The sequence below is a fragment of the Dendronephthya gigantea genome, unplaced genomic scaffold (genome assembly GCF_004324835.1).
Source record: "Dendronephthya gigantea isolate DGI-Jeju-01 unplaced genomic scaffold, DenGig_1.0 000115F, whole genome shotgun sequence".
NCBI lineage: Eukaryota > Metazoa > Cnidaria > Anthozoa > Malacalcyonacea > Nephtheidae > Dendronephthya > Dendronephthya gigantea.
The window spans coordinates 610,897-755,075 of NW_021163125.1; the positions used below are offsets into that span (position 1 = coordinate 610,897).

Genomic DNA, 144,179 nt, shown 5'->3' on the forward strand with positions numbered 1-144,179 from the left:
CTACGTACTGCACATAAATATGGGGAAAATTGCATGGTTTTTAGTAGTTCAACATACCTTTCTTTTGTCAGATAACATATTGTTATAATTTCTTTCCAATTTTACATCTTTATGAAGTGTTGATGCAACATTTTCGGATGGCCTTGGGAGAATGGTCAATGATAGTGACCCGAAATTCGCCAACTGCTACATGAGGAAGATTATAGTGAACAACCAACCTCACTTGGCTCTATATGCAAAGAGGGAGATATCAAAACATGAAGAGTTAAGATATGATTACGGCTTAAAAGATCTCCCATGGCGCAGAATAAAAGGTAGGTGATGGCACGATATATATATATATATACATATATATATATATATATTAATATATATATATATATATATATTGCTAGATACTTCCAAACATTACACCAGTATATATAAACCTAAAGAATATAAGCACTAACATGACTGAAAGTTCATGGCTTAAATGGGGTTAGAGAGACTAATGTGCATTGCTCAAATATTGCATGTTTTAAATTTCTTTGAACAGAGATCTATCCCTTATTCATTAGGAAACATAGAAAGCTTATAGAATGGTGTAAAATATTCTGACAGGCAAGATACAGAAAATATGGTAGCCACTTGCCTTCTTTTTTTTATAGTTCACTAACTAGCTCTTAGCTACACCAATTCATAAAGATTAGGATGATCGAGATTTTTTCGAATGCCTTAGTTTTTTTGTATATTCCAATAATAATGGGACGAGATATTCAATTTCACCAGTGCAATTTGATGCAGCTTTCCTTCTTATAGCCTCGGAATCCGGCATGTCATTAATTTTAAAACTTTGCTAAATTAAACATTATATATAAACAACATATAAAAACCTTCTTACTTCTCAAAAAAGAAAAACTCGAGGTTTATATACTTTGGCTTGCTTTCACAAAGATTTCAGATTTTGTTGTTAGACATGGAAATAAAAATCACCAATGTTTTTGTCGCTTGTTTAGAGAAACTTATTTATACGAAAAAGGTTCATTTGACTGTGAAAATAAAAAAAAATTGATGGTTCTTACCTTCGTGCTTACGCCATCCAAAGTTCCAAAATGTGTGCCTCGCGCTAAAATGTGTACCTCGTGCATACGAGGATGTCTTCCTGTTACTAATTATTCAGATTGTTACGTTTTCCGGTTTTTGACACATTTTAACATTTTATGCATCGCATTTTTTTAAAGTGGCTCCAAACAGTTTAGAAACAATTGGGTAAAATTGAGAACCGATTTTTCATTTTAAACGATAGATATATTCTGTATTATATATACTGGTTCATTTTGTCGGTTAGTTCAATGTTTCATCTTTCAATCTCATTTTATGTATATAACGTGTTCGGGATCCTCATTAATTTTTAAGCTGCAGCAATATCTCCAAGATTCCAAGATTTCTTCAGTGATAAAACAGATTTAGTGCAGTTATAAAAAGCGATATTTATGATTAATTATTTTTAGATATACATACTATACACCAATTGGCGTCGCCAGGAATTTTTTTGAGTGGGCAAAATCTAAGAGCTGGAATAAAATTGTTAACCGCTTCCCTTTCGAGTTAAATTTCGTCCCCCTTGCGGGCGCCACTGTCCCCATCATGAAATAATGAATTTGGATTTTGAATTATAATATCGAATATTTTTTTATTATTGAATATTTCTAACACGATATACATTTGAGTAAAATAAAATTAATTACACATTTCCGCATTTGACAAAAAGTATTCTCTTCCAACGGTGGTAATTTTTTTTTGTTGTAATAAGTTTAGAATAAGTTTATAGTGCCTAAGGAGGGATAGCAATGCACGGAGAATCATCATAGAGCTACCGTAAGTTATCGCGTGTTAAATATCACATATTTGCTTTAGAACTTTGCCAAAGAAAACCAAAAAATTATTTTGGAAAGTTAAAGAAAGAGCTGGATGAAAGTAAGCATGCATGCACTTTATTATGATTACAGTATAATTACGTTGTGTCTTTTACGCAACGTAATTACAACGTAATTATATAATTTTATCCATTTGGAACAGAGAAAAAAGGCGGGTAATTAGGAAAGGAAAGGGTAACTCTGCAGTGATCTTCGATAACACGTAATTAGATCGCAGGTATTCAATAGATGCGAGCTTAGGTTAGTCGCGTTAGATATATTAGCGTAGACAAGCTTGCTTTCTGCTTAAAAACGGGTGATGCTCAGACAGCATTAAACAAAATGCATAACTTCCATGAAGCGCTCACAACCATATATATATATATAATTATATATATATATATATATATAATATATATATTATATATATATATATATATATATATATTATATATATATATTAAAGTTTTCAATACCATGCACAAAACTGATTTTACCCTTTAAAATACTGCTCCAGGGAAGAAATTTAATGGCACACGGTTTTTAATTCAATATATAACCAGCAATGAATCACGAAAGATTGATTGCCATAGATGCTCATCAAATGTATTTTATTTAGAAATATGGTCGGAAAAAGTATTAAAAACGAATACCATTTCATCAGGTCTAAATAAAGGTAAAGAACTGATTAGAACCAATTGTCATGAATGTGAATTGCTGTGAGCAAATATTGCATGGAAATACTGAAAGTGTTCTTCGACAACTGGCACTTACGCATCGGCTCTTGTATATAAAATGCAAATGCACGGTTCCATTTTGCAAGAAATAGAACATAACATGGCTTGAAAGAAAAAAATATCTACACAGAGAAAGTTCAAATGCTTCTCATATTATGCAAGGCAAACTAGACATCAAAAAAATTAATTGAATTTTTTCCACGCGAACATAAAAAAAGATAATAAAAACGAATAAAATAATCACTCTAAAAGTAAATGTTGCATGTATCTTCAAGTGATTGCAGACCAAGGGAAGGAACAAAGTAAAAATGCAAGAGATTGATTTTTTTTTCACCTAATCAAATAATTTGTAATTCCACTTTTGCGGAATAGAAAGGTCTGTTCTCCACTGATATCAGATATGCATGCAAAGTAAACAGGCAGTAAATTGCATATAGAAATGTCTCATACTATATGACTTTCCCATTCAATCCCATTAAAGTGATTGAAGAGCAAATCGGAAGACAAGGCAAAAAATTGAGAAGCTTGCATCACAAGGACTCTACAACGAGTAATATAGACGGTATTTTACGAATAACATTTTGTTTAGTCGAGTAACAAAAATCGTATGTTACACGAAAGTGCAGCCATTATTAGGCAAGATAAGGAGGGCAACAAATCACATAGTATGCTAAAAGAAAAAAATGCGTCTTTTTTAACCATTGAATCTTACATCAAAAGTTTAAGGAATGAAGGGTTAAATGGGTTAAGATTATTCCTTTAGTTATAACATATTGCAAGCAACTGACCTCAAAATTTTATACATGAATTTCATACCATAACGTATTAAATGAATGTTTTGCAAATAATATAAAAGAATAGAATAAAATAATTACTCTAAAACCTAATTTGTATTATAAAGTGATTGTTGAGCAAGGCAGAAGACGACACAAAAATGAGAGAAGCCAGGAGGAGGATTCTACGACGAATGACATAGACGGTATTTTACCAATAATACTTCGTTTGGCCTAGTAACAAAAATCGAATATTACATGGAAGTACAGTCCTTTAGTTGTAAGATATTGCAAGCAACTGACCTCAAAATTTTATACATGAATTTCATAGCATCACGTATTTAATTCAATGGTTTGCAAAGAAAACATGAAACACCTTAAAATAAAAACATAAATTAAAACAGAATAAAATAATCACTCTGAAACCAAATTTTGTATCTTAAAGTGACTGCTGAGCAAGGCAAAAGAGAAGACAAAAATGCAAAAAGCCAGGAGGAGGACTCTACGACGAGTGATATAGATGGTATTTACCAATAATATTTTGTTTCGCCTGGTAACATAAATCGTATATTTCATGAAGTGAAGTCATTATTAGGCAGGGAAAGGAGAGAAAAAAATCAAGTGTAGAATTCTATGCTACGAGAAAAAAATGCGTCAATTTTAACAACTGAGTTTTACATAAAAAAGTTTCAGGAATGAAGGGTTCAAATGAATTAAGCTTATTCCCTTTGGTTATAACATATTGCAAGCAACTGATCTCAAAATTTTATACATGAATTTGATAGCATCACGTATTTAATTCAATGGTTTGCAGAGAGAACATAAAACACTTTAAAATAAACACATAATTTAAAACAGAATAAAATAATCACTCTGAAACCAAATTTTGTATTTAAAGTGATTGCTGAGCAAGGCGAAAGACGAGACAAATATGATAGAAGCGAGGAGGAGGACTCTACGACGAGTGATATAGACGGTATTTTACAAATAATATTTTATTTATTTGATTGGCAAAATCGTATATTACATGGAAGTACACTCAGTTAAAACAAAGGATTTAAACTGCGCATCATAATGTTCCATTACGAATGGTAAAGGCCCATACAGAGTATTTTGTTAGCTTTGAAAACTGCTGATTGGTATAGGAAACTTTAAAATGACTAACAACCCACAGTTAAACCAGGTTATACATACCTTTTTCTATGGCAAGCCATTAACCCCACCTGAAATAAAGAATGCAAAGAGAATAAAATAGTCACTCTGAAACTAAATTTTGTATTTTAAAGTGATTGCTGAGCGAGGGAGGAGAAAAGGCAAAAATGCAAAAAGCCTGGAGAAGGACTCAACGAAGAGTGATATAGACGGTATTTTACCAATAATATTTTGTTTGGCCTGGTAACAAAAATCGTTTATTACATTGACGAGTGGTCATTATTAGGCAGGGAAAAGAGGGCAACAATTCAAGTGTAGAATTCTATGCTATGAGAAAAAAATGCCTCATTTTTAAGAACTGAATTTTACATCAAAAGTTTCAGGAATGAAGGGTTCAAATGAATTAAGCTTATTCCTTTTGGTTATAACATATTGGAAGCAACTGACCTCAAAATGTTATACATGAATTTGATAGCATCACGTATTTAATTGAATGGTTTGCAGAGAGAACATAAAACACCTTAAAATAAAAACATAATTTAAAACAGAATAAGACAATCACTCTGAAAATAAATTTTGTATCTTAAAGTGATTGCTGAGCAAGGCAAAAGAGAAGACAAAAATGCAAAAAGCCAGGAGGAGGACTTTACGACGAGTGATATAGATGGTATTTACCAATAATATTTTGTTTGGCCTAGTAACATAAATCGTATATTACATGAAAATGAAGTCATTATTAGGCAGGGAAAGGGGGCAACAAATCAAATGTAGAATTCTATGCTACAAGAAAAAAATGCGTCATTTTTAACAACTGAATTTTACATGAAAATGTTTATGGAAAGAAGGGTTCAAATGGGTTAAGCTTATTCCCTTTGGTTATAACATAATGCAAGCAACTGACCTCAAAATTTTATACATGAATTTCATAGCATCACGTATTTAATTGAATCCTTTACAAGGAGAACATGAAAACACCTTAAAATATAAACATGAAATAAAATAGAATAAAATAATTACTCTAAAACCTAATTTCGTATGTTAAAGTGATTGTTGAGCAAGGCAAAAGACAAGACAAAAATAAGAGAAGCGAGGAGGAGGACTCTACGACGAGTGATATAGACGGTATTTTACCACTAATATTTTGTTTAGTCGAGTGACAAAATCGTATATTACATGAAAGTACAGTCAGTTAAAACAAAGGATTTAAACTGCGCATCGTAATGTTCCATTACCAATGGTAAAGACACTTACAGAGTATTTTGTTAGCTTTGAAAACTGCTCATTGGTATAGGAAACTTTAAAATGATTAACAATCCACAGTTAAACTTGGTTATACATACCTTTTCTATGGCAAGCCATTAACCCCACCTAAAATAAAGAATAAAAAGAGAATAAAATAGTCATTCTGAAACTAAATTTTGTATCTTATAGTGATTGCTGAGCGAGGGAGGAGAAAAGGCAAACATGCGAAAAGCCAGGAAAAGGACTCTGCAAAGAGTGATATAGACGGTATTTTACCAATATTATTTTGTTTGGCCTGGTAACAAAAATCGTTTATTACATTGACGAGTGGTCATTATTAGGCACGGAAAAGAGGGCAACAATTCAAGTGTAGAATTCTATGCTACGAGAAAAAAATGCGTCCTTTTAACAACTGAATTTTACATCAAAAGTTTAAGGAATGAAGGGTTCAAATGGGTTAAGTTTATTCCCTTTGGTTATAACATATTGCAAGCAACTGACCTCAAAATTTTATACATGAATTTCATAGCATCACGTATTTAATTCAATGGTTGCGAAGAGAACATAAAACACCTTAAAATAAAAACATAAATTAAAACAGAACAAAATAATCACTCTGAAACCAAATTTTGTACATATCTTAAAGTGACTGCTGAGCAAGGCAAAAGACAAGACAAAAATGAGAGAAGCGAGGAGGAGGACTCTACGACGAGTGATATAGACGGTATTTTACCAATAATATTTTGTTTAGTCGAGTGATAAAATCGTATATTACATGGAAGTACAGTCAGTTAAAACAAAGGATTTAAACTGCGCATCGTAATGTTCCATTACCAATGGTAAAGGCCCAGACAGAGTATTTTGTTAGCTTTGAAAACTGCTGATTGGTATAGGAAACTTCAAAATGACTAACAACCCACAGTTAAACCAAATTACACATACCTTTTTCTATGGCAAGCCATTAACCCAACCTGAAATAAAGAATGCAAAGAGAATAAAAAAGTCACTCTGAAACTAAATTTTGTATCTTAAAGTGATTGCTGAGCAAGGGAAGAGAAAAGGCAAACATGCGAAAAGCCAGAAGGACTCAACGAAGAGTGATATAGACGGTATTTTACCAATAATATTTTGTTTGTCCTGGTAACAAAAATCGTTTATTACATTGACGAGTGGTCATTATTAGGCAGGGAAAAGAGGGCAAGAATTTAAGTGTAGAATTCTATGCTACGAGAAAAAAATGCCTCACTTTTATGAACTGAATTTTACATCAAAAGTTTCAGGAATGAAGGGTTCAAATGAATTAAGCTTATTCCCTTTGGTTATAACATATTGCAAGCAACTGACCTCAAAATTTTATACATGAACTTCATAGCATCACGTATTTATATCAATGGTTTGCAGAGAGAACATAAAACACCTTAAAATAAAAAACATAAATTAAAACAGAATAAAATAATCACTCTGAAACCAAATTTTGTATCTTAAAGTGACTGCTTTGCAAGGCAAAAGACAAGACAAAAATGCAAAGAGCCAGGAGGAGGACTCTACGACGAGTGATATAGATGGTATTTACCAATAATATTTTGTTTGGCCTAGTAACATAAATCGTATATTTCATGAAAGTGAAGTCATTATTAGGCAGGGAAAAGGGAGCAACAAATCAAATGTAGAATTCTATGCTACGAGAAAACTAGGGATCCAAGGATAGTGCAAAGTTTTCATGCCCTGTAATACCTAAGCAACACGTTTTCCCAACATAAACATTTTGACTTATGCCAGTAAAAATATAATGAACTAGGTTAAACATTAATCAAAAGGAAATTATTCAAAGTACTCAAGTTACGTTAGCCGCGGATACTGTCACTATTAAATTATAATTTTAGTTGCCCATGTAAACCGGACGCGATTTTCTCAGTTTAGTCTCTTTTCTTCGTCAAACAACTGTGACTACATTCACTACATTTATATGATGGCAACAATTTATCGTCATTTCATAAGAATAGCCAAAATAGTTGCGTTGTAAATAATGTAAATAAACCGCGGTGCATATTATGTTTATGATGTGGATACTTCGACGCGTAGCTAAATCGATACAAAACAATATACATATAATCAATACTGTATACCGCCAAAATGATTTGATTACTGCACAAAATGTCCGTTTTGTATAGTATCATTTATGTACTGTATGCAGAATACCAGGTATCGACTTGCTATATCGACATAATATATATTCGACATTCGTGTAAGAGATCTATCAATACATAAACAACACAGCGTCGTTTCTTCCTAACCTATTAGCTCTATTTATGGAATAAACCTTCCAAATTATATTTGTGTCGAATTGAATGCTCGTAATTCATAACATAAGTTGATAAATTGCGTAGATTCTCAAAGAATTGCACGATTTTTACGCTCGGAATGTTTTGAAGCAATGCTCGTCGCTCCTCGTTTCTTTACATCGTGAATAATGTTGAAGGCTCGACGGCACATGCGCAGTTGCGACGTATAGGAAAAAATCGGGTGTTCCGGGGGTAAATCTGCGCAAATCCCTTTGAAACAAAACCCAAACCGCGGAAAAGCAATGCTTTAAAATTTACAGTAACCGTCAAAATTCCTCAATATTTTGGTGAACTTAGCAAAAGGGATGTAGAGAATTAATAAATAAAGCAAGTTAAACTGATTTAAAAACTTTAAATTACTGATTATATACAAAAAGCTACTATACGCATAAAAACACTCCGCCCCCCGGAGTTTACACTATGACTGACTGACTGTCTGACTGTCTGATGTGAATTTTCGCCACTCACCACAATACTGCAAAGTTTCACAGAAACTTTGCACTAAAAATGCGTCATTTTTAACAACTGAATTTTACATAAAAAAGTTTCAGGAATGAAGGGTTCAAATGAATTAAGTTTATTCCCTTTGGTTATAACATATTGCAAGCAACTGACCTCAAAATTTTATACATGAATTTCACGTATTTAATTGAATCCTTTACGAAGAGAACATGAAAACACCTTAAAATATAAACATGAATTAAAATAGAATAAACTAATTACTCTAAAACCTAATTTCGTATGTTAAAGTGATTGTTGAGCAAGGCAAAAGACAAGACAAAAATGAGAGAAGCGAGGAGGAGGACTCTACGACGAGTGATATAGACGGTATTTTACCAATAATATTTTGTTTAGTCGAGTGACAAAATCGTATATTACATGGAAGTACAGTAAGTTAAAACAAAGGATTTAAACTGCGCATCGTAATGTTCCATTACCAATGGTAAAGGCCCATACAGAGTATTTTGTTAGCTTTGAAAACTGCTGATTGGTATAGGATACTTTAAAATGACTAACAACCCACAGTTAAACCAAATTATACATACCTTTTTCTATGGCAAGCCATTAACCCCACCTGAAATAAAGAATGCAAAGAGAATAAAAAAGTCACTCTGAAACTAAATTTTGTATCTTAAAGTGATTGCTGAGCAAGGGAAGAGAAAAGGCAAACATGCGAAAAGCCAGGAGAAGGACTCAACGAAGAGTGATATAGACGGTATTTTACCAATAATATTTTGTTTGTCCTGGTAACAAAAATCGTTTATTACATTGACGAGTGGTCATTATTAGGCAGGGAAAAGAGGGCAAGAATTTAAGTGTAGAATTCTATGCTACGAGAAAAAAATGCCTCACTTTTATGAACTGAATTTTACATCAAAAGTTTCAGGAATGAAGGGTTCAAATGAATTAAGCTTATTCCCTTTGGTTATAACATATTGCAAGCAACTGACCTCAAAATTTTATACATGAACTTCATAGCATCACGTATTTATATCAATGGTTTGCAGAGAGAACATAAAACACCTTAAAATAAAAAACATAAATTAAAACAGAATAAAATAATCACTCTGAAACCAAATTTTGTATCTTAAAGTGACTGCTTTGCAAGGCAAAAGACAAGACAAAAATGCAAAGAGCCAGGAGGAGGACTCTACGACGAGTGATATAGATGGTATTTACCAATAATATTTTGTTTGGCCTAGTAACATAAATCGTATATTTCATGAAAGTGAAGTCATAATTAGGCAGGGAAAAGGGGGCAACAAATCAAATGTAGAATTCTATGCTACGAGAAAAAAATGCGTCATTTTTAACAACTGAATTTTACATAAAAAAGTTTCAGGAATGAAGGGTTCAAATGAATTAAGTTTATTCCCTTTGGTTATAACATATTGCAAGCAACTGATCTCAAAATTTTATACATGAATTTCACGTATTTAATTGAATCCTTTACGAAGAGAACATGAAAACACCTTAAAATATAAACATGAATTAAAATAGAATAAAATAATTACTCTAAAACCTAATTTCGTATGTTAAAGTGATTGTTGAGCAAGGCAAAAGACAAGACAAAAATGAGAGAAGCGAGGAGGAGGACTCTACGACGAGTGATATAGACGGTATTTTACCAATAATATTTTATTTCGCGAGTGACAAAATCGTATATTACATGGAAGTACAGTCAGTTAAAACAAATGCATTAAACTGCGCATCGTAATGTTCCATTACCAATGGTAAAGGCCCATACAGAGTATTTTGTTAGCTTTTTGATTGGTATAGGAAACTTTAAAATGACTAACAACCCACAGTTAAACCAGGTTATACATACCTTTTTCTATGGCAAGCCATTAACCCCACCTGAAATAAAGAATGCAAAGAGAATAAAATAGTCATTCTGAAACTAAATTTTGTATCTTAAAGTGATTGCTGAGCGAGGGAGGAGAAAAGGCAAACATGCGAAAAGCCAGGAAAAGGACTCTGCGAAGAGTGATATAGACGGTATTTTACCAATAATATTTTGTTTGGCCTGGTAACAAAAATCGTTTATTACATTGACGAGCGGTCATTATTAGACAGGGAAAAGAGGACAACAATTCAAGTGTAGAATTTTATCCCACGAGAAAAAAATGCGTCCTTTTAACAACTGAATTTTACATCAAAAGTTTAAGGAATGAAGGGTTCAAATGGGTTAAGATTATTCCCTTTGGTTATAACATATTGCAAGCAACTGACCTCAAAATTTTATACATGAATTTCATAGCATCACATATTTAATTGAATCCTTTACAAGGAGAACATGAAAACACCTTAAAATATAAACATGAAATAAAATAGAATAAAATAATTACTCTAAAACCTAATTTCGTATGTTAAAGTGATTGTTGAGCAAGGCAAAAGACGAGACAAAAATGAGAGAAGCGAGGAGGAGGACTCTACGAGTGATATAGACGGTATTTTACCACTAATATTTTGTTTAGTCGAGTGACAAAATCGTATATTACATGAAAGTACAGTCAGTTAAAACAAAGGATTTAAACTGCGCATCGTAATGTTCCATTACCAATGGTAAAGGCCCATACAGAGTATTTTGTTAGCTTTGAAAACTGCTGATTGGTATAGGAAACTTTAAAATGACTAACAATCCACAGTTAAACTTGGTTATACATACCTTTTCTATGGCAAGCCATTAACCCCACCTGAAATAAAAAATAAAAAGAGAAAAAAATAGTCACTCTGAAACTAAATTTTGTATCTTAAAGTGATTGCTGAGCAAGGGAGGAAAAAAGGCAAACATGCGAAAAGCCAGGAAAAGCACTCTGCGAAGAGTGATATAGACGGTATTTTACCAATAATATTTTGTTTGGCCTGGTAACAAAAATCGTTTATTACATTGACGAGTGGTCAACATTAGGCAGGGAAAAGAGGGCAACAATTCAAGTGTAGAATTCTATGCTACGAGAAAAAAAATGCGTCCTTTTAAGAACTGAATTTTACATCAAAAGTTTAAGGAATGAAGGGTTCAAATGGGTTAAGCTTATTCCCTTTCGTTATAACATATTGCAAGCAACTGACCTCAAAATTTTATACATGAATTTGATAGCATCACGTATTTAATTCAATGGTTTGCAGAGAGAACATAAAACACCTTAAAATAAACACATAATTTAAAACAGAATAAAATAATCACTCTGAAACCAAACTTTGTATTTAAAGTGATTGCTGAGCAAGGCGAAAGACGAGACAAAAATGAGAGAAGCGAGGAGGAGGACTCTACGACGAGTGATATAGACGGTATTTTACTAAAAATATTTGATTTATTTGATTGGCAAAATCGTATATTACATGGAAGTACAGTCAGTTAAAACAAAGGATTTAAATTGCGCATCGTAATGTTCCATTACGAATGGTAAAGGCCAATACAGAGTATTTTGTTAGCTTTGAAAACTGCTGATTGGTATAGGAAACTTTAAAATGACCAACAACCCACAGTTAAACCAGGTTATACATACCTTTTCTATGGCAAGCCATTAACCCCACCTGAAATAAAGAATGCAAAGAGAATAAAATAGTCACTTTGAAACTAAATTTTGTATCTTAAAGTGATTGCTGAGCAAGGGAAGAGAAAAGGCAAACATGCGAAAAGCCAGGAGAAGGACTCAACGAAGAGCGATATAGACGGTATTTTACCAATAATATTTTGTTTGGCCTGGTAACAAAAATCGTTTATTACATTGACGAGTGGTCATTATTAGGCAGGGAAAAGAGCGCAACAATTCAAGTGTAGAATTCTATGCTACGAGAAAAAAATTCCTCATTTTTAAGAACTGAATTTTACATCAAAAGTTTCAGGAATGAAGGGTTCAAATGAATCAAGCTTATTCCCTTTGGTTATAACATATTGCAAGCAACTCACCTCAAAATTTTATACATGAATTTCACGTATTTAATTGAATCCTTTACGAAGAGATCATGAAAACACCTTAAAATATAAACATGAATTAAAATAGAATAAACTAATTACTCTAAAACCTAATTTCGTATGTTAAAGTGATTGTTGAGCAAGGCAAAAGACAAGACAAAAATGAGAGAAGCGAGGAGGAGGACTCTACGACGAGTGATATAGACGGTATTTTACCAATAATATTTTGTTTAGTCGAGTGACAAAATCGTATATTACATGGAAGTACAGTCAGTTAAAACAAGTGCATTAAACTGCGCATCGTAATGTTCCATTACCAATGGTAAAGGCCCATACAGAGTATTTTGTTAGCTTTGAAAACTGCTGATTGGTATAGGAAACTTTAAAATGACTAACAACCCACAGTTAAACCAGGTTATACATACCTTTTTCTATGGCAAGCCATTAACCCCACCTGAAATAAAGAATGCAAAGAGAATAAAATAGTCACTCTGAAACCAATAATTATTATACCGCATATAATAATTCCAGCAATACCGCAAGTTTGCTGTTGTGCGGCTGGCTTTAAAATTAAGTTAACTACGGTTGGCTAATTCTGCAAATTATATAAGAATTCGCTTGCGAGTTTTACTGCAATTTGTCGTATTTTCTCATTTTAGACATTTCCCACTGGGCAATGATAAGTGGAAAAAGGTGCCACCAAAATGTAAGCATCCCTCTTTATAGCAATGTACGATTTATAAACATTGATTTCCTGAGCAATTCCTGCCGAATTACGAAGCAATTTAGCAATTCTTGAATTACGTATTAAGTTAGGCCATAACTAACTAAATCAATTCAGGAAAAAACTTTGATGGTGAAAGATGTGTTTACAAGCAGTGAAGACGATGAGGAACACTCCGGGGGAATTCAGGTTGAGATCTTGCTTAAAATTATATTTCACATGCAAAGACAAAACTAGGAAAATGTTGTCAATTCTCAATATTTGATTTGTATTAAGGAGAAAACAGATGAAAAGCTAGCTAGCAAACAAGCTCCAACAGGTCTAGGTGAGCACGATTAGGCTATTGCAATTGACACCATATTTTGCGTATTCGCAGTCTTTTGCCATTTCAGGTGGAATTGAAAATCCAGTTATTTAAAAGCAGGAGGGGGCTAAGGCCCGCAAATTTAAATGAAGAATTTTTGTACCAACAAGTAAAGATTTTGAATAAAAAATAGATTCTTTCCACCAAGAATGGCAGACTACTTTGGTAATATTACAAAAGTCCAACAGCAAATATATACTTCAAATACTTAGGTTGTATACAAAAAGCTCATGCATGCATGCAAAAGCTTCTAGAAATCAGCTAGCACTTCAGTGCCAATAGTACTAAAGCCAAATGAAACTACATATTCTGTCTTCCTTTACAGCAATATTTTTAAATTTATAATTACTATATAATTATAATGAAAATGTGGTATGTAAACACAATTACCAAAATGCCAAAGAATATAATAATTTAATTTTATCAGACAGGGTACACAATTGTCCATCTGCTTATATCTGCCTGTTTTTTGTAGTTAAATTAAGAAAAGATGGCCATGACATAGGGCATGGATTGGTTATGCCTCATGCCACAACTGTACATGGATATCAGTTGATTGAAGGTTGGGTTTCTGTGGCAATAGAAAAACTCTGTCAGTCCAATGTATCATGCTGGGATGATTATCCTACCCATTCTAACGAAATTGAAGTAGGCAGTTTCAGTGCATGGCCAGTGGACCAATTGATCCCATTAGAAAGTTCCGGTGAGTTAAAATTGAATATATAATGATCTGAAAATAATTTGGAAAACTGTATCCCATGCAATATTTTTTATGTCTTCCTTTCTCTTTCTCATTATTTTTTCTTTTCTTAAATTTTGAAAAGTTTGGCTTTTACTTAGATTCATAATTATATTCTAAAAATCTAAACATCATAAATTTTAAAGCAATATCCAGACTTGTGGTGACAATTCTTAAGATCATCATTGGTGTCATGATGTTTTTCAACATGTTGATGACTGTATTGTTTTTTTGTTTTATACTTTTTAATGCAATACCAATGGAAAAATCAAAGGGCAAAATGTATATTGTCGAATATTGAAAACATTCGCCAAATGCTTAAGACTACAGTTTGAAGATTAGCTTATCAGTGATTGACAATTTTTTTTCCCCACTTTTTACTTGCATTATGCAGCAAGTAGGAAAACAATAAACTGTAAACATTTCCCACTTAATTTCATCTTAGCAATTTTATAACAAAAATGATTTAAATTTCAAAATAATATTTAGACCCACCAAAAGATGCCATCGTCCAATCTGGAGAACTTGCTGCGCCTAAAAGAAAGAAACTATTTGTGGATGTAAGTTGTTTCATTTTTCAGAATTATTTGCATTATTTTTACTGTCTTGTAAGTTTAAATTGTCTGCAATCTAATTCAGTGTATACAATACCTACCCAAAGTTTCTTATTTTTAAATTCTATAAAACTATGAAGGTAAATGTAATTTAGACAATGAAGCAAAATCTAAAAGATTCTTGAGTGTGCCTAAGTGCCTTGAATATAATTATATAATGTAGATTATTAAAGAACTGATGATATAAATACTATATGAGCAATGTAACACACCCTGATTGAGCTGGTTTGACATCAACATTTCAGATATTGTCAAGTATAATATCATTGTAATTACTTGTTATTAATTATTGACTGGACAACCCACAACTATTCACTAACAAATATGACTATATGTCTTCCCTGCAACAGTCCATTGATAACAAACACCAAGCACTTTTATTATCTTTAGTCAACATGCAGGCCTTGGATAAAATTATGTATTGTAAAAACACATTCAAAAGATATTCACAAAGTTCTGAAGTTGCCATATTTGTAATAACAGCCAATTGGTGTATTTATTCAATAATTCCAACACATGCATTTTAAGCATTATCATAATCATTCCTTTATTTAGAAATTGATTGTTTTTTTTCACGTCAATGAAAATAGAAATATTAGCATGGCCCTATTTAATACAGTGTGTATATTAGCACGGCTTGAAAATAAGAATTTTATTGATATATATGAATTTGTATATGAATTTTACACCAACCTTATTCCAAAACAGGAATTAAAAACCTTTACTAAACCAGGACCACGAACAGAGAATGAGAAACGAAGGCTGAATTCACAATTTCTTTGCGAAACACGGAAACAAACCTTGTAAAGCTTTGTCAGGGCATGGAATGAATGTTGTAAAACACGGCTAGACTTGGCTAGACTAGACTCAACTCTGGACTGTGGATCGTAGACTGGACTGGCGCCAGTTGTATCAAGCCTGTTTAGCTTAAATGGTGGATAAGCCAAAATTAAATAACACTCTTACATCTCTCTTGAATGTGTGAATTTGAATATTATGCACTAAATAATGTAGTTGTAAACAGTATCTTTGTATTAAGGTTAAAAACATTTAGTTTGCTTTTTGAATAAAACGATAGATTTGGTTTCTATTATGAACTTAACCATCGTTTAAGCTAAACGGGCTTGATACAACCGGCCCCTGCACTAGTAAATCCCTAACTGGATTTTTAAAATCAAAATTAATGTTATTTGCATCTGGCAAGCACGGAAAATACATTATCACCACTAGATTCTCCACTTTAATATAAAATGACAGAATACTTTACTTAGAATAAAAAATAACCAATCACAACTGCGGAAGTAAGTTATAGGTAACACCAACAATGATTAGAATCATAATACATTAATTTGTCCCTTCGATGCATTAATATAGCAAAACTTTGGCCATTACTGCAAACTTTTGTTGCTATTCATACCATACTTGCTGATTGTCTTACATAATTACAAAAAAAGCAAAAAATAGTGTTGAGCTTATCACTTCTTATTATAAAGGTGTAAATAGCTTATAAGTGGTAAATGAAAGGCCTGTTATCTGTGTGTAGAAAATCAGAAAAAACGTTTCTTTGCATTTATATAGCTTTTTTTGCACACACCGAAGCTGTCAAACTTCTATTGTCCCAATTCTAACTGAGTCTGCTTCCTTTTTGTTGAAGGACAAAATCTTTCCGCAATCTGACAATGACCCCTTCTCTTCCGAAGATGACTATGAAGACATCGTGAAAGTTAAGCCAGCTGACGATGCAAATATCGGGCATCAAAGTGAGGTAAGTTAGTTTATGAAGATTAAGCGGACAGTCTTTGGAGCAGGTTATCCAAAATTGTTTTTATGTGAAGTTTAGTAGGTATGCATAGCGTTAACAAAGATTTCAGATCTTGACCCTATAAGCTTTACAATTCATCATCTCTGCAATCACGTCATTTAGCCATGCAGCAAAAATAATCTACGTGATTTAAATATCTTATTAAAGGGCTATATATAATTTGTGCAACTTCACTTTAGCCTCATTTTTGTAGGAAGCATATCTTCTATCCGAAAAGTAAAAATTTCTAGTTGCTGGGTATTTTGAGCAACAAAAAGAGATTAAAGCGATCAATAATTCTTTTTAGGATAGCAGCCCATCCGGTGAAAGGAAAAAGACACTTGAAAAGCTTGGTGAGTTTACGACTATTACAGGCTATTCCGCCTATTCCGCCTAACACTCGACTATTACGGCTATTCCGCCTATTTGATTGTGTATATTTATAGATAAATTTATATACATATACTTCATACGATTTTAATGCGATTTTCCATCAGGCGGAATCTTTCGATCGGACAGAATTATTCGCTTGATTTTCTTTTCATTTGTGACCGGTCGAGAGAATACTCTGCGGTCAAATTCTCACAATTGAAAAGAAATTCAGGGGGAAAATTTCGTTCCATGAAAAAATATCGCCTAGTGAAACCCCTTATTCACTACAAATTTGTTCCGTGTGACAAGACAAATTTGGTCCGTATGTACATATGGTCACGACCTGCTAGGGCTATCCTTTAAGAGCTACAAAACTATATTGTCAATAATACTTCATTCACGAGTCTGTAGTATTCACGATATTGCACAGCGTACTTAGCGCTATTGCCCCATGAATGTGCGAATAATCATAATGTCCACGAGCATGCAGTGGTATGCTGTAGATGCTTAGGTTCCCATATATAATATTCAAAAATGTGCCACCAAGAATTAATTATTAATCGTTGAAGATGAACGAAGGCTTTTTATGAATGAGGTAAATGAGGAACAGTAATGTAATTATATATGCATACATAAAAAGTTTAAAAACACATTTGTGTCTTTCTTAGCTTACGTCAAAACGGCACAGAAGACAAAGGACGATGTTCGGATTTACGACCGAAAGCATGCATGCTTTTACTGTGGGCAACTGTGCACCAAAATTGCCAGACATTTAATCAGCAAACATAAAGATGAGGAAGAGGTGGTGGAAGTCTTGTCTTACCGGAAAAATGGAGCTGAAAGGAAAAATCGTTTGACAAAGCTTCGTCTGAAGGGTGACTATCACCACAACATGACAACATTGGAAACTGGCGACGGGGAGATGATTGTTGTGAGAAGGCCTGGAAAAGATGAAACCGTCAGCGTCCACGACTTCCTGCCCTGCGAGTTTTGCCTTGGGTTCATGAGGAAATGGGATTTATGGAAACACCAACAATCGTGTGAATTCAGGAAAGAAAGTCCAAATGAAACCGAAAGTAAGCAGGTACAACTCAAGGCAAAACTCCTCTTGGCGCCAGTTTTAATCGGTAGCGACAACGAGAGGTTGAATCGAATCATCTCCTCAATGAAGAACGACGCGATTGCCAACATCGTTAAAAAAGATGACCTCATCAAGGCTTTCGGTGCCATGATGATTGAAAAAGACGGCGAAAGAGACAGCAATTTTATCTCCCAAAAAATGAGAGAGCTTGGTCGTTTGGTAGAAGCACTGATTGACAATAACGCCAATACCAAAATTCAATTACATGATTTCATCAAGCCCGAGAAATTTGATATGATAGTCCAAACAGTGCGAAAAATTTCTGGGTTCAACCAGGAATCTGGTAAAGCAGACGTGCGAATACCATCTCTGGCGCTTAAAGTTGGTTACTCTATTCAAAAATGTGCGGCGATTTTGATGGGTCAGGCTTTGCGTTCTAAAGATGAGACTGCTGCAAAGAATATCAAAAACTTTCAAAAGCTGATGAAGTCGGAATGGGAGTATAGAATTTCCCATCATTCTTTGACTACGTTACATGAACGAAGATTCAACAAAGTCAATGTACCTCCGTTAGCTGAAGATATTGCAGCACTTAGAAACTTTATCGATAAAAAGATAAGCGAAGAATCTGAAAAGTTAAAGAAGAGTCCGACGACGAGCAGCTGGACATTGCTTGCAAAATTGCTACTTGCGAGAGTGGTAATGCTGAATAAACGGCGAGGGGGTGAAGCGTCTAAGCTTCTGCTGTCTTCATACCAAAAAAGACCTGTCTGGACTGAATCAGCGAGTTCTGAAATTTTGGACAGTTTAAGTTCCTTGGAACGGCGCCTGTCACAACGGTAATATAAATTATTCTATCTATTTATGCAATAAACCATAACTATAAAGTCACAGTAAATACCATATATTTACATTCTGTATACGGTGTTGCCGCTTAACTGTGTGCAGTAGAAGCTGTTTCTTGTGCGTTAGCAGTGGGTTGTAACTTCATTGCCCAGTATATTTTTTGTACCGGAGTACTTACCATTTATTTTGACCCATTTTTTTAATTTCTGCACCGGTGGACTCGTACTTGGGATGATAAATTTAACGATGCTCTATTCATTACTTACATTTTCTAGCCTTGAAATGGTTGAAGTACGAGGAAAAAGGGGACGTAAGGTCCCAATTATTTTGACGCCAGATATGAGATCAGGGATCGACCTTCTCAATTCTACAAGGTGTTTAATTGGTGTAAACGACGACAATCCCTACGTTTTTGCAAGGGCACAGAGAAATTCACTGGAACCCATAAGAGGGTGGGATTGCCTGAGGCAATTTGCGATGGAATGCGAACCAAAGTTGAAGAACCCAGAAGCAATCACCAGTACAAAGCTTCGTAAATACATTGCCACAATTTCTCAAGTGCTCTGTCTTAAAGATAAAGAAATTGATTGGCTTGCGAGACACCTTGGCCATGACATCTCCACTCATCGTGAATACTACCGCCTGCACGAGTCTACCATAGAAATTGCCAAAATCAGCAAACTTCTTCTGGCTGTGGATAGTGGTAAAGCCGGTTCTATAAAAGGGAAGAGTTTGGATGAAATTGACATTGACGGTAGGTTAGTTTTTCTTTGGGTAATCATCATTTCATTTTCCAAATTTTATCCGGTGAAAACATTTTAGAAACTGCACGATTTCAAAATAAGTATCCTTCAATGTTTGCGAGAGAAAAATGTTTTTGGGAAACCTATATTCATCTTAAAGGCGACTGATTTCTTTTAAAAGCGATTTTCTGGGGTATGTAAACATAATTATGCGGAAATAAACCCTTACAATCATAAGGATAATTGAGTTCCTGAAAATGTTTAGATATATCTGAGCCGGATCTGTCCGAAGAAGAGAAAGATGGGGAAAAAAAAGATTTTAACAAAGCTGTTGGAGGTAATATTAATTTTAATAAGTAATATATAAAGAACGCGAGAATTGAACGAACGAAAAGTTTTATTAATTACCCCGTTTGAACCTGAGCAATACAAGGTGCTTGGTTGGCTTATTCTATATGGTTTCTTTGTTCTATTGAATTATTTTCTAAACCATTTTTGTCCTTTTTCTCAACGAACGGAAAATTTCATTCCCCTTTCGTGCAAGATAAATCAAAAGTCAAAAAGTAATAAAGCTAACTTGCCACAATTTTCGGGGCTGACTTTAAAGACATTTATCTTGGAGTTGAACCTAAAATCATAGTATTCCGTTTAGCTTAAGAAAAACAGCGACAGATTTTTTGACATTGGTAGTAGAAGTTTTAAACTTATAGCTTGCCAAAGCTTGCTACAATTTTTTATTTTTTTGTCCTATTTTTAATTCTCACAATTAATTGTGATAGTTACGGTTTATGTATCTACTCATTCAGTTCTGCCTGACGGATTTCTATTGTAAGTGATTATATTCATAAAAACCATCGATTATGCATTCAAAGAAGTGAAAGAACAGCATTAATGTACGAAAATGGACTCCTTTGCAATTATCGCGCTAACCTTTCCTCATTATAATCCAAATTTACAAACCATTACTTTTTTTAAAGCTTCTCCACCAAAGAAGCCCGGTATTCGCAGACAGCGCGAACGAACCAAGGATTTGTCTGAAGGTAAATTACCTTTAGTTGGTCTGAGGGGAGGGTAAAAAAGTCCGGTCAACAACAACTCTAACTATAACTCTAACAAAATTGATTTTATTTAAGGTCCAAATTCGAAAAAGAGAAGAATTTCCAAAGGAAGCAAGGAGTTATCACACGGTAAGGTCAATAAATTTTTTTAGTGATTATACTGCATTTCTTATACATGAGCATTGCTCATGTATAAGACATGCAGACGTCGCTCATTTATAAGACAAGTGGTACTGTGTTACCCACTAGACAGCCTTGGAGTTTCTAGTTTTCCTGGCTGGCTACAAATCATGTCTCGGTCAAGGATCTCTCACAAGTGTCCGGATTTAATAACTTGTATCCTCAAACCTGGGCCGTAGATAGAAGCTTAATTGGGGGGGGGGGGTGCATATTCATGTAAAATTCGTCTTATGCCCAACTAATCTCTTTTATAATTATTGTACCTACAGAACTGCAGAACTTAGTTGGTCTGAGGGGAGGGTAAAACAGTCCGGTCAACAACAACTCTAACTATAACTCTAACAAAATTGATTTTATTTAAGGTCCAAATTCAAAAAAGAGAAGAATTTCCAAAGGAGGCAAGGAGTTATCACACGGTAACGTCAATAAATTTTTTAGTGATTATACTGCATGTCTTATACATGAGCATTTCTCATGTATAAGACATGCAGACATTGCTCATTTATAAGACAAGTGTTACCCAGTAGACAGCCTTGGAGTTTCTAGTTTTCCCGGCTGGCTACAAATCATGTCTCGGTCAAGGATCTCTCACAAGTGTCCGGATTTAATTACTTGTATCCTCAAACCTGGGCGTAGATAGAAGCTCAATTGGGGGAGGGGGTGCATATTCATGTAAAATTCGTCTTATGCCCAACTAATCTCTTTTATAATTATTGTACCAACAGAACTTTCCTACAGTATGTATACATGGACATATAAATATACAACCTCCCCAATTAAGCGGTCTATATCCACAGCCCTGCCTAAAACATTTTTGGGGGCACGGCTTATGCGTATAAATCCATTGAATTATATTCATGATTTCAGAGAAGGAACGAGAACGTTTGGGCGGTTCTCTAGTACTGACTGTCTGCGATGCATTGATGAGGAGGAAATGTATACGCCGACTGTCGTTTACCAATGGCCCATGTAATCACCTCACTATTGTAAATTTTTTTAGAAATGGCCATACAAGAAAACTGTTCCAGCGAGGACGAATGGTTACCAAGTAAGTGAATAAATCCCAAACAAACCGAGTGTGTTTTTGCAATACAGTGCGAGTTTTAAGTTTTTTGTAGTTTACTTTTGTAACTTTTTTCGTAGAAATATTATGGAACTTTTCTCGCTTCATAATAATAATTATGATGATGAGGTTAAATCACTATAAATGAGGTTAAATCATATAACATGAACATTGAACAATTTTAATGACAACCAAATGCAAGTCAAAGAAGAGCTTTTTGACAGTTCAGGAAAAGCCCTGCCCATCGCATTTGAGCAATATTTTACGCCTAATCGGCAATGAAAGCGACGATTCAAGACTTATCTGAACGATATCAAATATTAACAATCTGGTAATGTCAATATTCTAGAATGACCTGACTTGTGCGGCACGTTTCAATAATGATAAAATACAGTAGATCAATATTGTATTTTCTTGCTTTAAAATCTAACGCCAGAATTTCAGTGTTAAACACTCATCATTCTTGGTGAATTTGGCGCCCAGCGGCATTTCCGCGCCTCCCGTAAGATCGTCTCGGCCAAGACCCCCCCCTGCTACCACCAAAAAAGCAACTCCTTTTTTACAAGTTTTAATTTAATTAAGAGACGATTCATTAATAACACTCTACTGTTATGCGCCGGGTAATGGATTTGCTGATTTGCTGTACTAAGTTGCCATCCTATAACATGTTATAATTATGTTTTATTGACTTCTTAGATTGTTCCCAGTTAAAATCCAAACGGCGTAAGACAACCCCTTCGGCTTCGGTATTAAGCGGCTCAACAACAAAACGCAAAGGTAACTCTTCAGTTTCAGTCTACGACAGTCTCGATAATAGTGAAATTTAGTGTAGGTCACAGTGTCACCACTTTCGTTCTCAGGAATACAGCATAAAGAATGGACAAAACTTGAGAAGAAAGCAGTTTTAAGCCGCTTGGGACACCTTATTCGTGAAGGGAGGGTTCCAAACAAAAAGGAGAGTGAAGGTTGTAAGAAAGCTGCAGCTGGTGCCTTGGACCAACGTGACTGGAAGGCTATAAAGTACTGGATAAAAAACCAGATTTCCAAAAGGAATAAAGTTAAAGGAAGATAACTTGAAGGGTTTCCGCTAGTTCCATTGTTGCAAGAGGTTTTTTATTGCGAGAGGTTTTACTCTTAGCGATGATACTATATTCGCATCTTTTACTGAGATCCTTGATATTTTGGAAATGCAAACTTCTATAGACTCTTAGGGCCTCCACAGACTAGAGATTTAGTTGTCGACAACTATTTGTGATCGACAAATAAAAGTTATCGGCAACTATAAATAAGTCCGATAGATTATTCCAATCACTGGCACTCAAATACTGATTTATAGAGCATAAACGTGGAGATTAAAAGTAGTCAACAACTAAAACAAACGTTTTCACATGCTAAAAAATGCCAAAAAATGAGGCCGTCGACAACTATTAGTTGGGAAAGGGTTTTCGAAAAGGGAAACTGTTTAGTTGTCCACAATTATAATAACTTGTGCGACAGACCATATGTTTTTTAGTTGTCGACAACTAAATCCCTATTCTGTGGAGGCCTTTAGAATTCTCTATATAGGGAATCAGTTTAGAGCAGCAACATGTGTCATTCATAATATAAAATTATAAATAACATGTGCATGCATGTTAATTTTATTTATAATGCTTTATGCTTTATGGAGACTAACTTCTTAGGACTTTTATACGTATATGTGATTTATAAAACAAACTAAGATGTTTCTTTATGACAAATATGTTACTATACAAATGCAACATTTATCAGTATCCTGTAAATTGGTCCAAAAATGACATCATTGCTGCTAGATATTATTAATTGTGCATTCGATATTACAATATGCATTCGATATTACACTTCTTTGCAATATTCCTGTGAAATATCTTGCGTGAAGGCCTTCGAAACTTTTATATAAGACTACAGGATGAAGGTTCTTTCAGGGAAAACATTTTTGAAAGTTTCAAAAAACGGCCTTTTATAGTCCTTTTTGATAATTGTGCGGCCGGGTTAGTTCTGTTATAAACGGTAATTATTATCACTCGTACTCAAAAGCTCAGAGTTTATGCTGATTTGTGTGAGGTTAAACGCGCGAGAATGATGAATTTCGTATTCGTAGTCCCTGCGCAAAGCTCTCTATTATTCCAAAGCTCTTTAGAAAGTATCCGACTGAGGGCTTAACCATATTACAGGAACCCTACTGAAATATGAATTTGGACAATTTCGTACACCACTAGGCGATCATTTAGATCAGAGCCAAGCTATCGGGATTCAGCATGCCTGTAATAAGCGCTGAAACTTAAATCAGAAGTGAAATTAAAATTCCTACCAATGGGTTCAGTAAGACACGGCAGCGTGACTTGAACAACATGCATGTATTTTGACAATACTGCACTTAAATAATTCACATTGCAAGACTATTTGTAAAACGTATGTTATTTTGTAAACATATTCATTCCAAACAATTATTAAACATTTTAACTTTAACCCAGTGTGTGTGTTGAAACCTCTTTTATAATTTGGAAATGATTTTTTTAGTGCAAACATTTAGTTCCCGGTCCCATTCCTTCTGCAACTGCCTCAAACTCTAAAGGCCAGATACATAAATGTTTCTTGTATTCGAAAATTACAAGTTAAGCGCATATGCAAATGTTTCAGTTCAAGAGTATAATTTACCATATATTTGTTATGCATTGTGGGTTCACGGTTCGCTCAACTTGAGATCAGGGCCGTAGCTAGAAACTTAATTGGGGGGGTGCATATTCATATATTCGTCTTATGCCCGAATTATTTCTTTTGTATGCTATTGTTCCTTCGGTATACAAACATGAATATATGAATATACACCCCCCAATTAAGCGGTCTAGCTACGGCCCTGCTTGAGATCGAACAGATAAAATAACAATTCCAATATCCATTCCCCTTTCTATTATCTTTATTGCAAGCATATAGTCAATCAGTTGTAATGACTGCTTTTCTATCGCTTAATCTTGAGCAGTGAATTTCTTGGATCCAGTCTCTTCTTACATGAAAAACACCAGAAAATATTGGTACAAACAAAATTGCCATCTATTCGTTTCCCGAATCCCAACCTAAGACAATGAAAAGAATGTATGTTAGCACAGATGTTTTGTGGTTTTAAGTTATCCTCTTCTCTCTCTGACTGTTGTTGCAGTTGGTCGGAAATCTCTATAGTTTGAATCTCAATTTGCGTTATGGCCTACACAATCATGAGAGTTATGAGAGTTTCTCACCCATTTGACATTTCAAAGGTGAGCAAGGGATGGTGACAGACTGGTAGCATCCGATGGTAATATATAACATCTTAACTACCCATTTCACAATTAAAATTATTGTAGTTTAATCCAAAAACTACGTTTTCAGTTAACATTTCCAACAACAATTAACTGTATCACATGTAATTTTTATTTTGTCCTTCTACCTCTCTTTTATACCTACAGCGTAAAGTATGATATCTGAGAAAGCTAAAAGCCTATATTCTGACAACTTTTTTCCAGAAAATAAATCAAGTCATATTGCTTTTTAAATCACATGCTAAAGACTTCAAAAATAATAAAAAGGCTATGTCAGATGGTGAAGGTCGTACAAGTCTATGACAACAGTAAGAAATATTACGTATGTCACAAAAATATGGCGAATGACTCGTCGGGTCTGTCATTGTCTGAGACCATACAATAGAGAGTTTAAGGTGCATTAAATGTAGGAGGCGGACGTGAAGTATACTTCTTTTATTTATGTTCTAGCAAGGACTTTCTTAAAACATATCGGACTTAGAATCGGTCAGGCTTAAAACAGCCAATAACGGTTTACCGTATTTTAATTTTTTTTTGTGATTAAATATACGTTTATTATTTCTAGGAAATTTACAATAATCGAACATGCATTAAAACTAAGTACAACAGTTCTACAGACTATTTACAAAAACCTCTTAAATAGACTCCCTAATGTTTGAGTTCCATTCCGACAAAGTGATGTCATTAAGTGATGCAATGGACTCAGTCCTCCAACTTCGACTGCCACGAACACACACCACGCGAGCTCTAAGCAAAGCAAAGGCAATCTTTCGACGTAACCAGCTAATCACCATAGATGGAGACTGATTCTTCTTGTCAGCAAGCTTTGCACCCAGGAAGGAAAGAAAATGTTGAGTCTCTCTTCCGCATCCGCCAAAGGCGCTGAAGACGACTGGTGTGAAGGAGCCATGCTCGACTTCTACAATCCGTTGGTTGTAATGTTGCTTCTTTTCCCGTTCGTTGGCTTTGAACGAGCTGCTCAACCTCTGGCGTCGATGTGCTGAGGCGTATGGGTTAAACACCCTTACTTCAAAAATGCCTTTTCACATTTCTGCCAGAAACCTCTCGCAGCAATGTCCAATCTGGCGTCATCGGCTGAGTTAGCACTGGATGGAAACACCTCGCCAGTCAAAGGAGCAAGGGCATGTTCAATCACTTGACTTGTTCAGAGGTATTAAGCGACACGCTAAGAAAGGCTCTAAGGCTAAGCTGGTGGTCTGATCTGCTCCAATAACGACCTTCTGGGTTGCTAATGTTCTCGCCATTAACGCTATTGCGGATCGTTGGTCTTTGCCAGCATCTCCATAGTTGCGAGACACCAAAATATGTCGCCTTCCAAGTGCGTAAAGACTTGAAGGAGCTCGAGTCCCCAATGCTGCCCCTGCTATGGCCGCCTCGTCAATGTTGGGGAATAACGATGGATCGACCATCAATAATGACGGAATGATCCTCAGGTTGTGCAGGTGGATGTTTCTGCAAGAGGTCCTTAATATTGTACACAGCGTCATTAAGAGGAAGAACTCCACCAGATGATTGTTCATCCAACAAACATAGAGTTGCGTTCACTGCCACGAAACATGAGACTAGCGAAGGTCTTGGAAAGCTATTCATTCGAAACTTTTCTAGTAGCCAGTAGTGTCGACTGGATGGTTCTACATTCCTGAAGTAACCCACCAAATTTCCCTTGTTGTCACAAAGCCATGGTCTTTAGATCTCGATTTGAAACTCGGTTTTTGCAAGAGAAGTGAAGAGCAGGCATGATCATAATAAGTTTTACGGTATTTTAATTACTCCAGTTTCGACGCATATTTAATTTTTGAGGTCAGTTGTGTTTGTTACTTCATTTTTTGTGGCAAGGCTAAGGAAGATTTTACAACTTCTAAAAACAGCCAAAAAAAAGTGGGCAAAAAGACTTATTATCCCACAGTTGAATTTTTTCTTACTCAAGAAGATGATACACAAGGTAGACTATTAAAATTGTTTACTTTTCTAATGGTTTTACAGTTTGAAAAGGCTTGAAAAATTATTTTCCCCAGGCAAGTACAAAGTTTAATGGCCAAAAACATATGCTGATCAATACAATATTTTTCGCTCCAAATTTTTTACTTTTGTTTGGTAGTCAAAAAAAATAAAAACCCGGTTTATGCATGCCACTAAAAGCTTCTGCAATGACTGTTTGTTAGTGGGAAATTAGCCTCCATTTTAATACCTAATACCTTCCAGAAGTAAAAGGTTAAAAAATTTTATCAAGTTTATATTCAAGTTAATTTTAATAATACTCTCTCGGTATAAATATTATCAGTAAAGCAAACAGTCTTTTTATGCCGAAAATTATCCTGTTAAATGCACACAAATTAAACAAAAACAAACGAAAAGAAAAAAGAACGTCGATATAAAAGTCAATTTTACATTATTCAATATTCTTTGTGCCAAAGTACAGCTTATTTTGTGAAGTATATATCTATCTGTCTAAAAACATTTGTATTAGGGACATATATTGCACAGTTCGCCTTGCAGTTTCATATTCCGTCATTGGCCACCAAGCAAACAATGTTGTTTTAACCACGACATTTCGCATTCCTTGTTAGAAAAGATTTCGCCTTTTTGCATTCCTCGTTTTATTGATTCCTGTCTTAAAGAAACTATAGGGTTATAAAAATATCCCTTGTTATAGATACAATATAATGCAAAAGATATCCCCTTGTGGCATATTTTTATTTCGTTTTATTGTATATACTACCAGAGATATCGAACGGTAAATGTGCATGTGTATTAATATTTATACAGGGTGTCTCAAACAACCTTTTTTAGACACCCTGTATATGCCTAACTTGTGGGGACATGTTGTCATTTCATTGTATAGTATAATTTATGCTACTAGAGATAACGAAAGGTAAATGTCATTCGTACTAATATTTATATTTCCTAAATTGTGGGGAAATTTTTTATTTCATTGTGTAGTATTACTGCATGTGTATTAATATTTATATTTCCTAATTTGTGAGGACATATTGTTATTTCATTGTATAGTATTACTATAGAGATATCCAACGTTAAATGTGCATGTGTATTAGTATTTATTTTTCTTAACTTGTGGGGACATTTGTTATTTCATTGTATAGTATATACTACCAGAGGTATCGAACGTTAAATGTGCATGTGTATTAATATTTATATTTCCTAACTTGTGGGGACATATTGTTATTTGATTGTATATATATTACCAGAGATATTGAAGAGTATATGTGCATGTGTATTAATATTTATATTTCCTAACTTGTGAGGACATATTGTTATTTCATTGTATGACATATATTACCAGAGATATTGAACGGTATATGTGCATGTGTATTAACATTTATATTTCCTAACTTGTAGGGACATATTGTTATTTCATTGTATAGTATATTTTACCAGGGATATTGAACAGTATATGTGCATGTGTATTAATATATTTTCCTAACTTGTGGGGACATTTGTTATTTCATTGTATTGTATATATTACCAGAGATATTGAACAGTATATGTGCATGTGTATTAATATTTATATTTCCTAACTTGTGGGGACATTTGTTATTTCATTGTATAGTATATATTACCAGAGATATTGAACGTTATATGTGCATGTGTATTAATATTTATATTTCCTAACTTGTGGGGACATATTGTTATTTGATTGTATATATATTACCAGAGATATTGAAGAGTATATGTGCATGTGTATTAATATTTATATTTCCTAACTTGCGAGGACATATTGTTATTTCATTGTATAGTATATTTTACCAGAGATATTGAACAGTATATGTGCATGTGTATTAATATTTATATTTCCTAACTTGTGGGGACATTTGTTATTTCATTGTATAGTATATATTACCAGAGATATTGAACAGTATATGTGCATGTGTATTAGTGTTTATTTTTCCTAACTTGTGGGGACATTTGTTACTTCATTGTATAGTATATACTACCAGAGATATATTGAACAGTATATGTGCATATGTATTAGTGTTTATTTTTCCTAACTTGTGGGGACATTTGTTACTTCATTGTATAGTATATACTACCAGAGATATATTGAACAGTATATGTGCATATGTATTAGTGTTTATTTTTCCTAACTTGTGGGGACATTTGTTACTTCATTGTATAGTATATACTACCAGAGATATATTGAACAGTATATGTGCATGTGTATTAGTGTTTATTTTTCCTAACTTGTGGGGACATTTGTTACTTCATTGTATAGTAATACTACCAGAGATATATTGAACAGTATATGTGCATGTGTATTAGTGTTTATTTTTCCTAACTTGTGGGGACATTTGTTATTTCATTGTATAGTATATACTGCTAGAGATAACCAACAGTAAATGTGCATGTGTATTGATATTTTTTTTCCTAACTTGTGGGGATATGTTGTTATTTCATTATATAATATATATTACCAGAGATATTGAACAGTATATGTGCATGTGTATTAATATTTATATTTCCTAACTTGTGGGGACATTTGTTATTTCATTGTATAGTATATATTACCAGAGATATTGAACGTTATATGTGCATGTGTATTAATATTTATATTTCCTAACTTGTGAGGACATATTGTTATTTCATTGTATAGTATATATTACCAGAGATATTGAACGGTATATGTGCATGTGTATTAATATTTATATTTCCTAACTTGTGGGGACATTTGTTATTTCATTGTATAGTATATATTACCAGAGATATTGAACAGTATATGTGCATGTGTATTAATATTTATATTTCCTAACATGTGGAGATATTTGTTATTTCATTATATAGTATATATTACCAGAGATATTGAACGTTATATGTGCATGTGTATTAATATTTATATTTCCTAACTTGTGAGGACATATTGTTATTTCATTGTATGATATATATTACTAGAGATATCGAACGTTAAATGTGCATGTCTATTAATATTTATATTTCCTAACTTGTGGGGGCATGTTGTTATTTCATTGTATAGTATATACTACCAGAGATATTGAACGGTATATGTGCATGTGTATTAGTGTTTATTTTTCCTATCTTGTGGGGACGTTTGTTATTTCATTGTATAGAATATACTACTAGAGATATCGAAGGTTTAATGTGCATGTGTATTAGTATTTATTTTTCCTAACTTGTGGGGACATATTGTTATTTCATTGTACAGTATATACTATTAGAAATATTGAACATTAAATGTGCATGTGTATTAATATTTATATTTCCTAACTTGTGAGGACATATGGTTATTTCATTGTATAATATATACTACTAGAGATATCGAACGGTATATGTGCATGTGTATTAATATTTATTTTTCCCAACTTGTGAGGAAATGTAGTTATTTTATGGTGAATTATGCCGCTAAGGTTATTGAACGATAAATGTGTGTGTAACCGTACATATTTATATTTCCTAACTTGTGGGGACATATTTGTTATTTCATTGTTATGTAGTATAGTGCTAAATAATAAACGGTAAATGTGTATAAGTATTAATTGTATATTTGCTTACCTGTAAGGACTTGTAGTAAGTGTATTGTGCAGTATTCCACTTCCGATATCAAATGATAAATGTGTGTCCAAATTTGATATTTCCTTAAACTTTTGAGGACATTGAGCTAATTTATTATGTAGTGTATTATCAAGGATATCAAATGGTAAATAATAATTATATCTTTGTGAATTTACAATTTTTTTTTTACATTTAAACTCGATCACACAAAACTTTTTTGTAAAAGTGGATTTTTAACAAACTGAAACCATTAGAAAATATGTTTCATGAAACGTTTTCAATGATCGTGTTGATACTCTTAGGATTTTTTAAAACTGTGGAATTTTGGCGAATAACAATATAACTGACATGGTTTTTGAACTTTTTGAATAGTGTTTTAGGCTTAAAAACGGATATTTAGAATACCGTTACCGTGTAGTTAATTGTTATAATTAAAATTTGACCGCTATCATAGCAAATTGATTTACCAGAATACTGTCGATTATACACAATAAACAATAGCTACAAGGAATATCAAAAAGGGTGAATATGTGTTTTATAATCAATAAATTACATGCAAGGACTAATTATCATTTCATTATGCAGCATACTTGTATAGGGATTTCTAACCAAAAAAGTGCGTTGGAATATTTCCTTAATTGTGTGGACATATTATACAATGATAATTTTATCATGCCAGCCGTAGATTTCAAATGGTAATTGTGTATCAAAATATTATATTTTCCATACTTGTGGGGACATCTACCTGGATCCAAAATTGTCCCCACAATTACACAACCTGATTAAATTCAATACACAGAATGTCCCCACAAGTTTGAATACACATCGGTCCCCATAAGTTGGTACACACGATGTCCCCACAAGTTCTGACAAAAATGTCCCCACAAAACTGTGTAAATAAATTTTAAATAATTCCAGAATTTTAAGGGATGTATTCATATCTAATGCTATTAGTTACATACTGACAAAGTATGAAGTTAATATGTCCCAATAAAAGTAGTGTCCCCATAAGTAGGTGTCCCCATAAGTTGGTAAGGGTGGGTATGTGTACTCACTGAGTACTCTTTCACTATCACTCTCAATGAGTGGAAAGTTACACTTGCCCTCGGACCATTCACAAACGGCACTCACTCTCGAAGTAGTGGCCGAGTTTGAGTGGAGTATGAGTGTAGGTCATACCTCCCTTGAACCACACTCAAACAAAGTTGTGATAAACAACATGGCGAATCTATGGCTTGAAAGATTGCAACAATTGGACAATTTGCAACGCAATAACGGAAAGGAGAATAGAAATTACTATTTCAATTATGAAATTTATGATGAAGAACAATTTAGAAGCAGATTTAGATTAACTAAGGATGGTTTTCGGGAGATGTTTGACATTATACAGATATATCTGTTAATAAGACATAACGAACGAGGGAATACAATTCCTGCAGAAATTAAGCTTTTATTGACTTTACGTTATTACGCAACTGGCACGTTTCAGGAAGCATGTGCGGACCTATGTGACATATCACAACCGTCTGCAAGTCGTATCATTAAGCGCGTATCTGACGCCATTGCTCGACTGAAAGTTCATTATATCAAATTTCCTGCTGTTGAAATGCTACATCAAACCAAACTTGAATTCTGGAGAATATGCTCGTTCCTTAATGTTGTTGGGGTGATTGATTGTACCCATATAAAAATTCCATGCCCAGGAGGAGAAAACACAGAATTGTTTAGAAATCGGAAGGGGTTTTTTTCACTGAATGTTCAAGCAGTTTCTGGGCCAAATCTAGAAATACAGAACATCGTTGTGCGGTGGCCAGGCAGGCAGTGTGCACGACTCCAGAATATTTGATAACAGTCGCTTGTGCGCTCAGTTTGAGTGTGGTGACATCCAAGGCATGCTTCTCGGTGATAATGGCTATCCTTGTCGACCTTACTTGATGACACCTATAGCGGACCCACAGACACCCCCCGAACGTAGATACAACGTTTCCCATATTCGTACAAGAAATACTGTGGAGAGGATGTTCGGGGTTTGGAAAATGTTATTCCCCTGCCTCTCCATGTCCATTAAAACAAAACTGTCCACTACCCTGACCATTATTGTAGCGACACCAGTCCTGCACAATTTTATAAGAAGAAGAAATAATCCTATAGAAGAAGAAAACCTAGAGGATCCGGAAAATCCTTTACCTGCTATGAATACCAGACCGAATCCCTGGGAAACGCAACACGTCGTGCTCTCATAATACAGCAATTTACATGAATTTTTCAAGGAACTGCAACTCGTTTTATTTTGATATTATTATAAAATGAATATGCAAGCTATATGCTTGGTCTATTAACAATTGTTTTTATTCCTTTGCCGTGTAAAGCGCTTCGGAAGCTCTTCTGGAGTATCAATATCAGCCGTTCTTTTTTTGGAAGACGTCCAATATTGTAATTCCGCTTCAAGGACCTCCATCTTCTTCTGGTGTTCCTCCACAAGGTTTTTCCTCTTCAATTGAAGAATTTCCATCTCCATTGCGTCTTGCTGTTCTTGCATATCCAAGCATCTTCTTTGCGCTGCTGACATTCTACACTTTTTGTAAGTGCGCGGATTCAGCGTCTCCTCAATAACCTCTGATGTTGGTGGTCGACATTCATTGGCATTATTTGTTCTTTCTTCTACATCCTAAGGACATCCTTATACTTCGCAACTAATTCTGTTATAAGCGACTTCTCTAATTCAGAAAAACACTGTCTTATTTGGGACATCTTGCCTGTATTGGTTATGCAGTATCCTGTCTGCACTAAAGTAAGCTACACTTCACTTATTTTGATAACAAAGGCGAATGGGACTCATATAAGTTATATTTGAGTGACCTCAGTGAATACAAATTAAACAACATTTGTTGAGGATGAGTGTTACCTCAATGAGCAGAACATATCGCTCACACTCCACTCATGCTCACACTTCAACTCTTCTTGAGTACACCTCACTGGAATGGCACTCAAGTGTTAGTGTGAGTAAGCTTTCAGAATACAGGCGTTAATGTCACAATATGACTAAAAAATATACTGAAATGTGAAAAAAAAGTTTAATTTGACACGGAACAATCGAAAAAATTGTTGTGCGGTTAAAGAAAAGTAAGAACAGTTGCTATGTTCTATGAGGTGCAGGACGCAAAAGTTACTTGAGATTACTCCTATAAAAGTTTAGTAAATTTTGAATACTGCTGAATATATCATATTTTGGCATTTTTAGGATTGGGTAGCAATGGAAAATACATTCAGCCAGAATATGACAGATCTTGGTTCAATAGTGTTTGCTAACACTGATCGACCATATTTGCAAAATAACTACGCGTATTGTGAAGTAAAACTTTAAATTGTTTTATTTAAGTATAAAGTAGTAATTAATGGTTTTGGTGCATGTTGAATGGTTGACTAACTGGTAAATGCGAGACTTGACAAGTTTGAGTAACAATAAGAAAAACAATTATATTTGCGAGGTTCATCATTAAAATTTAAGCCCGACTTTCTTTACACGTTTGGAACAAAAACATCGGGTATGCGCCATCGTCTTTAATAATGAGATCTAGCTACGTGAACTCACAAACAAGATGGGCGTTAAAAAGTTACTTTTGCATGCCCAGGTATAAGTTTTTGTAATCGTTGTTTTTACTTTCCGGCTAAAAGATCTTTGTGTTAGCTTCCTCGAGCTCCCTAATTCGGTTGACAGCGACCTTCAATTGCCTGAAATATTGTCTACCTTAAACCATCTTATCAGTAACGTCGTATGAACGCATTGACAAGTATAACAACAGTTTAAATAGTTTATATTAATACCTTCCATCATTAATTACTAATCAAGATGAAACCTTAACTACAGCAAGTCACACTCGAGTGAGCTCTTTGAATACAAATCTGCCTAATATTTTCAAGGGTGAGTGACGTCTCGTTGAGTGGCCATTCACACTCACACTCAACTCTCACTCACACTTCAGTTCCACTTGAGTGCATCTCACTGGAGTCGCACTCAAGTATGAGTGTGGGTCAGGTTTTAGAATACGGGCGTGAGATACGAAGTGCAAGTCCAAGATGGCGGATAGCAGATGTTTTCCTTCAAAATCTAGAAGTAAAAAATTTGATAAACGTCCGAAAGCAGATTTTGGATCGGATTTTGGATTTATGTGACAATGTCACATAAACAAATGAAATTTTTAAACTGAACTATTATTATCAACTTTGCATCCTTACATGCATCCTTTATACCACTGTATTGCATGTGCCGACACTACGAATGTCGAATGTTATATGTTAATTGTTTTGTTTTTCTACGATCTAGTCTTGGTAATGACTTCACCATGTGTATATAAAATTGTGGTTATAAATTAAGGGAAAATTATATATTAATATTCGAATATTGCAGGTTCGGAATCTAACTCGTCGCTTTCATGAGCCGCCGGCAGTTCTTGTTAGCGCACACCGTAGACGAGGCTTGCCGTCATCTTTGAGAGACCAAAATATTGTGACGTGGGTGAAGGTAGCTTTATTGAAATTGTGAAATACACATCTTGAACAGTGGCATTAAACCTGTTTAACTTTTAGGCAACATATCTAGAGACGAAGTCTATTTCGAACTTTCGCTTTGCAACCGTTGCTATAGCTGAAGAGACGTTTCAAAATGGCCTCCAAATAGAGTTGAACCTCGTTTTTATCAAAATTTTACACTTTGGATGCAATATCGATTGAAGAGTCTTATAAAATTATTTGCAGTGCGATTTTTATAATTATGGCGAAAAATGTCATTTCAGTTATTTAAAAAAATCGCACTGTACAGAATTTTTCAAGCTTTTCTATCGATAAAGTATTCGAATTTTTACGCCAATCAATTAGATGGCTAAATATTCTTGTTCAAAATGTTTATTTGACAATTTCGATAGACTGTAGCAGGCACCTTAATTTAGCAACAAATCTAATAGAGCTTTCTTATAATGACGTCAAACGCGAAAAGTATGATGCTACACGAAGTTTGATTGGCTCAATTGTTTTGTGGAGCCAATCAAATTTCATGTAACATCAGACTTTCCGCGTTTGACGTCATTATAAGAAAGGTCTATTATACAGGACTCGACCTCGAGGAATTTTTGTTCTGTGGTTCATGTATATATTTATGTGCGGTTGTCTTTACTACAGGATGTAAGTATCACAGCGTTTGAAGTATGCATAGAAGCCCTTCCAGGAATACACGGGAATCATGAACCTATCACAATCGACTATGCTGCTATAGGAGGTATGCAATGTTAATCTTTATATAATTATATCTCATTGTATGCAGTGACCTTTTTTCTTTACCTGGAACGATTATAAGTGAAAGTTAAGCCAAATCTAACAATGAAAATAGAATTGATGTACAGACCGCGTAACGATGGCATGTTCGCGTGACTTTTTCCTGCTAAAATCAATGCCAGTTGCACCTAAATACAGTTTACACATTAACACTCTCTCATAGACCTTGATCCCTGTCTTGACGTTACCTGTGAAAAGTTTGCAGTTTGTCGTGCGTTTGGTCCCTACGATGCACGATGTGTTTGTGTGACAGATTGTCCTTCAGTGGAACAAAATTTCTGCGCTTCAAATGGAAGAAGTTTTACCAATGTTTGCGTATTCCAACTGGAAGTTTGTCAAACAAAAGCAAACTATACATACTACCATCATGGGCGTTGCAGAGGTAAAACTTGTCTGAATCAATCTGTGAGCAAGTTTACTGTGAAAAGTTTATACTGTACAAATTGCTCCACGTTCAACTATATAGCGATTTCACAATATGGCAGGTTAGATGCTATAAGATGGACCATTTTCTATGAATAAAAAGGGTATGCTTTCAATTAGCTGAAAAGATGAGTTTCCAACACCTATTCCGCATAAACGATCATTCAAGCTAATACCACAGTCAAACGTTCATTGGTATACATTTTGCAATTTATTCAAAGCGGAGATAATGTGTAAAAAATACAAAGTTATATTTTTTTAAAGATTTTCCGATGACACGAGGACGAAGACAAGTCCCTGGAATTCCTCGCTGGTCAGATTCACATTGCCAGACTGTACAATTCGACCCGTTAACTTTCTATCCTGAAAAGCCTGTTCACGTGCAGATTAGCGTGAGCCACGTGAACGATCCGAGTCAAGTTCATGATGCAGCGGTATCATGGGTAGAAGATATCAACGACAATAATTTCACGTTTTGTGTGATGGAGTCAGGAAGAAATGAAGGGCCACCTCACGGATTCGCTACTGTTGAATATATGGCCTATCAAGGCGCTCCAAGCAGAGGATTGGCCGGCGTAGTTGTAATGCCGGAGTGGTGGGCCGGAACTAAGTGCCAAGATGTGGACATATCTTCGGTAGGGGATATATTTACCTTATATATTTTATGAGTTATTTTGTTTTGAAAATGGATGATTTTAAAGGTCCCTAAGCCCACTAATTACTATCCCCAACTCCTTTCTTCCATGTCAACAAAGCATTTCTGTTGACCTCCTTCACCCTGCCAAATTGGTTATCAAGAAAATATGAACTATAACCTCGTGTGGGGAAAAAAAGACTACACGGAGAGAGAAAACCGTGACTATACGGAGGCGCCTTCTTGTGTGTGGAGGGTGACAAGATTTAAAATTTAAATACTGATGTACATCAGCAGGTTTAGAATATACATCAGTTTGGACATCACCATCAGTTTTAGTATAATCCACACACGTCAAGAAAAGCAATCTCCTTCACAAACTAAGTTCCCAAGTAAAATTGATCCTTTATGAAATGAGTGCAACTTAGTCAGAAAAATAATTCATTCCCCCTCGTCGTGAAGCCAAATCATGAAAATGTAATCTAAAAAGCACCAAGCATCATCTTGCAAGAATCCAAATATCGGACCTCGAAATACCCAATGAAATATTAGCAAACCCAGGAGCAAAGCTGTTTTTTTCATCGAGGGTATACCTAAGAAACCTAGGAATTTTTTCTAAATTTATAAATTCATAATGTTCTACTTTCCGGGGCAATTAACCAATTAACCATTACCTTGAAAAGTGCGGCGCGCGAACCTGAGGATTTACTCCTGTCATGATAACTTGTTTGTATATACTCAAACTAATTCTAAGTACAAGTTAAAATACGAGCAGCCGATCTGTATATGCATTAATTAAGATCGGCTGGGAGTATTTTAACGTGCTTGTAAAATGAATATAGATTAAGCTTAACGCATAATTATAGGGCATGTGTGTAACAGAGTTATGAATACTAATTAAGATTAGTTGTATCAAAATTAATAATTATATGAATTACAAATTCATAAGACTTTATGGGGAATTACAGATGTATACATGTGACCAAAATGCTGCCTAATGATTGGAAGTTACATGCATATCAAATTACCCATGCCATGTCATATCACTTATCATGTGCAATATTTTGACTTCGAAAGGGATCATTTTCGTCCACACCGGCTGTGCTTGTAACTGCAGAACATCATCGACTTAGTCTCAAACACGACGCTGCCTCTCTTTGGTTGGAAGATGTCACAAGCTCGTCATTTAAAGTCTGTTTGCGCGAGCTACAAAACTTTGATGGACCTCACCAGGACATCCATGTTGTAAGTTATTAATTTTTGTATGCCATTACTCTCTGCAAGCCAAACTTTCTAGCGTCATTAGTAAATTATGCAATTTACACTTGGTTCTTGTTTAGAACTGGTTGGCTTTTCAAAAATATGAACAACCTCTGTTTAGTGAACATGCTACCACTAATTTCGCCCAGACAAACAGAGATCCTTTGCCCAGTACTAATTACGCACAATGCCAGGTATTTGAATTCCGTAATAAAGTTTGCAGGAAAGAATAAGTGCGTATACATGCATTTACTGAGTATCAAAAGTAAGTATCCTAACCTATTTTCCTAGAACGTTTCTTTTGCGGCAAATTACACGAGACCGCCAACCGTGCTAGTTACACCCAAACACAGCACATCTGGAAGAAATGTAGACCCAAAACACAACGCAATCTCCGCTTGGATTGAGGTAGCATTTTCTCGAAAAAATAAGCGTTCATTGTAACCATCGGATGTTTATGAGATATAAATATGATGGTTTTCCACCAATGTTAACTCAAGCTACTGTTACTCAATTATTTTATCGTAAAGTAAGCCGATTAGTGTTTCGCGATATTTCTATGGTCGCAAGTCTAAATGTAAATATAACTTGAATATAAACTCCTATCATTTGCCTGTTTTCTTTCAGGGGGTAAATATTTCATCTTTCGAGATCTGCTTTAAAGAGCTATACAGCAGTAATGGATATGACGCCGTGACCATTTCTCATGTGGTTTTGAGAGGTATCGGCTACTCCCTCCTTTTTTTTGTTCCAGTAGACATTCTCTCGATCATAATATTGTCTTCTAAATAGAAATATGCAAACACAATTGGGTATATTATAATGGATTTTGCTACAAACGGGAGTCAGAGTGTCAGACGTGGTCAAATGCCTCTTCAATATGTATGGGATACGGGGCAAATCTTGTCGGAATTGAAAGTGCCGAAGAAGACGTATTTGTTCAGCATCTCCATCATGGTCGACCATCTTGGATTGGACTTAATGATCAAGCAAATGAAGCCGTGTATTTATGGACCGATGGAGGATCTGTGTCGTACACACACTGGGCTCCAGAAATATTCACACCATTCAGCGAGAAAAACGATTGTGTGGAGAGTTTAGGAAGAGATATGAACTATTACTGGATACCATCATCATGCAACAACTGTCAAAGGTTTACCTGCAAAACAGGTTTGTCTAGAGAGTTCTGGAAAATATATGAAATATTACAAAGTACCATATTCATGCAACAACTGTGGAGGGTTTACGTGTAAATCTATGTTATACAGCTAGGTTGTGCAAGAGAAAAATGCAATCCACGCAACTGCAACGCGATGCGAAGTGTGTATATATGAATTACTCATAAATCAACTCGTCATTCTTGATGCTATAGCATATCATGCAATGGTCTAGCAATCGAATGTGTCAATTTGGCACTGTGAAAAATAAGGCAATGTGACGGTGCGTAAGAAAAAGGTTAGTCGTCGCATATTTTGACCTCTTCTCTTTATCAAAAGCAAGTTTTAGTTTAAGCATTCGGTTTTTTAAAACGTATTTGAAGCGTCGTACTCAGGCGTATTTGAAGACGATTGTTTTAAAGGCTACACGGATTCAAAGACAAATTTGCTTTAGCAAGAAACTTACGTTTTACTGTTTTACCTTTTGGCTGCCATTTCCTTTGCTAGTGGTGAATTACCGAATTAGAGATAGTGCTTTCCTAAATTATTTTGATCATTTTCATTGCAAAATGTAACCTCGAAAGTCTCATTGAACTTTCCCTCTGTTTTGTTTTTTTGTTTATCCTGTTTTTAAACTGGAGTATTTAATCGGCTTTGCCTTAATAAAAATTAGGTTCTTAAAATAATTTGTTTCGTTTTTAAAGTCGCACATTCCGATTAGGGTTAAATACTTTTGAGATTCCTTTCACTACACCGGGGTTGACTTTGACATACGTTGACAGTATATCTATATAAGCTATATATAGTGCTGTCCCAGAGCCGTAGCTGTAAATCCTGTCGAAGGACACAGTCACACAGATCTTTATATAATTATAGTGCATGAATATACAATTACTTAATGTTTCTAACTAAAGTTTCCTTGTTTGGATGGCCTGATCCAAACACGCGGGAATGTTGCGAGAGTTAAGAAAAGCGCGCGAAACACGAGCCGAAGGCGAGACCTGTCGTTCCGACAAAGCCTTGTACTTGTAGCAAGTCTTTTGATTCAATAAACTTGAGTTTGTTACAACTTGTTAACAAGTTGTCCCATTTCGTCAACAGTTTGGGACAAGCAGTGCGAACAAATGTTGTTGTTGCAAGCTTGTGAACAGACTTGCCACAAGATATGATATTTTTACGCGTGAACTGCCAATATCGCATTGGCTTCACTGGACATAGTCACTGGTACGTGTACGTGTACGTTAGTAATTTTTCACCTTTGGTCGGAAAATTGGCTGTTGAGTTAAACGTAACGTACTCTTTGATTTTAATATATATGATCTTTTTCTTGGACGCTATATCCCCGTTTATACTAATATACTAGAGTATATGAGTATATTGGTAGCCTAATTGAGCATTAATAAAATTAGATACGGGTAAAATTTTTAGCCATGCCGTGCCATTAAATTGACTGTAGTGTCAACACGTCGATATTTCTTAGATAAAAGAGGGTTCAGGCTCATATTATATATGGGTGCTAAACTTTCAAGTTTTCATTAAAAGGTCTAGTGCAATCTGCATGGTAGCAGCGCTATAATGCATATACTTAAAAGTCGTCCTTATGTTTTGAGAAGCAACTCTACACAATCTCACTAGAAATAATGCATGCATGCATGTGAGATATAATTAATTACAAAATACAACTCAATATTTAAACTTCATTTCAAAAAATGATTTTAATAAAAAATTGGTCGTTATATATTAGACCTCTAGATTATATTGTATAAGAATAAACATTTAAATAATTTACGTTACAAGAAAATTGGGAAAAAATGCACGGCAGGTTGCGTGTTTTATTAATTTTTATATAAAAATTATTGTAATATAAGTGTGATCTTGTCTAACTGATTTGTGCATGCATGCTTTTTTTATTACCTTGGCATGTATATTACTTGGCATATAGTTGGATAGTTTCTTCTTCATGGCTATTGTCGTTTTAGTATAATTTTATTTGTTTTCTGAAACAAAATGTAGTGCATGTTCTATTTCAGTATTTCCCGACTTTTGCTATTAAATTTGCGAATTTCTTGCAGACATTGACGAGTGCACTATCGGAACTTACACCTGCCACCAATATGCAGATTGTATCAACACTGTCGGTTCCTATATATGTCAATGCCGAAATGGTTACACTGGAGACGGTCAAGAGTGTACAGGTGCACCCAAAGGTAATTTGATTTTAATCTGTGCTGGCATAATATTGTGTGTACTTGGTCTCGCAACGAAAATACTGACTCGCAATGAAAATGGAAAGATGTGAAAAGGGAAGACTTATTTCTTAACCGTTGTTAGAGATATTAATAGGGAGCTTTAGCAGTGACTACGAGTACGACTACGTGAACGAGATTCGTCATTCTCGCGCGTTGTTTGCTTACGCCATCAGTCAAAACTCGTAGTCGTTGGGCTTTCGAGTACGAGTTTTTTGATAAATTTCGTAACGGCGAAAGCCCAACGACTACGAGTTTCGGCTGATGGCGTAAGCAAACAACGCGCGAGGATGACGAATCTCGTACTCGTAGTCGTACTCGTAGTCACTGCTAAAGCTGTCTAATATATCAACGCCGGCAACAGAATAATGGACGGAATCGTAACAAGCTGCGACTTAATAAAAATGCCATGCACTATTCGATGTATTATTGGATTCCATATTTTTAAAATGTCTTTCAAATCTAATTTTGGGTTGAAATTTCTGTATGCGGTGCTTATGAAAGAGAAAAAACGAAGATGATTCTGACGTTGACGAAATCATAGCAGATTATTCATATTTATTTATTTGGGCTACTAACGTTTAGGGTTGAAATTTAACATCAGTGATGAATTTTCAGTAATATTCTTTTTAAATCTGATTTTCTTAATGAAGAGGGTTGATAAATTTGCATACATTATACAATCAAACTCGATTGAGTTGCTATACCAAAGGGAAGTCTGATACGCGAGCGGTCATTGCGCAAGATTACTGGATATTACTTGTGATGATGTAGCATAATTGGGGCGTGGGTTGTGCGTATTCATCTATTCTGTTTTGCCTAACTAATTTTTCTTGAAAACACGTTTGAGTACAAAAGAAATCCGTCGGCAGGCAAAACGAATAAATGAATATTCATTCGTCCCCATGTATTTATATAGGATCAATTTTCAGTCATATGTATAGTGAAATTTTGCGTTTGAAATTATTATTTTCTACTTTCAATTAGGTTTTTCGCCCTCAATAAGTTTGAGTTCAGGCAGTTACGGGAGAGTTAAAGTTTATCATCCAGCATATGGGTTGGGTACGGTGTGCGACGACAACTGGGATATAACTGACGCGAACGTGCTCTGCCGTCAGCTTGGATATAGTAGAGCTACTGCTGCGTATCAATCTGCCCACTACGGTCAAGGAAGTGGACCAATATTGCTTGATGATCTCAGATGTACTGGTTCAGAGTCATATTTATGGGATTGTCCTCGCAACTCTTGGGCTACGCACGACTGTAGTCATAGTGAAGATGCAGGGGCTTCCTGCACATGATACAGAACTTTTCTACTGACTTGTTTACATATAATAGGGTTATTTGATTGTATGAATCTAACATGGTGATTAGGCTGCTTAGGCACAATTTGTAAAACACCACTAAATACACTGGATTAGAATGAATGAATGTAAAGCGGCCATTGTTTTGAATAGATAATTAGGTAAAATTCAGCGCCTTTAATGCAACCTCCTACCCAGGGTCTTTTTACCTACAGCGAAATTCAGCCAAGTCCCAGGACTTGTAAGCGCGCTGTTAATTATGCCGGGGCCACGCTGAGATGTCTAGCACAAAATGTCGAGATTTCAAAAATTGTCCCTGATTTTATCCCTGCAAGCACTCCCAAGCAGCCAAGTCATTTGGCCTCTTATACGTTCCTTAGTACACGCGCGGCGAGGCGGGAATTGAAAGGCCCAGGACAAAATGTTTTATTTTGGCTAAAGTAGGGACTTTTTGCACCCACTTTCTATATTGAGGTCAGTTTACGATCTACGACGCGGTTAACTGACCTTGTTCGACGTCGCAAGTCAAATATTTTGCTCGAAATAAGCTACGGGAAATTAATTATGCTGCCAGAACTTTGAAATATTCAAACAAACGTTGCAATGTCATTCGCCGTCAATGCTATCGACTATCGAGTTAACTCGAGTCCGTACGTACATGTTTATGATTCTAATAAGCTTCAATCCGCCAGTTTCAATTATTCATTCTTGCTTCCTTTATAACGGTTCGTGTTGTAAATTGCAAACATTTACTTTCTTACAACAATTCTTAATAAAAGACAACATTAAATGGGCGGTTATGAGCCGTTAACATTAGAAAACATTTTGTGCTAAGCCTCTTGCTCGTGTTTCATTCGGTGACGTCACGGATTTTTAAAACCCAAGCAATGAGGCCTAGGAACTAGGCTGAGCGAAATTACCCTGGGTACAAAGTTGCCCTTTAATTCTGTCTTCTACGGAGCATGTGGAAAATGGCTTAACAATTTTGGATAGTAAATTTTATACGTAATATCCGGTCTTGATATTACGGTCAGAGATGGCTCATTTTTTATGTCCTGGATTTGTCCAAAAAACTATCCTGTTCAGGAATAGCAAAGTGGCGTTTGAACAACATAATAATTTTGATAGGAATTGAAAAAAAAAGGTAAAATATTGCATCCATTTTTGCGATTTATTGAATTATGTCCTGGTTTTCTAACTGGACAATTTAGTTATTAGGGACCTTAAGCATGTAGGACGCGAACGCGACGACGACGGTTATCAATACAATGGGTCATGTCATTGAAAAGAAATGAATAATTAAAGACCCATGATGGTTTTACGTCTTGCCTAGAACGGTTGAATTTCAGGACCCAGCGAGCCCTACCTCGAATTAGGCTTTATAGAATTGTCCTTAAACATAAAAACAATGTTTTTAACGCCTTATATCTCACTAAATCGGTACAATTAATAATATACAACAACAACTTTGCCATAGCATTTATTTAAAGGAGAATTTCAGCCGCGTCGTCGTCTTGTTGCCGTCCTACATGCTTAAGGTCCCTAATGTTGTATAGGACACGACACACGCATTATTACAACTGCTGGCATTCGAATACCTGGGACATATAGCAAGTGGTATTTTTGGGACAGATAACAACAGTTGTGAAAGCTGACAAATGGAGACGGACCCCATACCGTACGGCATTCATGGATTGACACTTGAAAGAGTCAACTTGAGTATTATATGCACTGAGTACAAAGTTATGAACAGTATCGTTCTATCGCTGCTTTATAAGGTTAAAAACTTTTTGCTTGCTTGTTGAATAAAACGATAGATTTGCATGCTTTCTATTTTGAAATCAACCTCCGTTGGTGTTAGGGGGTGTAATAAATATCGATCAGGGTTCGCTATGTAAATTCGCTCTTTTAACCCGCTTTCATTAAACAACTCAGAATCTTAGTATATTTTCAATCGAAAACAATACAAAAAGCAACGTTTACATGATTGACAGAATAGAGATTTACCCTAGAAATAACCTAATGTTCTATAAATCCCCACTACTTAGGTGTACATAAGTGTTATTGTGGAAAAAAATGTAAATATATAAGGTAATGTAAAGATTCTCACACTCCCGGCGTTGATCACACGTACAAGAGTGATCAAAATATAATTGTTAACCTCATAATAATGTGCAAATGTTGCTGCATTATCAATTGCGTGTGCATTTTGAAGCGAATGTAGCAAATGTTTTAAAATATAAACAATGCCCTCACAATTTCTCTCCCAATTTATATTGTGATTTTTAGATATATCTGGTATAACTTAAATAAAACGCCAATGATACTGTAGGAATGGTTGAAATTGCAAAGCTAGTGGGACCTATGTTGCCATGAACTAGTGGCGATAGAGGGTTTCAAGACTTTCAAGCAATATGACTGGTCACCTCAGCTAGCCCACCACTTACGTATCTTAATTACGCAGCGTTTCAGTATTCTATGCAGAGATCAGTGGTTATTATGTTCGCCAATACAAAACTCTGTTTCATTCAACGGGTCTGTTCATTCAACGAGTTTTTAACAGTTACGTGCAATTCATTGTGTTGTAGAGCATATCTGTGATAATAAGTGATGATACAAAAAGAAATACAGTGCCAAGCAATTTAGATATCCAAATCTGCCGATATTTTGGAGGAAGTTAAAATTGGATCTACTACAAAAGACCTGATGTGTCAAACTCACATAGTTTTGAGATACATTTGCAACGATATCGATTGCTCGGGTTTTAAGAGGGTAAGATGTCGAAATATTTGAGAATGAGAATTCGTTAAATCGTAAGTAATTGAAATTTAAATGCTACTTTTTAAATTATAAGACGCCATTTTGAATTTTAAATCATATGGGGAGAATAAAATTACTGGCTTGTAAACGTATTACTGCTCGGCGGCCATGTTGAACATGATATTTTAAGGTGCTTGTGATTTGTGAAATGAATGTAGATTAAGCTTCATGCATATAGGGCATGTGTGTATAACAAAGTTATGAATACTAATTAAGATTAGTTGTATCAAAGTTAATATATGAAATTAATATTCATAAAACTTTATGGAGAATTACACATTAACATGTGACCAAAATACTGCGCAATAATTGGAAGTTAGATTAATTATTCATGAATTTCATAATAAATGATAAAATTTTATCAGTAAAATATTCGTTACTGACTGCTCATGCAAGTATGATAGTTAAAAACTTCTATAAAAACATAATACGATGCTACTCGTATCGCAGGACATGACTGTATCAACAACTCCCTTGTCCCTTGAGCAGTTATCTTGAACTTGTCTTGGATTCCTCAGATACCTCTCCATCTTGGACGAGAGGCGCATGTTTCACAAGATTTTTAGGGGAAGATTTAACTTCTTGGGTGCGCTGTACATTGATTATTTAGGTTAATTTTTATTATTTTTTGGGTCCCTTGTCGTCGAAAATATGTCCATTTAAACAAATATCGCACCCTGTCCTAAATTACAACTTATCAACATCCCTTGGCGCGAAGTCGGTGAGGGAATTTTTTATGTGCAACGGAAGTACATTACACCAGAATGCATGCGGTCTGTATCATTTGTGTGGGCGAATTGACGTCTCTTAAAGGACAAACATGAATTTTGTGTCTTTATTGTCATTTTTCTACATCATGTTCCTTTGATTATCTCCTATAAATGTTGTTGTTATATAGGTGTTGTATATTTTGATTGTGATTGGTTCATTCGTGGTCACATGACTTTAAATAAATGCAATGTTTCCCGCCAGGGAAACAAGTGAAAAATTGTTGCCCGCTTCATAGAAAATAAAACAGTTATGGAGCCGAAAACAAAAAAACAACGTTTCTCAAACTTGTCAAGCGATGAAATTCAACTTTTAATAGAAAAAAAGGATTCAGAAAACACTCGGAAGTCAACAAAAAATGCTGTGGCCACCTTTATAGCATTTTGCAACGAAATTTCTTCGGACGAATCTCCACCGAGAGACCTTGATTACCTTGAAGGACTGTCGAAAGAAGAGCTTGACAAGCTTTTAGCTGCTTTTTACCCAAATGCCAGGAAAAAGAATCGCGAAAACTACAAAAAATCTGCTCTTATGGGTTTGAGGTTTGGTCTTCAGAGGCATTTTCTACTTAAAAAGAATATCAACATCATTAGTGATCAAGAATTTGCTAAATCAAATCAAGTTTATGAAGCAGCAATTGTTGAACTGAAACGGCAAGGTTTTGGCAATGTCGAACATCACAACTCCATTTCGCGCGAGGATCTCCAAAAAATACAGTTGTCCTATAATCCTGCTGTGCCAGACCCGAAAAGTCTTCAAGGATTTGTTTAATTCAACATCATGTTTCATCTAATACGTAGAGGAAGAGAAAACCTTCGACTTTTCACGAAGCAGTCGTTCGCCATAAAGACTGACGCGAGGAAAAAAGTTTGTTTATCAGGCGACAGACGAGCTAGACAAAAACCACAGAGGCCATGACAACGCCGACGATTCCACTGGCGAAGGTCGTATGTACGAACAAGACGGCCCATTGTGTCCAGTGAAGGCATTTGAACTGTATTTAGCAAAGCTACACCCTGAACTGTTTTGTTTATGGCAGAAGCCTAAATCGAAGGAACATTTTACTGAAGCCTCCGATGTTTGGTACTGTAATGTTCCTGTCGGTAAAAACACTTTAGGAGCTTTAATGAGCCGGATTTCCAAGGATTTGGAACTTTCACAAACATATACAAATCATTGTATTAGGGCGACAGCTGTCTCTTTACTTGACGACTGTAATTTTGAAGCTCGTCATATTATGCGTGTCTCTGGGCATAAGTCTGAGAGTAGCATTCGCTCGTATTCAAGACGACTCTCAGAGATGAAACAAAAACAAATTTCACATTCGCTCAGTAGCGCTTGCTTTACAGAAGCTAGTACTTCAAGTGAAATTGCACTTGTAAACGAAGCTCGAAACGAAGCAGAAGAAATTGTTTGTAAGCAAACTACAAACAGCTCACAGTCACCTATATTGACTTAGAATTTTGCCTCCCACAGCCAAGAAACGGTCAATTTTAATTCTGGGGCTTTTGCCGGAGCAAATGTGACCATTAACTTCTACAAAAAATGACATTTCAAAGCGAAAATATTGTTTGTAATTTAATTTAATCGTTGGCTGCATGCGAAGGTTTTGAGAACGCTTGTTTGTTACATTATAAAGTCGGGTCACATAGGCTTAATTGTTGATGGTAAAGTGTTTATAATATAAAATTGTTGTGTAACATGTATGCTTTTGTTCCTATATAACAAAGCACTTAATGTACGTTCCCTCGGGAAATAGTGAGTTTTGTTTTCCCTCGAGTCTGAATGTTTCCCTCGACTTCGTCTCGGGAAACATTCAGACTCTTGGGAAAACAAAACTCACTATTTCCCTCGGGAGCATACATTAAGTGTATAATATTTTTGCAATTTTTTTCTTGACCATGGATTGGGTATTGGGTCTAACCCGTGAGAAGTCCAAATCAATTCGTGCGAACTGCAGTAAAATAAAATTAAATCACAATGTAATAGGCTTTTCATTAAGTCGATACTACACATTTATAACTGTTTTTGCCAACATTTTATCTTAGTCTGTTAGCTAGTCTACGTGCATTTTAGTTCATTCTTAAAAAGCGGTTTTAAAATCCAAACATCAATAGCAATCCACAGTCCTATCTTCCATACCTATAGCTACCTAAAAAGCAGAAAAGTTAAATAATTATTCATTTGTAAAAATTTATGGTATCATTTCACAATGCCACTTTTGCCAAAAATTTGATACAGTCAGCGGTTAATGCATTAGTACGCGGGCGCAAGTGAGAATGACGTAACATTGCGAAGTCAAGATGACTGCTAAATTTGGGTTAAGAATGGAGTAACTAGTGTTTTATACAACGTGCCCCAGGATATCACTTGTATCAAGTCACATTGCATAACAAGAAATAAAATGTTTATTTTTATACTTTTTTTGCGTAGCGGTAAATTATGACAATAGTTTATGACAATTGACTGCAAATTTTAAGTTATCCTAAATATTCATTTCTTCAGAAATTGATTGTTTTCGCATCAAAATATTAGCATAACCAGGGATAGGTCTTCTGGAATTTGAAATAAATTTAAATTACAGAACAGTCGAGTATTTTGGATACAAATCGAGTTGATTATGTGTTCTGACGAACTAGACTTGTGGACAAGAAAACGGTTGTAATAAGACGGTAATATGAGAACCTAAACTTGCCATGCAGCTCGCCTAGTGATGTCAATAAATATGGCAAATATCACTGTTTGTTGACATACAGTTTAAATCACATTTAGAAGCGGTTTGCTCATTCAAAATACGTCTTATTTTGCTTCATTGTGATTGTTTGAACACTGTTCTATAATCAAAGACTTGCGGAAATCATTATACAAATTTCGTAAAGGAAAATCAAAGACGGATGGACAAGTAAGTCGCGATTTTCTTATATGTTTTTCGCTTTTGATTGTGTGAACAAGGCTAATTAATTATGCGGTTTTTCTACCTCGCGTCATCATAATGTTGAATCTAATTTTTGGTCATGTTCAGACGTATTTCACGCGGTCGTTTCCCGCACTTCAATCGAAATACAGGGTATACCACGTTTTGCTAATTTACGGCTGAAATGGAAAACGAGCCAAATGTATGCTAATACTTGCATACAAAAAAACTGAGGCTACATTTAAATAATAAAGCATTTAAGTCTTGTTACTTACAACTAGGAGTTGGATTGCTCCATACGCCGTTTGACAGACATGTAGTAGAAGATGCCCCATACAGATAGTAATGACTGTGATCGCAACGGAAAGTCACCGTTGATCCTTCAGTATACGTACTTCCTCTTGCGTACCCATTACGTGGGTACCCAGGATTCCCGCACGACACTAAAATTGGCACGCAACTCAATCAGTTTCAAAGGATGAGTATTGCAAAAGTGGCGTAGTTCACCTTAGAGTAATTGAGTTTATCAATACTGACGTACCCAGACAAGAAAACCCGTCACCTTCATAACCACTTCGACATCGACAAATATAGGAACCAGCAGTGTTGCTACAATCTGCGTTTGAGTCACAAGATTGCAAACCGTCAATAATTATGGAGCACTCGTCCACATCTATTAACGTAAATTTCTTGTTATATGGTGCACGTATGGTTATATGGCTGGTTAGATAGCACGATAGGTGTTAATGAGAATACGTTTTAAACAGTTTAGAAATTCTACATCATGCGGTGTTTCTTAGAACAGTTTAAATGTGTAATCTAAGGAAGATCTATATTGCACCATCGCTTTGTACGGTATCAATATAGAGTTGGGCCAGGTGAATATTTTGGTTTTGGCGTCTAATCTTAATTGTTGCTTTCCAATCCGACCTTAAACACACAACAAAATTGAGGAAATATCTCCCACACAGCACACTAAATCCACGAAACAATATAACGATAGGTATATGTTTGTATTACTTATGGACGTAAATTGGTATTTTTCAATGTGCAGAGCGCAAGGCATGCCATCTTGCATCTGCTCACTTTACCTGTACATTTTCGACCGTTACCGGTATACCCTTTCCTACAATGACACGTGTAGGAGCCCGCTGTGTTGATACAATTGGCACTTGGCGCACAAATGTTTAGGGAGCACTCGTTCACATCTATTCCAGAAAGAGAATAGGCAAGTGTCAACGTACACAAAATGCAAGAAGACTTAAAGATATGGCCAATTAACACCATAATATTTTTTCGTCAGTTAGTTGTACGAAAGCTCGACAGCGTTGTCCACCGGAGAATGCCCTTGCCTGCATGTTTTTTGTAGAACCTTGGTTCAACTTTCATATTTTTCAATTGGCGGTTATTTATAAGAATTTTTAGCTTAAATCTGTTGTTTAAATGCTTTTAAACATTTTTAGAACGGTTAAAGAGGTCACATTTCCCTACTAGCGTAGGGTACCGCAGATGCACTTACTGAGAACCGAATTCAATACCTCTTTTAACATTTGTTTTAGTAGTGAACATCACAGCTTTGTTCGCTCGCATTTGTGTTGTTTCACATTTCCCTTCCTTGGGACGTTGGTGTTGCCGTTGGTATGACGTCATAACGTTGGATACGGCACGTGGGTATAAAATTTGTATCACTCAGTAAGGCGTCACTCATTTGACATGACAATTTGACATTTCACTTTTAGCCATTCACAGGCTGAATGGCTGAAATAATAGGCTGTATTTTAACAATTAAAAATACTGATAAATAGGTTTGTTGTTGCTAGTGAAATCGTGATGAATTTATTCTAGTTTTTAGTGATCATGAAAAACCTCGCTCTATACATTGGTTAATGAGATAAGAATAAAAAATGTGGTCAATAAAAATTCCATTAAAAGATTTGCAAACTGATCATGAACTGTGAAATATACCTCTGCATTCTTTTCCATTGCCGGTAAAGCCACTTCGGCAGTGACATGTATATGAACCGTCGGTGTTTTTGCAATCAGCATTAGGGTCACAAGCGTGGGTATTTTGGGTGCACTCATCATAATCTAATGTCAAAAGAAACAGTACTGTTTCAGTTGAAGAATTCAAGCTTGTACTGCTAACTCAAACTTATAACTCAACGTTTCTCCTGATTGAAAGCATTGCAAAAAAACTACCACGTCCGTAATTTCAGATTTTACCTTTCATACACGTATAGCCTCGACAATTGTCACATGATGATGATTGCCAGTGGTATTTCGTATCTTTCCCTGAAATCTGAACACAGTCCTCAGTCTCGCTGTAAGGTGTGGATGCTTGTGGATCCCAGTATGTGTAGGAGGCAGGTCCGCCATCGCTCCACAAATATATCCCTTCATTTGCTTGATCATTCAATCCGATCCAAGATGGCTGCTTTCCATAATGAAGATTTTGAACGAAGACATCCTCTTCAGCACTTTCAATTCTAGCCAGAGTTGAACCATAACCCATGCACGTTGTTGAGGCGTTTTTCCACGTTTCACACGAAGTTTTTATCTTATAACAATATCCTCCGAAGTATATCCAGCCCGAATCACAGATTTCTGGCAAAAAGATGTGAATTGTGCGGGAAAAATTGCGAAAAATACAGTCTCGCAAAATTGATTAATGCACATTTCCAACACTAATTATTAAGCGTCTAAATGTTTTTCAAGAAGATTTAAGTCACTTACTACATGACGTACTTTCAGAGAACATATCTAGAGCGAAAGTCTAATAAAAATTGCACCTGGCAACCGTTGCTATGGCAACAAAGACGTTGAAAAATCCGTCAAATTGAGTTTGTTGACATAGTAGAGACTTTAGCTTAACCAGTACGAAAAACCGCGAACGGCCTAATTTCAAGTCAATCTCACCTCCTAAGACAACATGGGATATTGTAACAGGATCATAACCATTGGTGCTATGTAACTCTTTAAAACATATTCTAAAAGATGCATCTGTAATAGTCTACAATGATGTAACAAGAAAAATTAGGTTACAATCTTCCTTTTCAAAACCTAATTTTATACGGTAGATTACGTTATTTAATGTACAATGAAAGGATAATATATTAACATTATCTTCAAAATTACAACTGTACGTGAAACATCATCCGTTGCGGCATGCAGTAGATATTATGATAGGTTTTACTAGATCATAGTATCCTTCAAGTCGTCCTCTCTATCTAAACTTGGCTAATTCGATTTCAGATCGATTGAAGTAAGCCTTGGGTCAAGCCACATTCACATCTGGTTGACAATGGCCTGCAGTGCTTGCCACACGATCATTTCTTGGCAAAGTTTCCAATTTTTAGGGATACTGAGGTAATTTACAGGCACATTATGTGAAACAAGCATTTTACTGGTGAAATTCAGTATAAACAGCCACGTAATGATGGTCCCCGATGTATTCCCGGCGCATTATAATTAACTTGTACTAGCTAGATCTTCAGTTAACATATTAAGACTTCCTGTATTTTCTAAAACGGGGTTTTTAGGTGTTTTGAAGACTGACTTAATTAACTCATCATATATTAGTTGTTACAGTGAAGTCGCAGTTTGTCTATATTGCAACTGCACTAAGAATTAGTGTACCAAATATAATAACTGTCTAGTATTCTCATTCTATGTATAACTAAAAGTTGGATAGATACCTCAATCCATGTGGAGATTCCATTGTTTTTTGGATCAACATTATTTCCTGATGTATTGTGCTTCGCAGAAACTAACACCGTTGGTGGTTTGGTATAGTTGGCATTAAAAGTGACATCCTGAAAAATCATCGCTCAAAACTTTTGATTTATGACCCGCGAATATATTTATGATGATTGATAACTTAATAGTTCGTAAGTTAATTTTCGTTGTCATTTTATGCAAAAATCATTACAAACTTACCTTGCATTGTGCATAATTGGTGCTGGACGAAGGATTCTTGGAAGTCCAGACGAAATGATTGGAACCTTGTTCTGTGAAAATAGGCCGTTCGAGAGTTTCAAATGCAATCCAATTCTAAAAAAATAAAATCATGCATTCACTTAAGAATATAGGCATTAATTATATACATAGAATATTGTGCCGTATATTTTTTGTATAATTTATTTTGAATGCGAATAAGATTGTCATAGACAAGAGTTGGCGCATTTTTCAAATTTCTAAAGTCTTAATTTCTAAATGACCCGCGCGCTGGAACTTTCAAAAACATAAATTTTTCAGTGGAACAAGGATAAAAGCCCAAACTTTTACATACCCAAACATTTTGGAACTTTACGTAATGTATGCACTGTTCAATACATAAGTCGCTATTACTGCATTAATTTGTCTTTGCAAGATATGCTCTAAATACACACATTCATGCACCGCTAATACCTCAAGCTGACTTCTAAAATGTGCAGTGTGCATATGTATGTATGCGCTTTCTCTCTCCACTCATCAACAAGACGTTGAATATATTATACTAAGCTGATGCCGCGATGTCTTAGCACATAATTTTACTTAATTGCACGAGGTTTATAACAGTGTTTGAATCGGCAGAGGTTGAATTATCGCATAATATATATTAATATGTATTTAGTTGACTCACCACGTAAATATCTTGGTGAGGTCCATCAAAGTTTTGTAATTCACGCATACACACTTTAAATGAGTATCTAATGACGTCTTCCAACCACAGTGATGCAGCGTCGTGTTTAAGACCAAGTCGATGATGTTCTGCTGTCACCAAGACCGTTGGTGTTGAGTAAAAAGACCCCTTTGGCAAAGTGAACTGATTAATTTTCTTTTGTCTAAACATTTCGGATAGCATTTTCCCATTTCAAATTCTCATTTGAGATGACAAGAAAAATATATCTCTGCATAAAGACTATTTCTCACTATTAATGAATTATTTGTGGTGAGGTTCGACGTATAGAATTGGAGAGGAATTTAAGGTATATCTATAGCATGCTCTATGAATTCAGTTTGAAATATATTTTATCGGCCAGGGCTTACCGATGATATGTTCACATATTGGCACTTGGATCCAGTCCACCATTCTGGAATCAGCACCGATCCGGCCAACCCTCCGCTGGGAGCGCCTTGATAAGCCATATACTCAACAGTAGCAAATCCATGAGGCGGCCCTTCATTTCTTCCTGACTCCATTACACAAAATTTGAAATGAGTGTCGCTCACATCTTCTACCCACGATACTGCGGCTTCATGAACTTGCCCCGAGTCATTCACGTGGCTCACGCTGATCTGCACGTGAACAGGCTTGTTCGGATAGAAAGATAACAGGTCGAATTGAACAGTTTGACAATGTGAACGAGACCAGTTAGGAACATCAGCGACGTATCTTCGGCCTCTTGTGATAGGAAAATCTAAAAGAAGTAATAAAGTTAACAAAAATCCTGAAAATGAAGTTCTTTTAAAATAGACCAAGATAATTTTTATTACCGTACATCCTTTTAAATTAGCGTTTCGCTATAGCGCTTAAATCTATATATCACATTGTTATATACGTGCTGTGTATTTTAAATGTGATTGGTTCATTCGTAGTCACATGACTTTAAATAAATGCAATGTTTCCCGCCAGGGAAACAAGTGAAAAATTGTTGCCCGCATATTGTCATAACAAAGTTTTTTGAAATGAAATTGTCGTGTAACATGTATGTTTTGGTTCCTATATAACAAAACACTTAATGTTCGCTACACCTCGGGAAATAGTGAGTTTAGTTTTCTCTCGAGTCTCAATGTTTCCCTCGACTTCGTCTCGGGAAACATTTAGACTCTTGGGAAAACAAAACTCACTATTTCCCTCGAGAGCATACATTAAGTGTATAATATTCGAGTCCTCAACCGTTGATTTTTATACAGCTCTTCTTTTTATGTGATTATGTCCTTCTCTTTTTTTTTGATTGTTTAAATTACTATCAGCGAAATCAATTCCCATTGGTTTTAAAAAAGAAAAACATTTCATTGTTATGGTATTTTGGTAACTGCATATAGATATATTACTCCGTAAAGAGTAAACAATTTGGAAAATATAATTTAGTTTACTCTTTACGGAGTTTCATTGTTTTCTATATTACTTGACTTAATTAAAAGACTGTCACGCGATGCAATTTTTCTTGCAACTTGTATGCAATGCAATTCTTCTTTTAAGAAATGTAAATTAAGTATAAAGTTGCCTAAACGTATTTACATCTCTTGAAAGTAAAATAGCTTTGCAAGTTGCAAGAAACATTGCACCGTGTAACAGCTAGGGCCTTCACGTACACTAGCTATACAGGGTGTCTAAAAAAACGCAACCACTTAAATATGCAGAACATTAATACAGGTCTAAAGCACAATAAATAAGAACCTCTGGGAATTGAAAATGCCTCTTAATCCTTCATTTAAAATGCTAAAAGTAATTTTAGCTGAACTATGGTGCAAACCCGTGAACAGTATTAATATTCTTGCATATTTAAGTGGTTGCGTTTTTTTGAGACACCCTGTATAGAATCATGTATATTTCATAACAGCGTTTACCTCTGCAACTCCCGCGATGATAAATCGTATAGTTTGCTTTGGTTTGACAAACTTTTAGTTGGAATAAACAAACATTGTTGAAAGTTTGTCCGTTTGAAGCGCAGAGTTTTTGTTCGACTGAAGGACAATCTGTCACACAGACACATCGTGCATCGTAGGGACCAAATGCACGACAAACTGCGAACATTTTACATGTAACGTACAGACATGGGTCAAGATCTACGGAAAGAAAAAATTGGTTGATTTACTCATTGCAACGAAAATGAACTAAGTATAAAAAGTATAAAATAAATGAAAAAGCTAGGCTACATTTCCTACACTAAGCCTGATCGTGGCCTCGCTGTGATTGGGATATGCAGAATGTAGGAATACTCATACTATTCGACATGGCCGTATTAGTTATAATAATAATTGTACAATATATATACCTCCTACAGCGGAATAGTCGACTGTTATTGGTTCGTGATTCCCAATTATTCCAGGGAGGTCTTTTATGCACACCTCAAATGCTGTGACGCTAACAGCCTGCGGTAATAACATTAACTAATTAAAACAACAACAGGGTCTATAGTGCGTTGGCCACTCTTTCCACTCTATTATTTAAATTCGAAATGAAACGCGGTTTTAAATTTATATTTGTCCCAAAGCATGGACACCGTAAATATAGAAAACATTTTTTTTTCTAATTTGCATTGTTCAACAAGAAAATTAAATCGCAAATAACTATTCTTTTTGTGAACAGATTTTCAATGTAATATTTACCAGCCCGTGAAATTTTTATGATTGGTGTTTAAAAAATATTAATTTGCGTATTTTTCTGAACACTCAAAGTTGTTAATAATACTTTGTACATTTTCAAAGAGGCCGGTTTCTCACTCGATCTGCACGAGTAACGGTCAAACATAATGTTAAAAGCATTGGATTAGAAGATGGCTTCAAAAAGCTTTACAAATCTAAAACAATTAAATCTTTGAAAAAAATTAAAAATTGGATACCCACGACCGAACATTTTAGTTAAATTTCAAAGGATGCAAAAACATGCATGCTTTTTTCCTTTTTATGATTTTAAAATTCTTTCGTGGATACAGTGCTGATTAAACGTATAGTCGATGTAACCCAAGCAAACTTATGAAAAGTTGTTTTTTGATCGAACTTGTTAACTTCCAGTGAAAAAGATTGATTTGAATTCAATTCTAGGTAACTCACTTTAATATAGTCACCTTAATCCACACTGCAATATTTTGGTCCGTGTCCAATAAGTTTTGTTTACGGCGGGCGCTGACAAGAACTACGGGCGGCTCATAGAAGCGGCGTGAGAAATTTCGGACCTGTAATGTTGAAATCAATGGTGAAAACTAATACTAAAATACTCGCTGTGAATAAACTTGATTTAAAACATTGGAAAATAGTATTTACCTGACAATATGCATAATTATCATCAGAAGAGGGTTGATCAGTGTTAGGGAACATTATTGAACTAAGGTCCGTCATGTTCCCGCTGAATGTATTTTCCATCGCAACCCAATCCTGAAAACCAATACAGATGTAATTATGTAAGTCATAATCCTGTAACAAAATTTATGTTTTCTTTGCTTGTTATAAAAGCATCTGGCTTGAAGTACTTACGCCTGTATTCAAAAAGCTCACTCACACCCATACTCATCGAGTGTGACATATAAATTTCGTTAATGCTGATCAATGAGAAAGTTTTTTTCTCAATAGATGGAAAGATATAAGGTAAATTACTGAAAATCCAGCCCCTGTTCGGCTGAAAATACCGCCATTAAAACGTTATGAGAAGATTAAGATCTCCCACTCAATGAGTTTGAGTGCATGTGAGTGAGCTTTTAGAATACAGGCGTTAATTATTTGGATTAATTACTTGTGTTTAATATAGAAGATGTATAAGTAAAAAGCTTATAGGATCTTATAATTTGAGTTGCTGGAGGAGTAGGTTTTTATATAAATGATCACCTAAAAACTAAAATTAGATCAGATTTGTCTTCCTGCACTGATGAATATGAATCACTTTGGCCGGATTGAAATTGTAAGTGATTTTGAGCGCAATTTATTGTGCGGTGTTATTTATAGACATCCAAGAGGCAATATTGATAACTTCATGAACTACATAAATATGGTAATTGAAAGGGTTCACCGGGAAAATAAATACTGCACTATTATAGGTGATTTTAATCTCGATCTTCTTAAATCTGAATTACATCAAGATACTAATAATTTTCTAAATACTCTTAGTTCCTTTCATTTTCAGCCCCAAATTCTGCAACCAACTAGAATTACAGAGCATTCAGCTACACTTATCGATAATATATTTTTCAATTCACTGGATCATTTCACAATTAGTGGGAATGTAATATATGATCTTTCAGATCATCTTCCAAATTGTTATTACAAAGTACTCCACTCTTCCATCTTCAACAAAATTCTACAAGAGGGATTATTCAACTCTTGATGAATGTGCCCTATTATACGACATTCAGGCTATCAAATGGGATGAAATGCTTGAGTTGGATCAAAACCCTGATAATTTGTTTGATTTATTTTATAAAAAAGTTGTAGAGGTGGTTGATTTCCATGTTCCAGTTAAACAATTATCAAAACATGAAATTAAAACAAAATCTAAACCATGGATAAAACCAGCTATTAAGATATCAATACGGAAAAAGAACAAATTATATAAAAAATATTTAAAAACAAAATCTAGCTATTATCATACCAAGTTTAAGTTGTACAGAAACAAGTTGAATCATCTGCTTAGAGTAAGTAAACGTAATTACTATAGCAATTACTTTGATACTAAGGGTGGTAATAGCAGACAAATTTGGAAAGGCATTAAAAGTTTAATCAATATTAAGTCAAAGTCATACCAGGTCCCCAAAGTTATAAATGATAATGGTTGTGAATTAACTGAAGCTAAATCTATGGCAAATGCTTTTAATAGTTTCTTTTCTAATGTTGGATGTAATTTAGCTAATAAGATTCCAATAATGGATAAATCTCCAATTGAATATTTAATTCCGGCAACTTCTCATGACAGTTTCTTTCTTTCTCCAGTAACAGCAAATGAAATTGAGAAAGAAATTGCTAATCTAAACAGTTCTAAAGCAACCGGCCCCTTTAGTATACCTGTGGTAATTTTAAAATTAATTGTAAATGTTGTGTCACAACCATTAGAGACCATATTTAATGTTTCACTTTCAACTGGTATTGTTCCAACAAGTTTAAAATTAGCAAAGGTCATTCCTATATTCAAAAAGGGATTGCAGAACTGTATAAATAATTATCGACCTATTTCGCTTCTTTCCATTTTTAATAAAATTTTAGAAAAGCTTGTGTATAAAAGATTACTTCAATATCTCGAAAAGAAGGAAATTCTATACTACAAGCAATTTGGTTTCCGCACTTCATATTCTACTACTTATGCATTAATAAGTATTGTTGATAAAATTAATGAAGCAATAGATCATCATGATTATGCTTGTGGTGTCTTCTTAGATTTAAGTAAGGCATTTGATACAGTCAATCATGATATTTTGATTAAAAAATTAGAGTTTTATGGAATCCGGGGACTTGCTAGTAAGTGGTTTTCATCCTATCTTTCTAATAGAAGACAGTTTGTTTGTGTGGATAACATATTATCGGACGAATTAACAATTTCATGCGGTGTTCCTCAAGGTTCAGTCCTTGGTCCTTTGCTTTTTCTTATCTATGTTAATGATTTTGCTAACTGCTCTAAATTGTTGGAATTTCATCTTTTTGCGGATGATTCAAACTTGTTTTATAAAAGTGATAGTCTTATAACTCTTCAGACTAATTTGAACAAAGAGTTAGTTAAAGTACATGAATGGTTATGTGTAAATAAGTTATCCCTCAATGTTGAAAAATCAAATTTTGTGATATTTCATCCTAAGCAACGCAAAATAGAAACAAACATACAAATTATTGTAAATCAACAATTATTAAAACAAGAACTCTCAATTAAACACTTGGGTGTAACGTTAAATTCTAAACTTAATTGGAAGGGTCACATTAGCTTTGTTGAAAAGAGGATAAAAAGAAGTATTGGTATTCTATCAAAACTTCGCTATTATTTAAATTTAAGTACTCTTAAAAATCTTTATTATGCACTAATATATCCTTTTCTAATGTATGGCATACTTGTATGGGGTCACACTTATCGAGCTACTCTCCACCCACTTGTCATTTTACAAAAAAGAATGATCCGTATCATTACCTTTACTAATTATTATGAACATACAAGCCCACTCTTTAAGATATTAAATATTATGAAAATCTATGATCTGGTGACCTTCCATGTTGCTGTATTTATGAAAAAATTTCATGATCAACTCTTACCATCTACTTTTGATACTTTTTTCAAACCTGTAATTAATGTACACGAATATAATACAAGATTCTCTTTAAATCAAACATTTTTCACCCCCAAAGTTAGAACAAACTATGGAATTTTTAATATTAGGTTTCAGGGCACCAAAATATGGAATGCAATTGCTGAAAATATTAAATCTCTCCCAATGAAAAAGTTTAAAAAAAAGAACAAGGAGAAAATTCTTGAAAAATACTAGTTTAATTTCATTTCATGTTACTGGACTGTAATTATGAAAAATACTAGCTTAATTTCATTTCATGTTACTAGGCTGTAATGTGTTGTGTTCTATGTTGAAAAATACTAGTTTAATTTCGTTTCATGTTACTAGGCTGTAATGTGTTGTGTCTATGTTGTCTTGATAAAATACTAGTTTAATTTCATTTCATGTTATTAGGCTTAAAGGTTTGTGTTCTATGTTGTTTAATTATCATACTGACCTGAAATATACTGGCTGTCTAGATTTTAGCCCATATGGTTGTTATAGACGGTCAGTACTCATATACTATTTATATTCGATTTCTATATGTGTGTATATATATATATGTTTCGATATATGTATGTATATATGTGTATATATATTTACATTTATGTATAATTGAATGAGTGAAAAAATATATGTATGTATGTATGTATGTATGTTATTTGTTTCAGGCCTTAGTGCTCATATGGGAGCCCAACCTGCATGGCATAGCCGGGCTGGTTCGCTTTTGCTGGCTCAGCTTGATGTTTTTATATGATTAGCCCGTTAAAGGCAAGATCTCGCATCTTTCAGTCAAGATCTCGCCAGACCCAGGCTGGCCCGATTCCATATGAATGCAACTATGCAATTATAGTGAAATAATATGTGTACTGCCAAGCTAACGTGTAATATGAACAGGCCCTTATGCTAGCATGGTCGGACTCTGTCTTATTGTTGCACGTTCTGCCATTTGCATTTGAATTGTTTAGTTTTTTGGCATAACGTACTCGAAGCCTTTGAAGAACTTTTGTTGCTTATACGGTAGTATACTCAGACATAGAAAATGTTGTTTAAATCAACAGCGTACTTACAATATGCATATTCTCGTGAGTTCCAGAGAAGGAAACCATTTCCCTCAAGCAAACCCGAAATTGCTTTTCTGCCGCATCTTCTGCCCAAAAGGTCATCACGTCTTTTCGTTCGGTATTTCCAACGCGTCGGACGCTAAGGAAAATCTTTGGTGTGCCCTTGAAAGTCTGGAACAGCAGAAGGTTAATCTGTTCTTACCCCTCAAATTTTATCATATGCATTTCCTTTTTTCACGAAAAATACAGGTTCAACAAATATAGTACCTATAACACTGTTGTTTAGTAAAAGATTTACCTTTGCAAAACTGATGTCGGTACAAACGCTTCCACTCGTGAAACCGTTGTAAGAAACAGTTCCAGTCACGACCCCCGGTGGTAAGAAACCGTCACTGAACGCAAACCAATTGAGGGTCATTCTTCCTGTTGGTTCAGCTGGTTCCATAAGACAGATTGAAAATGAATTTTTATCAACTGAGTCTAAAATCGCGACCGATGCCTCATTTTCATTTTCAGGGTGATCTTCATAACTCAATGAAGGTAAAACTCTGATCGTTCCTCCACTTTGAAACGGAGTTGGAAAACGAACAGTTTCACAATAGAAACCGTCGGATGCACTTTTAGTGATGTTTACTTTGCCAAATTTTTGTTCCACTATGGCAGCTGTAACAAAATTTAAATCTTCCTTGACATACTGAAATGCATTTATGTAGAGTTTGCCTTAAAGGTTAAATGAAAATGAAATGAACGTATATGTGAATATGGACAAATACCTGACATGAGCTGAAAATTGCCAGCTGTCGCGAGCAAAATAAGCGAAAACCACATCTTAAACTCCTTAAAAAAATTCATATAATTTGTATCGGATTTTTGTCGCATCGAATGCAATTCAAACAATAGATATAAAGATGTTAATGTAGTTTATCATCTCGTTACCTATTGTTTGAATTGCATTTGAGGCGACAAAAACGCGACGTTTAACTTTGGTTTAACCCATACATTTACTTTTAAAAAGCAAATATATTTTTAACACAATTATTATAATATTCTTGCAGATTACATAACGATGAATCATTTTTACTGCTCTGCACGGGGTCCATAAATTCCAAATTTTGGTTCTAGAATTTAATTTATATCCTTCTGAAAAGTGAAAATTCGCGTCGTTACGAAATCGCATCTAATCTGTTCTTTGATTTTACCCGTCATTTCGTATTTTGACAAGCCTTATGGGCGATACATAATACGACAAACGAGTTGTAATCCAAAGGCAAAGCGATAAAGATAATTTGAAGTGTGTATAATTCCACTCGAAATTAAGACCCTCAGAACCATTAGGATCAATATTTCAGCTGAGTTAACGACCTCGCGAGGCAGGGCTTAACAGCCTGTGTTTTAGCTCTCCGAGGGAATTCACTGGGTTTTTTTTCAAGGAGCTAAATTACGCGCGCCCGTCTGTGTTAGTAGGGAGCTTTTATTAGTAGTGACTACGAGTACGACTACGAGTACGAGATTCGTCATTATCGCGCGTTGTTTGCTCACGCTATCAGCCAAAACTGGTAGTCGTTGGGCTGTAGAGTACGACGGAAATTTGCCAAAAAACTCGTACTCAAAAGCTCAACGACTACGAGTTTTGACTGATGGCGTAAGCGGCAAACAACGCGCAGGAATGACGAATCTCGTTCTGGTAGTCGTACTCGTAGTAACTGCTAAAGCTCCCTATTATTACTCATCTCCGAATCGGTGTTAAATTTAGCCTATAATTATTCCATTGGGTGTTCAATTACCTCGATCTGAACATGACTAAGCAATTTGCGATTGTTGAAATACACGGGGTGTATAAAAAAAGGCGAAACTTAATACTCTAAAATTCATATTGTTCCTATTTAAAAGCAATAATTATAGTATTATAGATATTAGATCTCTGCCAAAATCGCCTTTCTCGCGCACCCAATTTTGTTTGGACAATGATACCACTTATGAACAAGCAAGCTTACGATTGTATAAAGCAAACAAAGTGGATTTTCATGAATATTAAGTGTACATTCATTTCATTGAATGGGACTATAACTCAATTGAGCTATGCCATTTACTGATCAAACACATCGAGTTTATATATCATTGATCTGGTGCACGAAATATTTACATGACGCAATTAACTCTTGTCAAAAAGGACGTAAAATGTTTGAATTTCCTTTTGTTGGATCAAGGTAAAATTTTTCATCGAACTGAAATATGCGCACCGCAGTGAACAGCGAAAAATTCGACTAAAGCCGCAAAAAACCTGAAGTTGAGAGGTCAAATTTCATGGGTATAAATTCTAACCCCAATTTCAATGCTTTTACCGATGAGAATAAAAAAGAAAATAACCCTGTAGATCTAAAATTCCAACAATTTATGCACGCCTAAAAATAAGGCAACCTTGATATTTGTGAATAGATCGTGACGGTATGAAAGGGCATATAGACTTACCTTTGTTGAATTTGGAATAATTTATTCGCTGATAATACCTTCAGTTAGATATACTGCTCGTAAAGTTGATATTAACCTGGGTCAAAAGAAGAGCTGCCAGCGATTTACAAAGTGACCTCAATTGCTCGAGCAGTCGTAGATGTATGTATCATGTGATTTAGATTATCTTTGTCTGACCTCGGATGACTTTTTTGAAATGAAATCGTATCTGTTCAAAAAACGACGCAGGAGTTTATTTGATTTCATTGCGAAATGGAATTTGGGCGAGTTATCGATATTGAATATGGCACAAGAAATGATAAATAATCGTTTTGTTTCATTTTTTTCAGAAAACTAAGTAAAGTTTAAATGAAAGATTTTGACAAACGTCATTTGTTTCACGCTGCACTAGCTGATAATACTCGATTGGTAGTATTAAGCCCAAAAGCATTTCAGTACTTCTAAAAGCCGTGCAACAGACCTAATGGAAAATATTTCGGTCTGTATAATATTACCTATTTAAAGTTTATGGTATACTTCTGTGAGTTGATTAATCGATATACCGATCCAGCCGACAGTTTTGCTCAGGAGTGCTGAAGAGGAAGCTAAAATATCTTTGAAAGTGCAGTTCTTAGAGATTAAAAAGATATATAGCTATATGCATTCGACAAATTTAGGGGTAAGTAATATAAGCCAAAAATAATAATATATTACATTAATTCTGCTGAGCAGCGTAGTCAAGTACTAAGACAAAACAGATTCGGACAAAATGGAATAACGATCGAGTTGTCGCAAATAGAAACAATGCCCTCGTAATTTCTAAAAGAAATGCTTGGCATAACCTAATTTTAAGGGATGTTAATTTGTAGAGAGTGTTTAAAACGCTCAAAAAAGGCTATCGATCTTAATATGTTTGTGTTTCTCAACTTGAGATGCCTCAGGAGTAGAATTGCTTTGGAAATTGCAAGGGAGGTTAGCGGGAACTATAGACTACATAGAGGGTTACGTGATCATCTTTGAAGCTCAACAAAGAGCTTACCTAAATTAAACAGCGTTTCAGTATGTTATAAAGAGATCAGTGGTTATGTTGATTATGTTCGCAATTACAAAACTCTGGTTCAACGTGTCTTTAACAATGACGGGCAATACATTGCCTTGTAGAGCAAATCTACAGCAAATCTGTGTAAGCTATTATACGTAATAAGTGATAATGCAAAAAGAAATACGGTGCCAAGAAATTTAGATGTCCAAATCTGCCGATATTTACGAGGAAGTCAAAATTGGATATACAAGAGACCTAATGTGTGTCATATAGTTTTTATACAATTGCAACGACAGACATTGCTCGGGTATTAACAACATAACTTATCGAAATATATGAAGATGAGAGATTTGCAGAATTTTTGGATTTACTAATCGTGAGTTAAAAAAATTGAAATTTTTTAAATTGAAACTTTTTAAATTACAAGACGCCATTTTGAATTTTAAATGATGCCATGCTACTTGTACCGTTCACATTTAGGAGGGTAGACTAAGGATAAGTGTTTCAAGATGTTCGTTGACTTTTATGGTTATCTTAAATCAGTGAAAAACGAAAGAATTAGAATGTTTTCTTTATTTGGAATCTTGTGAATGAACTCGGGCGGGTGTTTCGTGATATGCATGTTGTCCGGGATCTTCCTAACCAGTTAATGATTTTTTTGACCAATAAACACGCTTTTCTGCACAACGTTCTGACACGTTTTTTGCATATTTATTTTTTGTACAAAGATACGACGACACTTTTAATGGGACTTCTAGTCTTCTCGTTTTTATGACTGTATGACCTTAATTTTCTGCCACCTCATATTTAAAAACAATATTAAATTCTTACAAAGAGAAACAACTTTATTATTATAATATTGTGCGTAATTACAATGATCTATTGTAAAGGCTATTGAAAAAGAGCGTATTAATTGGTCTCTACGCGTATAGTATGTACATGGTGTCGCATTACAAAGACTTAGTAATAGTTAAAGTTTGTGTGCCTAAGCACCCTGATGGGACTCACAGGTGTATAAATGTTTCACATAAGCATTTTTATGCGTGATGACAGTAAAGTTTCGTACCCACAAATGATTTTTATTACAAACAATTACAATTTACAGATGTGGATATAAGTTTACTGAAAGCTCAAGCACCATGACCTTCGAAATGTCCTTTAAATTTTTGTTGACCTATTTAGCATATTATCAGTTGCCCACGAGCAAAACATTCGCGAACAAGTCATTCAAATTTTAACAGAAGGTGATTTCAATAGTTTTGATTTTTTTGGGACACCCTGTATTTTTCAATTCGGGAATTTAGAGAGCGACACGTCTTTGTCAATCTATTTAAGAATAGTTGCATATATAATTTTTATAAGAAGTGCGTAACTGACAATCGAGTACATATCAACTGCCTCGTTTTAAGACAATATGTGTGTACTCGGGAAAATTCGGGAGTATTTTGCTGGCTGATTGTCTTTAAATATGGCAAAAATATAACATTAAATTGTAAAATATATAGCTCAGTTGCAATAACTCGTATTCCGGAATGGATAAATATACCTAAATTACATTATTTACTTTGAAGACTTGGTGGTAGCAAAGGAACAAACCATCTCCTATAAACCTGGGTTGGTGACGTCGTAGTAGCCGGTTTTCTCAACATCCTGCAGTATCGTTACATAGCCATAAATTTGTTTACATAGGTGCTTCGTCATTTCATTCAGTTCAAGGTTTCTCTTCTTTAATGACTTGTTTTCTTTTTCCAGTCTAAAGAATTTCTTCCTGATTTTGATGCTTTTCTGCACGTGCCTTTTCCTTGTTTTGTATAATTGAGCCTGTATAATAATTGAAACATTAATGGTATGAAAAAAGTTAAGATATACGGAGTGTACATCTTAACTTTTCTGAGTTTAGACAGAGGCCTTTACTGTTGAATTTTACTAAATGAACTGATTGAGTATAGGCTTATTTTGAGAAACTCTTTTCCCCCACGCGACTGCCTAAGCTTTTCACATATTGGTTTTGCTTCGACATGTTATTTTATAAATCATAAAAATATTATAAATTATAAAAATAAAAAATTTAAAACAAATTTTCAGCTTGAAAGTTTTGATATCTCCACAATTAATACAATAAAATTGGAAGACATTTTTTTTTTCTAAGTTTAGATCCAGTGTGTTATTGTTACTAAAGTAGTCAGTTGGCTCACACTTAATAGAATATGCATGGTTTGGAGACCACATAAAACTACAATACAACTCATTAGCTATGTTGAGGTAGATTTATGCAAAAAATTGTTTCTTTCTCATCAAATGTCTATTGTATTTTGCACAGATAAACCAATAGCAATCTTATAATTAAAATATTTTTCAAGTCAATGTTAATGAGCTTAGCAAGACGAATGCCAATGGTAAATTTGGCTAAAATACAATAGACACGTGACGAGAAGGGAATCATTTTTTGCATAAAGTGGACAAAAACATATAGTTAAGTTGTATTGTACTTTTATTTAGTCTCCATGTTTATTCTATTAACTACGGTTCACTGCTATCACAGCTATTCAAAAACAATTTTTGGAAGCAATTTAAAGGTAAAGCTACCATTTAAAGACTCTCGGATGATCTTCTTCAAAATTCGCGGCCGTGTCAGTATGACACTATGCAAATTTTGGACTTGGACGATATCTGCTTACCTTAATACGAGAAATTGCGTTTTTGTGTTCTGTAAGCTCGCTTTCTACCAATGGCTTGCACAAAATGCATGGGTTTTGAGAACATTCCACTGTAGCTGGGAACTAGGTGATACAAAAATTCCACTTTTAGTTTCGAGTGCAATTAGTGATAACAGATCGAGACCTTGTGGATGAACGAGAACGAGGATCCTGGTTGTGGCCTCGTAGCCTCGTTTTAGTGTTCTTATTTTCACAGTTATTAGTCAAAATAAGTATTTTTCATGCATGTCTTGATGAAGAAGGATGTTTTACATCTTTGCATGTGGCTAGTGACAGTAGAAATTAAAATCCATCTCATTTATTTTAAGATGGTTCGAAAAGGTCTATTGGGGTGTGCCGAAGATGAATTCGAATTGGACGAGCTTTAAATTTATTCAATGGAGTTATTTCACTGTATTATATTGAAAGATTCATTTAATCCCCCTTTATCACAATTCTTTCTCATCACGTGTTCGTTTCTCTTTTTAAAAATGAATTCGATGTACACAAACTAAAACCAGGACTTTTCTCCGTAAATGATCTTCTTTAGTATAACATCCCTTAATATATTGCTCTTAATTTCTTTAAAAAAATTGGTTGAAAACACCAGTTTTTATGTCATGCAGTGCTGGTGTGAATCTTTCACAAACCGATTTAGTTTGAACGTAGCATTGAAATGATACATTGAAGAATGTTCAGTGGGTTTACCAAAAAATGGTTACCTGACTCCATGAATTGTTTTTGTCTTCTGGTGGTCTTATTCCTCTTTCAGTTGCATCGACGTGTGCTGCCCTCTTCCCTTTGAGCGTCAACTCCTCTTCTTTGGATAATAAAACCTAAAAAAGTACGATGTTTATTTTCCAACTTCCTCTACGTTCTCATCTAGAAGTCGAAGATACAGGAGGTTCCACTTTGAAATCTATTCGCAACATTACCGTGAAGTATCATTATACAAACAATAGGATTGGAACCAAGTGGGGGAGATGATTTAATTGCCTTTTCTAAAAATGTGTAATTAAATATCTGGGGTCAGCTGAAATCTCTGTGTGATGTTTGAGAATATTAATATAAGTTGTTGAGCTGGGTATCCAAACTGTAGAAAAATTGGTCAGTGCCAGTGGCGTCGCCAGCATCGATAAGTGGGGTGGACATATCGATATATTCATGTTCACACACCGTTAAAACAATCAATTTGAAAAGAAATAAATAATGTAAAACACGAGGTCCCCCCCACCTATGAAGCTGGCGACGCCACTGGGCAGTGCACAGCCTGTTACCCCGCCAAAAAGAAAATTTATGAGTGTAACATCAAAGTTCTTGTGATTCTCATTTTACCTTATTAGACTCCTTGCATTGACGTTCTTGCGGTATTTTTCTTGTTTCACTGAACATGTCTGTATTTGACACTGGCTCGTTTGATACCAAAATTTCTTTCATTGAACTGTCTTTTTCTCCAGTGCTAACCTTAAACGAACAAATATTTGCTATTGCAAATATTGAATATTATTTACTAACATTAAGGATAGGAATATAGGTAAATAAAATCATATTATCTTCGTTGCAAAAGTATTCTCTTAGGGTTCTATGAGCCTATATATAATATCCAAAGAGAGAATGTTTTAAAGCATTAAGTCTTTTGACTGCCTTTCTGAATTACCTTACTCACTGTAGCTTTTTTTGAGACACAAAACACTCCGTTGCTTGCAGATCGTGTATTTGCCTTGCCTGTGGAAGATGGTTCTTTCTCTGTAAACTTTAAAGACTATAAAATTGAGAGTTGGATTGTTTTAAAAGAATTGTATGAGTACAATGCATTCGCGGGAATACAAGAAGCTGTATCCCCCCTTCCAGTAGCTGTGCGTCGTTGAATAGCACTATGAATTCTAGTACTTGCTTATACAGTGTAAGTATATCTCATATTATGGATACAAATTTTGAACTCTTGCATTCCCAGCTATCTTTGCGGCAAACATTAAAGTAGTTCAAAATATGTTTAGTACCTGTGCAGTCGCATTTTGATTCCGAGGCTCCTTGACGTCTTTCCTAGGAAAATCTTCTTTTTCCTCTGAATTTGGACGGGAAAAGATTTCTTTGCCAATAGAGCCCAGAACCTAATTAAAATAATTATAGCTCATACTTTTTATGCATTGTCAATTATTTTTCCTCACTTTGAATTCCGCAAGTGGGCTGTCACTTTACACGGTGAAACTGGATTCTTAACGATAAAGCTATAGCATCGATTTACAGTAAAATAGCTGAATTGTGAGTAAATAAATTTTCCTGTGGATTTTGTATTTTCTCTGCTTGCAAAAGGCAGAAAGAGAGCTACAATTCGTACCGTACAGCTTCGATAATTCTACACTGCTAGTCTACACTTCTGCCATTGTTTAATATAATAATACATATAATCAAATCACGCACGTTAGCGTGGAAGAATTCACATGCATGGATAACATCCACCACTATTTCACCTACCATGTTTCGTAGCATATTCAGGCAGTACGTATACCCGCGCAATTCACATCACAGTATCACATAACAGCACAGCAACATGCATACCTCCTTTGACGAGTCGTCATTTCCTGATGTCCCACGAGGTTCTATTTCATTTCCAGAATCATCCGATTTCGTTTCCATAATCGGAGCGGACTTCAAAGATGCCTTTGAAACAATAAAAAATCCTTTGTGGAAATTTTAGGGATGTGTTTTTATGTTTCGAGGCTGTATGTACAATGTGTTTGAGTTTATTGCTTCATTTCATAGCATGCACATAGACCATTTATCTTATATTTACGATACTGAAACATGTGAGAATTGAATTCACCATGTTTTGAAATGGGAAGATCTAGATTATGTTATAGTGGATTAAGATCGCCCACTCAATGAGTTTTAATGCGAGTGAACTTTTAGAATACAGACGTAAATCTCTTATATGCGCTATTCAAAGGTAACAAATATGTGAAGAAGAATGGGTAAAGAAAAAGAGATGGAAGTTAAGTGAGTTGATACGTCTTAACCGAGACTCAACCTAGCTGTCACACTCCGATATATCTTTTTACATGCTTTGCTTTCATGAATGATATAATTGTATTTATGAATTGCTCATGGTGTAAACTAGCTTCACTTCATAGAATGACTTGGCACGAAGGCTCAGTTCGTTCCTAAATCTCTATCAGTTTTTGATGATGAGCAGAAATTACTCATTATAATGATTAGTTATACATTACCTCGCTCTCTGGTTGAGGGCTTTTGGCCCTCCTTCTGTCCCTAAGTTCACGATTCTTCATATTTCCAATGAGAGATAGCTCGTTCTCAGCCTGGGTCGATACCTTCAAGAGAGTTAAGTGATTTGAAGTTAATAGATACAACCAGAAGATAAGTCTTGGTTCGAATGAAAAACACGATTCAATTGCAATAAAACAGAACGCGTAATGTTTTTGGTCCAATAACGAAATCAGTCGAAGCTGTAAGGTCGGTGCACAAATAATTTGGCTTTAAATAAATCAGCACCTTTCGCTATTTTTAAGAAATGTTGCTTTCTATAATCCGTTGTGTCAAACTCATTTTAAAGCTTGAAAAACAATTAAAGACCTACTCTCTTTCACCAGAGTACAGTACAAGTCTCTTCTGGTCAGTAAAACAGTCAATGTAACACGCACAAAATAACTGTGATTGTTATTGATTGCTTCTTTCAAACGTAACACTTCCTGATAACTGCAATGCATGAATTGCATGAACATTCAGGAAATTATAAGAGCAAAGGGCACTCATTGACGTCGTCATTTGTTTTGTATTTAGTGCCATGCAATATCTCTTTAAATGACTGGATTATCACTGCAAATTTCAAGGATATAGTTATTCTTTCCCTCTACAATCACTATATAGTCTTGCAAAATATACTTAAAACATAACACTGTCGTTTTACATTGTAAGTAGCGAGATATAGTTAGCTGCATGGCGGCGGCGTCGAAATGACGTCGTATATATCTTATAAAAAGGTCTCTTTGACCAAATTTAGTAGTAGAAAAAAGAAATTGAATAAAAATAAAAAAAAATTTTAAAAAAACTACATACCTTGCTCTCTTTTACCGCTTTCGTCGCTTTTCGCGAACCTCTTGCCCCGTTCACACGTGCGTCGTTTTCAAAAGACATCGAGTCCTGGATGATAAAGAGAAAACAATGGAAATTTACTACAAAATGTCGACTCTGTTCCTATTGATAATTTTAAAGAACATGATAAAGGACTTTCTGCTATAAAAAGACCTTGAATGGCCGGACAGATTTAAGTCATTAATTAACATTCTATACCGCTTAATTTTTGAATGGGAAATACAAAAGACATAAACTCAAATTTTCGTCGTCTCAGACGATCTATTAGTGACTTTAGAGAAAGTACAGTGCAAACCTTGATGACCAACATACGGTCATGATTCATTCTTCTGTAGCAAAGCTTACTTTCGTAATTTTTTTCGAATTCATGCAAACATTTAAGAAGGATATCCAGCTTTCCTTTCATAACCCGCAAGAAACAACGCTGCTTATGAACTGATTAAGGGAGACATTTTTCTTGTGGCTTTATGAAAAACATCTACACAGTTCTTTCAAAACATTACTGATGTACAGTACTTATTAAATTGAGAAGTTTCCTAGGATAATTTTCATCACCTTCACAATGCCACATTCTTGCTGATTCAAACTCTTGTTTTCTTCACATCCGCCATCATTCAACTCTTCGAGGAACTGATTTTTTTCCATTTCCATCTTCTTCGTAGGCTGAAAATAAAACGAACATAGGACTATATTTTTCTGCATGGAACAGCCTTTCAGATATAGAATCCACGATGCTTGCAGGATAGCCCATTGTCTATGAAATAATACTGCTAAGAGCTAAAGGACGGGAAATCAGAACAATAAGCAGAACTGCATACGGGCCTATGTTTCCTTGACTATTCAGAGTTTTGTACGCTTTTACATATCAGTGGTTTAGGCAATCTCGTTTCCCGAGCCCACGATTCCTCTGGCGAGAGAGTAACGGTATTTTGTATTTCAAAATTGAAACGAGCGAACGACCGATCAGAATCACTTTTGATTTCGATTATCTTAGAACCTTTGTTTTCTCGCCAGAGGAAGCGCGGGCTCGGGGAACAAGATTGTGGTTTAGGTCAGTGAACTCTATAGATACTGTAACGATAACTGACGGTCATCTTACGGGACAAGGTAGCCGCCATCATTGAAGCTAATTTGGACACCAGCTGAGTTTGATACTAAAACTGGTGTCAAAGCAGGGTTTCAATTAGCTTCACCGAGTATCGTTCCAGTTCACATAAATTTCACTTCCGAACCCACAGGGCTCGAAATTTTTATATTATGTTCATAAAAATTAATGACAATAAAAAATAGGCAATGGTTGTTATTGATTTAATAGAAAATGTCTTTGCTAGGAAGCAAGCTAGCTATATTATCAACTTAGTTGGCATTACAGTAGAAAAAAAGGTTAAAAGTATTAATTTTCTCCGTTATTCCAATAAAAATGACCCTATTTCCACCTTTCGGATGAATTAGCCATAGCTGCATGGTATGAACATAATATTCACTACGTTGGCAACTATTCAATATGCATGAATGTATATAGCTATGCACATCTGACGATTCCCGTTTGGAAACGAGCCGAAATTGAACTGAAACTGAACACAGCTTGCGTATAATGTCAAAATGACATACTTTCCTTGAATAGAATAAGACAAATTCGGTGATTGCTAGAGACCATAGTTTGCTAGCCAACCCGATCGAGTTTGATCTCCGAAGTTGTATGCAGACTTTTTAGGATTATATTTTCGAATTTGTACAATCCATTTGCACATGCATCTTGCATCTACGTAGGTTAACTGTAACATTCATTGTCCGATATAAAAATTTAAAGAAGCGTGATGTCTTTTTGCTTTTTTATGGAAAAGAGATCATTTTAACATGCCTTTTTATTCAATGATCAGTTTTATTCAATGAGCTAACAGGATTTAACAACAGTTGCATGTCATATGAAACATTAGAATTCACGCTAGAAATTTTAGTTTCACGTGGCCACGCGTACTGAGACAAGTTTTGAATCAGCGCTAGCGTTGCTCGTTCACTCAACTGTGACATTTTTTCTAAAAAGTCTACGCTGTGATGTAGTTTGCAAGACAAAGCCTTGCCCAGATTGGCCAATGAGGAACATGTTCTGTCTACAAACTTCGTCAAACGAAGACAACTTCAGTCATTACCAGAAATTGGCGGCAAAATGGCTGTCGCTTGGATTCTAATTTTCATTTATCCATGCATAATGGCCTTCGATTTCTACTATTAAATATAGTTAAATTGAGTGAAAATATAGAACGTAAAATCGTCAACCACAGATTTCGTTCGCGGTGTTCGCTGACGTCTAGAACAATAAAGCAACCGTATTGAAACGCTTTGCTAACTGAGTCTTTTACCTTGGGCATTAGGGCATTGCACCAAGTTTAAGAATGTGTTGTTCGAAGTATTGCTGTGATTTCTCAACGAACTTATAAAATCGCTCACATTTGTACGAATATTTTGTTTCGGATTGTTAATGAATTGACGTGTCCGTTTCTGATTGTTCGTGCAATCATTTTGAAAAAATATCAGGTAGTTCAGCTGTGTGTAATTTAAAATATTACGAAAGTAAGTATAATTCGATGTCCAAAGCGTTGCGAAGGCTTTTCTCTTGAAGTAGAGGTCGTGCAACGACGATTTTATGTTTTTTAGTTTTACACTGTATATATTATTAATTTCAAAGGCGAGAGCCATTATGCATGGGTAGAATTCCAATTAATAGTATTCATATGACGCTCATCTTGTCGCAAATATCTGGTAACGAATCACAGGAGATTTCCTAAATGTCTCGTCATCTCCTCTGTGCTTACAGCGGAGCGAACACTGGAGTTTTCTTAGCAAATGTCATTCGTAGAATCGTGCTTGGGGCCAGAAAGCTAGCTTCACACTTGAGCTTGTCGCATATTTTTGCCATGTTTGACGATCTTCTGTGCGTACGCGCTAAAGCAAAGGAGCAGCCTTGCAATAATTCGGCAAAGCGACGACAGGTGTGATTACCCTTCACTTGTGTTTCTTTCCGCATTATCTAACGCCTTGACCTTAGCTTTTGTTCGCCGTACGCAAAAAATTAAAAAATCGTATTGGGCCAATTAAAAACATGCTGAGCAGTTTTTTTGCGCTACGAGTCATATATGGTTGAAAAATTCTCAAGGAACGACATTTGTTGAGCAGAAAGCTCTAGTGTACGCGGGATTTATGAGTTTCTCTAATTTCACTACAGTCTTTACCTTCGATCGATCCGTTTAGAGTGTCTTTATAGCTAAAATTTTCTCACTCTTCGCGCATAAACAAACACGCGATTTGTTCATACGCGAAATATCTATTCAATAAAAATACGTTGCTGAAGAACAAACAAACAAAAATAAACATTTAGACACAACACACACAATATTTTACGATTTTCATAATCTATAAAATTGTAGGTAAAAATATATCCGATAAATAATTTATGACACTAACCTTTGCATTTATCTAGCTACATTCTACTGTAAAAATTTATAAAAAATTATTTGGTTTGGTTACCTGACAGACACCTTCTGTGTCATTTGTCATTGTTTTGCAGCATTTGCCACCAAACTCATCTGTACTTTGGGTTTCTGCACATATTTTTTGTCGTGATGTGGACGCCTAAAATTACATCATTGCGAAGATTGAATTGCTTAATGAATTGCTCTTTGTTTGAGGTCACAGGTGCGCAATATACTGTGTCTATCGGAAAGAATACAATAGATCCCCGATTGCTAGGACTTAGTATGAACAAGGCCCAAATTATTCGACTCAAGCAATGTTAGCTCACAACTAAGCTGTTTTAATTTCTCAAAACCAGTACTTCATCCACTTTTCCAGATCCATGTTCTGATTTCTTCAATATTAATTTCTTGGAGGGATTTTCTGGTTCCACTCTTGGATTCGACGAGCAGGAAAAGTTCTGTAAACAACAACTTAAAACTCAACATCCTTATACAAAATGATTATTTCAGAACTGCATGTTCTCACTTACCGTGTCTCCTTCATCCACGTGTCGCTTACTTTTTGATGGAACAGCCCCTTCTCCCGGCGCGGAGAAATTTTCCTCGTCCACCTTAATTTAATTTAATGAATGCACCAATTGAGAACAAGTTGCAAACCCTTTCCATGCTTGGAAACCGAGCTTACAATAGAGGGAGAAGCGTGAAATAACGCAAGCGCACCTTCCATCTAAATGCCAATTCTTGCGTTCTAGTATGCAGAAGCACATTATCTAGGAGCGCGGACAGAAAACAAAAACTTAATCGTTTACAAACATATGCTCTACAATATTTTAAATCAGCATTTTAAACACACGTATAGATGCTTTAATTGCAGCTTACTTTATCCCACAAAATTTAAATCCCTCTCTACAAATCCTCTTATATATACTTCAGACACCTTAAATCTCTCCCGGGGCTATCCGCGTTATACTAAAAACCTTAACTGAATAGCTTTTAACGATTTCTTAGAAAATAAACTTAACTGAATAATTTTATGTTCAGTGTTAAGAAGTAGATTGGCTTTCAACAACAACGCGCATGCATTTCCATTTTAATTGACCAGCATTTTAAACCATTCATGTGCACCTCATAATTTAGTTATCAACCTAATCTTTATTCACAGTCAACTTACCACTGGCATTTTTGAAGTTGCACATTCTTTGTCGTAGCCATCATTGTTCTCTGCGATGTCAGGGCAAACCTCGACAAATATTTGTATGATCTTTATTTTAGTCGCGACATCCTCAAATGCCTCCATGAGTTTAAGGAAAAACTTCAACGGGATCTTTTCCAGCACCGATTTCTAATTGTTAAAAATATTTAGAAAATTAGGGAAGTTGACAACAAAGAACAACGAAGCGAACTTAAACTATTTTTTATATTTGAATACGTTTATATGTGGTTATCATTCACCTTGCAATTAGCTATATAACGTGTAAATTATATAACTTCAAATTTTCCTCCAAACGTGAAAAACCTGTCGGGCAAGTGCAATCTTACTTTCCATGCATTTCTTTTCAGAACTTTTTTTCTGTATAAACTAAATAACTTAGCTTCCCTATAGACGTTCTGTAAAAATTAGTTTACAAAATCCCTGATCACAATTAACTCCTATATTTATTAAGGTTTTTTAAATGAAGTGATCATATATAATAAACTACCTCATAAATTCTTTGTTGGCTTCATTAATTTAACGAGCATGCCTGCATCAAATATTTTAACCAATTGCAGGAAAAAAATTTAATATATATGACTTCATTTAAGTTAATATAGTTACTCGCAAAGTCCAAGAGACAAATAAAAGCAAATACATCTACATATAATAGGTAAAGTTAACCAATTTTCACGATACCCATGCACGCGTGTACATCGGCACTCTTAGAATTAAACTTGTGGTGTATAATGCGGTCGTGATATCACATTCTTGTTATAGCCCATTTGGTTACATGAAAACTTATTTTGTTAATAAAGTCCATATTCTCTTAAAATGCAGAGTCATTTCCGATATGGAAATTTCAACAGTCGCGTGATTTCTTTAGATATGACATATAATTGAAGTATTCGCTTCCCTTCCTGGAAGTAATTTTCCTGAAGTCTCACTTCCCAGAAGGGCTTAGATTACTTCCTCGAAAAAATGTAAACTGTATAATTCGCTTCCCTTCCTGGAAGTAATTTTCCTGAAGTCTCACTTCCCAGAAGGTCTTAGATTACTTCCTCGAAAAAATGTAAACTGTATAATTATTATATGATAAATAGTTGGCACAATGGCCACGGATCACCGTTCTAATGTGAATCGCTTTGGGATTTTCACATATATAGGACTCCTTGCATGAATATACGTTGTGCATATATTATATACGGATGATGCAACTTTTTGAATATATATATATACGGTATGATGTGGCGCGGATCAAGTGGATGGACTCATTAATGCAATGTCAAAGTGGGTTGTATATAGCGATCTAGAGTACGTTTGTGTTGTATTTTTTTCGTTGTAGTGACACTTCTCGTTACAAACGTTATATATACATGCACTTAGGCCTATCGCACAGCGTATATCATTCAAGCGATCGCGTTAAAGCTAATTAAGATCATATACAGGTTTAATACTTTCGCTACTTAGTAAGTCTTAATATAATAACCTGATCTTAAATATGGCCGACAAAACTTCGTGCTTCAGTAAGTGTAGTCAATTAAAGAAACAGTGGGTCATAATAATTCATATGTATCATTACGATTATAGGGTATCATTGATACTATTAAAACATATATATAGAGTAGTATACCGGATTATTCCATTTAAGCGTTTAGTCGTATTTAAAAGAAGTCATACATGCAATTACGATGAAATGCGATGTTGAGTTGTCAAACAATTGTTGAGTCTGGCATGCAATTGTCAATAAATTATACAACCAGCCGTTTCTAGCTACATATACAAATATCTGTATATATATAAATTTGACATTATAATAGAATACAAGGCTTATATCAGTGTCATTCTCATTACAGTCCCAGGGATATAAATAAAAGTGTATAGGTACGCGTGTATTTGTTATGGCGAATGCAACGTAGAATATTTTATTTCATGCACTCACATGTACCGACGTCGACAAACATTGTTAGTTTAACAAACACTGTCAAGGAATGGAGCAATCAAAGTTGCAAGGCCAGCCTTACAATATAATGATAACTTAGTATTACGTTAAGCGAACTTTCAGTCTAATATTGATGTATTCAGCTAAATATGACTTGAATTAAGGACAATATAAGCGGTTCGTTATAGCTAGATGTATACTCACCGAAGAGTTCTTCACTGATTTCTTTAGGGAATTCCAATGTCCTATCATTTCTTGAGATTGTTGCCTTTGACACTTTCCCTTAATATTTTCTTCGTAATAGCGAAGCATTTCGTCGGCAATCATTCCTTTGGTTAACGACAAAGCGTTAGTCGTGTACAACAAGGACAAACTGCATACATTTATGCCTTCGCTTTGTAGAATGCTATTATGGCCAACAATCGTAGATAAATCGCACGTATTTTCAAAGGCAATACCCTCGCATTTTTTAACTTTTTGCCTCGACATAACGACGTACAACTTTGTTGTAAAACCTTTGGTTCATTCAGATAAATACAACATGTTCAGGGAGTTACATCAACTTTCTAAAAATAAATTAGGCTATATAGCTAGGCAGCTGTTGACGTCGAAAACCCGGTTTTCATGGTTACGTAGTAAATATTTTGATCTGCACCAAAAGCATGTGATATTTTGTGATATTTCTACGTTTAGGAACGAGACATTTCGCATTAAATTTCACAGTGCATTATATACGCGATGGAAAATAAATCGATAATTCTTTATCATGACATGCAGACTATAGACTGACGCCTGTATTCAAAAAGCTCATTCACACTCATACTCATTGAGTGTGACATTTAGATTTTGTTAATTCTGATAAATGAGAAAGTTTTTTCTGAATGAATGGAAAGATATAAGGTAAATTACTGAAAATCAAGCCCCTATTCGACTAGAAATACCGCCATGGAAACGCAATGAGAAGATTAAGATCGCCCACTCAATGAGTTGAGGGTGAGTGAGCTTTTAGAATACAGGCGTGAGTCCCAAAATATCATCTTTTCATAAAAAAGGGGCAGCATGCATGGCAGCGTCTCCAAACAAACAACTTCGCTTGGGTAAGGCTGAGCTCTAAAAATTGACATCACAATTACAGAAAACCATGCTGGAATTGTTTGTAAATTTGACTCATAGTAATCACCGAGATTGTATATATGCATGGTTACTAATAACTGCACGTGGCAATCGATAGGAATGATTGCCACGAAACCAATGTTGTTTCGGCGAGGCTTTGAAAAACAACCATGTCTTAGTAAAATCACAATAAGAATGACATTCTTCTTCCTATCTTGCATATACATTTGGAAAAATAACAAAGTATTTTGGTTTCATTGGTGCAAATACTGTCGCATGATTTATTTAAATAGATTCCCATACAAATTCCAAACTCTTTCATAGAATACAAGTTTTAAACAAGGAAGAAAACTAAATGGTTACTGACTTAATTAACTGAAAACGAAGTTAGAAGAACGCCCATATAAATTGAGGCTATATATTGACGTACGTTTAATCTTCACTGTGAGTTTCCGGAAAACAATGTATATAATTTCGGAATGTAATAATTTTGGTAAATACCTGAAACCTAATTATGTGTGCATAGGATATATAGCAAAGTGATGATTATACGTCTATTTTAATGCAATCGTACATATAGTTAATGGTAATTATCGTAGCTATATATTTATTTAAGGTAATATCCGCAAAGTTTCTGCATGCATGAGTATTGAAATATTACAATAATTAAATAGTATATATATATTTGCATCACAGTTCTCGAGCATCAGCCAGTCCTTGACGACGCCTTGTCAAATGATCAATATTCTCACTAAGACGAGCAAGCAGATTCTGAACATTACCGAGGCGCTGTCCCATTTGGTCTGGTGAGTTGCTCGACATTTCAATGAATTCCTGTTAAATTTAAAAAGCTTAGGCATTATGTTCGCATTGCATGCTACCGTAAGTGTATAATTATTGTGCATACCTGCATAATCTTATAAGCTGTTTCCTCCACTTCTTCTGATGTTTCCTCTATATCAATCGACACTTCCTCCCACTCATGCAACTTTTCTACTTGCATTTGAGTTTGGGTAAATAGGTTGTACTTATCAGTCTCCAATTTTTCTTTTTTGGTTTTCACTTCACTTAATTCAGCCTGTAATTTCAATTTTTCTTCCTAAAGTTGATTAACACCTCATGTTCAAAATCCTTGTAATGCATTTGCAGAGTTTCATTCCTTCATTAAATTAACTTTGAACTTTGTATACGTGCTGGGGCTAGCGACTTTTTTTTCACATCATACAAATTGGACATGGACAGGTGATTATTCGGAGGAAACAGAGGAGTTTTAACTATTATTCACATCGGAATCGGTCGGAAGTGATACCTAAAATTTGCTAAATTTTTCATTGTACGAGATTATAAATGGTCCTTACGAAATAGAGCAAAATGCTTTTATTAACCTGATATTGCCGGATCTTGTTCCTGAGTTTTCTTTTCTGAAGTTCTTGTGTGACCGCGGAATTTAAACGTTTACGTTTTTCTTTGGAATCGGTACTTTCCCGCGCTTTCTTTGGAGGCTATAAATGAATGTGAAATACAACTTAATTAGTTAGCAAAACAACGCGCTTCTTGCATTCGAGAAAATGGAAGTTCTCTGCAAATAACGAGCATATTATGCATGTATTTCGTTGCTAAATTCGTAATCTTCAACATGCTAGGATTTAACAGGCTTTGAAAGCGTGTTTTGTTTAGCCCTCAGTCCTCAGTATAAAATTCATACCATGCCAGTAATACGCTACTATGTATAGAAATACTAAAAGTATAGGACATATCCCATTTTACTGTGACATACAATTGTCTTTTTTACCGCGATCGGGCCAAACTCTTTCGATGGTTTCTTGATCTGGAATATTAGTATAATAATAATTTATAATGGTTTATCATTTCTTACTTTGTATACTTTTTACCATAACAATCTAATATGCACATTTCCTGTTGTACAACGTAAATTTATAAAATAATATCATACCTTTTGACTTATAGCCTTGACGGATTTATTACGAGACCGAATTCTTTCATTAGATTCACCCGTTGCTGTTACGTTCATCACGTCTGATTTTTCCAACGGTTTTAAAACCTGGAATGTTTTTAAAATTTATCTTATCGCTTCAAATGAATGTCGTTTGTAAATATTACTGCTATTATTGTAAACCATATTTATGGTGCCAACCATAAAATACAAAACACATCCCATGCACTCGTTACTATAACAACTAATCTATTATCCGCTCTTCCATTTGTATGGTATTCCCGGGTATGCCAAGAAGCGGTGCTCGCCCGCTATTCTTAGGGGTGTGTAGCAAGTAAAATTTTATGTCGCCGTTATACGTATTTAATACCAAATGTACAAGATTTGATACAAGAAATAATTAAATAATATTATGCAGAGTTCGACTAACTTAATTCGAAGTTTTAAAATAAACACATGTAGCTATATCTATTAGAGAACGTCATGCCCAAGAAGTAAAATACCTCAGTTGGTTGAACATTCTTCCCGAATTCTTCGTGAGATCGGATGTTCCAGTTAGATCGAACTGTTCTTGCTACCATCATTGATCCGGACTTCTCTGCAGAGGGTTTTGGCAACTGAAGAATATAAGCATATCACTACTATATATTAGGTACCATTCAGTACTATGCTGTTTATACCATGACTCAAAACGAGGATTACCTCAATTGGTTTAATATCATGATCATCACATTCATTTTCACTGCGAGACCAAATCCTTTCATTAGCTTCATCTGCTTGTGTTATCATGATCGAAGCGGGCTCCTCGAAAGGCTTAGAAACCTTTGAAATATGAACGGTCAACACAGTAGGTGATGTCATTTAACGTATATACCTAATAAATGATTACTGTGTAATTTCGCTTGCTTGGTCTTTACGGAGAAATATCATTAGTCGACTTTAGGTAAAAATCTTGCCCCACATGCATGCAGGTTCTGCTTGTACGAAATAACCTATATAAGTCTAATTTTTTTTTTGGCAAAGACCAAGCGATCAAGTTTGGTAATTATTTAAACCATCGGCATTATTTTTCATGCCGTACTTCATTTTCTTCCGCCCTTCCAAAATCGTTTGACAGTATACGGCCAATGAAACCATGTAGAAAAACACTAAGTGAAATAATCTCACTTAAACCTGGTTTTCACCACTCATAGATAGACGCCGATGCTTGGCGATGCTGACTTGGTAGCAGTCGGCGAGTATCGCAGAAAGGCGGTTCTCATCAACATAATCTGTCGGTTCTTCGTGTATTTTGGACAAGAAGGCAGGACAAATTAGAACACTGGGTTCGAAATTAGGATGATTAGCGTTTTACGATTGTCGGCGAAGTCCGTAAATGCGGTTTTCATAGTTTTAACAGTCGCAGCCTATCTGCGACAAACGCCGATCATCGTAACAAAACATTTTTTTTTGTTTTGCTACGATTGTCGGGGACAGCTGCAGATGCATTACGATGAGCGGTTTTCACCATTTACGATGCTCGGCATCTGTCGTAATTTTGATATCGGGAGTATCGCCGACTATCTGCTATTGATGAAAACCAGGCTTAAATATAGTTCTTACGTACGCCGTAAGCTCCCATTCTTTCATAGTATTCGTCCGATTCTTTCATCATCTTTGTGCCGAGCTCTTCGGAGGGTTTTGAAACCTTGTACGAAAAATAATCTAGCCGTTATTATCACTTACTTTTATATCTGCTTATATAACATTACAAATCTCAACGGGACTTTTCGCAGGGTTGTGAAACCCAGATTTTGTCTTAACATTTGACACCTATTATTTTGCTTGTCTACCAATTAAGGGCTAATTGGCCTTGTTAATTCAGTCTGTAAAATGTCAGCTAGACTATAAGGTTTCTTGCTATAAAACAGTCATAGCTTATACATCACATTTTGGTCGCGTCGAATTAGATAAGCAGACTTCGGCTAACTCAATTTGAAGTTTTGAAATAAACACATCTATTTACAGTACACCATGCCCAAAATAGTCATTGATTGAAAATAGGTAAAAAGTAAAAGAAAATGCTTAGTCTTTTTTTTTAATTTTGCTTTTAAATAATATATATGCATAAGGAATAAATCATTTGTCCAAATTTTGGATTGTCAAAATTCAGGATGTTAATATAAATTTTGTGGATATTCTTATGTCACATCTATATGTTTCAAAACCTAGAAAATTATGTAGCTACAAAATTATGTACAAGTATTTATATTCGCTTCGACTTTTTTTGTCATCAATGCTGAGCTGGACTTTTCATGATGCAGATATCGAAACCTGAAATATTTTAAATTACCATAGTTTTCACGGTCTATGGTTATTCATCTATAAATGAAACTACCATGAATATCACACCTGAACGAAACTCTTTATTTATTGAAACAAAGCATGTCGTGCGATTTCTGAGCATGATTTTTCTTGAATTGTAAAGTAAAATACCTCAATTGGTTTAACATTCTTTCCGAATTCCTCGTGAGATCGGATCTTCTCATTAGATCGAACTGTTCTTGCTACCATCATTGATCCAGACTTTTCAGATGGTTTTGGCAACTGAAGAATATGTATCAATACAAAATTACTATTCAGTGTAGTATACTATTTATACGATAACTCAAAACGTAGATTACCTCAATTGGTTTAATATCATGATCATCATATTCATTTTCACTGCGAGACCAAGTTCTTTCATTAGCTTCATCTGCTTGTGTTATCATGTTCGATGCGGGCTCCTCGAATGGTTTAGAAACCTTTGGAATATGAACAGTTAATCTAGGTGATATTCATTTAACGTATATCTATATACATAATAAATTATTATATATACTGCATGTGTATTGAACTGTTATCAATTTCGCGTGCTTGGTCTTTATGGAGAAATGTTATTAGTCGAACTTCTGATAAAAAGCTTGCCCTACGGACTTAATTTGCTTGTACGAAATAACCTAGGCTGATATTTTTCAGCAAAAACAATTGGGCTTATTGAAAATCTGAATTAGTGTAATATCGTTTTCACGTACGCCGTAAGCTCCCATTCTTTCATAGATCTCGTCCGTTTCTTTCAACATGTTCGAGCCCAGCTCTTCGGAGGGTTTTGAAACCTTGTATGAAAAATAATTTAAGTACTAGTTATTATTATTTAAGAATATCTACTTAACTTCACAAATCTCAATGGACTCTTCGCAGAGTCTTGAAACTCGGATTTTATTTTTTAACATCCGATAACCATTAATTTGCTTGTCTATAAATAAACGGCTAGCGCTAATTGACCTTGTTAATTCGGTCTGTAAAATGTCAGCTAGAAGTCTTCTTGCTATCACACAGATGCCTTAGCTTATATAGCTACATCGCATTTTGGTCGCGTCGAATTAGATAAGAAGACTTCGAGTCACTGAATTTCAGTGAAGTTTTGAAATAAACACATTTATCTACAGTAAATCATCCCCAACACAGTCACTGATCGAAAATGGGTAAAAAGTAAAAGAAAATGCTTAGTTTTTAATTTTTTTTAAATTTTGTTTTTTAATTGTATGTATGAGGAATAAATCACTTGTCGAAATTTTGCGTTTACGGAATGTTGATATTTGTGGATATTCTTATTTCACATACGGCTATATGTTTGGCATGCAATTCATTCTGCATGCAATACCATGAAAGGAGAATTATTGTTAGATCCAGTTTTCCCGTCCGTGCCATTCATTCCTGACCGCATGATAGAGTTGGGCTCTTTGGATGGTTTCAAAACCTAGAAAATTATGTAAATAAATATCATTAAATATTCGCTTCAACGTTTTTTTCTCACCGATGCTAAGCTGGACTTTCACCATGCAGAAATCAAATTTGAAATGTTATAAATTACCATAGCTTTTCGCGGTTTATGGTATTACCTAATTGAAGCTACCATGCGTATCACAACTGATGTAAACTCTGTATTGAAACAAAGCATGTCGTGCCATTTCTTGAGCATGCTTTCTCTTGAAGTGAAAACTAAAATACCTCAATTGGTTTTACATTCTTTCCGAATTCTTCGTGAGATCGGAACTTCCTATTTGATCGAACTGTTCTTGCTACCATCATTGATCCGGACTTCTCTGCAGAGGGTTTTGGCAACTGAAGAATACAAATTACGTATTAATACAAAATTACTATCCTGTATCATAGTATGTTATTTATGCGATAACTCAAAACGTAGATTACCTCAATTGGTTTAATACCATGATCATCATATTCATTTTGACTGCGAGACCCAATCCTTTCATTACCTTCATCTGCTTGTGTTATGTTCGACGCGGGCTCCTCGAATGGCTTAGAAACCTTTGAAATATGAACGGTTAATCTAGGTATATATATAATATTCATTTAACGTATATCTATCTATATACATAATAAATTATTATACTGTGTATTGAACTGTTATTAATTTCACGTGCTTCTCTTTATGGAGAGATGTTATTAGTTGAACTTCCGATAAAAACCATGCCCTACGGACTCGGCTTGTACGAAATAACCTAGGTCTGATATTTTTGAGCAAAAACCAAGCGGGCTTGATAATTAATAAACCATCAGCATGAGTTTTCATATTCTACTTCATTTTTTTTCCTCCGCACTTCCGAAAGTTTTTTAATGTTATAGCATGAAGAAAAAATAAATAAGAAGAAAATAATCTGAATTAGTGTAATATATCGTTTTCACGTACGCCGTAAGCTCCCATTCTTTCATAGATTTCGTCCGTTTCTTTCAACATGTTCGAGCCGAGCTCTTCGGAGGGTTTTGAAACCTTATATAGAAAATAATTTAGGTCAATATTATTTACCTTTATATATATCTACTTAACTTCACAAATCTCAACGAGACTCCTCGCAGAGTCTTGAAACCTGGATTTTGTCTTAACATTCAACACCCATTATTTTTCTTGTCTATAAATCAACGGCTTATTGACCATGTTAATTCAGTCTGTAAAATGTCAGGTAGACTATAAGGTTTCTTGCTATAAAACAGATGCCTTAGTTCTATCTTATACTAATACATCGTATTTTGGTGGCTTCGAATTAGATGATGAGATGATAATATACACTTAATGTATAATCCGAGGGAAATATAGTGAATTTTGTTTTTCCAATTAGAGTCTGAATGTTTCCCGAGACGAAGCCGAGGTGTAGCGAACATTAAGTGTTTTGTTATATAGGAACAAAAACATACATGTTACACGACAATTTCATTTCAAAAAACTTTGCGGGCAACAATATTTCACTTGTTTGCCTGGCGGGAAACATTGCATTTATTTAAAGTCATGTGACTACGAATGAACCAATCACATTTAAAATACACAGAACCTATATAACAGTGAAGTTTATCATCTAATTATATCCATTGTTTGAAGTGCATTTGCGCGATCAAACAGCGGGACGTATAACCTAAGCCATATATATATTTTACAATACAGCCCCTTTGGAATATTTCAAAAGCTAGAACAACACTTTATCGTCGTTTATGGTTTAGGTATATTTTCTAATGTTTGCGATAATTATGAAAAAACACAACAATGTCATATTATCGCATAGCATATGCAGTAAAACAAAGTAAAAATCATGCCCTAACTCGAATCTTAACTAACATAACAAACCATGTCATAGTATCTCTATGTATATCATCATCTGATATTGCGCAATTTTCCCTACAACTATGGTATCTCATAATGAAGACGAATTGCATGACCTCATTTCGTTTTGTGTTAATTGCACGATTAGTTTCATGATTTTCATCTGCCTTTGTAACTAATACACTGGCAGACTGTTTGGTAGTCTTTAAAACCCTTAATGTTTTGCAAATTTTACATTATTTATAAACGCTTCTCATACATCACAATCATCACTACATCACTAACTAATACATCACAATTGCACTATCAATCTAACAACGTTAAAAAGTAATAAAAATCATGCATACCACTGCAGTTGTTCCATTGTCATTGCCTGGTTTTCCATCAGATTCCATTTTCTCTCCATTTTCCATCGCTTTTGTTGTCAATTTTGGAGCGAACTCTACGGAAGGGTCTGAAACCTGAAATAATTCGGTGTATCAGTTTTTATCCTGCTTGTGACCACCCAAAAAAGCCTGAATCAATGATAATCACATATGCTGCCGAGCTGAAGTATTTCATAGCTTATGCTATTTAAAGAGTAAAAGGGAAGTAAAAATGTAGATTACCTCAACTGGTCTAAAATCGCATTCTATAATATCGCATCACTAACGATACCTTATTGGTTGATGTAATATCATTTTCACGTCCGCTCGGAGGCCCAACCTTTTCACGAGTTCCCACGGTTGTCGTGGCGGACTCTTTGCGCAGTTTGGAAACCTGCAATTTTTATCCTGCATTAGACAATCATTATGCTTTGTATGTGTATGAATTAACCCTACCAAAATGCCTTCCTCAAAGAAGTTCACATACAATTAACATAAAAATGTACCACCGAAAAATATTTAAAAGTGATGTCACATATCTTTCAGGTAGCATATGTATAGCCAGGACGCAGAGCTTGTTACACTATTGAGAAATTTTGACACGGCAAATATTTGCCCTGTCAAATATTTTATCCCGTTTTCCCCTTCTCGTTATAATGGACTTATTTGAAATAAGGTAGTTAAAAAGTCACGCAAAACGATGCCAATGTCGACATTTTTGGAATAATCAATTCTAAAATAAATAATCAGTCAAAAAAAGTTTTAGCGATAATATATATAGTAAACGATATATAAATTGATGACCTCACATTATTGCAGGTTTTGCAATCTCCAAGAGAATCAAATCTGGTCATAGCAGCATTAACAGGTGATCATGATGGAAGACTGGGTTTTCATATGGATCGTGAAAACAATCATAGGGAAATACCACAATCACGCGGAAAATTAACCTGTTCATTAAGTAATCTGGCGAATAGGTTACAAATTTAAGGATAAAATTTAACGGCATGGTGATAGCCCCCCATGCAAGTAGCCTACCTTACATAGACGCTGAAAAAAACGATACACCGTCTCGTCTCGTCTCGTCTCGTCTCACAATTATTCGAATATTTGTAGCCCGAATGTTGGCGCCCGGAAGTAATTACTATATAGCGTCTGCGCGCAGGCTACCCACCAAGCTATCTTCCATTGAAAATCACATGTATCGTTGCATTATGTTTCTTACTTTCCTTATTTTAGGTCTGCTATTTTTATTCTTGCGCCCATTGCCTTCGCCACTTGGAATATAACAACCAAAATGATTTTTTTCACACAGTTCTTTGAACTCTCCTAACAGTTGTCCCAAAAGCGCGAACAGTTCCTTTTTTATCACAGGTTTGTAATTGATTAAAATATTTTTTCACGTCAGAGATATTGCACGAAATTGGATTAAATTGGCACCGTATATTCATTTGGCGCAATTACATTGGCACAGCTTCCTCGGGCGTAATCGATATTGTACCCGCGTTCGGCTTAGGGAAAATCATTGTTACTTTACTGCCTATACCTTTATAACTGTATTGGCTAGTTGATGCCCCTTGTTCAATGAATTCTTTCGTCTACTTTTTCTACGCTTCTTGGCTCTTTTGGTCGAAGTTGTTTCACAAACTTTGGATGGAATAATAAGCTGGAATAAATTGAAACAACTAATTCACTGAGATCTTGCTAATGTTTTTTTCTGACTCTACCCGGCTCTAAAAAACTACTGCATTCGTTACCTCATTAGATGTATTCCTATTTGCAGGTTTCTTTGCCTTAAAATAAGTAGCTTGATGGGCTTCAATCTGCCCCAAAAAAGGTTTCGGCTCTTCCAAAGGTGCAGCGATCTTAATTGGAGGGAGAAACAAAATTGAAGAATAGACAATACTTTTGTTTCCTGGATTTTTCGCGGCACGTTAAACTTTATATGTATTTTTATTGTCGCGTGTTTGTACATAACAAAATAACGATATGATCTAAAAAATATTCCTAACTCCTCAGGTTTCGTTTCAAAAAGTAAAATCATTCAAAAAAATGTAAAAAAATGTTTTCTCGAAATCAAGGTTGAAATAAAGGTTGGCAAAGATCTTCGGAGTTTCATTACGACTATAATAAAATTTCATTTACTTCTTTACTCGCTATCCGCAATTCAGTTATCCTGTTTACCGATTGCCTATTTACTCTTCCATATTTTGCGATATTGAGATCGTGGTTTTCCCCATAGTATGATTTAATTAAGTCATATCATCACACATATATATCAACTTCTCTAATTAACACTTATTATTGACCTGGCGTAAGGTCTGTACTTCTCTCTGACCAATTCCATGTGTGGTCTGACCCTTAAAGCAAAGATTTCGTATTTACTTTAGGCGACCAACATATTCATGCAAGAACATGCAATCTAATTAAAATAGGCTACCGTTTTCGTTCGCTTGGATTTTCGGCGTTTCGAAGTTTTCTTTTCCTTCATCGTTGAAGTCTGCAACGGCGTTTCATTTGGTCTCGTCTGTGTTCTGATTAACGATCTTTCATCTTTCGAAATCATTGTAGTTGCCTTATATATAAAAGTGTATTACAGAGGTAGATATAACTGTTATGGGCCGTCTAATCAGTATACAATGCTCTTTAAGAATTACAAATGTAACGAAGAGCAACGAAAAAACCAACACGTTGAATAATCAGTGGGCTTCGTTGCGTAACATGTTTAACAACGTGTTTATAAGCACTGCTTCGTATATTTAAGTAATGAAATTTGTGCGTGATAAATAAAGCTCTTAACTAATTCCAACTGCTTTTAATTCTTAGCAAATTAAATATAATTGAATTGAAAAAGATTGCGTTAAGCATTTCAGTGTTTCATTTGGGGAATGTACGTGCGAATCAGTTTCAATACGTGGAAATTTAGTTAAATTATACCTTTTTTGTTCGCTTCATTTTTTTGCGCCTTCTGGCTCTCTTTGCATTCTGTAATGTGTTTGGCAACATATCACCAGGTTCCGCTTGATTGCTCCATGACAAATCTTCTTTGAAAGGCGTTGAACACTGGGAACAAAATGAATAATTAACCTGTAACCACTTAGCTAAGATATACTTAGTGAAATTATTGCTAATTGCAACTAATATCGTATCGTCTTTAATATTTCTGATTTCAAAATGACGTGAAAGAGTGCAGTTTTGGTGCTGCTAGCTTGTTTTTATTTGTATAGGAAAAATCAAAGAGAAAAGAGAAAAAAAACTTTCGTTCCGCCAAAAGAAGGAAGGATTTTTTGCTGGGATATTCTTGGCGAAATAACTGCCTGAAGCGTTATATTTTTGTTCAGTGTTCCTTTAGCTTTTCCAATTTGCAATATATTGTGAGTATGGATATAAAAAAACTCACAAATGATATTATTTTAATATTAATATTAACTGGCTTAATATTATTTATACCTGATTCACACATTGGTGTTCCGCTTGTTGTACAATTATTCCCTCCTTATTGTCATTTTTTGGTTCCTGCTTTGTATTTGACGGTTGTTCATCTACCAAATTCTGAAACAATGAAATGTTATCAAGTTTGGGGTGATTTTATTTAAAGCAGGACCTGGATGAAACAATTCAACCTAAAACATGGTGATAGACACAATACAATGACCAAACTGATTGATCTTATGTTCACTTACCGATTTTTCTATACCAAGTGCCTCTTCAATCATTGCAACCATCTTGTCATTCATCAAGAAAGATACGTTTTTGTCCAAAGGATCCTAGACAGTATATATATGTTTATATGCTGTTATAATTCAGCAATACTTTAATAGTCACTGTTTTTATTTGCCATTACGAGAAATTTTGCCAGAAAATAAATGTCGCTTGGGTACTGATTTGCATTTTCATCACGCATATATTTATGACCTTTAAGTATAAAATACATTGAGTAGAAACAATTAAAATTAAAATTAGAAGAGCAATTGCAATTTTGAAACGATTCCGCAGTCAATTTATTCACATTGGATATTTACTTACAGCTAATTTAACCGTGTTTCGTTTCGGCCAACAAGCTTGTAAAATCAATAACTTTCTTACATATTTCAGATTCGAATTGTTAATAAAGGTACGTATTAAATGTCACAAAGTTTTGTTCACGATTTTGTCTTTCAAATTCTAATCCAAGTGGCCTATCAATCAACATCCCGTCCGAAATGAGTAGTAGGAATGCAGCGGCACCTTCCTTCCACCAAGACACTCAATATTTAGATAATTTGTTCCTGTCAGAAACGTGATGGGAAAGTTGGCTACCAGAAATGCATGCGCAGGAAATATATATTATTGTATTGCCTAGTCGTATAACCAATACGATATTGATATACTACTATAAAAATAAGTTTGGTTTTTTTCTCAGCATGTAATGGGAATAATTATTCCGACTTCCAATCTACGATTCGGAAACTTTTTTGGCACTCCGAGTAAGGGCCTATAGCCCCCCCCCCTGAATCTATGAACAATTATTCTTACCGTCGAAATGTCCTTGAATGCATCATCTTCGACAGTTTCATTTCGAATTACGTATGAATCGCAAGTATCAGCAAAGATCTCAACCATTCTCATGATGCTGACCACGCCCCCGAAATTCAATCCCTCCCACAAACACTTCTCTATAAACATTAGCGGCAAGTCCTTTAATTGGGCATTCTAAGGATTTAAAAAAACAATTTTTTAATAGTGTTGTATAACGGTGGTTGGTATAAAACACTGGTAAATTATTATGTACATACATAAAAAGAATGGTGGGGTTTGGGTGATGCATGTATATGAGTATAATGGCCATGACTGCTTTTAACTTATTTATATATTATTCTTTACTGTTATCTGCAATAAAGAACACACTACTCAATTAAGCTAGTTTGTGTTGTGTGTAGGTCTAGATCATGGGCGCAGATTAGGCGTATGTGACGTTATCTCCCATCTTTCTAGGAAATTGGTTGGTCCGGAATCCTGTATAGAACGAAATAATCATATCGCTCTGTGTCCAGCTTTGACTTCAAAAATACATTAATCGTTCATAAAACGTGTGCCTAACAGAGCTAAATTTCTAACGCGGTCTAGCTTTTTGAGGCACCCTGCACCTTTGCGGCCATGCAGGATATATAATGATATATTAAATATCGGTCGGAATATCGCTCGATCTTCCAAAAAATACAGTAAATTTTAAGAAAATGGTATATAGGTTGTAGCAACAAAGGTAATATCTCTGACCAAAATTTTTATTCGAATTTAAGAGGCTTTAAACTTTAAGAGAATCTGATTGTAATAGCCATTTTTGAAAATCTAGACTCTAATTCCAATTTTTTTAATTCTAAATTCAAAACTGTTCCTAGAAAACAACGTTCTGATTAACGTAATAACAAAAAAACGCGTAAAAAATACTATAATTCTCTTGCCTTCCTGGAATCAACAAGCTCAATTGTTGAGAAATGTAAACATATTTGACTAAGAACATGTCATTAGTCAGCAGTAAATGATTTTTGTATCCCTAGATAGAATGAAGAGGCAAAGACATGAACGCATGAGTTAGGGCAAGTATATGCATGCAATTGCTATTTCAGAAACTGAACTATAGAAATATATTTATATAAAATTGGCCCTAAAACAGTAGAACTTATACTCCTTTAGGAATATTTTCGACTCTTTAGAATTTATACCAAACATTGCCTATGTACGTTTACAGACATTTGATACGAAATAGCTATAACTATGTATACATATGTTAATTGCGCTTATATGAAGCTACTAGCTAGTTAGAAAATTACTTATTAATTATATTCCTCTTCCGGGAAAAAGTATTTGTGGAAAATATCTTCCAGGAATAAACAAAAAATATTCAAACATAACAAACGCTGTGTGCATAGTTGCAGTTTTGCCATACCGCAATATAAGCTAGCACATTTTCAGCTGACAAGTTCAGATATGGCATTGTCAGCTGTACCCCGGGTAAGTACAGATTTGCATTCGTCATTTTTTAAAGGTTTTATCCTCTGTCATCGTCTTATCACAGGTAAAATGAAAGACCACTTTGTCGCTGGAGGTTGTTGTTATGGCGTTAAAAGAAAAGCCTATTCAATCCATTATTGAGTGTGAAAATGCGATTATAGCGACCGGCGCTCTCACAGTAATGGTATATAGGTACGTTACTGATTTTTCGGTGTATATCATTTCAAAAAATATATTCGCTGTAAATGTAAGTCTCGAATCAGAAAATAACTAAAGCTTGATAAATAAATTTTGAAATGATTTATGTATGACTTGTGTGTGTTTGTATGTAATAAGGAAAGCGAAAGCTAAATACTTCTTGACTAAAGTTGCAGTTTGTATATGGTAGACCTAATTTCACTCGATTTTGAGAGCACGGTGGAGGAAGCCTACTAAGCAGTGCTTGTATATGTTTGTCTGAATTTGTATAGTATTTTGATTTCCGTTGAAATTTACAAACTTGCCAGTCTAAATTACTTTTTAATCGTATATATTTTATTATTGCCTAGAGAAGTCGACATATATACCGAATGGAACAACGAGATAGAATAAGGGAAAACATTTCCCCCCTACAGGCTACTGGTAAGAGACAGTTCACTAGAAACGTTGAAAAATACAGTATCAGTGACAAGTTAAAGTATTTATATATACAACATGAACAGTATTGCCTAAATAGCGCTTTGACGATATATATAGACAGGGTCCATTGGCATTGTAGCTTATTACCCAAAATGTCAGATATGGCATTGTCAGCTGTACCTTGGGTAAGTATAGATTCGCATTCGTCATTGTTTAATAGTTTTATCCTCTGTCTTCGTCAAATCACAGGAAAAATGACAGACCACTTTGTCGCTAGAGGGTATTGTTATGGCGTTAAAAGAAAAGCCTGTTCAATCGAATATTGAGTATGAAATTGCGATTACCTATAGCGACCGGTGCTCTCACAGTAATGGAAGGTACGTTTTTAGTTATTTATCGGTGTATATTGTTTGAAAAAAATACATTCCCTGTAAATATAAGTCTCAAATCGGGAAGTAAACTTGATAAACGAATTTTGGAATGATTTATATGTGTGTGTTTGTATGCATGTATGTATGAAATCGAAAGCTAAATACTTCTTGACTAATTCAGGAAAGGCTGCAGCTTGTATATGGTAGACCTAATTTCACTCGATTTTGATAGAACGATAGAGGGAACCTACTAAGCAGTGCTTATATGTTTCCCGGAATTTATATAGTATTTTGATTTCCGTTGAAATTTACAAACTTGTTTAAATTACTTTTCAATCGTACTATTTTATTATTGCCTAGAGAAGTCGACATACATATACCGAATGGAACAACAAAATACAATAAGGGGAAAACATTTTCCCCCTACAGGCTACTGGTAAGAGACAGTTCACTAAAAACGTTCAAATATACAGTATCAGTGACAAGTTAAAGTATTTATATGTACAACATGAACAGTATTGCCTAAATAGCGCTTTGACGAGATATAAAAGGGTCCATTGTAGCTTATTACCTGAAATGTGCATATTTTATTCACTGCGATTAATCATACTAACCGATAGCGTCTCTAACGAACTAGCTTTGGCAAGTGTTATCATCTTGGAGACGGCCTTCTTTCCCTGTTGATTTCGCATCAGAATTTTTTTGAGAATATTATAAATCTGTGCGCCTCTCGTCTCGTGTTTACTGAAGATATTTTCAGCTTCTGAATGCTGCATAATATTGACTTCGTGTCCTTCCAATTCATTCAAGTTGTGGCTGGAAATCATACTTAGGCCTGGATAGATACTTGCTAAGATTAAACTGCGATTAAATGAATTGATAAAATGAATTTATTTCTATCCAAGTCAGCAAAGCTGGTTTAAGTGAAATCAGATAAAATGTTCGTCCATTGAACTTAAAATTATGTAATACCTATACTGATAAAATACGTCATTTCATTCCCATGCACAATGCAATGTGGGCGCTTACTTTTAAACCAATAAGAAAGCCATCTAAACAGTCTATATGTTTCAAATCATTGATTCTCCAGCTAATATGTCGCAGTATAGGTATATACATGCATAAAGTGTCTCGGGAAAACTTCCATTGGAAAATATAGAAATGAAATGGCATATATGTATGAATAGGCTTTTATAATGAATAGGCTTCAGGCATAACTCTTGGGCCCCTCTTTAATAATCATTAGAAGGAGACTTTCATACTTGGCTTTTATTTTTCTACTACTCTTGACCATATGCCAATTCCCTTTACAGTATGACACCGTGTTTTACTATGGGGCGACAAATGTATATATAGTACATTGCACTGAAGGGAAATGACATATTTCTATGCACCATTCGGACAAATATATGATTTGTTCTGGCAATTCACGACTCACGAGATGTGGAATCGAGCCTTACTTTGATGTTAATATAAAAAATTACGCGTTTGCCGGTAGCAGAGCAATTTGCTGCATAAAAGCAAAGTCGCATTTGAGTACTTTGTTTCGTAATCTAATTTCAAAATTCTTCAAATGAGTACGCTGGGGTTATTTTGAACAACTTATCCATATCTCTATTTCAGGGTGCTGTATACTAGAAATTGCCCATTTTCACATAATTTTTTATTGTTTTTTATTCTTGCAGGAAAAAGTACGTGTTCTACGAGGTAACAAACAAGTAATACAGTAATATGCTCCATTATATTCATGGATATAGTCTTCATATATCCAGGTAAATCTTAACCTTTCCTCCAAAGCAGACTTGAGCAAGGTAGTGTTCACTGACGAATTGAAAGCAGAGTCACGTTTGATAGAACCGATGGATATGGTATGGATAAAAAGATTAGGAACTTAGGCATTAGATATAGAGTAGCGCCAATTCTTGGAGGTGGCATCAGATCAAACCTTTATCGAAACCTGGGCGCCAATAGATAGGGGAGGTATCATGTTGTGGATTGGCATTCATGGCGATAGGCTTATTGGGCCCTATAAAGTTGATGATGGGGTTTAGTTGACCATGCAGTCAAAAAAAACATGTAGTATGAGTCTCAAAATTGTTCTTCAAAGACCAATTGTATATTTATGCATCATAATGCCCCTCACATGCCGCTAATGCGACTCGCCAAAACGAATTTCTGGCAAAAAGTTGATGCCGTGGCGTCTAGCTGCGAGCCCTGATTTAATTCGCGATAGATAACCTCACGCCAATCGTGAATAAAAGACGATTTATGTTGGTGGTAGGCAGCCCGACAGTAAAGTAGATCTTTGGAATGCTATTCAAACAGCTTGTAAAGATGTAAAATCCAAAGAAATTGAAAGAATCAGAAGAGTGAGAAGAAAGGCGGATATATTGGAGTACATATAATTAGTACCTGTTATAATATTTAACATAATACTGTAAATGCATGCATTTGAATAATATACCAGTTGATGCAAATAATTATGAACTCTTGTAATTCATTGATTGTGAAAACAATGAATTTCTAAAGAATTTAACTTAATAATTCCAATGACTTGAAATTTTTATAGCATCATTAGCATGACCAAATTATCAGGCTGACTACGGCACTGCAAACCATAAACCGCAGCAAAGTTTTTTGTTGGTTGCAAAATGCCATCATTTCATCTGCGAAGAGGTTTTAAATGAAATAATTTTCAAAATAACTTCAAACACACTGTATGATATGTTGATAACAGCCATTTTAATATTCCTCTTAGGTGTCATACCTCTCCCACACATTAATCGATCCTGTTAAACAATCAATGGGCATTAGTTCAAAAATGCTTCCAATGCAACTCTTAGTAGCATTTTATACGTACTTAGAAGTGCCAAAGAATGCAATGGGTAATACCAATTAATGCTTCGCGGATGCACGTTTTTGGAGGTTCTGGTTGAAATACCTAGCGATACAGTATGCAATTTATTTACCTTATAATATGTGTAAATTTAAACCCCATTTGCACTACGCTCAAATTATTGTTGGCACGGCGCGGCTAAAATCAAGTCATGAAATAGACCTCCAGTAATTTACTCCAAAATAACGTTTAATTTTGTTGATGAGGTGTTTTCCTTCTCAGCAAACTTAATTATTTTGCATGGACGAATAATGTGCAGATGTTGTACGTGAACACTTCCTCTTTACTTATTTTAGTAAGCTCGTTCAGAAAATGTCTTTTTTATCGCCAAGGTAAGAAATTAGTCTAAAGCGCAAGTCGTCCATTTGCGTGGCTATATTTTTTGTACTACTTGACGTTTTGAAGCCAAACTGGTTAATTATACTAATTTCAGTATTCTCTTTTTAGCTGTAGTGATTTATATCCTTGTTACCTCGATCATAAGTTGCAAGTGGTCTATTATGCAAGTGATCCATTCATTTTGAATAACTCGAGTTTAACATTGGGACTTGCTCCAAAATACATGTATATATATATATATATATATCCCATATTTCACTTTTATAACCATATCCAAAATCCCACGGATGACGGAACAATAACTCTTCTTTCCTATGTACGGTGAACGTGTGCGTATTGAACATGTTTCTTCGCACTAAGACTTACCGTATAGCGAAGTATCAAGATATCACAATTCTACAAGTTGACGAAATCCTAATTGGCTGTGCATAATTCAAATGTTGCGGCGTTACCAATTCCCAGTGCATGTTGAAGCAAATGTAGAAATTTCTTTGGCTTCTTGTTTTTCAGAGCATTGATGAGTTTGTTCCCAGACCGAGGTAGTTGATAGCCGTCTGACTAGAATAATAAAATAATATGGCGACCAAGAAGAAGTAATGATCATGATCAGAGCTCTAACGATAACAGCTCTAGCAAATTCGGGAAAAATAGAATAACGAGTTATCGAAAATAAAAACAATGCCCTCACAATTTCTCTCCAAATTTATATTGTGATTTTTAGATATATATGGTATATATAAAACGCCAATGACACTGTAGGAATGGTTTGAAATTGCAAAAAGCTAAGCGGCAAAGCTAGCGGGACCTATGTTGCCATGAAATAGTGGAGATAGAGGGTTTCAAGCAATGTGACCGGGCACCTCTGCTAGCCCACCCACTTACGTATGTTACTTATGCAGCGTTCAGTATGATATAGAGAGATCAGTGGTAATGTTCGCTAATACAAAACTCTGGTTCATTAAACGTGTTTTTAACAATTACGTGCAATTCATTGTATTGTAGAGCAAATCCAGAGCAAATCTGTGTAAGCTATTATACAAAATAAGTGATAATGCAAAAAGGAATACAGTGCCAAGCAATTTAGATGTCAAAATCTGCCGATATTTAGGAGGAAGTTAAAATTGGATCTACAAGAGACCTGATGTGTCAAACTCTCATAGCGATATCGATTGCCCGGGTTTTAAAAGGATAACTTATCGAAATATTCGAGGGTGTGAATTTGTTAAATTTTTCGATTTATTAATCGTAAGTAATTAAAAATTTAAATGCTACTTTTTAAATTATAAGACGCCATTTTGAATTTTAAATTATATGGGGAGAATAAAATTACATGCTTGTAAGCTTGTTACTTCTCGGCGGCCATGTTAAACACATGAGGTTTAGATAGATAGATAGATATAACTTTATTTAGCCACAATAGTGTTTTAAGCTACAAGCTTGTGGGGTCGTGAATCTAGCTATAACTATGTAATATAAGAATATATCAATGCCATCCTATCTATATAACAATGATAAAATTTAAATCATAGTTTATGTATATAAATAATTGACAATCCTGGATCTATCGGTGGATGCAGAAGTAACGTTAAAGTCATATTCCTTAAATATAATCTTAGAACTTAGAATGTTATTAATTTTTTTGTGGTTTACTGTAGCTATGTCATTATTGTTGTATGTTACAGTGTTCCACAGAACAGCGCCTCTATAGTGTATTGAGTCTTTCATTACACGTGTACAAAATCGTGGAACCACTAACGAATGACCAGCTCTAAATGAATATTTTTGACTTCGTTTCTTAATGATGTTTTCTAGAATTAAGAATTCCAGGCAGTCGGCCATTGTAAGCTTTATGTATAATCTTAAAAATTCATTTAGCGTGTTCCAGTACCTTTGCAGATGGTAAATCTTTAGCTAGGTTAAAAATTATACGGTCTGCTATGCAGTGTGATTTTTCATCCATGTCATCAAATCCGCATTGCTACATGCTCCCCATAGAACAAGACAGAATTCTGCTGAGGGCAGTATTACTTTAAAATAAAACTTTTCCAGCTAGTACCTTCTTTGGTAGATACCCTGATAACTTTAACAGGTTCAATTTTTTTTCAAAGGTTTATATAAGTTCTGATGTATGCGGAACCCAGGTTATCTTATCATCAACTGTCAGCCCCAGAAGCTTTGTTTTTGTAACCCACTTAACAATATTTCCCCCAATGAAGACTGGTGCAATAGGACCCAGGTAAAGCGAAGTAATAGGAATAGCTTCTCTAAATTACTCTTAATTGTTAACAAAATATGTTAGTATCGAATAGGCGTTCTTATCAAAAGTATGCCTTAGGCTAATAGGCTCTATTTAAACACTATACTGGGTTGACATTGCAACGATAACAAAATTAGCGACGCGTCAAACCGAATTTGACCCCCAAGCGTATGACAACATTTTTTACTTACTCGTTGGTCTATTAAGCCCTTGGAGCACATCTCATTAGACCTGTCAACAGCGTTAATTAAGGCCAGGTTTTTCGTTTAAAAACGAGCACGCTTTATGTGAAAGATAAAACCTGTAGATAACTTTTTATTTCGATTTATATTAAATTCGATAAAATTGCTTTGAAAACCGAGTTTATTATTAGCAAGTAATACATATACAAGACTTATATACTTGCTGATATACATGCGATTTTCTGTAGAAACCATTGAATTATAAAAATTTTAGTACCCTGGTGCAAAGTGTGAAATTATCTAATCTATCCATTTTGCATTTACTATAATTTGATTGACCTTACCAAACGTGAATAGATTCTAAGAAGTCGACATCAAATGTTCAGTGCAATGCCAATGAGAAACTATTGACAATAATTGATAATTCAAAATTTCGAGACATTTCATATCAATTTGCAATCCTTGTGAGTATTTTTTGATAAATGGAAAATTTTCCTTTAGGGATGGAGAAATAACATGCAGAATAACTCTATGTTTCTAAACTGTAGTTTTTCAGATATAGTTACTCAAGTATCGTGGAAGATAGTATTAATATAAATGTGCGATTATGATTACGGTAAGTAATATTAATTTATGATTTATTCATCACAGTTCCTGCATATCAGCCAGTCCTTGGCGACGATTTGGCAATTCATCAAGCAAGTGACACAGAGTTTCAGACCTATCCCGAACATGTCTGATGATCCTTTCATTCGAATCCGGCACAAAGTTGCTCAACACCTCAGTAAGTCTCTGTAAATTGAAATTGAAAGGTTTTACATAATGAACGCTGCATATTTGAAAGTTAAGTCATGTACTGCTTAAGTACATACTTCCAAAATTATGTTAGCTTGTTCATCTATTTCGGGTAATTTTACATCCATATTCTCCTTGTACTTTTCAAAAAGCTTCAATTTTACATCCATATCCTTCTGTTCTTCTTCAAAAGACATCAAACGTGACACTTGATGTTGACTTTGTCTAAAAAACGCAGAGATTTTCTCCTCCATTTCACCCATCTTCCTTGTATTTTCTTTTTTTGTTTCCAATAATGCGTCCTGAAATTAAACGATATATATATATATATATATATATATATATATATATATATATATATATATATATATATACAGTCGTTATCAAAAAGGTTGTCATATTAAAATATATATAAATACGTAAATATCAATCACGTGATTTTACTGCATACGTTAATTTTATGGGAAATCCGTGAAAATATTTATTAAAAATTTCATAAATATAATAGTAAGGTTAACAATATTGATAATAATAAAGAAACAAGACAAAAATGAGCGAAATAAACAATGTTTAATGCTCACGTGATTGATATTTATATATTTGTATATATATTGATAGGGACAACCTTTTTGATAACGACTGTATATATATATATTATATATATATATATATATATATATATATTATATATATAATAATTATATATATTATATATATATATATAATATTATATATATATATATATATGTGACAAGGAGTTGCGGAGAACAACTTCCATTTGTGTTTATTTACTAGGTTATGCAACCGGATTTTTGATGTGTTTAACTTTTAACTCAACTCTAACGTCTTGAAGCATTTGTGAAGAAATTTCCTACGCTTACATACGCTGAGCCCTTACGCTGTGGTGTAACAGCCTTTTATATGTTGCATTTTCGGTATTTGTTGGTAATGCTCAATAAATCTTTACTTTACTAACCTTGAGTTTACTATTCTCGGCTCTAAGTTGGCTAATGTCGATATCTTGTGCCGCCACGAAATGTAAACGTTGCTGTTTGGGATGGGTGGTTTCTTGGCCTTTTTTCGAGAGCTATATAACGCGAAATACAACTGATAAGTACATAGTGATGCCAATTAACTTACGAAAAAACATGTTGCATTTACCACCAGATACCCGCGCTGATTATGTATTTAAGATTCCACGCTGCTGATATTTGATTCAAAAACAATTTCAAGGCATTTCATAATTCGATATCTCTCTCCCTTTACGCACTTTAACGCATTACGTACCCTTTCAATCCCCTCGGGACAGTTTTTCATACCCCGATCAATCGGCTGATAACACGGCATGTAAAGAAAGTTCTGAGGACGAATCAGCGAACAAGTGAGACGACTTGTCAAGTTATCGTAAACAGCTAAGCAAGTTTAGCAAAATTATACTTTTTACCGACCCTTGAATGTGTGCTATTACCGACCGACGTCGCGTTTAAACCGATGACCCTCTTGCCAAACCCCCCCCCCCATATCAACCCCTCCCCGCACTCCACGCCCCTGAGAGTTCCAACTTGGAAACGAGTGACAAATTATATGCTTTAGAACAAAATCTGCATAAATAATTCTTACATTAACTTTTCCTGCTTCGTATACAAAACCTTTGTCAAAGACTATAGTACCATACCTCAAATGACCCGGCATTAGATTCACCTTCATTGGCTCCATTAATTCCATCAGTGTTTTTTCCCATAATAGTGATTGAGACATCAGGAAGGTTCGAAACCTGAAATAAATGAATTCAGGTTATTCTTTTTCAGTTCAAATACAGTATGGTTATTGATTAAATTGTTCCCACTGATTGGTCAAATGACGTAAATTAATACGCGGAAATCGCTTAAAATTGTCATCTGGTAAAAACTCTTATTCTATTCTTTAAACTTATATTGTAATGAACAACTACATGACTCATTTGAATTGATATCGCGATGGTCTACTCCGACTAACCAGCCGGGAGGACTAAAAATTCCGGATTTCAGGTGCTTGATTAATTAATAACCACGTCTGTCACATCTTTTTTTCTGAAATCATGAAACCTACAAGGCTACAACGTAACTTATATGCGTATCAAACGAGAAATGATGTGCCTAATATAATAAGTACTGTGTATTATCAAAAAGATATATCGCACCTCGGTTGTTTCAATTTTCTCCTCAGCTTCCTCATTTGATTTTGTTTTCTCATTGTTTTGAATTGTTTGTATCATGATGGTTGAGGCAAATCCTTCATCATTTATGGGTTCACAGTTGGGTCCAATCTTTCCATAACTTTGGTCTCTCTTCATGTTTGATGTGGACTCCCCCGGGTCTTGGGAGGTCTGGAATATTGTTTAAAAAAATTATTGGTGTTTCTCGCATATTTATTATATTATTGGCTATGGCAAGCATCACTTCCGATCAAATAGAGCACGGTGATTGGCTGTGAAGAATTTTCAGCGCATTACGAAATGAAAAACAGACAAATACTGAATAAAAAATGCCAAATAAATGCTGAAAAGAAAACTTAATTGCTTTTAAAATTAATAAGACGTCTCCAGACATTAACGTTTATAGTCATCTAGTTTCTGCAGAACGGAGACAATTACATGGTATTAAAATTGCATTTGACAAAATAAATTATGCTTTCTCCCTTACGTAATGTCTTTTATGTTTCCAAGTAAATATAATTCCTATAATTCCTCTAATTCCAATAACTACCTCTAACTGAACACAGCTAAGCATATTGCGAGTTTATTTGATCGACATTCAAATTCACTTTATGAAATCAATTGTCATACATGAAAGAAATCCTGTTGAAATATTAAAGGAATACCAAATGATTTTCCGTGCAGGATTGCGTGATCCATGCACGCGGGATGTTGCTCGACTTTCGGAAAGCGTGAAAATACACGAGCCGTAGGTAATTGTTTTATAAAATAACTGTAGTGAAACAACGGTTAACTTTATTAAAATTAAATTTCGCGTGCAGGATTGTCTAAAACGCGTGCAGGATTGTCTGATCCTGCACGGCTATTGACCAATCACATTGCGTGTTTCACTATAGTTATTATATAAAACTGATTCCTATAGCGTTAACAGAACAGAAGAAAGTAACGTGACTCTTTTGATTTCTGTCTGTGCTTGTTCACACGGGGCACGTGCCCCGCCACAAATTTTTCAAGGGTCGAAAGGTGCCCTTTTTGTGATGAAAAATTTATTTTTTGGAGAAGCTAATGTGGCTGTGAATACTATTTAAAATCGACCTACACGTTCCCAAATCGTTTTGTAGGGCATCAATATAAACCACACTAGTGGTGTTCTTTCAGCTTTGGCAAGCAAACTGTCCCTGTACACAATTTCAGCTGCTCGTTTTATCAACCAAAAGTGCCTTTGAAAGCTGCCCCAAACTCTGGATGCTTCCTACGCTTCCGAAAAAGTAGCTTCTCTATAAGTTGACACATTGTTATTACGAATTTCAGTCTAAAATTAGTCGTTACAGTGTTAATGTACTAATGTACCATATAAATTATATAGTGACATTTCTGCTGAATATACACAGTATAAAATTGTATTTGAACTAAAATGTTATTTGTGAAACCATGCAGAGATATTGTGTACATGGGCATGCATTAATATGAGACGGGCTAGTACAGTTTAGCTATAGGCTAGCTCGTCAGTGCCGAGATCTCGCTTCACATATTATTTCACTATATGTGTAAAATTGCATTCATATGGAACCAGGCAAGCCTGGCTCTGGTGGGATCTCGCCTGAACGAAGCGAGATTCCGCCTTTAATTAACGGGCTTATAAAGCAGGCCAGCAAAAGCGAGCCAGCCCGGCTAAATTAACCGTCTCAAATGAACAGAGCCTAATACGTAACAGGTACTAATACAATACTGCACCTCAGTTGTTCTGATATCGTTCGTAGCTTCTTCTCCAAATCCCATCTCCTCATTGGTTTGAACCGTTTCTGCTGTTATGGGTGAGGCAAGCTCTTCCTCAGATTTTAAAACCTGAAATATTTTTAATACAGCAGTGTTATTGTTTAAGTCTAAAACGATTATCATTATTCAAATATAATATTCATACCTATGGCTACGATAATTATCCACACACATTTGATGTCCTACAACAACAAACCATGTTGCGCTACTGTATAACCTGAAATACCTCAATTGGTCCAAAAACGTTGTCAGGTCCACCATTGAATTTCTTTGTGATTGATGTGGACTCGGAGGGCTGTGAAGTCTGAAATTTTTTGTGAGACAAATAATTAATGCTTGACAACAAAATCACACTACGTTTTGTTGTCAAGCATTAATTATTTGTCTCAACAAAATCATACTACGTTTTATAGGAAACTATATGATGCAGTCTCATAAGTTCTCTACGAGATCAGAAATTTAAACACCTCAAGTGGTCTACAGTTGTTTTCAAGAACGCCACTAGGACCCGGTTCTTCATCATTCCCAAGTTCTGTTTCTGTTTCCAGCATCGAGTAATGTTCTTCAGACACTTGTGATACCTGAAGTTTTTCAAATAACTTTTGGTTATCTTTACCTATATCGTGTATAGCAATTAGCCATTTCCCTATCGAGCAGGGTATTGGGTCTAGTCACGAACCGCAAAGCATATATGGACTGTTTGAAGGGACAGGATATGTAAGTGTGAAATCATTTGTCCCTTTAAACAGTCCATATATGTTTTGCGGTTCGCAACTAGATCCAGTGCCCCGCTGGATTGGAAAATGGCTAATTTACTGTATCTTGATTATTATCACCTCAACTACCCAAAAGACTGCCTTCAATTCCATAATAATCCCTATTGCATGTAACATTCCACTTCGTTATCGAATAATAGAGTTTTCGGTAATTACGTCACAACATTATCGTTTTAAATTCAGAACCACCTTAAATGAGATGGATTTCAAGTTTTGCTCTTACAAGCTATGTGCGAATAAACAAAACATCCCTCGACAACTCGTGCATGAAAAAGATTTTTTATCCTGACTAATAAGTATGGAAATAAGCCAAAACGTGGGAATGAGGCTCGCGGTCTTGTTCCCTCTGCCTCGTTCCCGTCTTATGGCTTATTTCCACATTTATTGAATCAAAATACCTCAATTGTGCTCACATTGTTTGGTTCATTTTCTGTTGCTGTCATGTCTGAAGCCGCAGGCTCTCTTGAAATCTGGATTAATTTATTAATTTATATTATCATTTACTTTATCGTATTCTCAACTTTGATTGATTAATTTACCTGCAGGTAACTTTGTGCTATTAACGCTCTGACATGCGCATTTGTTAAAAACGTTGCTCAGCTGCAAATATTACTACGAGCATGCGCATTGATATCAAAATTGATAATAAAACAATTATTGAACTCAGTTCTCGCAAAATATCTCGCAGATCAATTATTTGCCTCTGCAGTCGGCATCGGCAAATAATTGGGTCTGCTCGCCACCGACAAATCACAATATTTTGCGCGATCTCGTCCAATAATTGATTAATATTAGCATATTTAACTATCATCATCGTTAATCAAGTGCCTCTGTTCAATCGTTTGTTTTATCTGTTCTCAAAAGCTTTTTATCTGTTTTGAAAACCTAGTGTATTTTGGTCCATCATTACATTATCTACTAATAGCTAAGTATTTATAACGACATTCCACACCATACAGAATACCATGAATAAACCATATAGAATGCTATATCATTCATAAAACGTATTGTAGTTTTAATACCTTGTTTTGTGCAGCATCATTTCCATGCTTGTTGTGCGATCCAAAATCCCCATTGGTTTTATCTGTTTCTTGCACTACTACGGTCGATTCTTCGGATGGTTTCGAAATCTAGAATGTTTTATAAAGCACTATTAGTTATAACTCTAGCTATGGCTTTCCTTGGCAGAATTTGCTGATTAGTCAGAAACGAAATTCCTCCTGCATGGTTGCTATGTCTTGTTTGTGGCATCTAAGCTGCGCTAGTTTCTTTTAAAGTTAATACCACACCAAACTTTTTATATGGATTTTCCTCTGATGTTTCTATACGTTTCTTGTTTGAAATTGTTGAATTTGCAATTGCATTTGATGAGCAGCAATAAGGAGACCTGAAATTGTATGTTTATGTACTTTATCAACAAAAATTTTGTTCAACTAAAGAGATTGCTAGAAAAATTGTATCAATTTCTAGCTTACCGTTCTACCTGCATCCACGTCGAGCTCATTTTTGGACGACACTTCTCTCTTAGTCAGCGCCGAAAAATCTTCCTCATCAACCTTAAATTAAATTAACATGGCCTTAATATAATTTCTATTGCGTTAACATGACGTTTTTTGATCAAAATCTACTGAAAATATACTAAAAACTTGTCAGAAGACTAAAGTTTGGTGCATGTACAACGGCATTTATGAAAATGCTCTATTTAGTAATCTTGGTGACATTTTTATAACACTTACTACTGGCATTTTTGAAACGACGCTCTCTTTTTCGAAGGTATTGTTGTTTGGGGGAATACAGGGGCAAATCTCCAGAAAAATTTGCAAGAATTTCAGTTTTGTTGTCTTATCTTCGAATGCCTCCATTATCTTTAGCAAAAACATGGATGGGATATTTTCCAACTCCGATTTCTATTTTGTTTAAGAAATTTAAATGTTAGTAAGATATTGGCATCACACTATTGACTACATAATAGCACAGAGATTTCGAGGTATTTTATTTAAGGGCGATTGAAAAATCGACATAATCCGGTGAATAGCGTTATTCAACTGCCAGCCGCCCCGTCTCGAATCTCCACTGCATGGTAATTTTGCTTTTATCCGCATATAACCTAGCAAGCTTTCGATTAAATGGGTTCTACATGGTTCTTCTATATCATCATCGCATGTAGTTTCCTCAGTTTCCGGAATTAATATTCCCAAAATTAAACTTCCCAGAAGATGTTATACTTGACTTGTATCAAATTACTTAACCCCCAAAATACAAACAGTTTGTTATTGTTTCACGCGGAATTACAGAAGTGAGGGTATTATGTAGGATAAAGATACTTTAATGAGCCGTCGTTGTTGGATGCGAAACCCGCGAGTAGATGTACATATCATGCAGGCTTCAACTAATGTGAATTTATCGGTGAATAGCTATACATACGACTTCAATGTAGGCTTCCGAACATATGCTTTCTCGAAGCAACGAATCGAGTAGGTTTATACCTATTTAATGCTGCGTCATTGTGAGTATATTAGAGATATTATTGAGATATTATTGTGAGTATTCATTATACCGTTTGACGGAACTCATCGGCGCATCTGATTCAAGCTATCATAAGCAAAAATTGCATGTGTAGGTTATTATTCCCGTAAAGTACGTGTCCAGCATTAGGTAAACGGAAACATGCAGCACTTATAATATTATTTATACAAAGAGTTACTCAACTATTTATTACCAAATATACCTCGTGCTTTGGTCATCGAAGTTAATTAAGTGAACAGTTTGTTATGTAGTAGTTGTCGCAATAGTAGTATTAGTAAAGATTATCGCGGAGTTGAGATAATCATACAATTGTTAATCCAGACAACTACATTTGTCAATCCAGACAATCGATTGTATCGAATCAAATATAGAATTAATAGCCAGATGGAGTCGATCTTTTCTATTTTTGACATTTAATTTGGCCATAGATACCACTCGACAATTTCGGCTAAGAATTTAGCTAATATAGGCTAAGAATTAATAGGCTTAGCAAAGCTATATCAGTTTTATTTACATCAGTCATTATAGTCATGCATTAGTATCAACAAAAGTGCATGAACGCGGAAGCATATAATCGTTATGGCCGATTCAAGAAAGAATATGTGAGTTCATAGCCAATATATTTACGATAAAAATTGTGGCTACGTTTAAACATTGAAGACAACGAAGGTAGAAGAATTAGATTTTCAAAATTACTATATTAACTATATTAAAGAAAGCTGAGAACTTGTATTATGTGATCAGACAACTGTAATATAATATGTACGTAATAACAGCTATCAAAATACTTATATGAGTTATATCAACAATTAAAGATGACGTAAAGTCCGTTCTGGGCATATATTCTGCGCATAACAATGTTTGTTTACGTTGGTTATATAATCTTTACATGACGTATGGGTCGTTATAATTTTCTTATTTTCTTCTCGCTCGACCGGCTGTGATCTGTGATGAATATGCTTATTTTATATTATATTTTAAATATTGATATTTTGAAGAAAATATAAAGCGAAGCTTGTAAATAAACCGGCCGTTATTTAAAACGTTATATATTTGTAATTGTAGGACAAGCGAGAAGGTAGCGCCTGTAGCGACAACAAATAGCCTCGCTATTTCGGGCCTCATTCAACAAATAAATTCTTGAAGCATTCCTTTCACAATAATATTGCTTTTTTCTAGCAGCCTTATGATAAGATAAGTTATCGTCGTGACTCGCAATTCGAGCCTCTTCGCCTTGCGACATAAAATAAAATAATTGTGCTCCCGAACTGCCGTTTGTAATAGTTAACCTGCACCGTAAAACGAGAACGAACGAATATGCAAGTATGCTAATGTTTTCATTGAAATTACGAAAAGCTGATTGGTTTGCATATTTAAACATGTACGAATGGACGAAAGCGACGAACGAATGAGCGACAAAAAGTCGCTTGCTTGTACTAAACATGTTTTCAACCGTATTGTAATGCTTGTATATTTTTTCTGTCGTTGTGCTGATAGAAAAACTACATTTCGGCTAATTCAATCAAGGATGGTAGAAGATAGTCTTAACTTAAGGCCGTAAAGAAGATACACACAGACATGTATTACCATTAGATATATATTTGGGGATATGCAATACACATGCATGCGCACGTAAAAATCTCACATCTTGTAACTGCATGAAAACGCCTAAAGAATTGTAATTTCATCACATTTTTTATTTGAGCCTAATAGGTGATCATAACAGAAAGGAATTTCATGTGATAGAAACTATTTAGCGTTAAGTTTAACTCGACTTTGTGATATTATTGTAATTTCCATAACATGCCAGTTAAAACGTATATTCAAATCCCAGGAGCATAATAAGTTCCATAGCCACAATAAACTTAAATGCAAATCAGCAGTAACTGCTATACATATTACGATAGTTAAATTATTGTCGTCAGTCGCTTCGATCTCGCTTGTCTGCTCTTCCATTGCGGCATTTATCACCGGTAGTATACATTGAATATATTGCCTGAACGGCGTTGTGCAAATTTAATAGCACGATGTTTAAAACCTCTACGTCGTCTGCCATGCTTTTTCAAACAGCTCATTCGTAGTTTGCACAATTGCAAATCCACCTGGAATTGCATATAAATACACGTATATGCAAATGTCTTAAAACACATGAAGAAATGCTTAAGAATTGTTGTAATAATTGCATTGAGGCTACTTAACACGACCTTGATTAACTATAAAATTCAATTGAGTTTACGAATTGACGACTTCGGTAAAATACTCAGGGTTCTATGTATAATATTATTCAACTTAGTTATTCCTCAGTTTGGGATGTTACCATTACCGTTCATCGATCATCGTCATCTTGTTGCATGCCCCCTGTTTTAACCGTATAATATACACGATATCACAACACAAAATTACCTCACCAAAATATGCATGCTACGGCTTAAAGTTTACAAACAAATATGATAATAAACTTGTTTTAGCCAATAGAAACCATCTATTTGAACGATTGTGAACCGTACTCTCGTTCAGTTAATGAGGCTACTCGTTCGTTCTCGTTCTACGGTGCAGGTTAACTAATACAACGCGCTAATATCGTAGCCTCCTCCGCAGGCATCTCTTATGTATTTATTATTTTTTTTCTCACTCCCCGACACAGCTAACCCAAGCCAAATATAAATGCCTAATATCAATACATAAGAGATGCCTGCGGAGGAGGCTTCTAATATCGCATATCATTAACATTCCAAAAGTTTCTCCCCCACTGATGGAATGTGTTGATGCGCGGAATATATGCGCAGAACGGACTTTACCTCATCTTTAATATACGGTTTCTTTATCTTCATGAAAATAATATGGATTCGCAATTTATGTCCATGACTAGGAAAACATTCAAAAGTTCCTCTACGATAGTTCCTAATTCAACACACACCGTTTCGAAGGAAAATATAATCCCGGTTCTCGGAAGACATAAGCATATATAATTATAAAGGCTCTACAGCATTTACTACACGTAATATTTTGTATATGTGCATCTAAAGACTGCCTATATTGTCCAAACGAAAACAAGTTTCTCGACATTATATATGTAGTGCACAGAACCTCTTAAATCTGGAATCTTGCTTTATATAATTTATTGTGCATGGTAGCTACATAGCAGTTTGGTCTTGAATATAGACCAATTAGTGGCAGCTAGCTATGCAACAAATATGGTTGGAGATTCCTCGTCGTTTTGAGTCATTTATCTATATAATATATATTCCGTACGTGATTGCATTAATGCTGATGCTTAACATGAAATTACAAAGTATTCTACAAGTATGTAATTCAGGATTTAACCTGTTCCATCTTCTACAAAGACAAATATCTCATGCAATATATATGTCTACTGCGCTATATTCGACCAACTCGATGCAAGTACAGTTTGAGTCTGCATACCTATATACTCACCGGTAAATTCGTCATTGCATTCTTTAGGGAAATCCAGTGCCCTAAAATTTCTTGATGAAATTGTTTCTGGCACTTTCCCTCGATATTTTCGTCGTAGTAACGACGCATTTCGTCGGCATTCATAGCTTTCATTTTTGGTGAGGTGTTCATAATATACAACAAAGACAGACACCATACATCTAAGCCTTCGCTCTGTGGAATTTTCTTATGCCCAGCGATCATTGAAACGTCGCAATTGTTTTTAAAACGAGGAACACCCTCGCATTTCTTCACTTTGTTCGTTCCCGACATAACGCAAAACCCTAAAGTTTTAAACTTTAAGTTAACTTTCATTTCAGATCTGATAAATTATAACCGTGTGTGTTCTATGCTAAATGACATCATTCTTAACAGGGGGGACTTTTGTCGACCATAAAGATATCGCAGGCTCGCGGCATTTTCGACGAAAATTTTGCTTTGTCATATTTTGCTTGCAATTTTTAAGAATTTTGAAGTTTTCAGCATTGTTATTCGCTGGTTTTCGAAAGTCTCAAGATTTTCTTTGCTGGAAGTTGTATAGAGTAACTCATGAAGAACGTAAAGAGTGCTTCCAACCCGTACTTGGATAAAAATATTTAGGCCGTACGGACCGCGCGAGATTTAAAAGCACAGAGCCAACGCTAAAAAATGAATTCGGACCGCAAGAAAAAAAATATCTATTATTTACCAGTTTAGTCGATCCGTATAGGGAAATATTTCCCTCGGTCTCAAAAGGACCTTTGGAAATTAAGGTTGATAAAAGACTCTATTTTCTTAAGGAACTTAAACGCGCAAGTGTTCCGTGTAAAGACCTGGCCTAGCTCCAGTTCTACATATCATGCATTAGATCAGTACTAGTCATGGACTATATGGCTATGCCATCCCGGTTTTTTACAATGCGTTACCTCAATACTTGAAAAAAGATTTGGAACGGCTGGAGATTGGCCATTATTGTACCTGAAGAAAATTATTCTGGCACATTAAACTCACTTGGTATTCCAGCTTTGAAAGTTCATCATGAATATCTGTGTAACAAGCTATTTCATTCTGCTGTGTTGGATCCAAACCATAAAATTCATAATTTGTTGCCAGAGAGGAACAAATCTAATCATAATTTAAGACATGATATATCATAGAGCTTTCGATATTCCAATGCGATTCCGGCGCCCTAGCAACGCCCAATTCAACCCAGTGTCAGCCAATCACGGGGCATAAATCTGTGACATAAGGCAGGCAACTATCATCCCGCATGGTTTTGAAAAAAATTCGCTAAAATTTTGACGAATTTTCGATAAATTCAGCCTTTTTGTGTCAATGAAGACCAAAAAATTACAGGATACATGTTTAAAATTAACTCGTGCTCATACTGAGCTGTTTTTTTAAGAGATTGAAGTGTTTTTGATATATTTTTTTTATTGATATATTATTTTTATGTATACAGTAATATACTTGCCAACCTTGTATAAATTTTATACATACACGCGTAAAAACGCTCAGGTTGATGTTCAGGCGTGTAAGAGATCATTCACATTTTTTATTTATGAGTGCGTGCGCTACTTCATGTAATGCAAATTATAACGGATCAAAATTCTAATTGTATATTAATGCCATGAAAAACACATTTTCAGGTAACCTATGCTGAAACCAACTTGGAAAAATGATAGCGAAGTGAATAGCGACAATTGTTGGCGACAATTGCTGAGATACACTCCGCCAGTTGGTATAACTGCATTTTCAGGGCATATTTGATGCCGCTTTTAACGCGTTTCATGTTAAAGCTCTCCCATACTTGTTACCTTACATATTAAAATACGAGAGCATCTCATGGTTGCATAGCCAACATTACCTACATCGCTTTGCGTTTGTAAACTTCAAGGAAACGCTTAACTTTATTTTAGGTGATGTCGTTTGGATGGTAGCACGAAAGAATTTGCTAGAAATTGTGTGGAAAGGAAAGAACGTCACTCGTGTAATGCAGAAAAATAGTTGTATGTGTTAGTCGTGATATTCGGTCTATGAATTCAAGGTCAAGTTTATAATTTGCATTAATTGAGTTATTCGTAGACAGAAGCTGGTCTTTAGGGAAGAAGACAAATAAATTAGTGAAAATTGTGTTTATTACGCCTTTCATATAGTGACGTTATATGCACCACAAGCTATGCATATAGCTGCTGTACATATTATCTCGAAACGTGAACTCTGTGTGTATGTATAACTAGCGTAGCATTTCACATTTCTTCACTTCTTCCAACTTCGACAAACGATAGAGAAGCAAACAGTGACAATTGTCAAAAACTTTAAAAAGTTCCTTTTTTTTTCCTAATACGCATTATGCAATCTTTTGACATACACATCTGTCAGCTGTGAAATGCCCATTTTGGGGCTTAAAGTATAAACAAAATTATTCGTTTTTGCCTTGTGCAAGCTTTAAATCTTTTGTTCAAGTCATATATATTCGGTGGTTGTAAATGTAGATAACAGGAGTGAGTAGATAACAGCGCTGAGTTCGCTTGGTGTTTCGGGTTTAATGAATCGCACATAAAATACCTTTTTGTTCGGTATATTTGGCTCATATTTTTACACGATGGGCCACGTTCGCCTGCCAGTCACAGACTGTGCCTTTCTCAATTTGTCCCGCAAAATTCTTTTCGCAAGATTGAACAATGTTTTCGAACGTTAATTCCTCATAATCAAACGGCACAAATTCTTGGGGGCCGATTCGGGAATATTTCTGCTGTTTACCTGACACTTCCGAGCTCATTCTTTGAACTACAATTTCGTCCGCGACCTCATTTGACTCTCCTTTACCTTTCTTCACTTTAGCCATTCTTATTTGCTTTTGTTGTAACTAGTTTGAACTGCCTCCAATTCTTCACATTTTGACAAGAGCAATATTTTCCTCGCACGTGTGTGGGTATTTACGGGAAGGACTGTAAATAACCATTCATAATTATAATCATGCACGCCCACGAATCACTCGTGCGCGCATGGTATTATGGTATTGGCTGCGCTCGGCCACAAAGATATTTACCGCTTTTACTTCTGTTTGAATTTTCATTGTACATTGCTTTTTATTTTCAATTTAAGTTGCAGTTTATTTTCAATCTGTTTTTGTTTTGCGTTTAAACTCATCATATATTTGAAACAAGCCTCATGAATATGGAAACGACTAGATACGTGACGTCATCGTTTTCAAATTTATCCGTCAAAGCCGTCCACACGTATCTTCTCAGCCAATTCAAATTAGCGGCATAGCGGCTGTAATGTGACAGAAGTTGCCTAAAATATCTCATGAGTATACAAATCATATCAAATAAGTGAATCATTAATTAACCTAAAACATAAAGTTTGTTTCCTTTGGGAGCTAAAAATTAATGCATTATAAGCGCTGTAAATAAAAAAGAGCAGTTTTATCAAATCGTTTTTCTAGCACACGCCCCACGTTGAATTATTTCAATGCATGGGTTTAAACACTTTTGCACGTCCTTAATAATTAACTACGTCCTGTTGATTGTGATTGTACACATGGGAATTGTCCAATTCTAGCTATAAGTTCGCGGCTAATTTGTCAGTTTTTTTTACTCATCCTGTATATGTACACCCACGCCTTATATGCATCAAGCATTTCTTTATGGGCAATTCTTTATAGGCAAAGTTTTACAAACCGACATTTCTTTGTCAAAATATTGGCTTAACTTTGTGGACTTTGAGATAGATATACACATCCGTACAGTATTTTTTTCTTAAGCGATGAGTCATACAGTGACAGGCTTCACCAGAGGTCAAGTTTTGATTCAATTATTCGCCAGTTTACTCAACTGTGAATTGGACGTCGACTACGTTATCATTATACCGATTTCTGGCGATTTGGGCAGGTTTTATGTTAAAGAAGGAAAGAACTTATTCCCGGCTTTATTACGGTATGCTGCATGATTGTGACGACCTTTCAGTTCCATTCCGAGTGTTTAACCAATATAGTATTTCACGTTTCTATTCTATCTCACGTATATATGTATACATATGTGGTAAATTTTGACTAAACCAAAAACTTAAATAATTGAATCTTCTAAAATAACATTTATTGAATAAAACAAACATTACTTATGATATTTAAGGCAATAATATAGTTTATTGGTTTGGGGCCCTGTCCGCACCATACCGGGGAGGATATGCTCAATATGTTTACGAACAATATATTGTGCATGTTTGAAAGTGGTTTTGCAAGAAAAAGTAAGAATGGTTTTGAATGCCAGTTCCGCCGCCATTTTGCATGTACCCATTTTAGCTTTTATTTTGAAATCTCTCGTGGCGTTCAAAGGTAAATTTATTTCCCTCATGTATTAGCGTCGTGCGATTAAATTTTCCGTTAATTTTTATATGGTAATTACATAAATCATTATGTCAAGATCACAGGGTAATTTTCCGCAGTTAAATATATTGGTGTTATTGAGAATTTTATGACATTTCAGGAGTCTCTACATCAGCACATGTGAGAATAACGAATACGGTGTTATGGAGAACGGATGGTTGGGGAACAGCAATAAAAGATGTGAGCATATAATTATCTTAGGTTTGCTTGCAAATTAGTATTGGTTTAGAATTAGTGAGTCCATGCGTGCAATAAAATGTATTAATATCCCGCAGCTTGAAATATCTTTGACAGAGACATGCGGGGGGTTGGACTTGTCAGAAGATATAGTATCTTCTGATTTTACGTAACAAATCCCAACGTAATGCTTTAAGGTGAAATTTTTTGATGAAAGATAAAAGACTTCACTTTCGCCTTATCTTAAGACATTTCGGTGAAAGTGAATAAATTATTAAGAGACAGAACGCGATTTGGCGCACAGACCAGATCCGATTTGGCAACGCCGCGCGATGATTCAAAGCCTTTTATTTTCCAAAAGTGACAAATAATTGTGCCAGCTAATTTACATGCTCAATGCTCATAATCGGATATAAATGTATACTAGAAATATATATGCATGCCCTCGTCATTTTAAGCGCGAATCAATATATTTCCCGAATTAGCCATACCTAACCCTCTATATAAGCTTATATTATGAAATGACTTTATAAATAAGCCCATAGCCGCCTATGATAGCTGATATTTGAAATTTTTTGGAAACAAACACAATCGTAAGGGTGAAGTCGCGGTGTCACCAGTATTCCTGCTGCATTTAGCCACAGTTTATGTGAGAGGTAATATTTCACTAAATGTCGAATATTATATTTCGATATATTGATTTTATGCAATGATTGCAGTCGACTCTATATATATAATAAGCTTTAGACTTTCAAGAATTACACTTTACACCGAATTAAAGCCCACACAGACCAGACGCGATTTGACAACGCGGCGCGATTTTTCGGCAAAGTTTTTGATTTTCCAAAAGCAAATAAATTTTAAACTATCATAATATTCTTGTAGATTACTTAACAATAATACATTTTGACTGCTCTGGCGTACATAGATTCCAAGTTTTGCTGCCAGAAATTTATTTATGGGCTTCTAAAAACTGAAAATTCGCGTCGCGTTGCCGCATCGCGTCCGGTATGTGTGGGCGTTCAATAACTCTTTTTAAAGTTTAAGCGATGATGTAAAGCCTTAAATGGTTGGGTAGGTCGTCGTAAAAAGACATACTGAACCAAGCCCGTACTGATAAAAATAAAATGTATTCTTACAGCAAACATGAAATAAACAAAATAGACACCTACCACTTCAAGGATTATAAACTACGAGTCGTTCCCATTTCTCCGCTCGTCGTTCCTATTTCACCAACTGTTTCTGTGTTCTGATAATATTTTAATCTTTTCCCAGGGTTTATATAATTGTATTTGATTCCATATTTCATTTTGATTAAAGTTCAAGAAATATGTTTTAAAAAAAATTGAAAAATGACAGTTAAAATGCTGACGTTCTCATTGAAATACAAACTTTTTGTCTAGGCCAATCAGAAAGTTGTACATTACCCTTCTCTACTCGTTCAAACTTCGCGCATGCGTACAAACACCATGACCATTGAACGTCCAAGGAACATTGAATGTTCTGTCACAATACCGGGTGTAATCCTAATCTCCGGGCGGAATTTGTAGTAATTTAGAATTGACCGCTATTTGAAAACAGGGAATTCCGAAGATAAAAGTGAAATTCGATGTAGGCGTGGGAATGCGTTGGTATATTCTGGCTTTCAACAATATGCAAAGCCGGATTGTTGAAGACACGATCGAGCGTATTCAATTATCTTCCAATTATGATATAATTTTCAAAACAAACCTAGCATGTGGCATCCTTTTTCATGCAAATCTGGTTATCTAGACAAATCTGTACGATAATTGAAATTTCGCAACGTTTTCTCAACGAAACTTCGTTAATTTTGTCCTTCTTGACGAAAGCACTTAGCCTCAAATTGAAACCTTCAGAATTACTTGGCTTTATCGTGTGGTTTATCGATCGGTATATGCTGACATGCACCCAAAACTACTTTCTGCAGATATATATGTATATATACGGTCGTCTTCATAAATTGTGCTTCTTTGTCTACAATTTACTGATAACAATTATAAGAAAACATTCCCGTATTTTTGATGATTTCTGCAATATTCTATAGTTCAAAATAAAGTTTTAGAGTTTAAAATACTTGTAAGTGTTGTATATCTACATCATCATGAAGACCACTACGATATTTTTTTCGTGAAGTGCATGTCTTTACATCTTCAAAATTAATTGGCGACCCAATTACGTTGCATATTTGTTTATTTATGGAACAACTTTTATCATGGCGTTTGGCTATAATGATTCTATTTTATATTCCAATCGCTACTTTGTTTTATGCAATGTTTCCTTGGAACTGAGTGTGAAAACTTCAAGTGCTTTTGGCGCAAGCACATATACATATTGGCAACCGACTGCATGTGCCTCACGCAAATCCCTGTGAATAAAGAAATCCTTGATGCCACAATTGAAAGCTCTCTGGATTGAATATTTTCATTGAAAACATATCCGCCTCTGCACTTTAACAACCCGGAACACGAGTTTGTCATGACAACAAATCATAACATCGGCATGCCGACTAGTCAGTATTCAATTTTACACTAAGGCAATCATCCAATTATAATTTATAAACATTTGTTTCAAATATAACAGTATTAGTAACGTGAGTGATACATAGGCTTTGACGTTTCTCGACTTTTTGTTCATATACGGTAGTCGTATCAAGTATATAATTGTCATGTGCTTGATCAAAAATCAGTTGATTTTATGATTTTTTGTTGTAAAATATCGAATTGAAATGCTTTGTTTAAATTTCTGCAAGACTAGTGACGAAGTGCTTCTCTTCATCATTTTATGTTGTATTATAGTTAATTACTCCGTACTTGATCCATATATTAATTTCTTACACACTGAAATCACTGTTTGTAGATTGGATATAATCATATGAAGACTATACCAAAACAGTTGAAAGGCCAGACCTAAATTGGTTTTGAGAAAAAGCCTTTGAGTTTTCTCATTGAATAATAGCCTGAAGGAGAATAGTTTAAACCGCGATAGCAGCCTTTTTTAAGCTTCCAAACAAAAGCTTTTTATTGTGATCAATTGACCATGCCACCCGCAAACTATTCTCTTAAACGAATTTAGATAAGGTTTACCACACCCGGCCATAATTAGATACCGCTATGAAATATACAAAAAAGGTTTGACGATTTTCGTCGATTGGGTACCGTCTTGTCAAAACACAAATCATTTCAATATTGCTTGTACTTTAAATTGTACATATTAACAAATATAATAGTTTAGGTGTGCAATACATTGTGTGATTGCCTTCAGAGCTTTCCAAGTTTGAAACTCATATGTGGAATTCGTGTATTAAGCTGCAGCCTCGTACTTAGGCCCTTATAATGTAAATACTAAAGCGCTTGGGTACAAGGAAGTGTATTCCGCATCTCATGCACAAAAAGGAAACTAGTCGGAGAAATAGCGGTCAAATCCTTTACAGTGTATGTTAAGGCAACTTTAAACTTGACCACTTTAACAATAACAAACGTTTCCTCTTCTGGAAAATAATCCGTTTTTTATTTTTATTATTGAAGTTCGTGTTTCATGTATGGTGGCCGAGAACTGCCACTCAATTTTTCCAAAATAAAATTATCAAAATTAATCAAATTGAAAAGAATTTCAAATAAAAGTAATTTAAAACAAAAGAAAATCCAATTAAATAGAATATTTTTTAACATTAAAATAAAGTTAAAATAATTTGAAAGTAAATTCAAATTTCCACACGGTCTAGAGCTGCCACAGTATACCACAATACCTTGCGGGCATTTTTTCGAACATGGCGTACTTTCGAAATAACAACTGGGTTGAAGACGAACAGCTAAAAGAACAAATGGCAAGGCACGTGAGGGAAGGTTATCAACGCAATGAGATGCTAGATTTCTTAATTAATCAATTAATTCAACTCAAATTACATTTAACGTCAAATTTTTATAAACAGCATTGTACGTTAGTCATTAAAACGTTCTGTATTTATGAAGATCAAAAGGGTATGATTTAAACCACAGTTTGCTTGCTTTTTATTCCCTGTTGCGGATCTTTATGATTCTCGACTTAGCATAATAAACTACATGTCACAACATGAACTTTATTATTATTATCTGGATTAGTCTCTTGCACATTCTTACAAACGATTTTTGCAATTTGATCCCGAATTTCAACGCTTTAAGCCCGCTAGAACAGGTAAATTTAGATTATAATTCAACATAGCCGCATATTCAATTACACTCAGAGACTTAACTTTGCTTTTTGGGGTCAAACGGGGCAAGAATGCTGTATTGATTGTATTCCTGTCTATGAAGGATACGAAAGCGCATCGAAATATCAAAAATACAGCTCATTTGTATTGATTTGGTATTGATTTTGTATTTGAAGAATAAGGCACCAGCTGATACGATATTTATACTAATCCGTCTAATCGATACATCTATTCGATATCGATTGTATCTATTAATGAAATCGAGCGGTAGTTTCTTAAACCATGGCTCTGTCAAAGTCGAGTTGCTTTCACTGCATGCACTCAGTACGAAAGGTCGACTTTTGTCACCTACCAAACGTCAAAATGGAGGACAAACTGAAAAGGAGCAGCTTTGCATGAAATAAGTCACCTACAATTATAATACGGCGTAAGCATAACACCGCAGCTTTTCACCAGTATCGACGTATTCGAGACAGCCGTTTCAGGACCTTACCATGCATTCTGTCATGCAGTAACCACAAAAATTATACTGCATTTTTAGTTTTATCATTTTATATCACCATACGAAAATACGTACAACAACGATCTCTCACTTCCTCTGTGTAATAAATCAAACGTATAGCGTGCTCTTACTTCTATAGATTAATTTAGTCCCTAACACATGCATGCATATATATTTTCAACCCTACAAAATGCGCACCATTTTTACTATGCACGTATACATAGTTTCACCAGTTCTAAACATACGGTTCCTCGGCTCGAGTGTTTTCATGATCATATGATGTCACATCTCAACCTATTTTTATCTTTTAGGGGGTTTCCAATGCACTAACAGGAACAAGGAAGTTCATATACAATCTGTTGCCAAGGCTTAATCTCTGGAAAGGAATTTATAGAATACAAACGTCGGTGGACGACGCTGTTCGTCGTTAAGCCTGCTTTATTTCTTCGACAAGACCAAACGAGTTTTGCCAGGTACGTTCTGTTCCAATTCATGGTGAAATATATAATATATTGTATGTGAATGTGGCTAGCGTTTTGGCATCCAACTGGCCGGAAGATATTCGATAATTGAAATCAAGCCTCTGTAAGCAAAGCGGTCTCAACTTTGTTGTTATATTGGACATTTTAACGTTAGTCTAATAATGTATGATACATATTGAGCATTTTGTCAAACTTCATAACCATAATACGTTGAAATTTAGAAAGATATTTTTCTATAGCCGCCAACGTACTTCATGCGTGACTACATATAGAATTTATATGCAGTATATTCGTAAACAATTAATATCATGAAATATAGTCACTAATAACAGTCTGACTCAGTGAATAATGTAGTGCATTTAAAGCTAGTGAATCCAATTAAAGTATATCCCGGAGTTTGAACGGATTTATGGTACTAAATTAGGGGCAGTGAAGGTGTTACTTAACACAAATGGCGTTGCAAATTCGGCATGTTTGATTATAATGACCATTTTTGTTCTACTTGTTAGCAGGATACATTTGGGCTTTGTCAGAGGAAACAGGTTAACTTGTTGCTTTTGTTCTTAGTTGACGAGGCTATAATTCACCCAGGTGGTTTTTGCAGTGATATTTTGATGCGATTTTCTTTTGATAGATGTGAACGAGCGAATATCCGTTTAAATGCGCCAGCTTTCCACGTTATACCATCATGTAAACATTGGTAACTTGTCTATAACTCGTTTACGTCAGTAAAGAAAATATTGCACCTAAAATAGCAGCAAATGAGCTAAAGATTTTGATTTTAATTTGTCTATATACTAATGCAGTAATTTGATATGTTAAGGAAATAATATGCTTATACCATATTGTCTGAGAAAGGCATTTCTTTCCTCAATTCTTCCTCAAGCTGAGGCAGAGCTTTCGTAGGCGGATTAAGCAATAAAGAAATTCGAGAACTATGCGATTATCTTACGATTATCGTATGTGCTGGAAAGACAACATATATTGTAGTCAATCGTCTTTCGATTTTGGCATTGAGCGAAGCGGTGTATAATTGCCCGCGGAACTTATTTGGTTTGCGAATATTTAACATCTCTGTATCTTTTTCCCTGTGCTTATGCTATGAAATGAAGATTAAATAGATACATTTCCAGATTAAGCCAAATTTGGGTTTAATGGTTGCTATATAGGTAGCTATGTGCGAATTTTCCAAACCATGATAAAACAATTTTTAGGCCTTTCAATTGATAAAAATTTACGAAAAATTTCAATCATCGAAAGTCACTACATGTTAGCTATACTTGCATATCTAGCTATACTGGTCACTACATGTTTAAGATAATGTATTATCTTTAAGGAATGTCGAGCTTCTGAAGAAAGAGCAGGTCAATCGCATTAAGCGATAGGAATTTGCGATGTCGCAATAACTATACAAATCGCGCAGAATAAAATTTCAGAAATGCATAATTATATTTGTTTTTATATTATATTCTATTTTTTATTTTATTATATTAATTTGATTATATTAATTGCAGACACTAGTTTTCAAAATTATAACTTACAATAACACGTTATATTCTTCCTCGACCGAAAAAATTTATAAACCTTCATGCGCATGCCAACTAAGATATGCACATTGGTACTTTAGTTGTTTAGAGCTGGTTTGAAGAAACTACCGCGATTTACTTGTACCGGCCAGTGGCTGATAGCCCGAATATTTAGTTAACTTCCTCGTTCTGACCCTATCTTTGATATGAACAGTCCAAGTGCAAATACAGTATGTTATATATATCAACATAATTTGGATGGAATCATTGATTTATATGCTGCCAATAATAAAATAAAATTCTGTGTAATTTTAGCCTTAAATCCCAGTGACAAATTCTGCGCGGAAATTGCAGATTTATAATTTGATTGTGAAGTGTCCCTGCAGTGAAAAGTGTTTAGTAACAATATCCCCGATCGATAACTCCTACAGTAGCAGATATAGTAGCTTTATGATTGTAGTTTTTTAACTGACAAATCTTTATTCTTTCTTTAGATAATCCACATCTAAGTATAAAGTATGAAGAGATATTTGGGGACGATGAAATTCCTTCCATTTCTAATAATTTTTATGTGCTGTGGGATGTTAACAAACGCACAGTCAAAGGGTACGATTCTTTTTTAAAGTATACTCCTTTATATATACACTAAAGCCTCGTTCTCATTATAGCATAACATAAACGAGATCAATCATTTCGACTTAAATATAAAATATTATGCAAAATGACAAAGCAAGAAATATATTCTTGTGCATGCTTATGCTTCATGTTTTTGCCGATGCTTAATTCCGTCGTACGTTTCATTGCATGTTTGACTGTTTTTTTGCCTATACGCTTGCGTCGCAAGTGAAAACCAGGCTTAAGTGATTATTAATCTGCGTTTAGGTGGCTATTGTGATAATTGTATTTCATTTTAAGATACAAGTATATTAATTATAATCGAGCTGTTTATATAGCAATCTTGTGTTACGGTATATTTCATTCACTACATTGTACTATAGCAAGTAATGTTATAGTTTGCTCTCCATTATTTTAGATGGCAAATTAATATGCCATTAAAAGTAAATCGACACATAACTGCACGTGATTTTAGTACCGTGTTATCGTGAATTATTTTCGAAAATATTCATATTATTCCCCTTTGTTTTCATTTTCTTATGTAGAATCATCAGTTAACACCACAACTAACGTTTCACACCCGAGGCCGACAAAAGTTATTCATGGCATAAAGTCATCCAAAACTGCTCTGCTATCGCAAATGGTTTTCTCGACACAACGAACTACCATCGCAAGTCAGAGTTCACGATTAAAAGGTATTATTAGATTTTTTCGTGCTAGATTTTTACAGTTTGTTGCTGTTATCATTTTCGTTGTTGCATGTTGTTGTTGTTGTTGTTGTTGTTGTTGTTGTTGTTGTTGTTGTTGTCGTTGTGGTTGTTGTTGTTCGTTAATGTTTTTGTTATTGTATATGTTTTATGATTTCTTTGTCTTTTTCTTTGTTTACATTGCTTGATGCGCTTTGTCATGATGTTTTTTTGTTATTGTTGTTGTTTGTATTGTTAGTCTACAATTTCAATTGAAGAGAACTAGTGGAAGGGAGCAGTCATTTTGTAGAAAAATGGTGGTTTCTTGATCTAACACCTTCCAGCTCATTTGACTATAGGAAAAAAATTACAATAAGTACATTGACATTTCATTTTTGTCATTCTGTCATTGTAGCCATGTTCGTGACCTGGGTTAAAAAACTAGTTAATTCCAAAGACAGATAGCTAAATCTATCTCGAAAGACTGCGTCGAGTCACTTCATTAATCAGGAATTCATTCTTGATTTTCTTTTCTTAATCCTTTTTTCTGAATTTCAGTTTCAGCCACGAGAACAATTGTCACTTCAAGTATGACAGCAAACATGACAACGCCAATTGGGCCCAGCCAAGGTACGACAAATTAATATCATAGTTAGGGGCTGTATATATCAGCCCAGTTATCCGAGATTCAACGAGGCCTAAGATGATTTTGAGGTCTTGAAATGAGCAGATAATATGATCCTGACTGTAGTGTAATTACCACAACAATAGCATGTGCTTGTTTGGTGTTATAAGGACTTATCCCAATACCTGAAAGTCATCTCACGGTACGTTGAATCTCGGGTAACAGGGCGCATGTAAACAGCCCCTTAACCATCTAAATGCTACGAATTATTGCAGGTGTAATTAATGAAGGTGGCTCAATTGTACTGTCGTGTGCAGGGGTCGCAGAAGAAAGTTTACAGTGGTTGGAGTTACCAGACCGAAAAAACAATCAATTAAAAAACAATACTGAAGTGAATATATTTATCAATACCACCCCCCCCCCCCCGCGGTTCTGACCCTTCGAACCGTCGAAGGACCAAATTGCAGCAAAAAAACGATTCAGGTGGTCGCTTGAACGTTCTTCGTGTTTCCAAGCTGGCCTTGCGAGAAAAATTGGTCTTTTCAGGGCTGTTTTAATGAAATTTATTTTGACGTTTTACTATAATAAAATTATACTATTATAAAAAGAACAACAGGGTTTACTAAAAGCGATGGTGTTTCGGGAAACATTGGGCAACTCCTTAAAACTTAAAACAATAGCAAATCTTTTTTAACCTCGTTTACACTCCCAATTTCTCTTATTGCTCTAGGGCCAATGACAAGTGATAGCACAAACCTAGGTTTGATCGTTGGCATAGCTGTTGGTGTCGCAGCTTTAGTAGCAGTCGCCTGTCTGGTGCTGTGCCTTGTCAGGACTCGTCTATCATGCGGACGGGTAAGCAGCGTCTTTTTGTCATAGCCTGCATAGCAGGTGGTTATAGCAAGGCGTGTGATGGGCAGAGAAAGGGGGGGGGGGCTGATGCCCTTTAATGATTCTTCATAACATAACGTATTCAGGCGAGTACTCTAGCGAAATTGGGAGCATTTTCAGGTCATACATTCGGGCAAGAAATTTCGCCTACTCTCAAAAGTTTAAGAACGCGTGCGCCCATAAAATTGTTCCAAAACCTACGAGAATGTGAATTTCTCAAAACTGCCTAATATCGGAGTGAAGACACGGAACAAACGATGTCCATTTGAAACAACAAAAGAGCAAATCATTCTGATGATACTTCTTCATCTACTTCGGTCAATTTGGCAGCTAAAATCATGCATTAAAATTATACATTCTTTTATCGTGTCTCTCAAACTTGATGAGGTGGCTAGCTAAATGAACACAAAAAGTGACTTGTCAATCAAGTCAATCTTGTCAAAATTATTATCCTTACTAACCCTGAATATCACCGTGTTTTGGTCACCGTGTTCTAGCTTAACAAAGTAGAATCAGTGGGTAGTGGGGTCATGTAAGGTTTTTCGGTTTCTCCTAATCATTTGTAATTATATCCGTTAGAAATGCAAAGGTCGTAGAACAGGAGCACTACCACCTGTGACTTATAACAAGCCTAATGAAGAAGGACTCAGCGAAGAGGTAGGATTCAAGTTTTATTAATAATTACTACTACGGTTGCATTTGCAAAGAAAACATAAACTGATAGCCGTTGCCATCCTCTCTAACCTTCGTATTCGAGATTTATAGCATATCGTATACGAAATTATTATTAATTGGCACTTTAATAATATTTCTTTGTGAAATTTGTAAAATAATCACGCTTTTATTTGCCGGAAAATACAATGTAACATGACCAGAGTTTTTTAGTAGAATGGTGCATTGGTGTGATGGTGTCTTTCATTACAACACGTCGTGTAATTCTGTCTTTAATTGTTTTAGACTGGGAAAGATCACGTTGTTCGTGTTGATAGACTTCGCTCTTTAAAAAGTTCTCAGCCCCGAAGCGTTCGCGCTGATTTTGACAAGATGAAAATGCCGTCAGATGACATGGCGTTCTCTAATGATATGGCTATTGAAGATGAAGAAGAAGTTGAATCAAGAGTGAAAAAGGCGAAGGAACGTCGCAGTAAAAGTAAGCATACAAGCGTAATAATTGACACGAGTATAAGATTTCTGATTTGCGCGTCAAACGCGGTGCTTTTGCCTACGCCATCTGACGAAACTCGTAGTCGTTGCACTTCTGCATGTGAAATTAAGCAAAAACTTGTACTTCAAAACTCGACTACTGCGAGTTTTGACTGATAGCGTAAGCAAACAACACGCTGGAATGACGAATCGTGTACTCGCAGTCACTGCTAAGACTCAATCGTGTACTCGTAGTCACGTCACAGAGGACCTACTTAGACAGAGGTGTAACTGTTGTAGAAAGGCTAATGTTTGAGTGTAACGAAAAGCTTAGCCAATGCACGTTAGGGAGGCATGGACTCCCCCCAAAATATTTGCAAAATGAAGGGCGATTATACCAGAAAAAATACAGCAAAAATTTGTTTCTAAATCAGCTAGATGGTTTAAAATCTCGCCATCTTGAAATTTGAGTTCGGGTGGGTAAATGCCTCTCGAATGCACACTGGCTAAGCTTTTGGCAGCGCGTTACACCTTTTTGTCTGAGTGAGACTTCTGTCCAAGTAGGTCCTCTGTGGCACGTCTAATACCTTTTTGAAGGGGTGGTCGACAAACTCGCAACATATAAGTTTTTCCATGTTAATTAAGATACACTTAATTCTGGTGATTTAGAGGCTCCTGACATTTTTAATTTAAACGAGGCAATGCTACTTACAGCGTAATTTTGTGCACGCTTAAGAAATTTTTTCACTGGGATAATAAAAAAATGGGAAGAGATTCTTGATTTTTCCATTTTTTTTTCTAGCTCTTTCAGTTCGTCCTGGCCTGGTAAAAAAGCTTATCACAACGGAGGGTGGCGTCACAAAAATAGCTGATATCTCGCTCGATGTCGGGCCTGGTTGTCTGGAAAACGACACAGAGATCACATTAATAAGAGACGATCAGAATTTTGCTTTCCAGTCTTTGCTGAAGTTGGGTCTGGTCGATGATACCCCGCGAGTGGTCGAATTCCTTCCAGACGGTCTGAAATTCCTGAAGCCAGCGCTCCTTAAAATAAAATGTGAAAAAAGTGACCCCGAATCCGAACTGTTCGTGCTGCATGGTTCCTACAACCCTGATTACCAGAGAACCGTTTGGGAACTGGTAACGAATGATCTCGAGGAGAACAGTATCGACGGAGTCGTGAGCATGAAGATTAATGGTTTCTGTTTTTATAGCTACATTTTGGCAAGACGTGGCAAAATAGCGCGAATCTTAAGTCATCTTAATCATTCGTTCACCTGTCGTGCATACTCGTTCTATCGCAGAGCTTCAGTGGATTCCATGGATATTTCTGTTGTTATTGTAAGCGAATTTGTTAAGAAAAAGCGCAAAAAAGCGCAAGAACGCATCGACCAGCTGCAGACTCACCAGGAGGAAGGCTACACTAAAGGAGAAAAGGGAAAGTTGAAGCGTGTGCACACGGATCGTGGCCTTGAAATGTCTCTAAATTTTCCAGGTCTTATAAGCAGCCCCTTTCCGTTCAAAATTGATCAGCCCCAGCTGGATAGTGTCGGTTTCGTGGTGGAACAATTCAAGGTAACACCAATAACTAGCCCAGCAAATGGAACGGTGGACATAAAAGAATTGCATCGAAATGCCGCGAATAAACTTCTGTGGAACTTAAATATTCGTGAAATGGAAAAAGAGATTAAAAAAGAAGCTGAAGGTAAAATAGTTTGGTTTAAAATCCATTTAAGATCCCACGTGATAACGATGCCGATGTATTTAATAAATTGAATCCAGACTTGAGTTCAGATTATATCTTGCCTGATTTTGAATTTACTAAATTATTATCTCTTCTTTAATTATTGAATAAAATTTCAAAACTTTGTCAATGAATCGGCAAATTTCATGTATTGGCGCCAAACGTTTGTGGTCCAATACTCCTTCCAAAATTATGAAACAGTTTTGGCTCTAAGCAAATATCATAGGCACACTTCACATCACTGCAGTAAAAGTTCAAGTTGTAGTATATACTAAGTGCTATATATCGCCTTACTAACTGCATCTTATTCATTTTAGTCCTATTACATAATACACCGGAGCCCGGACCACCACAAGGTATGCTAAGTTCTACTCTCTTGTTTTTCGCTACACCCCACGATTTTACCCTTTGACCCAAACACGTTTCCTTACGGATTTACATGTAACATGCACTTCCATCGAATTGATGCCTTTTGTAAAATTTGGGTCGTGTAATACCTTTTGTCTAAATCTATTTACATAGATTTCGTGAAATGTATTTCAGGTAGAATCTCGTACCCAGGGTCTTTAATTTTACCTCCCCTGGGTAACAGTATCAATATATGGGATGCATGTAAGAACGTTTCCCATATAATTTGTATACTTCTAACTAGGTGACATTTTTGTTTTCCTAACTAACTGTTGATATGTTCATTTCTAGTTGTATACCGAGACACCGTGCTGTCAAACGCTGAGATTAGTAGAATGAGCAACGAGATTGGGATGGACTGGGACGCCCTCGCGGCACTCATGAATATTCCATATGGAAAGCGAGATGAAATTAGGATGAATGCCAGCCAGTATCCAGATAACACCGCTAAAGGCCAACAGATACTCGCGTTCATAAACGAAAGCCAAAATTTTGATCGGCATACTCTCGAGAAATGCGTGAAGGAGCTGGGAAGAGGCGATGTAAAAATCGAAATCCATCCTGAAGATGAATGTCAAGTATGAAATTATCTATAGTTTTTTTTCTATTTTTTTTACGATTATATCACGTTCTGCCTCGTTCCTAAATATGTATGCCACTCTTCATACTAAATTTAGGTTTAAACACCCGTAATTTACGTTTAAACACCCGTATAATAACTATGTGATAACGTAATTATTATCATCTCATTCTCACCACGTAATTATCACCCGAATTATCGCGTCTTATGATGCTAGCTTTTGAGGGGTGTACATGATATGCCCAGTATATATGAGACTTGAAAATTTGCAATATAAACTGATAATAGATCATTACGAAAAGTCCACACTGCATCGTAGTTTGCAGACAAAGCAGGTTCGTGATTGGCTAACTGGGCGCATTGACCAATCAGAAACATGCTTGACAGAAATCTTCACCATCAAGAAAAATTTCTTATAGGCCGTTTGGACTTACTATAAACAGTTTGAGATTCGTCGGTCATCAGCTGCAAGTCTTGTTTTGATACTATTAGATATGTTTGATTGGATAATTTGAAAGAGAAATTTTCTGCGTATCTCAAATCAGGTAGTTCTTTTCACCTTCAAAAGGATTTCATGGAAAAACCTGAAATGTGTTTGATTTCTCGTTTATCCTGGGGCAGATCTAGGGGTAGTCAGAATAAATTACTACAGTTTAAAATCGCAGTCGCATTGCCAGATCTTTATTTAAAGATATTCTTTTGTAATCCATAACCAATGACGTTATTATTAAGGTGCTTTTAATTTAAAATGTAGCTGTGTAATTTATGCTACCCCTAGATCCGCCACTGCTGGTGAATCTGTCTAATAACCAGTAATGAATTCGGAGCAACGTCTTAGTGTTTAAAATACCATTCATTAATGACTTTGATTGCTTCTTCATTTCTTATGAACAATATACTTCTTCCAATAGGACGAAACCATTGATGGAACAGAACCTCCACAACCCCCTTGCGAATTCCCCCCGTACGAGAACATCACGTTGAAGAACACGCCCCTCTCCCCACGTGAAATGTACAGATTAAGTCGGCGTATATTGCTCTTCTGGGCACGTTTTGCTTGTCTTATGGATGTAGACAAACCAGAAATAGATAACATCCAAACGAATAATTTCTACAATGACGATCGTTCAAGGGCAGAAAAAGTTTTGTCGATCATCAACAACCAACATGACTTTTCGCGAACAAAGCTGACGGATTGCTTAAAGGATCTCGACAAACTGGACTTGGTTGAGCCGCTGACGAATGGCGCGTGGAGGCAATTGTGATCATAAAATCGAAATAATATACTAAAACCGCATTCGACATAGAAATGACATGAACGAAGCCTCAATAAAGACATTAGGAAGTTTTTTAGCAGTGAGTAAACCGGAAGTGCGAGATTCGTCTTCATCGCGCTATCATTGCGAAGAAGCGACCGCCATGTGTCTTGCTGTAAGTCACATCAAATCGCATCAAATTATTTGAATAGCTCAGAGGACTATATAAAAACTGGAACAATAACCAGGTCGCCATTTTTAAAGTCAATTTGAAGCCGAATTAGGTGCTAGTGCCTATTTCTTTTTTCTTCACGGTCGAAGATTTCGTCGAGAAAACAATAGAACGAGTCAGCGAACTCTATAAAGGCGGTTTTCCACTAGTTGCCTAGTGGTCGAAAACCACCTTTATAAAGTTCGCTGACTCGTTCATCGTTGTAAAAAGTCGTAAATGATTCTTTAAATATGAATGCATAAATATACCTAAAAATGAACCTAGCTCACCCCATCATAACCATCATAACCCACCATAAAATGAGAATAAAATGTAATCGTGGATGGGGTTTGGACCTCAAAAATAAGGTAGTAATGTAAACAACGCACGCCATAAGTTAATATCACTCGGCCACCCTCAATCCTTATGAAAAACTATGAACTTGTAGTTTTAGATCACGAAACCATACTTTTTTAAAATGTTAATAAGCATAGTTTTAGTTCGCGATAAAACCGAGTTCAAATGGGCGTCGACCATTGTAGATTCTGGAAACTGTTCATAGAATGTCGTTATTTTATTAGGAAGGATGAGAAATTAGCTCAGTTTATACTGTGACACAGAGTAAATGCACCGATAAAACAAATTGTGGATATATTCTTTAGTATTTAGAGAATAGATGTACGTTCTGGTCTCATAATACACTGGATATAGGAATTATACTTGTGAAAAGGAAAAACCAAAGTTTATGAGTCTATATTTTTACGAGAATCGAACGTTAGTTAAGATTTTCCAGTTGCTACGTAATTATCCAGAGTATTATCAGAGACTAGCTGGATTGTACAGCAAGCAGAAATAATTTAAGGAAAATAAAGAAAAATTAATTTAGAGAATGATACTATATATTATATACCATATTGGCTATATATTTTGTTCATGTATATATTTTTAATAAACAATATACATTAATAAATATTAAATAACATATTCATGCTGCTGGTCTCGAACTATTTTATTTCCATTCAGTGCGAAATGTCGCACGATCGACTTTTTGCGATCGCTTTCTTTTGAAATATATAGACAATCAGGCGGAATATACAGGGTGAGTAAAAAAACCTGACACTTTGAAATTCAAATTAGCCGCGAACTTATGGCTGGAATTGACAATTTCCATGACAGACCCATGTGAATGTACAATCAACAGGACGTGGTTAATTAATGCGAAAGTGTTTAAACCAATTGAACTAACTCAACGTGGCGCGTGTGCTAAAAAACGATTTGATAAAACTGTTCTTCTTTATTTACAGGGCTTAGAATGCATTTTAACTCTCAAAGGGAACAAACTTTATGTTCTAGGTTAATTAATGGCTCACTTATTTGATATGCTTCGTATAGCCATGAGATATCTTAGACAATATCTGTGACATTACAGCCGCTATGCAGCTAATTTGAATTTCAAAGGTGTCAGGTTTTTTTTACTCACCCTGTAAATACTAATACCGTTAGATGAGCTTGACTGGACACATTTGAAAAGAAAGCGATCGCGCGACATTTTGCACTGAGTGGAAATCCGCCTTTTTTCGCTATTTACAGCGGCTCCTGGACAAGCGTGACATGAAGTTGAAAAGATATTATGTGTTGGTGACAATTTTTATTGTCACGGGTGACATGAGCCTACAATTAGAGACCGAATATAGTCGGACTAGCCGACTCATAGCTATTGTTTATTGACACGACGAAAATGCGACGTATAACCATGCAGACCTGGACGAGAAGATTGTGTATTTTGAAGTGATTTAAAACAAACTAAAATACAAGCTAACCACCCTGTTTTAATGGTCAAATGCTTGTCCTATGTAAAGTTTCAAGCATGTTTTGTGCTCATATACAACCATTAAACTATATTAACCATGCATGCTTTGGTTATGATGTCAAATATTTTGATATTGATAACCACGCAGGTTAAACGTTCAAATAATTGTCCTATGTATAATATACAACCATTAAACAATATAACCATGCATTGGTTATGATGTCAAATATTTTGATATCGATAACCACGCAGGTTAAATGGTCAAATGCTGGTCCTATGTAAAGTTTCAAACATGTTTGGTGCTCTTATACAACGATTAAACAATATAACCATGCTTTGGTTATGATGTCAAATATTTTGATATCGATAACCACGCAGATTAAATGGTCAAATGCTGGTCCTATGCAAAGTTTCAAACATGTTTGGTGCTCATATGCAACCATTAAACAATATAACCATGCTTTGGTTATGATGTCAAATATTTTAAAATGGGCAACCACGCAGGTTAAATGGTCAAATGCTGGTCCTATGTAAAGTTTCAAACATGTTTGGTGCTCATATACAACCATTAAACAATATAACCATGCTTTTGTTATGATGTCAAATATTTTGATATCGATAACCACGCAGGTTAAATGGTCAAATGCTGGTCCTATGCAAAGTTTCAAACATGTTTGGTGCTCATATACAAACATTAAACAATATAACCATGCTTTGGTTATGATGTCAAATATTTTGATATCGATAACCACACAGGTTAAATGGTCAAATGCTGGTCCTATTATGTTTGGTGCTCATATACAAACATCTAATATAAAGTTGCAACTTGCAGGCATCGAATATGGCCGGAAAACGGTATACTCGACCATGGTCGAATACATCGGAAAACGGCATAGCTACTCGACCATGGTCGATTGTGCCGGAAAACGATATACTTTCATGACTATGGTCGAATACGCCGGAAACGGTATACTCGACCATGGTCGAATATAACGGGAAAACGGTACAATCGAATATCGTGGAATATACCGGAAAATTACAGATTGCTGCATTTATATTAGCTAATTGATATATGACTAACCCGCTTGAAAAAAAATCCTTCTGTGGAGTTTTGTATTAATCTCACATGTAATGGGACAAAACTAGCATATACTATATTGGCGTGCTGACCTGACAAATATCGCTGGCCCACTTACTTGGGTGAATTTTGAACCTTGCAAAATCGCGCGAGTCCGCCGGACAACGCACCGCAGCGAAGTGAAAAATTTTGAACTTACTCATCTCTATAAGCATTGTTGGAAGCTGGCCACTGTCGAAAAACAGTCAATTTCGTAGAATGGGTAAAATGAATGTTCTTATTTGCTTTAAATATTTGCTACAAAATATTATAAAGTATAGGATTTACAAAGTTTCGACTATAGGACATGCAATGCCCACTATAGTAATTACGTTATCATGCTGGGTGAATCATGCAGCGGTTACAATAATGTTTACATGACATTCTATGTTAAAACTTTGAAGATATGTTTCGTGTTTGTAGTTGTACATCATTGTGTGTTCACCAACCGTGAACCATCCATGATTGCGATCCGGATTGCCTCTGCTTGGCGTATTCGGACAATCTGGTTCGGGTTCCCACCAACTCACAAATGCTCTTGGTTGTCCATACTCAACAGTGGCTGTTATAGTCTGCACACTAGGACATTCGCAGGCTAAAAAACAAAGTAATTCTGTTCAAGTGACATTACAAAGAAACCAGCTAAATCAATAAAATCAACAATGACCTATTCGAATTGCCTTTATAAAAACCTCAGTTACATAACTTTCAATTAGGTGAAAATTGCACTGATGATTTAATAGTAACAAAATCTATAATTAATGAGTTTAATATTTTTTCAAAAGATCTCTGTATGATAACGGGAAATACTTCTGAATGAAAATCGAAATGGATTTAGGTGTTATCGTGGATTCTTTCCATTTTTAGCAAAGAGTGCACTTCATGCCTAACTCCATTTCTGTGGTCAGCAAAATGGTAACAGAAAGTTATAATTTGCAGGACATGCATGTTGGAAACAAAAAGGCGTCAAAATATTAGACATTGTCAAGACTTACCATAAACTGTAATGTCGACAAAACAAGCACGGGTTGTAAGCTTGTCGGTACGACCATAGTAGGAGAATTCGTAGGTAATGATGTGCATTCCAAGTCCAAATTCCTGTGGATTTTGTGTGCCATGAGGTTTTACCTCCGCCGTGTAATCAACCGGCCGTGTACATCGGAGTCTTGGCTCCAACCAATTTATCATTATCTTATCTTCACCCGGCCTGACATACTGCTCTGTAGATATCCCGCCTTCACAATCACAATACACTGTTGAAATTGCAAAATGACACTGATTTTCAAACTTTGACGTTAATTACCTATGATTAATTTTGGAACCGAAACATTGGGTAACACGAACAGCTTAGACAACAGTCCACCATATACAGGAACATTATTTCATGGACCAAAAATACGTACCATTGACTAACAATAACATACCACTTACAAACATGGCATAGTATTCACCAATTTTTAAATACGATGCATAAAGCAACATGTTGGAACAACCGTAGTATATCATGGACTAGCAATATTCGTTAACCGTGTTTACCACTTCTTATACCATTACTAGTACGTACATATATAAAGGCCTTTTCACATGTTCCAGTGCTGTCGATCAATCTAATTCACTTCTAAAGGCTGTCTTATTGTCTGTTAATTTGCAATGTACATGGGCAGCAAATCAGCTAACGCCAATGCAGTACTGCTTTATCAATAACAGACTTTATTCCATACAGGACGTCAGAAGTAAATGGATCCGACAAAATTGGATCGTATGATTATAAACAGATCTTAAGTTACCTGTTTCAACACTGCAGGATTCTTTAACAATTTTTCCCAAAACCTTGTCCAAATCATCAAACCCTGAAGTGAACATATGGTTCGACCAGGAAACGATATTATTTACGAATCTTTCTTCTTTTGCTTCGGGTCCAACTGCCAGGGCGACAATTAACACCTTTCTATCCATAAGCTCTGCTGAATACTCATTAGCCATCTCAATTTGTTCTCCTAATATTGTACTGTTTCTAGCCCGTGGCTCCCCGTCTGTGATCAACAGAATGACGTCGCTTACATCTTTCCGATGATTTAAAGGACTTCTTAACCTGAATTCCTTGATTTGGAAGAAAGTGTATGCTTAATTTAACCAGCAAGGATGATATATAATTATCATGGGATACAGAGGCCTGAGAATCGGATGAAAAAAATTCTATATAATCTATATTCTATTGAAAACAAGTGACCATCGCAGATCATGCTCTATAACCGTGTTATGACTCAAAACAGAATTGTTACTGACTTCAATAAAATCACTTATAATTAAATAGAATTTAATTTATTTCAGACACAATGAGATATAGATTATTGAAATACTGAAAGCACTGGCTTGCAGTGATAGGGTGTGGAGAGAGATATAGGTATAAGTAGAGAGAGTAAAAAAGCGCCCTCTCCCATTTCTTCTGGAAATTACTTTTGGTGGTTTTACGTTCATACACATTTAAAATGGCCTTAAATTTGTCTCATCTGACATATAACTAAAAAATCTAGTCAATTAAGCACCGTTGCTTTATACGTGTTTACATGAAGAGTACTTAACGTGTTTATATTGCACAAGTGTGTTGTGATTAACATGCAAATGACGCGTCAAATGACGTTATGCGCATCAAGCATGCATTTACACTGAATTTTCTCTCTCATTCGCGACGAGTATTTATGTAAAATGCACGTGCATACGAAGGGAAAGAACTCTCTCATATGTTATATTTGTGACTAATCATGCAAAGTATGATACAAACACACAGTTGTCGGAATTTCATCTGTTTTATAACACAGCCTGTACTGACTTACATCGCTTGCAAGCTTGAATGCTTTGCCTGTGTAAGTAGATGGCCCCATAAGATCATTCACATAGTCCAAGTTGTCCAGCCAAGAAAGCAGATCATTTTTATCATTCTTTGATCCAATCTCCAACAAGTTTTCGGTCTTTCCATCACTAGCAAATGTGATAAAACCAATATGGCTGCCATATTCTCCAACGTTCAGCTTCTTATTTACGATGAGGCTCTTTAGAAATGGTCGCACATTCTGCTCAAAATTTTTCAAGCCAACCGATTGGGAGTTGTCCCAGACAACGAGGATATCTTTAATGCAATCTGAAATTTGAATAGATTTAATGAATCTCATACTTTATGTTTTTTACATAATATAAAGTCGTATAATAGCGATAGTATATATGATACTGAGAATAGTTGTGAAATTGACTGCCATATCTTCATGAAATGTATCTTTAAGTTCCCCATTAAATTCCCTTCGCAGTACTAAGCGTAGAATATCTTGATTAATTAAAGGTTTGGAGTAGTTTCGTAAAAGACAATTACATTATATAAAAATATGGTAATTAGCTAAAGCTATTCAGGTTTTGCCATCATAGTCTGGCTGTTTTACAGAACACTATACCTGTATCTTTCTCTTCAGTCTCTATGGATGGAATTCCTCGTCGTTCAAAATGATAATCTGTTCAGGAGAAATATAATGCAGGCGAATGTGAGTTTAAAAATATACAATTATTGAGGCGGTATGCGAGTTCGGGCAATTACTATATTCTTGTATTAAAATATTATTAAACCGAGTTATGCATACAAATATAGTTCTAGAATGCAACAGAGATTGCAATAGTGTTGCAATTTAGTCTGGAAAGTCTGCAATTTCAGAATCGTTTCGAATTCCAGGATTAAAGTCAAGTTATAATTATTGAAAGCCCTGGCAGTCCTATTATTTTTTAGTGGCCAATAAGGAACAAAATTTATTCAAATTAACAAAGCACTTTATTCTCTAGTGATTATGTCGATATTAGGTATCACCGACTGTCACTGACAATGAAAGGCCTGCTGAATGAGCCACCAAAGATAGAGGGCTATTTTTACACCACATATCGCAAGGAATTAATCAATTTCCTTTGCGGCAAAGCTGCAGCGATGACACATAATTAAGGGCTTGATATATAAGTTTTTGTGGCCAATGCATTTACCATGTCATACTAAAAAAAAACACTAAATACTTTTTATAAACAAAATCAAATACCGTCTATTTTGTCGTACAGACTGGAAGCAAAACTGTTGTGAACAAACAGCGATAAGATCATCAACCATTGCGCCATTTTCTCCGATTTTTGTCTAATATATTTTCTGTCAGTATTTAACTCAATTTAGCTAGCTTCCTTCTTGAAAGAGGTCTACGCTCGATTACTTAGGACTACAAACATCCTGCTTTTATATACTGTCTGGCGCTATCAAAATTTTGTTATCTTTTCTCACACTCAAAACGACCGTTATTTTCCGATGACATTTCTCAGTGCGTGGCGCCGGTCGTTAAGATGTATTACAACGCTCATTGGCACACCCATACATTGACGATTATAGGGAGACGGTTACTGACCCACCCATGCAAGACTGGCCGCGCTTGTCCGTTATCCATTGCGTGGGGTATTGCGTCAATGTTTTTTAAATGTTCGTCTTAAATACCCGCAATCACGCAAATATATAGGCCGTAAAATGGTGTGGTCTACTTGGTGGGATATATTTGTAAGTGGAGTAAGGAAATCATGTCAAATGGCACGTAATGCATGGTTACCAAATTCAGTGCCAATACAGCGAATAATTAGTACACAAGTTGAACTTCATGGAATCTAGCATGCCGTCACATATAACCCATGGAAAGTCTTCCTCGCTAACGGTTTGAAAGCATAATCCTTTTATTTTTGTAACACTGCAATAGTTTGCGCGTAATACAATATTCCTCGCTAGAAAGATTCCCACGCGATTTTGACGTATTTTTGGCAGCACGCCGTGTTTGGCAAACCTCCATAAGTGAAGCTTCATCTTATTTGCACAAGGTTTAAGGGGCTGTCATCGCATCTAGTGCTCCTACAAGGGAAGTTACAGGGAACTGCATGCGTTCGCATTTGCTGAGACCGTACGTGAGCTTAAAAGATTTCCCACCATAATTTACGACAGATTGAGAAATGATCTGAATAAGATTTCTTATCATCCATAATTTCTGTAATAACATTTATCTCAATCTATCGCTTACCATGCGTGCAGGTAATTGAAATTCAAGAATCTCTTGACTGCATTATTACAATTGAGACTAACATGAATATTTTGTGCCGCATCACATAGCTAGCCTATTTAGTGAAAAATCCGTATAAGCCACGATAGTGTATTCAAGCACAGTTGCTTTCATATACTCGCAATTCATTATACCTTGCCACTCCTACCTAATATAGCACAAGGTTCCTAAGTATGTGGGATGTTTAACATTCTCTTTCACTTAATATTGATCAAGGAGTAAGGTCTGGCTTTTACGTAGCACTATACGCGACGAATGTAATTTTAATCATAGATACGAGATCACAGGCGTCATGATCATCTAATTTTCTTTTTCTTTCAATTGCATTCGACGCTCCCAAAATACTACGTTTAAGGTAGGTCTCGTACGGGGAAATCTTCATGATCAACCGACGAAAACTCGAAATCAACCGTTGAAATTAACTGTCGAAATAAGTAGAGGAAATTGCTCAACTCGCCTGCCAATATTTTACAGTTATTCTGCGAATTCGAGTCGTATATGAGTTGATAGCCGACGAGGCGCGTAAACTTTGTCGCCCCTTTCGGTGCATTTTGGTGTGCTATTATCATCTTGGATTTCTATTTCACTCGACTTCCCAAATCTTTCTGCCATTTTGTTTACTTTCTCTATGTGGGATGTTCTAGCCAACCAACGAAATTGCAGCATACCTCATATCTGGCGCTTGTGTATATAATAAAAGTAGATATATTGCCTTAATTGTTTCCTGATCGCAATAATATGACCTAGTTACCTCTCAAAAAACGTTGTAAATATTCTATTAACATAGTCGTGGGTTTCAACTTTCAACGGCTTTTCAATGTCCTTGAACATTTCAACGCACCGTTTCAAGGGGTGACGCAATCATGCAAGGGATGGGAAAACATTGTTACCCGTGTAATACGTGATGTGAAACTGATATATTATCTGTCCTACGTTTTTTAGTCTTCATAGTGATAGGAGTTGACCCACTGCTGTTAAAAGCGTTTGGAAACTGATGAGACATTCTTCGGTTTATGACGCACTTCATCAGCCTTGTGGTCACGGATGGAGTATGCTTATTTTGGACAAATTAAAGAATTCTGCTGGGTTTTCAGAATTTCCGTGTTCGGATAATTTGCTAATTGCATGCATCAACTGTAAGGCGCATTGTTGCCTGAAACTCATTAGCTTGCATGAATTTTAATAAATCAATAACAAATTGAATTGCCTGCCATGTAAACTTTGGCATCCACGATACAACAATAGCCTTCTTTTCAAAACATCATGAGGTCTGAAAACAGCATAACAATTAAATCAACTGAACATGCATTTACAATTTCAAAATTAAAATAATGTTTCTTAATATACCAATTAACATACATGTGGTCCCGACTGTGTAAAAGTCAAGTAAAAAGACAAATAAAGGCAACGAGCAGTAGCGTAGCCAGCCTGTCAATTTGTCCCGCTATGCTAATATCTTAGTCGGTTCACTTACTGAGAAAACAATAGATTTCTAAAGACATGAATAATTATAATAACTCGAAATTTACATAACGGGACAAAATCGTCAGGCTGGCTACGCCACTGGCAACAAGTTACAGGTGATTACAAGCTTCGAGTCGTGTTATAGTGAACCCAAATGGATTCTAAGTCTGAGCTCACCCCCGGGTGATCTTAACAGCCATTTAACTATGGCAACAACAATTGGAAGTGTTGAAAATTTTGTTTCGGCCAAATTATATGAGAAACACGACGTATATTAGAGCCACACATTGGGTTAAATAAAAAACCCCGATGCTATGTGGCTTTGTGGTCACCCACAGGCAAGTCGTACGTCGTCACCCAAAAGAAGCCAGGATTAGATAAAATTACTAACCATCGTCGCTGTGCACTATATCTTCATGATATCCTGTAGAAATATTTTTTCAAAGTGGTACGTAAGTTTGTATTGTAGCTGTGAAGACAAAAGTCAGTAAGTTGTAAGTCTATGGTTCGAATCCTGTGTGAAATGTTTTTACCTGTTGTCCTAACGCAAAAAGATTAGGCAAAATAGTAAGACTATATATGGATGATCTTTAAGATGGTCTCCCAAGTAGTAAATCACTGGTTCGAATGCCGTAAAAGTTTTTTTACTATTACCTTGAAGAAAATGATTAGCCAGGTAAAATAGATAACCGTGGTTGCGTTGTGTGTGTTCTTGTGGTGTATATTGGTGAAGAAGATTAGTGTCCGAAGTAATAGGACGACGGCTTAAATCCCGTAAAAGCTCTTTTTCTCATGACCTTAAATAAAAAGATTAGGCGAAATAAATAACTATAGTCGCTCAGGAAATCATGGTGTGAACGGGGCCTTAATATCTGTTGCCTAGAATGTTGAAGTACAATTTCAGCTGTGAATGTTGAAACAATTTAATGAAACTACGAAATTTGTGACCTGTGAAATCAGACTTGACTTCATTGAATATACAAAAACAATCGCACCGTAACCATTAGCTTCCTCTTGGCCATATATAACTAGCTAATGTTGAGATGATATGCTCCTTTGCTCATGGGTTTCATACCTGTGCATAATATTTAAGTGTCAACACACAAATGGTTGATATTAGGTTAAAGCTACGAATAAAGGTATGTACAGTTATGTGCGTTTTTAACACGAAAATAAATCATCATCAAACAAAACTGATAAACTCATTGAAATAATTAATTTATTAATAAGTAATAAGTTCTACCGGTCTTGTGGTGAAGGTAGTGCACTCCCGGGTCGGTGGAATGCAAAAGCATTCCAAGCCCGAGTCCAAGCATGTTTGTTTATCATTATGTCCTTCGCGAAAAGGATAAGATAAATTAAATTACCGTAGTCGTTCAACACAAGATTCAGTGGTCTAGTGGCGAAGGCAATTGTCTCCGAAATGGTAAGTCGATGGTTCGAATCCAAGTATCGCTGTTTTTCATTATGTCCTTGTGGAAAAGGATAAAGTGAATTAAATAACCATAGCCGTTCAACACAAAATCTCCTAGTCTAGTGATGAAAACAATTGACTCCCAAGTGACAAGTCCGTGGTCTGAATCCGAGTGTAACTGTTTTTCATTATATTCTTCGAAGAGAGGATAAAGTAAATTAAATAATAGTAAGCGTTTAGTACAAAATCTAGTGCCAAAGGCAATGGTTTTCGAAGTGGTAAGTCGATGGTTTGAATCCAAGTACCGCTGTTTTTCATTATCTACTTGGCGAAAAGGATAAAGTTCTTTCCCCCGGCTTTCCTGACTTTCAAAGCAAGCTTTCTTCAAACATTTAATCGTGTTAGGTGGTAATCAGGGATATATGAGGATAGGTAAAAGCAGGGATAGATAGGAGCAAATAGGGGGATAAATAGGGGTAAAGAGGTTTAAATGAGTACAAAAAGACTTAAACATTTTATATGCTGCCTTCTCACCTATGCCCTTTCCTTTGCCCCGGCAGCCGGGGCCGCCCAATTTCTTTTTTTTTTACTAAGTCTTTTTGTACTCATATACCCCTAATTCACCCTACCTATCCCCTGATTTCCCTAAAGATTAACTTTGATTTGCAAAGATTAATCGAGTACAAACCTTTCCGGAGCAACATACCTATTCGTTTTTTCATTTTTTTTATTTTTCTTTCAAGAGCCATGAGGAACGTCCCATACTGTTCTTGATACCACAATCTTGTACTTGACAGTCCACGACTTTACCACAAGGCTAACTGGTGATTGTTGGAAGCCTACACGAATTATTCACCATAACCTTACCATGTTTGATTAATAACGAAAATTTTCATCTAAAACGAGATTCGAACCTTGACTGTTGACACATGAAACCAACGTCTCGATCACAACACTACAAGATCTTGTGCTCGATGGTTCAGGTTATTTAATTTACTTTATCCTTTTCAGGAAGTTCATAATGAAAAACGTTTATGTAGGATTCGAACCATCGATTTACTACTTGTGAGACCATTGTCGTCTCCACTAGACCACTAGATCTTGTGTTCAACGGCTATGGTTATTTAATTTACTTTATCCTTTTCGCCAAGAACATAATGAAAAACAGCGCTACTTGGATTCGAACCATCGACATGCCATTTCGGAAACCATTGCCTTCGCCACTAGACCACTAGATCTTGTGCTGGACGGTTATCATTAATTAATTTACTTTATCCTTTTCGCGAAGGACATAATGAAAAACAGGTACACATGGATTCGAACCATCGAAATACCACTCTGGAGACGATTGTCTTCGCAACTAGACTACGAGATCTTTTGCGCAATGGCTATAGTTTTTAAATGACTTTATCCCTTTCTCAAAAGACATAATGAAAAACGAACATGCTTGGACTCGAACCCCCAATTTGGAACCTGGGAGAGCATTACTTTCACCACTAGACCAGTAGAACTTATTACGAATGTCACCACTAATTTTTTTTACTGAATCTTTTTGGAAGGATTGTACATAAATTAATGATTTCAACGAGTTTATCAGTTTTGTTTGATGATGATTTATTTTCGCGTTCAAAACGCACATAAATGTACATACCTTATTCGTAGCTTTAACCTAATATCAACCATTTGTGTGGTGACGCTAGAATATTATGCACAGGTATGGAACCCATGAGCAAAGGTGCATATCATCTAACATTAGCTAGTTATATGTGGCCCAGGTGAGGCTAATGGTTACGGTGCGATTGCTTTTGTATATTCAATGAAGTCAAGTCTGATTT

General features: G+C 35.3%; 8 protein-coding genes, 2 long non-coding RNA genes and 1 pseudogene across 13 annotated transcripts; 5 read left to right on the forward strand and 6 right to left on the reverse strand.

The window, feature by feature from the left end:
* Positions 1-4,597: 4,597 nt before the first annotated feature.
* Positions 4,598-14,923, reverse strand: LOC114535304. 3 transcript variants are annotated; one of them, XR_003688245.1, is made up of 18 exons: positions 14,884-14,923; positions 12,987-13,015; positions 12,556-12,621; positions 12,152-12,179; positions 11,715-11,787; positions 11,311-11,338; positions 10,875-10,948; positions 10,471-10,499; positions 9,593-9,665; positions 9,188-9,216; positions 8,757-8,822; positions 7,144-7,216; positions 6,742-6,770; positions 6,301-6,372; positions 5,898-5,925; positions 5,459-5,532; positions 5,005-5,077; positions 4,598-4,628 (listed from the first exon to the last, which is right to left on the reverse strand). It is a non-coding gene; the product is annotated as an uncharacterized LOC114535304 (long non-coding RNA). The 3 variants fall into 3 exon arrangements; XR_003688246.1 differs by lacking the exon at positions 12,152-12,179; XR_003688247.1 differs by lacking the exon at positions 8,757-8,822.
* A 17,162-nt stretch (positions 14,924-32,085) lies between these two features.
* LOC114535297 (putative nuclease HARBI1) lies at positions 32,086-33,247 on the forward strand. Its single transcript, XM_028556668.1, has 2 exons — positions 32,086-32,670; positions 32,789-33,247. The coding sequence occupies exons 1-2, from the start codon at positions 32,086-32,088 to the stop codon at positions 33,245-33,247; spliced, it is 1,044 nt and encodes a 347-aa protein (XP_028412469.1).
* Positions 33,248-35,025: 1,778 nt separating this feature from the next.
* LOC114535298 lies at positions 35,026-43,353 on the forward strand. Its single transcript, XM_028556669.1, has 12 exons — positions 35,026-35,118; positions 35,413-35,526; positions 36,180-36,276; positions 36,496-36,714; positions 37,020-37,390; positions 38,467-38,634; positions 38,730-38,843; positions 38,941-39,057; positions 39,277-39,370; positions 39,442-39,819; positions 41,879-42,013; positions 43,040-43,353. Exons 1-12 carry the CDS (start codon positions 35,026-35,028, stop codon positions 43,351-43,353), a joined length of 2,214 nt encoding a protein of 737 aa, XP_028412470.1.
* A 4,122-nt stretch (positions 43,354-47,475) lies between these two features.
* LOC114535299 lies at positions 47,476-48,403 on the forward strand (annotated as a pseudogene).
* A 499-nt stretch (positions 48,404-48,902) lies between these two features.
* LOC114535300 lies at positions 48,903-62,690 on the reverse strand. Its single transcript, XM_028556670.1, has 18 exons — positions 62,636-62,690; positions 62,161-62,582; positions 61,869-62,033; positions 57,827-57,937; positions 57,631-57,738; positions 56,839-56,935; positions 56,411-56,629; positions 54,902-55,257; positions 54,480-54,662; positions 53,795-53,908; positions 53,554-53,670; positions 52,775-52,868; positions 52,082-52,462; positions 51,824-51,946; positions 50,950-51,066; positions 50,400-50,531; positions 50,134-50,301; positions 48,903-49,096 (listed from the first exon to the last, which is right to left on the reverse strand). Exons 1-18 carry the CDS (start codon positions 62,688-62,690, stop codon positions 49,074-49,076), a joined length of 2,985 nt encoding a protein of 994 aa, XP_028412471.1. The 3' UTR covers positions 48,903-49,073.
* Positions 62,691-66,219: 3,529 nt separating this feature from the next.
* Positions 66,220-79,332, reverse strand: LOC114535272. Its single transcript, XM_028556644.1, has 15 exons — positions 78,970-79,332; positions 76,803-76,973; positions 76,162-76,242; positions 75,991-76,089; positions 75,684-75,788; positions 72,714-72,821; positions 72,123-72,206; positions 71,276-71,377; positions 70,608-70,709; positions 70,049-70,159; positions 69,706-69,810; positions 69,384-69,512; positions 68,771-68,884; positions 68,031-68,132; positions 66,220-67,173 (listed from the first exon to the last, which is right to left on the reverse strand). Exons 1-15 carry the CDS (start codon positions 79,252-79,254, stop codon positions 66,955-66,957), a joined length of 1,917 nt encoding a protein of 638 aa, XP_028412445.1. The 5' UTR covers positions 79,255-79,332; the 3' UTR covers positions 66,220-66,954.
* A 1,423-nt stretch (positions 79,333-80,755) lies between these two features.
* LOC114535301 lies at positions 80,756-85,902 on the reverse strand. The gene is made up of 9 exons (XM_028556671.1): positions 85,862-85,902; positions 85,515-85,610; positions 84,886-84,966; positions 84,496-84,615; positions 84,308-84,418; positions 81,833-81,940; positions 81,656-81,706; positions 81,264-81,380; positions 80,756-80,977 (listed from the first exon to the last, which is right to left on the reverse strand). Exons 2-9 carry the CDS (start codon positions 85,575-85,577, stop codon positions 80,756-80,758), a joined length of 873 nt encoding a protein of 290 aa, XP_028412472.1. The 5' UTR covers positions 85,578-85,610; positions 85,862-85,902.
* A 7,866-nt stretch (positions 85,903-93,768) lies between these two features.
* LOC114535269 lies at positions 93,769-97,277 on the forward strand. Of its 2 annotated transcripts, XR_003688235.1 has the most exons (5): positions 93,769-93,820; positions 93,885-94,012; positions 94,369-94,441; positions 94,688-94,815; positions 96,495-97,277. It is a non-coding gene; the product is annotated as an uncharacterized LOC114535269 (long non-coding RNA). The 2 variants fall into 2 exon arrangements; XR_003688234.1 differs by having other exon boundaries at positions 93,776-94,012.
* A 3,431-nt stretch (positions 97,278-100,708) lies between these two features.
* LOC114535302 lies at positions 100,709-112,276 on the reverse strand. The gene is made up of 14 exons (XM_028556672.1): positions 111,986-112,276; positions 107,761-107,931; positions 107,537-107,580; positions 107,318-107,411; positions 107,047-107,154; positions 106,423-106,494; positions 105,716-105,829; positions 105,475-105,552; positions 105,207-105,317; positions 103,458-103,643; positions 102,954-103,052; positions 102,255-102,365; positions 101,356-101,580; positions 100,709-101,275 (listed from the first exon to the last, which is right to left on the reverse strand). The coding sequence occupies exons 1-14, from the start codon at positions 112,274-112,276 to the stop codon at positions 101,129-101,131; spliced, it is 1,851 nt and encodes a 616-aa protein (XP_028412473.1). The 3' UTR covers positions 100,709-101,128.
* Positions 112,277-123,416: 11,140 nt separating this feature from the next.
* LOC114535303 lies at positions 123,417-132,339 on the forward strand. Its single transcript, XM_028556673.1, has 11 exons — positions 123,417-123,496; positions 123,761-123,872; positions 124,427-124,576; positions 125,126-125,197; positions 125,923-126,047; positions 126,663-126,740; positions 127,041-127,233; positions 128,029-128,931; positions 129,288-129,326; positions 129,670-129,956; positions 130,870-132,339. Exons 2-11 carry the CDS (start codon positions 123,785-123,787, stop codon positions 131,221-131,223), a joined length of 2,289 nt encoding a protein of 762 aa, XP_028412474.1. The 5' UTR covers positions 123,417-123,496; positions 123,761-123,784; the 3' UTR covers positions 131,224-132,339.
* Positions 132,340-134,579: 2,240 nt separating this feature from the next.
* Positions 134,580-136,219, reverse strand: LOC114535266. Its single transcript, XM_028556640.1, has 3 exons — positions 136,140-136,219; positions 135,348-135,605; positions 134,580-134,947 (listed from the first exon to the last, which is right to left on the reverse strand). Exons 1-3 carry the CDS (start codon positions 136,213-136,215, stop codon positions 134,703-134,705), a joined length of 579 nt encoding a protein of 192 aa, XP_028412441.1. The 5' UTR covers positions 136,216-136,219; the 3' UTR covers positions 134,580-134,702.
* Between the last annotated feature and the right edge of the window lie 7,960 nt (positions 136,220-144,179).

Bases quoted from the DNA above. Each gene is read 5' to 3' on its own strand.
- LOC114535297 (XM_028556668.1), top strand. From the start codon at position 32,086: ATGAGTGGAAAGTTACACTTGCCCTCGGACCATTCACAAACGGCACTC. The intron at 32,671-32,788 runs GTGATTGATTGT...GGCCAAATCTAG, and splicing joins CGTTCCTTAATGTTGTTGGG to AAATACAGAACATCGTTGTG.
- LOC114535298 (XM_028556669.1), top strand. From the start codon at position 35,026: ATGAGTGTGGGTCAGGTTTTAGAATACGGGCGTGAGATACGAAGTGCA. The intron at 36,715-37,019 runs GTAAAACTTGTC...ATTTTTTTAAAG, and splicing joins CCATCATGGGCGTTGCAGAG to ATTTTCCGATGACACGAGGA. The intron at 42,014-43,039 runs GTAATTTGATTT...ACTTTCAATTAG, and splicing joins GTGTACAGGTGCACCCAAAG to GTTTTTCGCCCTCAATAAGT.
- LOC114535300 (XM_028556670.1), bottom strand. From the start codon at position 62,690: ATGTGGTTTTCGCTTATTTTGCTCGCGACAGCTGGCAATTTTCAGCTC. The intron at 55,258-56,410 runs GTAAACGCTGTT...TACTTCTTTTAG, and splicing joins TCATCGCGGGAGTTGCAGAG to ATTTTCCTATCACAAGAGGC. The intron at 53,909-54,479 runs GTGAGTCAACTA...TTATTTTTTTAG, and splicing joins CTCACCAAGATATTTACGTG to AATTGGATTGCATTTGAAAC.
- LOC114535272 (XM_028556644.1), bottom strand. From the start codon at position 79,254: ATGTCGAGGCAAAAAGTTAAAAAATGCGAGGGTATTGCCTTTGAAAAT. The intron at 76,974-78,969 runs GTGAGTATACAT...TTTAACAATTAG, and splicing joins AATCAGTGAAGAACTCTTCG to AAATCGGTGCTGGAAAAGAT. The intron at 76,243-76,802 runs GTAAGTTGACTG...AATTAAATTAAG, and splicing joins CAACTTCAAAAATGCCAGTG to GTGGACGAGGAAAATTTCTC.
- LOC114535301 (XM_028556671.1), bottom strand. From the start codon at position 85,577: ATGCGGTCAGGAATGAATGGCACGGACGGGAAAACTGGATCTAACAAT. The intron at 84,967-85,514 runs GTATTGCATGCA...TTTTCATACAAG, and splicing joins ACAATAATTCTCCTTTCATG to GTTTCAAAACCCTCCGAAGA. The intron at 81,381-81,655 runs GTATGTCACAGT...ATTCATTTATAG, and splicing joins TCGCGGTAAAAAAGACAATT to CCTCCAAAGAAAGCGCGGGA.
- LOC114535302 (XM_028556672.1), bottom strand. From the start codon at position 112,276: ATGTCGGGAACGAACAAAGTGAAGAAATGCGAGGGTGTTCCTCGTTTT. The intron at 107,155-107,317 runs TTTGGTGTGGTA...AAAACATTCTAG, and splicing joins AGGAAAATCCATATAAAAAG to ATTTCGAAACCATCCGAAGA. The intron at 102,366-102,953 runs GTATGGTACTAT...CGCGTTATATAG, and splicing joins CTAATGCCGGGTCATTTGAG to CTCTCGAAAAAAGGCCAAGA.
- LOC114535303 (XM_028556673.1), top strand. From the start codon at position 123,785: ATGAAGAGATATTTGGGGACGATGAAATTCCTTCCATTTCTAATAATT. The intron at 125,198-125,922 runs GTACGACAAATT...TTATTGCTCTAG, and splicing joins GCCAATTGGGCCCAGCCAAG to GGCCAATGACAAGTGATAGC. The intron at 128,932-129,287 runs GTAAAATAGTTT...TATTCATTTTAG, and splicing joins GATTAAAAAAGAAGCTGAAG to TCCTATTACATAATACACCG.
- LOC114535266 (XM_028556640.1), bottom strand. From the start codon at position 136,215: ATGTTCACTTCAGGGTTTGATGATTTGGACAAGGTTTTGGGAAAAATT. The intron at 135,606-136,139 runs GTAACTTAAGAT...CAATTTCAACAG, and splicing joins ATCCTGCAGTGTTGAAACAG to TGTATTGTGATTGTGAAGGC. The intron at 134,948-135,347 runs GTAAGTCTTGAC...TTTGTTTTTTAG, and splicing joins TGTCGACATTACAGTTTATG to CCTGCGAATGTCCTAGTGTG.